This window comes from Corapipo altera, unplaced genomic scaffold, assembly GCF_003945725.1.
Source record: "Corapipo altera isolate COAL_440 unplaced genomic scaffold, ASM394572v1 62, whole genome shotgun sequence".
In the NCBI taxonomy this organism is placed as follows: Eukaryota; Metazoa; Chordata; class Aves; order Passeriformes; family Pipridae; genus Corapipo; species Corapipo altera.
The window spans coordinates 6631290-6775468 of NW_020884894.1; the positions used below are offsets into that span (position 1 = coordinate 6631290).

A 144179-nucleotide genomic window follows, 5' to 3' on the forward strand; every position below is an offset into this window, starting at 1 on the left:
TTTAAACACAAATTCTCATTTCAGAGCTGGTTCCCCAGGCTAAGCCACCTTCTGGCTTTGGAGAGTGACAGGGGTTGCTGGGCACAGCCAGTCAGTAAAGCTGGGCCTTTAGAGCAGGTGGATTGAGGGGCAATAACACTAAACTGACCCCTCCTAGCCCACAACGCACCAAAATTATTTCTGCAAGGTGCTGAGAACAACCTGCACCCATTTGCTCACTGAAGCACACTTGGAGTTCCAAAGGGGAGCTCAAGCTCCCAGGACACATAATCCTACAGGCAGTTTCTCTGAACTGGCATACACAAGGAAGCTGTAGCTCTGCACTGTTATAAAAGAAAAGAGATCCCATAGCAACTTTTATGCTGCAGCTTTCAAACAAACTTTTACAGCAGGGAGAAGGAGGGCACAGGAGGAGGGTGTAAAACCACAGCCAGACACACCTCTCTCCAGGTTATTTGTGTTTTGCTCACATTTCTTGGCTCCTGGTTTCATTGATGTTTGTATGGGAGCTGAAGCCAACACTTCCACAAGCCTTTCTGATCACCAGAGAAGGCACCAGCAGCTGCAGTTCCAGCTCAGCACAGAAGAGAAGCAGCTCTATATTAAACCATTGGAAAACTTTGCAATATTGCTGGTTTGGGGGCATAAATTGGTTTCTGTTAATGGGCCAGAGTGGCAAATGTATTGAATTGTTTCTTCTCAAATAGGGGGTTTTGTATCCAATTCAGACTGTTTTAGACTGTGGGGGTTCTCAACTCAGTGCTATTCGGAGAGGCTTTCCAGAAAACACATTTCTGAAGAACACCTGGGAATTTAGTGACATTGCAGTATTGGTAAGATATTGGGTAACAGAGCTGCAAGAACCAGCTACTAAGAATGATCTAGAACTATCTCTTTCATTGTGCCAGAATTATCTGACTTTGGAGGAGCCAAGTGAAGGAAAGGAGCAGGATCTATTGGATTAAAAAAACCCAACCAGACAAAACTCAACTCACCAAATTTTCTTTAAAATGTAATTTTTCAGCCTAACCAGTTCCAGAGTTCAGGACACTGAATGAACAACAAAAGAGATGCACAAGTTGGCATTGCTGCTAAGAAAAAAAAACACATTCCCAACTCCCTCTCTGGCCTTTGGCAAGTCATTAAATCTTTGACCCATCACAAGTCATGACAGGCCTCACAGAGGGTGAAATCCTCAGCCCTTCTTCAGGCTTTGGTGCTTAATTTGGGTAAGAGCAACAGGACCTACTTTTGGGATTTAAGTGTTGAAGAGGCAAACTGTGGTTGCTGTGAAAACTCCGTGCAGCCAGGACTGGATTTTGTCTCTTTGTTCATCAAGCACAGAACATTTCCTGATGTGAGGAAGGGGAAAGAGTTCACCTCCAGTAGCCAAAACCCCCACAGTAATCTTGCCTGAGAAGTCATCACAGCATGACCACTCAGGAGAAGCTGCAAGAGAGCAAAGCTGAGCACCAGGGCTTCTCCTTGCACTTGAGGCAATGCCAGTCCTTTATGTGGATTGCAGAGTAGGTTTTTCTTCTATATACTTTCATTCTTATTCTGGTACCACGGAGTTTACTCACTTTTGATTCAAAAGCCAATAGTCTGTGCTACTAAAAGTCCAGCTACAACAAGCACAGCTTTTTAAACTAAGCTCTTGTTTAAAGTTAACTCTGGTTATAGTGCTTTTTTTTTAAACAACTCCCTGGATTAAGTCTGTTCTGTGTTGCTGCATCTTCTGGGAGGGGAGTTACTGTGCACATAAGAATGTACAGCAGATGTTTAATGTAGAACCCAAAGTCAGCAAACTCCAGCTGAGCAATTTGCTGGGTGTTGTTGGGGATGTGCTTGGCGCTGTGGTCATTCACTTGACTGAAGGAAAAAAAAAATCCACCTCTCCTGCGAGCCTTAACGAGGGACTCCTGTGCCTGCCAGCTGTCAGGATGGGAAAAGCAGGGTAATTGGAGCGATTAAAAGCTCACAAAGGCAACCGAGATGCTTCTCCATTTAAGGTGGAGTGAAACTGTCTGATAACAGCGACGTGGCTGCTCTCCTAAAGGCTGCAAAATTCTATTAATCAGCCATCTTTGCACCAGTATTCTAAATTCTGTAATCTCACCCTGACTCAAGCTGGCACCTGCACAAGTACTTCCAGTAAATATTGGGGAATGGCAGCACAGAGGGATTTGCTACCCCCCAAGCTGTACTATGGAGCTGTGTTTCAAAGAGATCATACCCTTCGACATATTGTTACAAAGGAGGTAATTTTAGCAGCTGATGTGAGGTGAACACAGAAGGGCCTTTAGTTATTATTACAAACAGTGCAGGAGCAGTCTGGGAAGGAGAAATTTCCACTTGTATTTGGTAGGACTCAATAAGATCTCAGAGACAAGGATGCAGAACCTCAGTAGAAATCAAGACCACCCAAAGCAATGACATTACAGTTGATTTGAATTGACTGCAGCAGTGGGATTTTGCAAATCAATCTGCTGCTTTGGCCCTGAAAGTGTTGACCTAAACAGTGTGTGTGCAGGATATCTGAATGTTATTTAAGTTTTCTAGAAAATAGTTATATCTTTCCCAAGCATAAAGGAGACCTTGAGGAAAAACAAATAGTGCTGTCCTCTATCTCCAGATGCCTTCTCTCTGTGCACATTTCATGTTGGATAAAAATAGCTTTAAACCCTGGGTTAAGTAAGCTTCTTATATTTGAAAAACCTGTTTCAAGTGGACAAAGGAGGCACAACTGAGATACTATAAAAAGGTTTTTGGTTTCAGTGTCTGCAGCTTGATACACCATCCTGGTATCATTTTCTGTGTCCGAGAGGGAACTAACCAACATTGAGACACTGATTGCAAAGAGCAGAGTAAGCACGAACAGGAGGTGTGAGGAAACAGGGTGTGGGCTGTCTAGTTCTCCTTTCTGCATTTCTCTCTCAAGAACAGGATAAGTTCCTTTTCAGGGCTAACTGGAAGCTGTGTGAAAAGTTACTCACAGGGAAAAGATAAAAATCCATTCTGCAGATCTCAGCAGTACACCAGGAAAACATGTTAAAATTGCAAGTTAGTCAAGACCTTCACTGTAGAAGAATCATCTAATTTCAGGCCATTTCTGCAGCTAAATTGTCTTGCTAAATTTATTAATCAAGCATCCACAAACAAAAAAAGGGTGGGGAAAAAAGACTTAAGTAAATATTAGAGACCTGATTCAATTGCCCAGTTGCACTGGTCTGCTCCTAGCTGGCTACATTTCAGAGAACTTGTTCACTTCAGCATGCCTTAAGTTTCCCCTTAAACACTACACACACACCAAAAAGGAGAAGTCAGAAGGCTAATCATCATCTCTCAATTATCCACAGTAAGATCACCTGGGAGGATTATGGCCCAAGTCCTGAAAATTGATCTTTGCAGGATTAGGAGTTAAAGCATTATTATTTCTTATTATTACTACTCCCCTAAGAATCCTTTTGACCAAAGGCAGAGTTTGAGGGAACTCCCAAGGCAGAAGCATGGTAGGCATTCAGGTGATGGAAGGGGCTCATAACTATCCTAGAACAAGCCATTCCCACATTTGAATCCATGCATTTTGTGATGGAGACCAGATTAACAGTGAAATCTGTTGGATCCCTCACCATAGGGTTTAGGAGACATGGGTTTATGACCTTTCAAGACAGTACTTCCTTTGAGGGACCAAGTCTGTGTGAGCAGTAGCAAAGAAATCTCAAGCTGGATCCATAATTCACCCAGCCCTGACTCAGTGAGTATCCCAGTGCAATGGTCCAGACTGACAGTCCCTTACCAAATGTAAAGCAAAAGTCATCCCACAATAAATTCACACGATCCATTCCTGAGAAAAGATGCTCCCAGTCCCCACACCTGTTCCATCTAGAATGAGTGAGGAATTCAGGGTTTCATTTTAAAAAGGGAGCTTTTAAAGTGACTCACACATTTGTTCCATTTCTTCAAAGGATTTCTCCATGCTGGAAAAATCTCCTATGGAAAATCCAAGAAACAATTCAAGAAAGATCTTCAGTGTGTTGGTGTCTCCTAAGACAATGTGTTCCTGTTGTCCAGGCAGGCTGGAAATTGGTTAGAGAGCAGGGAGGCTGCCTGGGCAGGGCTTTACAGGGCCTAAAACTGGAAGCATGGGAAGCACAACTTGCTCAAGAGAGAAAACTGAAGAGGAAAAAGCCCTAATTACAGTCTTAATTTATTTCAAATCAGACATATATTCATCTAGATTATAACAGCTTCATAAAATCGGTGGGACAAGTCTCTTAGGTAGGACTCTGCCCTATAAAATGATATGAGCAAGTAAAGCCACACAGGCAGTGACAAGCTCCACCTTTACATGCCCATAAACATTAAAATACGTTGTCTACTTGGGAAAACCAAAGAGTTTAAGGACACCTGTGTTAAGGGTGGGGAGGGGAAGAGGGAATTTACAATTGGAGCATGATTTTTGGACTCACTGAAAGAGTTACTGGGTGAAACTTCGTGGGCTCTATTATGGAAAAGGCAGGTTAAAGTATTGTAATGATCTTACTGGCTTCAGAAAATTAACTGTGAACAAGGAAATGGACATCTGAATGAACAGACAAAAAAAAAAAGCACTAAAATTCAACTACTGTCATGTTCAAGGTAACACAGAGATAATGGAGGCTGTGTTTCCACACACTACACTGATGCTTTCCCAAAAATAGAACAGTAGATTGTCTCCCTCAGACTAAACAAGACACAGGAACTGAGTTGGACTGGAGCCATGCACAGCACAAAGATTATACTGGTGAGTGCCTTTTGTACCAGTTTCAAAACCCCAGTATAAGACAATGATTGCTCAATTTCTTTGGCAACTTCTCCCATGTTAACAGGTCTTTCATATAAGCTTTTAAACATTGTTTTCAGGGGGAATTTCACCTTCCAAAGCACATAGTTTTAGTAGGTGGTGTGTATGCTACAGCAATGAAAAGGCAGCAGAACAAAATGATAGGATGCAGAAAATTTAACACAGGAAAAATGTAGACTGAACATGAAATTCCTGGAAAAAGTATTTAACTGTTAAAAGCATTTAACATTTAAATCACCAACTTTCTTATTTATTTCTAGTGAATCACATAATGGGCAAAACACTTTGACTTTTCCCTCCCCACTAACAATGCAGGGGGTGGTTCTTAGCTTGGAAAATTCTATCTCTGAACTTATCTGCTCTCTGTTTACTCAAGTGTTCCACCAGAAATCATCAAAGTTAATTTCCAACCTGGATTTTCACCTATAAATGCAGAACTAAGCACATACCAGGCATTAGGTAGCTCTACAAGTTACCCAAGTCAAGAACCCTTAAATACTGTGGTGTTTGAGGAACTGCCACACTCTTAGTTTATACATCCATGTCTCCTAATGAGTACAGTCTACCAGCAAACTGGGATTTATTCATTCCAGAAATTTATGAGTAATTTCTGACAACAAATCCATCTGAGAATTTCGTGGTTTGTCAGTAAACAAAGGAAGCAGCAGAATTTCTCAGATTAGTTAATTTTAATGTTATTCACCAAAACTTCTTATATAATGAAGTAGAGAACAATTCTACATTGACAAACAGAACTGGGATAACAATCCAAACAGATAATTTTCATCTTTTGTTTCTGTGAAATGTCAAACTCTAGAAACATTTTTGTTTGTGTCCTTCATCACCTTTAACACCACTGTGACCCAAGGCAGACTTAATATACAGCATATGATGAAATATTTACTGACATGGCATCACTTGTTTTCTAATAAAGCAAAAAGAGGCTCTTACAAATATAAAGATAAATTATAACAAAACATCTCTAAAATCTTTAAAAGACATTATGAGAGATGAGTTTTCTAACAGAGCATTCCCCCCCAGCACTTACCCCAGAGCCCACCCAAAGCCAATCAATCACTCCCCACCCTCATCATTTCCTTTTAAGCAATAGCTGGAAATAGCCCCATCTGCTTTGAAAATCAAAGAGCAGCAGCTGGTGATCAGCCCTCTTTAGAGAAGCCTGTGAGACTTAAGTATATTGTCCTGAGCAACTCAGTGAAAATTAATTATAACCTAGCTGGAATTAATTAGAGGCTATCTTTATTTCATCTCCATTGTTGTGCACACAATTGTTTCACTACTCCTCACATGACTTGGTAATTACAGTAAGATGAAACCACTTAAAATCAAATGTCCTGAATGGGTTTTGATTCAGATTTACAGGAGTGTGTTTGTGGAGGTGGGGGGAGAAGAGTGCTGTTTGTTAAATACATAACAGATCTGCACACACACACACACAGAGGTTTGTCAGCTCTTGTTATTGCTCAGTTGGGGCATCAAAACAGAACAGTTCCTTTGGAACAGCATATTTCAGCAAATGCACATGAGAAAGGCAAACATAGCTGGCAGAACACAGGCCCATAACTCTATGGGTGGTATAAATGTTCAGGACTTCAATGCAACTCAAATAATTCATATGGCTGAGGATTTGGTGTATCTGAAATTAATCCATGAACACAACAAAGAAAAAAGAAAGTTATATCTGTCTGATGCATAAACATACCCAGCTATAATGGCCTGCAGGAGTGTGTAGATATGCACTTAAAAGGTGTATATTTATTTTGCAGACACTGGGCAGCATGCTTTTTTATTTCTTATCTGCCAGTAGGAGTTAATTTGTTATTTACTAGGTGTTCTTATGATAATCAGATGTTAAAATACTTTGCAGCTGGACATGAGAAGGGTGTTGGTAATTTGTCATTTGTAGTGAAAAGATGTCTTAAAGCTGGAGGATAATTCGGTCTTGTATTCAGAAGTGGGTTTTTTGTTAATTAGAAAAGGAAACTAATGAGGAATAAGTTGTCTCTATAGAAGAGAAATTGTGATGGAATTCTGTTGTCAAATTCAGAAGATTTTAGATTCCTGAAGCTTTCCCCTTGTATCTGAAGGTGTAAGAAACTTCCTGAGATCTGTTACGTGGGAGGAACCAATAGTTTTATCTTGCACTGTGGGAGTGAGTTCTTATAGACCCTTTAATTCCAGTCCAGATCGAATGGTTCTAATCAGCATTTCCACAACCTACTATCAAAGCAGATAAGTGTCTGCAAGTGATGTAGAGGCTTTCCAGATGGATTTGAGAGACAGTTAAAAGGGAAGAGTCTCATCAGGACTGAAAAGAGACAGTGGAAGTTTTCTATTTGCTTCATAGCTACTGCTCTCATTATTAAAATCTTTGATTGGAATACAGAAATCAGATTCTCTAGTTTGATAGTATAAAAACCATCTGAGAACAGCAAAATAAAACCCCCCAAGCTTTGCATTTAAGAGAGAAGAAAACCCACCCAGCTATTTATAATCTATTGAAATGACTTCTCCCTTTAAGCATAAAAAAGCTAAATTGTTCTAAATTGCACATGGGCTTGTTAGAGGCTAAATGGAAGCTGAGCCTCCCATGGACACAAGTGCTTCCAGGGGTAATAAATAACATTTCCCTTGTTGTTACTGTCAAATGGATGCTTGGCACTCCTGGGAATTAAGCTCAGCTTAGTCTATAGCACAAAAGTGAAGGTGGAGCTGAATGATTAATTTATGTGGTGCCTGTTCCTAGGAAGACCCAGAGGTCCTAGATCATGGGGACACTATTTTTAGAGTGTGAAATCCTTTGAAATTACCCTGAGTTTGGAATGGATAATATAGGAGGAGCAGGGGGGTCCAGCCTCACTCTGCCTTGTCTTACACGTGGTGGTTCGTGACAGAATTTTTGCTTCATCAGTCCTGTGGCAACCTCAGGAGAAGGAAATGGCAAAGAAAAATGGTTCTCCTTGATAGCAGCTCTAAGTGCTCAGCTTTCTGCTTTCTGAAAAACACACATAGGAGCAACATCCTAAAAACCAACAACATGAAAACAATCAGTTGTTTTCAGGACAGGTTATAGTCACAGGCTGAGGCATTCAGTGGGAGCCCTTCCAGGCATCCTAGAGCAATCCCAAACTGTTCTCAGAGAAATCCAAGTTAAAATGAAGACTCTGTTGCCTCTGGTACTCCAGGAGAGACTTTCACATGGAGGTACAGAGTTACACCCAGTAGTGTGGCTTTGGGTACTGAAATGTTCCACTTATGCAGGGCAAACACAAAATGTTCAGGAAAATTTTAAACTGAAGTAGTGCACAACTCTCTTGTACCTGTCACAGATATACAGGGACAACTGATTGTAGCAGTAAATGCAATAAAATAAAGATTCATCACTTCCTTAGACCTAACAATCCCGTGACAATCTGACTTGATTTCAAAACATACAGATTTTCCCCCTTTTTATCCTCTGGACAACAATTACTGTTTACTGAGTTGCTTCCCAGAAACACTGCAGTCAAATATTAAAAGTACTGTAAGCAGAGAAAGGTCATCATGAACGTTATGTTCAGTAGAGCATGGAAAAACTTGATTAGTCTGAGTAAAATGAAATATGTGTGTTTCTAAAAACCATGCCTTCCCATTATTTGGTTTAATTAAAGGGAATTTTAGTCTAAATCCAAACTGTCAATGAAAGCTTGTCCATAAGCTAGCAAAAAATCTGTGATTTATTTATATGTGCAAAATCCTAATTATTTCACACGGCATTGTTCAAAGGATCTTTCTGTGAGACCAGTCTCATTTTAATCTTAACAGCATAAGAAACTATTTACAGTTCTTCCTGCTCTAGAAGAGGATTTAAAAACCTTGTGTTCCAACCAGCCACACTGTAATTTCCAACATTTAATTAGAAAATAGATGAGATCACTTTATTTAAACTGGTACTTGAAGTAAGCAATTAAGTGCTTCACTTAATAGGAGTGTGTGCTGTAAATCTGGCCTTTCATTACATGTACAGTCCCTCACACAATAGGTTTCTAGTACCAGACAGAAGCTTGCAGGCATTGCTTAAATAAAAATATGCTATTTAGGAATATTGTGATGTATTTCCACTGCCTCTGGGGGACTTATCCTGATACAGCCTATTATGTGTCCTTATTACATAGAAGTAAGTATGCAATTAATTGGCAATCTGTAGTGGATTATGGAAACATTCCAGATGGATGGGGGTTTATCACAGTATTTTGCAGCAGCAGCTACTGTAATTTCCTCAGTTTGGGACAGTGAATTTACAAGAATTTGTTTCTTTGTCAGGAAGGTCTTCTGAGCAAGAATTTCCATTTCCTTTTACATCAGAAGCAAGATGCAGCACAAAGCACCTGTGAGATAACACAGGGTTGCTTCAGCAGACTGTCTTTGTGCTCAGACACAATGGGATGTGTGGGCTGCACCTCCCTTAAGAAATGAAAATGCAATCAATTGACTTGGTTAATATTTTGCTCTGTGGGAAAAACTCCATTAGACAGTCTGGAGCTCCATTAATCTGTGGCATTGCGTGAGCTGGGGCAGCCTAAGCAAGAGAAAGCCCTTCATGATTTGCCAACCCTCCTCAGCAGTTTGGGCTGAGGGGTGGTTCTTCACCTTTCCAGGCTTGCCTTCCACTGCCACTGGGGTTGGATAGTGCTGAAAAAACTGGGATGGCCCATCTGGAGCTGTCACAGGTGGCTCTGATGTCACTGGAGCCATGGGGAGGGAAAGCTCACCTGGAAGCTGAATCCAGACAACATCCAGGAGACCAACAGACCATCACAGACCAGGGTGGGGGTTTGAAACACACCACTCTCTGTTCTTTAAGATATTCAAATAAGATGCTATTGTGCACAAACCTCATCTGTGTAGTCTTTTGCTTTAGGAAGACAGAAAATGTACAGAGAGCTCCTTCTGCCCTCGATTTTTACAGCCATTTGGAAACCACAGCATGAGCTCCTGTTGTGGTGCAGTGTCTGTGCAGCAAACAGAGAGAGAGAGACCACAGGAATAACCCTCCTGTTGTGTGACCCTTTGGGGCAAATCCATACATTTCCCTTTCTACAGTGGCAATAAGTCTCATTGTCCATTAGGCTGCCCAGGTTGTGTAGATAAAAAGTCCCCTTCACACAGCAGTCGTGTTATGCTCTTATTCCATGGTCTCAAGATTTCTGTTTTCTCCCCTCAGTGTGAATACACAATAAAGCTACTAAAATACGTGGATGAGAGTTATATTCTTGTTTGTCTGGGTATCCAGTTCCCTAAGAGTGAACAGCTTACAGCTTTTTCTATGCACTCAGCAAGTATCAGAATTCTTGTAAAGGTCTCTAAATGCATATTTTAATAGACCACAGTTCAGCCAAGTAACCCAATCCTCATGTGAACTTCATGCCCTGCTGTAGGAATTTTCACTTTAATGTAACTTAAGATATGCATCTGACTGCAAAATAAAGTATTTTCTTATTCTTTCAGCTATACCTAAGCCTTCTGATTCCCCCTCCTCTTTGGCTTTTTCAGACTGTTAATTGCCCCCTTTACATTTCCATCAACAGACCACCCCCCCATCCAGTGAATCTCCAGATTGCTTTTGCCATGTGTTAGGATTAATAATTAATGAAGCCAGCTGATTGTTCCAATGACCCATTATTATGTCAGGGCAGAGATGAACTAGAGAGAAGACAGGATTCATTTCTGAACCTCCAATTTCAGCATCAAAGCTCAAAACCAAAACACCATCAGCAACAGAAATGTATTTTTCTCAAGGGATCTGTTTTGTTCTGTTGGGTGGCCAGAACAGCCCCCCAACCTGGAAAGCAGATATTACCATACTCAGGGCTTTTTAAACATAAACTATTGTGTTCTTCTCCAGTATGTGGCATTTCTGTGGCATTTCTCAGGGCTTTTCTGACATTTAAGTCTCATCCGGGCATTTAATGATAATCGAGCAGAGAAAAAGAATGGGAAAGGGAAACACACATTAGCATGAAAGATTAAGGGAAATGAATATGTATAAGACACAAAAAAAGACTAAAATGGTGGTATACAATGGGATGCCACAGAGCAGAGTGGGAGGGCTTCTGTTCATTAAGTGTTGATATAGTGGATTTAAATAAAATTGAATAAAATCCAATTTAAACACTAGAATAAAAAGACTTGAATGATCAGCCCTGGAACAGAATGGATTTCTGTCCCTCAGAGGTCAGATCAATGCCTGGCCAACAGCAGCTGCAGATGGTCTGACAGCAGAAGCCTGAAAAAACAAAAACTTACAGGGCTAGATCAAGTCTGCTGGTTCTTTTTAACCCCTCTCTTTGCTGTTCCTCTAACATAAGATTTATCTCTAGCACAAAAAAAGTACCTAGCACAGGTGTCTTAACAGAGTTGGTGTCTTATTAATTTTCATCATGTCTCACATTACGTTAGCCTCGATGTGCATAATCCTAAGACAGTACTATTCAATTTTACAAGAATAATTGATACTTCAGCAAGCAGACAGTAAATTCTCCTGCTGAGAAAAAGCAAACAAACAAATAAATGACAGCTCGTAAATTTATTCGAAGTCATGGGCAAAGCTCTACTGGAGATAGCACTACACAGCTTATTATCAGCCTGCTGTTAATGTAGGGCTCCCTGCTTTGAGATTATTTAAGGATGACTAACTCATGTTACATTTATTTCCTCTAGACTTGCTCTGGGCTACATGAAAAGCAGGAATCAATTAACTATTTGGAGGAACTTTCAGGCAGTACTACAAACAACATTTAGGATTTCAACACAATACTCTTGTATTGTCCTCTCATGAAATGAGGACAAACCCAAACAAGTAAGAATTGTATTTATTTTTTTTCATTGTCCTGGATTATAAATCCACTGAAGTGTTTTAAGTGTGAGAACATTTTAGAGAAGGAAACATTGATATCTGAGAAGTTCACAGTACACGATGCAATTGCATGGGTTTCACTGTTTTCAGTTGTGTCTTCCTGCTTCACCACTCTTATAATTAACCTTTACAGAATGCAAGAGATTTTTTTAAGACTCATCCTACTGCCACAGGATCAGTACTTTTTCCAGCAAATGACTCACTTTTTAATCCCCTCCATGCCATGGCAGGGCAGAGAAGACAAGGGTGCTCATATTGTCTCTAGTTGGCTGCACAGCTGAAATTGTGCTGCTGTGACATCATTGTCCCCAAGGGACTGGCTCTTAGGGCAGGATGGTTTAGTCATGACAGAAGGGAAAACCTGTGGTTATTTAAGGCAATCACTGAATCACTTTTGTGTTGTGCCTGATATTGATTCACTCTGAACTGCGCTTGGCTTTCAGTGATAATCTCATCCTGCCATGAGATGTGTCAGGGGCTGCACAGGTGGGGACTGTGCTTTGTTTGGGAGTCACAGGCCAGCCTCTAATGTAAATTACTGACAGATTACAACAGTGTGGATAAAACATGCCTAAATGAGGTAATCTTGCCTTCTGTCTTAATGCAGAATACCTGACCTACACCTGAATCTTCTGCTCCAAAAGATGGGCTGGGAGCTCCAGCATTCAGATTAAACACTGGGAGCAATCCTGTACTAGTTTAAGGAACAGCTTTATCATGCTGCTCCCAGCTCAAATGCAAATGAGGTTATAATGCCATGATGCAATCATACCTTAGACACTGTGGTTCCATAATATCTTTCACTCACAGAAAGTAAGAAAAACTCTATGACAAGCCAAGGAGAGATATTTCATCTGCAACCTCAGTGGATGGCACATTTGAAGGTACTTATTACCCAGAAGGATGTAGGTAAGTTGTGTTTCTTCTCTGCAGGAAAAAGGAACAAAGACCCTCTCCAGGGATTTTCTGAGGAGTTTGCAAAAACCACCTTTCTATCATTTTAGAACAGCAATTGCTAAACCACTTCAGCCATGGAGTACCAGCAGCTGTCTGTCTTCATTTTTCCTGGAAATGTTAGAAGTGAAAAAACCCACTAGAAAGATCCTTGCAAAGCAGTAATGGATTATTTATGGTGCCTTTAGTACCCAGAGTCTCAAATGCACTGTTCCACACTGAAAGAATATGGTTTATCTGTGAATGATCTATGAAAGAGACAGTCCTGGCAGTCCAGTACTGTAGATGGGATGTACTGAGGGAAAAAATAGAGACAGTGAGAGTGTATTTCAAATAATAAAGTGCATTCAGTACTAATTAATCTACAGAGTTACAGTATGAAAAGACTGGCAAGATCCTCTGATTATTTTGTCATGTGCCAACACAGTGCTATTCAGAGCTACCAGATCAGTTTGTTAAATACCTGACAGGGGGGTACATAACTAAAATTTCCTGGGATTATATGTGCATTTGACTTTCAGTGTACAAAAAATCTGACTCAAGCCTGTGCTAGGTTTGTGGTGCCATTCTTCTCATGTATTTCTCACCTGTGTTTAAAAAAGCTGGCTGAAGTTTCTGGTTTCAGGTCTGCTCATTTTCCTCCAAGGCAACCATTTTGCTTGCCCATTGCACTGCTACTGGAAGGGGACAGAAACTCTTCCCACCCAAGATGAAGTAAGGGGAAGAAATAGCCTCCAAAATCAAGCCTGTTGTCATGGAAACCAGAACCAGGATTTTCGAGGCCAAAATGGATGCATTTATAAATCAGAGATGAGGGAAATCCTACCCATTTATAAGAATACATTAAATGGAAAATGTCTTTATTATAGGAAGTCAGATATATAGTAGCTCAACAAATGCTGCAGTGTAAAGCAGTATGTGAGTGATTTTTTTTCTATAATACAGTATGATCTCATCAGAACCAATGGTTGGTGTGTTGGAGAGAAAAGCAGCAGTAGCCATAGAAACAGCCAGCTCTTCCCAAGTGGAATAAGGTATCGTGTAACACCCAGTTTTGGTGGTGGCCTCGTGCTCCTGCCAGATTTGTGGCTGCTTTTGAGTGCAAAGTGCTTTTTGATGCACCTCAAGCCACAGGAATCAGTTTTATTCTGTGCAACTCCTGCTTGGCAGGTACATCAGCTCTGAAAGGTGGTGCCTTAGGCAAGGGGGGTCCTTCTGCAGGATGGGAATAAAAGGTGGTTTCAGGGGAACTTGTAACAACGGTGCTGTTACTTTTCCTCCCTGTGTTGTTAGAAAGCATGTTGCTACAGCAGTTGAGAAAAATCAGGGGCATTACACCCTTCACTCTTGCAGGATTTGTATGGAGAGATGTACAACTAACCTGCCTGAGGCCACAGAGCAAGATAAGAACAGACCTTGGGGAAAAAGAAAAAGAGAGGGTTTTATCATTTTTTACTCCCAACCAATCACACAGAGCATTTCATCACTTCACCTTCTTCTCCCCACCACCCTGAATCTCCCCTTCCCCACATCAGCTGCCAGCAGAGCCCAGTATAAAGGCAGAGCCTGGTTTGGACTCTGATCTGTCACGTATCTCCTGTTTAGTGTTGGAAATCACTGCTTTAAACTGCAACTTGAGCCTTCTCTGGGGACACACTCTCTGAGTCACCTCCAGCAGCAGATGACTTACAGACAGCCCTTCAAAGCTGTCACAGCTCTCTGCTATGATCTTGATCTAACTGGTACCTTACTCAGGATAAAAGCATGTTATCCCCTTGCTTGTTTGTAATGCATAATTGGGCCCAAGCTGTAAAGAGCCAGCCTGACCTTTAACAGCTCATTGTGCTGTGGAGAATAGTTGGATTTGCAGTTTAAGACTATTTGTTCTTAATGATGGTTTCACTCTTATGAGATAAAGTACAACCTGAAAAGAGAAAATAAAGAGAAAGCTGCTGTGTTTTGTTCTGGAGAGCAGCTGTGGGAGACACATCTGCCACACTTGTTTTGTGAAGGTACTGGACTTATCCCACACATGGGATAAACACTGAGATGGAAGCAATTTACTGCCCTAACTTCCTTCCACAGCTTATGGCTCTAGTAGGCAGCACACCTGGATCACACGGGAAGCTGTTGGATCACACAGAAAGCTGCTGGATCACATGGGATGCTGTTGGATCACATAGGATACTGCTCCAGAACCTGGCTTTTATAGCCTGAAGTTTTGATTAAAAGAACCCTGCAACTGATTGGAGTAATTTGGTAATGCTGAGCAGTACAGGGTCATGACTGCACACTATATATGGTATATATGCATATATATACACCCCTGGGAAAGGCATGAGGCAGGAACAGCTTCTTCACTCACACATATCCTGTGTCTCACCTTCTCACCTTTTCCCAGATACTTCTGGAGCAGAGATCCCAGCGCTGAGCAGGTAGCAATAACTGGATGCTCCCACAATCTGCACTGGTTTGGGAAGTATTGCTTTGGGCAATAACCACCCTGTTGTGGGTACTTGTTTACTCCAGGTAAGCCAAAGACTTTGGACTCTGATAGACACACTCCACACCTGGACAGGATTATGGGGAGCAGTCAAAAAGATGAGCTATGGTGGAAAATAAACTGTACAGCATAAAAAGAGAGTGAATAGATACAACCCAGCCCAGGTGGTGGGAAAAGGACCTGCACATAAAAATTAAACCAGTGCAATGTCACTTTGCACAAACAGCTGAAATGGAAAGAAATTTATTAGTTTGTTTAATGGCTCTTAAAATCAGGCAGGCCATGATCATGTTTCCATCACTTAATTTCAAAACCTAAGAGTTTTCCAAACAACAGAGGACAAAACACTGGTTTCTTGTTACACGGTGGGTGTAAATATTTTACACTGCCAAGAAACACAGCTGCCCTGCTGAAAAAGTCTTCCTTCACTAGTAACTGCAAATCTGAGATTGTTCTAAAGGGTTCTCTCCCACTGTTTGGAGGAAGAGAAAGAGTCTACATGAGTAAAGGAGTTGAGCAAGGGTGAAAATGAGCTCAGGAATGTTACCAAGATTTTCCCATCTCCCACTCAAACCCTGTTTTTGTTTGCCAGACATGGTGCTCTAAAATGGTTTGATTTTTTGGACTCTATTTCCACCCTATTGTCTTTGCTGCAATTAACAGTTCCAGGGTTTTGGGTTGATAGACCAAGCAGTCTGAGCACAAGGACACAGCTGTGATAGCACACTGTGAGCTGATCTGTGTTCATGTCCAGCTCAAAAAAACTGGGCCACAGTGCTACTGTGTGTACTGTTGCCCACATTACAATTGAAATAGCTGAAATGCAGGCTGTTCTCTGAGGAAATGAGACCTTCTGTTTCCATCCACAGCAAAAGGATCCTCTGCTTTCCATCCTGCAGTACTATATATGGAAACAGTTCCAGTTATGCATCATCAGACTCTATGGAAAACTTCCTTATTAGAACAAATACTCTGAGCAAATTCTAAAAATCCTCCATGGAAAGCAGCCTTTAAAAAAAAAAACAAAAACACAACCAGAAAAACAAAGCCAACAAAAACTCAATCCTAGAAAATAAAACTGAACCAACCAACCAACCAAACAAAAAAAACCCCAAACCCAAGGACTGTTGATGTTCAGTGAGAGACAGAATTCTAACATTTGACTCCTTTATTCAGTTACAGACTTGCTCTACTCCTCTGCAGTTTTCACTAAACACAGATTGCAAGCCTTTACAAACAATACAGAGGGTTAGGTAATGCAGTGAGTAATCTGGCCTGTTTAATTCAAACTAGGCCTGGGCTAAGCAGAAAATAAACAGAAGTGGTTGTGTAGAGTTTCTGAGGATCACAGGTTGCATATTTTATGGAGAAGGCTCCCTTGACAAGGATTATTTACCTTGTTAAATTAGTTTTAGTTTATATGAAGATTATAGCAGATGGTTCCTTAAAGAGAAAGATCTCCTAACACCAACCTGGGCCATAGGTCTTGTTATGAAATGATTTTTAAGAACTGTATATCAAACTATATCAAACCTGTGTTAAAATGGCCAACATAAACATCCCCAAATGTCATCCAGTTATCATGGGATGCACCAGGAACTCTCTCTCTGTTTTGACAGGTACAGAGCAGCACATGAAGGCCTTATAGCTCCCCCCATAGAACCTGCAGGGGTGGGGAGGACTTCAGCTGTGCAGCCCAGATTCTCTGTGCCAAGTCAATCCCCCTCAGTCAGAAGTAGGTGGATATTCTTCCAGTTTGATGCACCACCACATTTCTCAGTGGCATGAACAATGACAATTGCATGCACAGCAGGAGCAGCAATACAAACAGCTGTACTGCTTGTGCTGTATGTTGTGAACATCTGACCCAAAGGAGATCCTCTCATATTTCAGATGCCCAGCACTTCCTACATCCAGTAAGCTGACTTGGAAAAGACATTGGAATCAGCTTTTTCGCTATGTAAATATCTTGTAAGAACAAAGTCAGTCCCAGTTCCTCATTTTTGATTGTTAAACTATATATGTACCTAGGCTAGCTGGTAATTTGCAGTGTTTTTTATGAAGGAAATCTGCATAAGAAAAGCAAAATGTCTTCCTCCTAATTCTCCCAAAGTCAAAGAAAAAAGGTATCTCTTCTCCTCACTCCAGACAGCTTGTTTTTAACTTCTTGTTTTGTGGAGTCCAGAAGTCAGCATGGTCAACATCTCATTAATGCTCCAAGCCTAAACCCTCTAATATTTTTACACATTAATTATCCCACCTTCTGGCTATTTGATCCAGCTGTGTAATAATTCCACCTCCTCTTCCCATGTAACAGCCCTAATCACAGAATCATAGAGGATGGAAAGGATCCCTGGATCCAACCCTCACTCAAAATGCCACAGTATTTCAAGGAAGACAAAGCCAGGGCAGTCTAGGAGAGCTTTGTTTTCATATTCCCCCCTCACTATGGGTGGTGCACTTCTTCCAGTCACCAGGATCTAGTCCACAGCCCAGAGCAATGTTTATGATCTATGTGCACACAAGACATGCTACAATTTAGTTTAGTAAAGTCAGGCATTGCAGTTTTGCTGTAGATGTAGCAGCTGCATCTTGGCAACAACACATTTCCTCTCAGCTAATAGGCTATGACAGGAGGCTTTTATCCAATCTGTAAATACATTTTCTAAGATGCTACATATTATAATCTCTACCCATAATCAAAGACTCATAGAAAGGTTTGGAGGGGACCATAAAGGTAATTTAATTCCAACCCCCAATAATCAGATGCATCTCTTCACTGCACTGTTTCTTTCTCCTTGTATAGATGGGAATTGGTTACTAGCAGGCAGAGGGTTTTCTAAAAGGAAGTACAAAGCCTTGCAAAACCCAGAACTTCCTTTGTGACTGCCTAAGAACGCAGTTCTGTGAGAGTCAGACCATTTCTTTTCCCCAAATATGGCAATGCCACAGAACCCCAAAGGCAAATCAGGTAAGTAGCTGCAAAGGTAGAGCTGTCCCAGCAGCCAATTACAGGCAGAGCTGAACAACACGGATATAAAAGGACATGAGGGGGAAGGTTTGGACTATACCTTTTAAAGTCAAAAGAATTCCATGCTGAGGTCACATTAGAAGATGATCAGTGGGCTGGGCTTGCAACTAGTTTCATCAAATGTCAATATTTTTGCAGGATTTCACATACTGTGACTGCAGATGGCTTGTAAAAATACATCATCTACATCAAAACAGGAAACACGGAGCCTAAATGGCCTTAAAAAGAGGTGCAATGACTTCTGTGTTCACTGGACCCTAAAACACACACAAAGGTCTTTTATAATTTAACTCCCCTGTTTTCAAGAGGTCATTTGACCTCTTTTGCAAGGGCCAGAGTTCTGCAATATAATGTAACTGAAATGCTGAGTAATAACTGGAAGTTAAAAGTACCAAATGTGTTTCCTCCATGTGATTTACACTAGTCCTTATCTAAACTACAGCCTGCAAGAGAGTGTTGGAACCTAATGGCTTATTTTGAAGTATAGTCCCAACCTCCCCTTCCCAAAAGGTGAATATGTTCCCAAAATACCAAGCTGAAAAATGCCACTGATGTGGTCTAACCATTTTTTGGAGTTCTCTGGTGTCTGTGGCTGAGAGGACTGGTGTTCTGCTCAATGTGTGTGTGAATGTAGCTAATTATAAACTCTTGGGAACAGAAATCCTCTGTCTCTCTGTCTGCACAGTCTTTGGCACAGCAGGGTCCCTTTCTCAGCAGGCCTTCAATAAGAACACAGTGCAAAGGTGAATCAGAATGATTCTCTGCATCACTGACAGAGAGGGTGACAACACACATCTGCAAAACTGAGGAGCAGCAAAATTTCTCTCTTTTAACTCAAGATAGGAGAAAAATTAATTTTAAAGGAACTAAAAGATAATCTGAATAAAACAGAAGTGCTTGATATAAAGACACAGCTGCTCAGCTCATAATTTACATTCCATTGTTACCTTGCAATAATTTCCTTTAACTGAAGGAGATTTACTTGAAATGAGAGACTTTACTGATATGAGAATTATTTGAAACTAAGGCCATTTAGATTTTCTGTAGTCTTGGCAAAGTAATAAAACCAAACATCTTCCTTTTATGCAAGTCAAAGGTATACAGTCTTTTAAATAAAACAGTTTGGGGTTTTGTGGGTTTGGTTTTTTTCCCTCTGCAAACAAACACAAGTCTATCAGCAATTCACAAAATTAGCCACAATTGTTTTTAGAACCCTCTTGCGTTTTCTTCCTCTTTTTTATACACCAATATATTCCTGAATGTCCTTAAAAGGCATCTTAGTGTATTCTCTCTTTCTTACTGGCAGAAACAAAGCTGGGGACACTTGACTCGCTCTGCTGAGTATCTGAGAATATACATGAGGAAGTGACCACTCATTTCAGGAGTGCTGTGAACTGTTGCCCTTGTGCACCAGGTTTTAACTTGATTTCATACACTCTTGGTGCAAAAAGGCGATGAGAGGGTGTCAATTTGTGACCTGGAAATTCCCTCGCAGCAGGAGCATGATCTGGCTGATTTAGTGTGAGTACCTTGTGGCCTTAAGAGTTAGTTACCCTGCAGTTTACAGCCTACTGTCACAGGCAGTGACAAAACACCAGCCAGTAGCAGCAGGAAGCTCGGTTTAGATTGACAGACAAGGCAAATAAACCCACAGTTCACAGGGACTTGAACAAAAGAGGCTAAAGCAGAACCTATCTTTGCAAAACTGGCTGCTTGGAGCTAAGGCAGGCCAGGTACACTCTAGCAGCTTGTGACTGCTTCTGTGCTCAGTAGTTGGAGAAAAAGGTCATTAAATCATCATATGTTTGTGAAGGTGATACTGGTCAGTCAGTCTCAGGGCAAGGTAAGTTAGACCAGAATCTCTAATCTTGTATTTCCAGACTGAAAGAGATCCTCCAGACACAGCTACAATATGAAACACAACCCTTCTAAATTAAAAATCACACAATTCTATGTGAAACACTATGTTCACAGAAATACTATCCTTTAAAAATAAATTAAAGAAAAAAAAATGTTAACCTGAATGGGAAAACTTTGTTTTTCTTGTAATGTATGTTTCATTTTTCTTCTTTGGTATCAAGTGGAAATTCATTAAAACTGATAGAGATCATTCAACAGACTTTTCCCAGGACCTGGTTTTGTGGCCCAGGGAGGGACTTTCACCGAGAACCGAGTTTGGTCCTCATGGTCATATATTATGTTTGCAGAGTGAACGGGAAAGGGATGAAACAAATATCTTATTTAAGCTCTTAGTTCTATACAAATGCTGTCTGTAAAGGTGAGAATCTAAACACACTTTCAGCAGTGTCGAAGCCCTCAGTGCAGGCTCCACAGAGAACTTTCTAAACATGCGATGCCATCGTGTGGGCAATTAAGCCTCCAGCAGTTTCCAGATGAACTTCGCCGAATTTCATAGAATCCTAGAATGGTTTGGGTAGGAAGGGACCTTAACATCATTTCGTCCCTGCTATGGGCAGGGACACCTTCCACTAGCCCAGACTGTGCTCACATTACATGAACATCCCATTAATTCCCTCACTTTTACTTGCCATGTCCTCACCCTGCTGATACAAGCCGGGTAACTCCTGTGCCTCTAGTGGTGACTGTAACAAATCGAAATCTGTCTCCACTCGTTCAAACATAGTCACCTTGGAATTCTGGTCAGTGTGTTTCTAACTCTCATCTGGCAGCAAGAAGAATATTCTACATGTTTTTTATGAAGTTTTGCAACCATGAAGATTAAAAAACAAAATCAAACCCAAATAAAACGGGTATTTTTAGAACTTATCTTTATAAATATTTTTACTCATTCTTGCAAAAGAATAAAACAAGGGAGCTCTGCCATGGCTAGTACAGATAGAATTACAGAATGATTTTGGTTGGGAGGGACCTTAAAGATCATCTTGTTCAAACCCCCTGCCATGGGCAGGGCCATCCTCCACTAGACCAGGTTGCTCCAAGCCCCGTCCCACCTGGCCTTGAAAACTTCCAGGGATGGGGCATTAATAACTTCTATGGACAACACTTTTTTTTTTTTTTAAATTATTTTTCCTTCTTTTGCACATATAAAGGAACATAGAAGATTTCTATTGAAAGCACACTGATCAGACTATAATTAAAAGTTATATTCCAAAGCTGATAACCTGTTCCATTTGGTTGCAGGAACTCACACAGCACCAGTTTTGTGGGAATCTGCAGGTCTTCCCCGGGGCTGGAAGGAGGAGGAGTCTTCACAGTGAGCTTGGGCTGCGAGGAAACCAACTGGAGTCAGACAAAGCACAGTCGATTGAGGTGTCACTGCTATGAAGGCAAAGGCCTTGGTATGTTACAGGAGCCAAATCCTGTGGCTAAAAGTACAAGGAGAATGCTGCTGAGTAATGTGAGATAGAAAATTGTTAACCTGAAAAAAAAGTGAATTCTGGGACTAGTTTTGTGACCACTGAAGTTTTAATTTTTCTCACAGGTATTCACATCTGACTGAAGTGCAGGGCTGATCTCTAAGCACAATGCCTGTGACCTTGCATTAGTCCTTCAGCCCTTGTACAGGCTTTTTACCCCTCAGCCTCAAACCGGGCTGATTTTGCCAGTCAGGAGATAGAAGTTTAACCTATTCATTGAGAAATTGTTGTGTTTTCCCTCCACTCCCCATTGCCATTGAAATCCACCAGCCCCTGACTGTTTACCCTGAAAATGAAAGAGCGTGTGTGTTTGTTTGTGTGTGTGTGTTTGTGTGTGTGTGTTTGTGTGTGTGTGTTTGTGTTTGTGTGTGTTTGTTTGTGTGTGTTTGTTTGTGTGTATATTACACAGCCTTGTCCTTCCCAAAAGCCAAGAGCTGTTTCCAGCACAGATCAGGGCTGGCAGCACCTTCTGCCACAGATCTTCCGGGCATAATTTTTGGGATGGTTTTTAAAATGCCTCAACACAGGTCATCCCGGCATCTCAGCTCTGACAGGGGCTGCTGGAGGTGGTCGCTCTGCCCCGGTTACAGCTCTGAATTTTTACTTCTATTTTTTGAAAAATGTTTTAGGGCCAGGGCAGCTCAGGGAGAAGGGTCTCCTCAGGGAGAAGGGTCTCCTAAGGGAGCAGAGTTCCCTCAAAAAGGAGGGTCTCTGCAGGGTAAGGGGTCCCCTCAAGGACAAGAAACGCCTCAGGGAGGAGGGTCCCCTCAGAGAGAAGGGTCACTCCAAAAAGGAGGATCCCCTCAGGGTAAAGGGTCCCCTCAGGAGGAGGATTCCCTCAGGGAGAAGGGTCTTTCAGGGAGGAGGGTTCCCTCAAAAAGGAGGGTCCTCTCGAGGAGAAGGGTCCTCTCAGCGAAAAGGGTCTCTTTAGGAGAAAAGGTCCCCCCAGGGACAAGAAGAAACACCTCAGGAAGGAGGGTTCCTTCAGGGAGAAGGGTCTCCTCAGAGAGGATTGGTCCCCTCATGGAGAAGGGTCTCCTCGGGGAGAAAGGCTGTCTCAGGAAAGAGGGTTCTGTCAGGGAGACTTCCCTCAAAGAAGGGAGTTCCCTCAGGGAGGAGGGTCCCCTGAAGGCGAAGGATGTCCTCAGGGAGAAGGGGCCGCCGCGGTCTCGCCGGTCTCCGGAGCTGTCAGGCCGCCTCCTCACCGCCCTGCACAGCGGGCTGCGGCACCGCCCGCCTCTCCCCTCGGGATCGGGGTGCCGAAAACCCCGCTGTCCCGGTCCCTCCCTCCCCTGCCTTCCTCCATCCTTCCCTCCGTCCCTCCCTCCCCGCCGCCTGAGGGGCGGCTCCATCGGCCGCGCTCCGCCCCGGCCGGGCGGGCTGAGGCGCCGGATGGCGCCGGGCTCTGTGTGACGGTCCCGGGGGCGGAGAGGGGCCGGGGAGCCCTGCCGGTAAGAGGGGAGGTCTGTCAGGGTGGGGGGCTCGCCTCAGGGCTGCCTTGTCACCGGGATGGGGTCGGACACACACACACAGACATACACACACATATACACACACATATACACATGCCAGGGCTGCCCCGCCGGGCGGGGAGGGATGGGCTGAGCACAACGGGAAATGAACCTTTAAAGGACCCTCTTTCTCCAGCGGTTCGCTGCTTTAAATTAATCGTGTCGTCACGGTCACGGTGGTTTCCATTCACTCTTCGGGGTTTACCCCACGATCGAAATTTTCCTCGCAGGCAAACAGGGCTTTAGGCCTGAAGGTGAGGCTGCCCGACCCGGCCTCTTGTGTGCGGTAAACAACGCAGCAGTTAGCAATAAAAATACTGCATTAGGCTCAACCCTGTGTCCTTCTGGGGAGGCTGAAGGGCTGTGTGATGGCCTTGTCTGCAAAAAGAGATTCCCGTGGAACTGGGAATCAAAAACTGGAAAAGAGGTGTCAGGAAGGACATGGAATTTACAGAAAGAAAACTACAAAAGGATGTTTCATTCCACGTCTTACCTTCTTTATATTGTCACCCCAGACATGTATCTACCCCAGACAGATGGGAAGGCCATTGGCAGTGGTGACTGTCTCTGTGGTCATGGTGGATTTTGGGATTTCAGGCCCTGCTGTGGCACTGTTAGGTCTGTGCTGTGCTGCTCTGGGGAGAAAGACAAGAGCACATGGCCCAGACAACACTAAAAATTAAATCTCCATAGTGCAGGTGAATCCTGGGACAGTGAGAGAAATCGGAGTTGTACCATTAAATGTGTAAAACAAGCCAGCAAGGAAACCCCAAACCAGCCCTCCCCTGCCAACCTTAATTCTGTGGGTACCAACTCTCACTGATTTATTGACTTGACATGAATCTGTGTGTTTTTAATGGGTCTTGCGTTGTTCCTAAATGTTTTTGTTACTTTGTTTCAAAATATTTTTGTATTGCGTCCTTAGAAAAAAAACATTCTCATCATTTTCAGAGGCTTTTCCCTGACAGTGTTTTAGTGCCACATCATATTGGCAGACATAGCTTCAGTCCATTAATGCATCAGAATGATGTAGCATAATCTGTCGTAAATAATCCATAATCAGGCTTTTTCCTTCATGTTAGGGCTGTATTGCAGCTGTTAGACTCATGGTCACTTTGTATAAGCTAATTTAACCATTAGATCATATTGGTTTTTCCATTTGATAGAGACTTGAATGATGTTTTCATTGGTGGACAGGGGGTTTTTAGCAAAGAGCTGTCAGATTGTCAATTTTTAAAGCACAGTTACAGATGTTCTCCAAATTCATTAAGTCTCAGTGAATACAGAGACTAAACACTAGTTTTAATAATTTCCTGGAAGGGTAGTAGTTTGCTTTTCTTGTTAAAGTTGCACTGGTATGTTAGTCAGTTTGATATGTCTTCCACGGCCCTTGTGATACCTTTCTGTGTTTAATTTTTTTTTTTTTTTTTTAATTCTTTTTCCTTTGCTTCAGGTTGAAAAGATGGGAAATGCAGAAAGCAATGCCTATCACAATCACCTTTCCAGATTTCTTCCTGAGGAGCAGATTGACATTGATGGAGTATTTGATACCTTATCAGGATCAAGTGGCTCAGCTGGAGGAAAAAATGCCAAAGCTACAAAGAAAACGATGACTCTGGCAGCACTACAGGCAAGACAATCTATTATTCATGATATAGCTGAGATGTAGTGAATCAATCAGAATTCCAGAAAGAAATTAAAGATGTGGCAGTAGTTACTTTTAAAGGATTGCTCATCTCAATTGAATGTTTTGGGTGGGATGGATTTTAACTTTCTCTTACAGTTTAACATGAGTAGTGAATTTCAGGCCTTTATTTACCTCTTAAATTGCACTGTTGGGTCCATTTGCAGCTTTCCTGATTCCAAAGTAAATTGGGATGTATGGAAATGTTTTTACAGCAACCTGAAAAATGGGAATAATATTTTCCCCCCTGGAATCTATAGTGTGGGATTATTTACAGATTTTCTGGAGAAGCTGTCACAAAGTCAGTTTGTATTTGGTTATATCTGTCTCCCTCAATGCATCACCACCTCTAATCTCTTCACTTGCACTAAAAGGAGAGAATTCAATTTTGCTTGATTAAGCTGTGGTTCCCTGTTTTAGCTAATTAACATGCAATATGCCTCTGATTAACTTTGAATTAATTTTCTAATCAAGAAAAGAGAAAAATGATTTGCTGAAACGGTTGATATCTTCAGTTAGGCAGGAGCTAAGTGGCCAAATGAACGTAGTGGTAAAGTGCATTTTTATGTATGTTACACAGCTAATGGGATCAAATTAAAACTCATTGGAAGCAGCAGGTTATTTTAAGGTATTTAGCAGTTCCTCTGCATACAGACCAGCTTTAGCCTTCTGCAGCCTGGCTGTTCATGAGCTGCCACTAGTTTGGAAACAGTGTTGCTGCTTTATCCATGAACCTGTCCTTGGTGTCTCTTACCAGTTTGGGACCTGGAAGAAGTTTTTTCTAGCTTTACCTCTAGATCAGTGTGATGGTTGATGAACATTTGTCTTTTCCCTTCCTGCCTTTTTGTTTGCCAACTTACATTCAAATCTTGGAAGGCTGCCTGTAGGTGCCCAGTTCCTTGGTGCAGAGACAATTCCTGTGGCATTCCTGCCTCATAGGTGACTCTGCTCATGTCTGGGCTAGACTGAGATGTGGCAGGTTTGTTCTAGCAACAGTCTGGTGACACTGATGAGTCCCCAGGTATTACCTCATGGACTCTGCTTAGGCTCCTGCTTTGCTAGAAGGAAACTATATGGCTTCTGGGCCAGAGCAGGCTGCACTGCACAGCTTGGGAAGCAGGCAGAGCAGGAATCTCTACATCCTTTCTTGAAGCCGTTTAAGACAAGGATTCTAAACTGTCAGAAGTGTGAGTCAGTTAGATGTTTATTAAAGGTTCCTTTTTTACAGATCTCCTTTCTCTGCACCCCAGGTCTACTCTTTGGAAGAGCTAAAAGCAAATCGAGTGGTGGGCAGGATAAGGTAGGGAGTGGGTAGGTGATTCAGCAGTGTGAAGTAAGAAGCCCTTGAGTATAAGGTTTTAGTTGTGTTCCCTGCTGCTTCTCCCACTTCAGGCTCATGTAGCACTTTCAGAAAGCCTCTCAAAGACAGCTGTACCCCCTGTGACCATCCCTCCCTCAATATGGAGCACTCTGATGTGAAGGACTGGGGCTGCTATTTCTGCTCCTGCTGAAATCAATGGGAATTCTACCACTGACGTCAGTGAAAGTAGGGATATTGGATCTCTCTATGCCCAGCAACAGCCATTAGCATCAAATAGGAACAGCCCAGGTGGCTTCCAGAGGAGTGGTATTGAGCCAGCAAATCAGTAAATGGAGCTGGAATAGTGTTTTTGGCAGGTGCAGCTCCATTGATTTCAGCATAGTCCCCACTGGGCTACACTCCTGTACAGAGCAGTCAAGGCAGGTCCTCAACATGCTGTGCACAGTGAGGACACTCTGGAATCATGTCCTAGTGTGTGCATGTATTTGAGATGATTTATTTTTAAACCATGTAATTATCTTGAGCACTGTGAAAGCTGAATCCAGAGTCAGATCTTCCCCACAGAGCTGTGATGTGTGACGATGTGTATCAGTTAGATTTCAGTTCAAAGGGCCAGGCATGCCATTCAGATGAATAACTCCTGATCTCACCTGTCTTAACATCAGGGATGCCTTACAAAAATCAAGTGATCCCAACTTTGTTCCATGTTTCAATTAGTTGATATGCAGAGGGAAATTCCTCAGGATTGTTTCTGCACATGCACATAGAGTTAAACACATTGTCTTGAGGCCAAAACTGAGATATGGCAAACACTTCACCTTCTCTTTGTTTTTAAATATCTGTGAACTCCACTGTCAAAAGCAGACATGAAACACGATTTTGAATATTTGACTGGCAAAGTTGTAAACCTTTGCAACAGAGTTATCATGTAGAAACACTTTGCTAATATCCTGTTAAGACTTTACAGTGTTGTTTTTCTGAAGTCCAGTATCAGTATCAACCTGAATCAGTAAATAATCACTATAAAAATAAAGATTTTTTTATTTTTTCTCTTGGAAAACCAGTCCTTTGAGGAAAGTTTGTTGCTCATAGTAGATGCTACATCTCAGCACAGATTACCTGGAATACATTAGTTACTCTTCACTTATAAAATGTGCTCTCTGCTGTTTCTCTCAGGCACATACACGGGAGGCACTGCCAGAGCAAATGACTGTTCGGTTGTACAATGGGATGAAAAGCATTGACCTGCCTGGGAAATCATCTGGGCTGAGTGAACAGATTGCTAAGGAGCAGTTTGTAATTTTTATGTCAGACCTCTTAAAAGGGAATGCAGATGAGAAGATTGCCATAATAATGAGAATGATCTCCAAGACAGAAGGGCCCGTGAAGGGCAAACAAATCCAAGAGGTAAACGGGGCAGTTAAAATGTGTGTTGGGGGGACAGTAAGAGAGCAGGGCTGTATTTAAGAGCCAGCAAGGGTTGTGATGTGACTGATGCTTCTGGAAATTGAGCAAAGTACTTGTTAGAGCTTTAGTTGCAGGATAATTGTGGGAATCAAATATAGCTTACAAGGTGAAAGAGTGGGATCTCGCAGAACAGTAATTCACCAGCAGCTCCCACCACTGCAAAACTTGGTCCTCTATTCCTTCTTTCATGCCATATTTTATGGAGTTGCTTTATGGAGTAATATGTACAAAATATTGAAGAAGGCTTCTTTTCAAGACCTATGACACTGAAATAGCATTTCTGTAGCTCCTGACTTGTCATGGCAAGAGAAGTTTCTGCCTTGGGATTACAGCATCAATACTGCTTGACTTTATTTTCAGGCAGCCCTTTGAAGCTCTTGGCCATTTCCTCTGAGAAATACCAAAATGGTGATTTTTTGATCTTTTCAGTTCACAGAGGATCTGATCATGTCTCTAGTCCATGTACTGAGCTACAGGAAGGAACTGAAAGGTTGGACTTTGGAGAATACTCGGGATTCTGCCAGTGGAGTAAAGGCTTTGGCTTCTCAGCTGCTCTCAGAGTTGAAGCTTGCAGGTAAGCACCCTTGGTGTAGCAGATCTTAGAGCTCCTGTAATCACTCATCTCATGGCATGGGAATTCTATTTATTTTACCTTACCAACTTTCTCCCCTAAATTCAGGAGAGCTTTGGGTTGAAGTCCCAAATTAGGTGGACACGCAAAACTATTTGTGGTGGGACATGTCTATTTTACAAAACCTGGCTTGCAGATGATGGGCATTTAGATGCATGGGCATCTAAGTATTACTTATTTGAATATATTTATCATGTATTTATGACCACATGTCCTTTTACAAAGCATAGGTCTGTCTTTCCACTGTTGTAATAACAGATTTTGCTGTCTTGCAAAGAACATCCCCTAAGTTGTAGCCAGGAGCCCATGTTTATAAATTACAACAGCCCAGCCAATGAATGTCACAGGTAGGTCTCAGTTCTGTGGTTGCATTTGCTTATTGTAGTTGACACTTTACTGTCATGGCTCCTTTCATGTGTGGTTTGCTGTCCATTAAAATAATGAAATATTGTGTTTACACTTAAAAATCCGCTGATTATTTTCCAGACTGGGAAACTTATTCCTGTTTCTATATGTCTTATTATTTAGATGGGACAAAACCTGTGGGTCCTCAGCTGCTGGAGACAAGTTTTGATCTGAGTGTCATTGAGGACTGGGTGTACAGAGTTCCTCAGGTCTCAGTTTTCCTCAGTGTGGTGATCAGGCAGAGCCTCCACGTTCTCCATTCTCTCCCAGACCAAACCAACGACATCCTCAACCTGGTTCCCCGCTGCAAAGGCATGAAAGGAAGAGGACTTGTCAGCCTCTTTGACATCCCATCCATCATATACATCAACTCCCACCTGCCTGCAGAGCTACAGCACAAGTGGCGGCTTTTGTTTTCTTCCAGGCTCCACGGGGAAAGCTTTTCACAGTTGTGTGGGCACATAGTGAACAAAGGGCCTTGCATAGTGATCCTGAAGGACTTGGATGGTTTTCTCTTTGGTGGGTTTGCCTCTCACTCCTGGGAGGTGAAGCCACAGTTTCAAGGTAAAACTCATTTTTTTGGTATCCTATGCCTCTGGTAAACATTCCCTGTTCTGTGCAGGTACAGGAATGGATACTTAATATCCACTTCATGGGTACTGTCACTTTACTTTCATGACATACATTGTTTCTTACACTTCCCAAGTGTATTTTTCTGTGGCAAAAATAACATTAATTTTCAAAAAAAGCACAACACATGCGGAGTTATTCTTAGCATGGTAGTCAGGCATGTTACAGATTAATATTTATAATTTGCTGTTTGATAAGACCTTTAAGATTGCAGGACTTATTGATCTTGGAGCAAGTTTTCAGGGAAATTTATCAAGCCCTGTAGCTGCATAGGTTGAAAAGTAAATGAAAATTAAGGAAGTACAGCATAGATTATTAGAGATTAAATAATTTGTCCACAAGATGGCAGTGTTCCATCAGGAACACCTGAGCCAGGTTGAGCCTCCTGTTGTCAGTTGTGCACTGTCTGTCTTTGTTTTCCTTCTAAAATCCAGCAGCCAAAGGGTTCTTTGGACAAGCTAAACTTTTTGTTCTCTTGAAACCTCAGTGGAGAAGAGAAGGTTTTTTTCATAACTCTTTGGAAAGAACTTTTGTGATGGATTTTTGAAAAAACAATTATGGGCTCTGGATAATCTGTCCTGCTGGGAATCCTCGCTTTGGCTACATCAGAAACTCACTTCCTATACTTAATTAGTATTTGATAATTACCACTTCAGTCAGTTAATAGAGTGTTATGTTATGTTGATTACACAATTTCCTTGTGTTTTTTTCCTGATAGAATAGCATGTACAGTGTATTAGTCAAGCACAGCACAGGTCCCTCTGAGTACCAAACTGGACATAATGAAAGTTGTGCTCTAAATCATTGACTCTGAACTGATCTATGTATCAATGTAGTCAGAACTAAGGGTGTCTGCACTCCCATCAGTTTGTGCAGATCTGGCAGCTGGCCAGTTTTAGATGACAGAATGCAGCCTGTGGTAGGTGTGCCCTCATACAGTGACATAATGTCCTGGTCATGCCTCTGACTCTGCCCTTGATCACAGCTTGTAATTGCATCAATGTCTGTGACTCTGCACAGAGTTACCTGAGAGTAAACAACAAGTCTAGATCTTGCTGAGAGATAGCTCCTGGCTTTCTGAGATGGCAGCTGCTGTCTTTGAGCTATTCAGCTTCACTTCTTCCTTTAATTTTTCTATCCTATTTGTAGACAAATTATTGCATGACCAGTTGTCTGACTTCAGGTGCTTTTCCATTTACAGGTGACAACAGATGCTTTCTGTTTTCTGTTTTCCCCTCTCTTGCTGTGTACACATACACAGGGTACAATGACCACTTCATGTATTTGAACAATGGCCAACAGACTATGCCAAATGGACTTGTAAGTATTCAGAAATGACAATTTGCAGATTGGATTTGTGGCTTGTGTTTGGAAGACTTTTTTTGCTTTTTTTTTTTCTGTTTCTGAGAGCAGATTTATTTCACTTTTTATTCTCTGAGGATGTTTGCATCCCTTGTGGCCCACTTTTAGTTGGAGATTTTTTCTTTTTTTTTGTTAAAGCATCAGTGTAAAGTGTGAGCTATGAATGATGATGGAGAACTGCTTACAGCACTGATAGAGCCCCTCCTTTTCTTTACAGTTAATATGTATATTGAGTACTGAATCAACTAAGATGGAATTTATTTGTGTGTGACCCAAGCAGGTGGGCTTTATGTAGGTAAAATTTCTGGAGGTTCTGGGAAGAAACCTTTTTGCCAAGTTTGGTTACCACAGAAGTCCTTCTAGGTGTCCTCCCTGGAAGAATTGGCTGCACATATCCACACCACTGGAGCAGCACAAAATAGCTGATCTGTGTAACTGAGGATCCTTCCCCTGGCTGCTCTCACTGCCACACTAATTGCTTTTTAAATGATGGAAGAGAAAGCCCAAAAGAATTAGAGTGCAAACACTGCAAGTAGCTGCTGCTGCTGCTGTGTCATTACAGTGGCAGAAGCTTCTCTTACTCAAATTCACAAATGAGCTCTCCAGCTGCAGAGGAGTTTCCACAGAGTTACCACACACCACGTGTTTTGAAGCTGCTTTGCAGTTTTGCAGCATTATGTGCCCATAACTTTGGGAATTGCAGCAGGGTGGAATAAATTTGCTCCAAAGAAAGTGAACAACATCAAGTTACGTTATTTGTCTCTGTAGATGCTTTTCTAAATGGAAAAGAGGCAGCAAACCAGGGCACTGCCACCCTGTTTGAAATGGGACTGTTAGTCAATAAACAAAAAACAGGAGCTAAATTTGTGGTACAACTCACAGATACTGGAATTCTATGAAGTGTAGAGGGAGGGCAGTATCACTCAAGTAAATTCTTGTCTGTCTTCAGGAATGCAAGATGTGGGTACAGAAGCCCAGGTTCACTCAGAATCCCTTTTTTTTTAACCTCCCCATAGAAGTGTGGCGCAAACACTGAGCACAGCAATTTATTCTCTAGGCTTCATGACTTTCCCAGTCTGTTCTGCCTGTGCAGCCAGTGTTTAATGTGCTGCTTTGGTTGACAGGGTATGGGTGGACAACATGGATACTTCGGGCTCTGGATAGACAGTGACTATGGGAAGGGACACAGCAAAGCCAAACCTCGATGTACCACCTACAACAGCCCCCAGCTGTCAGCCAAAGAGGATTTCACACTGGATGCCATGGAAGTCTGGGCAGTGGGAGATGTCCCTGAAAGCGTGGTAGGTGAACCTGTGAAATGGTGTCCTGGTTGGAACAGAACATGCAAAACCCACAGCTGCAGTTTTCTCATTAAACTCTCTCTCTCTGTTGTAATTAATAATATTTTCTGTAACTGGCCCTGTGGTGCCATGTATTTTGTAGCAGGCAAATAGCAAAATAGTAGTGGAATTATGGAGTTTGCCAACAAGAAAGACCTTCAGGAGCCAAGAGGTGATAGAGTCAGAAGAGCAGTATTTTATTCTGAATTTCCAAAGGCGTTTCCAATATTGAGGAATGGTCTTGAGGAGGAACATCCTTGGAGGGGTTCAGTAAAACCCAGTGTTTATAAAACAGAAAGCAAGAACTGGCAACTCTCAAGTAAAGCCCAATCTGTAGTTCAGGAACAGACCCAAAAGATTTCTTTATCAGTAGCTTTAACTTTACTGTTGTTTTACAATAAGTTTATGTGATTCAACTGATGCCAGTCTTTCTGCACTCGGCTTATTTCTGGGAATGAGTAGGAGCCCTCTTTCCACTCTCCTCTCTCCCTGTATTTTATTCTCATATTAAACTGTCTGGTCTGTACAGCTTGATGTTGGTTGGTTTTTTTTCAAATTTTTGCTTCTTTTCATACTAAATTCGTGTGCCTTGACTTCACTGGACACAGAGCTCTAAATAGAAACAGGACAAACTGTTTACAGAAAATGTCAAATTGTAATTGAATCTCTTCTTTAAAAAAACCCCTTACTTCTGCACTTCAGACTAAGGTGAGGTTAAGCAGGATGTTCTGGTTGGCTTGTAACCTGAATAAACTTGAAATAGTTCACTGTCATCTTAGGAGAAGTTTATGGCTATTTTGTGTAACTGCAGCTATAAAAATAATTTGATGTATCCCAGTGAATCTTAAATGCCTTACTTGGAAAGTGTGTCTGCTCCATTGTGCCAAGCTTGCAAACCAGATCACTTATGGACTTTTTTTGAGTGTGTCTCTTTCCTGTAGCCTGATATTGACATTTTAAATTGAGTATATTTGATTTTCTTTTGCAGACAAAAGGTAAGAAGAGTATCCTGGATGTGGATCCTGAGGCTCAGGCCCTGTTGGAAATGGCTGGAAAAAGTCGTCACAGCGAAGGTCTCCGGGAACCCATTGAAGAGGATGAGGATGATGAGAACTAAAGGAATCACAGTCAAATGAAAACCCCTTTATTTTTATTTGCTTCCAAGTGTTAATGTTACTTGGACAGCGTATTTTTTCCTCTTTTCTTTTTTTCCCCTTAAATTTACCTAATTATCTGGGACAGAGCTTAAGCTTCGTACTTATGTAATATTTAGGTCTAATACAATATTCTGCCTGAAGGGTTTTGGTTGGGAAGGACAGAAAAAATAACTGGGGACACAATCATTAGACATGTCTGAGTCCTAGCTGAATATGAATTTGCTTGCATTCCCCATAGATCATGTCTGCAAACTAAATTAAAAGCAGCAGAAGATATCGACAGTATGGTTTACTGACTTGGAGAATTGATATGTATATTTATATATATATATATATATATGTATATATAAAGACTGTCCAAGACACTGATTAAGGCTCTTATACCTCAACTGCACATATTTATTTGCATGCAATGAAATTAGTCAGTGAATTTGCAAATTGTGATGATGTCTTACATTGGTAAACAGAGAACAGTCCACATGATTCCATATGAAGGGTGCTATTAATTTGCATTGCTTCGGTTAAAGCATTAAATTTTACATTTTCTAAGTTGGTTTTTTAGCAAGTGGCTCCATATGGGCTGTGAGATGTCCAGAATATTCATATACAGCAAAAAGGTTTATAATACTACACTATAGTTCAGTGCATCTCACTTCAGCTGTTTCTGCAGAAGTTTGTCTGTTGTTTTTTAAACTTAGTAAAACAGAATCATTGGAATCATTCAGCCATATTTTTCCTAAAAATGGGCCATACCTTCAGCAGAAATTCTCCAGGGAAGGTAACTTCTTTAGTAGCCTCACTTGAGACTGGACCAAAAAGGAAGCCAGTTAATTGGGAATAGGATCTGCAGATACTATATTAAAAGAAATATCTTTAATATCTGCAGATATTAAAAGAAATAAAAATCAGGGTTATGTAAAATGTTTAAAGAAGATTGCTGTACACTTTATTTCCACATAATTTCTGCATTATGGAAAAAAATGCCTGCAGTTGGCTGGGGGTTTTTGCTCTGTTTTGTGACTGTTCTCCAGTCAGCACCAGTTTTGTCAGGTCTCTTGTACTCAGGGCTTTTTCTACTTGAATTTGTTCCCATCTGTCAGTAATTAGTTTGACCTCGCTAATTGTATGTGTAATTAACTTGTCAAAAATAACCCTAATTTTTACCAGGGAGTGTAATTTCTAACTCAGCAAATAGTGTTTGGTTATTGGTGATTGTCAGTCTTTCTCTTCCTGAGGAAAAGGACTGTACCCAATCCTCTTTGTCCTGGCATGACTTCGTCTTCTGTGCAGCTTGGAGCAAAAAATGTGCCAGAATTCTGCAATTCCTGATCACGTGGCCTTCCTTCAGATTCTTTCCCTTAGTGTTTTCTTGTGTGTGGTCTTTTTTTTCCCCCCACCTGTTGTTTTTCATAGGGAGCTAGATTTGAATATTCTGAATAATCTGCACTTGTGCCTTAATGTAGGTCCCATTCTTTTAGATTTTGTTAAACCAAGTGAACTTAGCCTTGAAAAGAGAGCACGAGGAAATCACTCCAGCCAGACATTCTAGAACTCAACTGTGCATTTTGTACACTACCTGAACTAATGACTGGGGCATATATGCTGTTTGTTCCAGTACAGAGTGTACTGTGGAAGGCCTGAACTAATGTCCTTTTATCCTGTTTTTGCTTAAATAAAAACCTGAAAGTCTCCCAAGTTTGTTAACACATAGAAAAAAATGTAAGAAGCAAAACAATTGCACTGATACTTTTGTATAATTTTCTTCTCTGTATATATTAATAAGAATGTTAAATAGTACAATGTAGGGAGTGCTGTATAGACAGCAAGTCAGTACATGAAGCTCTGTGTAGGTGTGGTGGGACCAGCTTTTGTTTGAACATTCTCAAACTCCCCCCATAAGTCTCAGAGGTCTTTTCCACTTAGGCACTGGGTACTCCAAGTGGATGGCATACAGGAATGAGGCAGCTGAATTTCTGCAGTTACACATAAAATAAACAGCTAGACTTTATTTTCCTTCCATTAGAAGGCAGAGACTTGTCTTTGAGAACTGAAACTCTCTGCAAGGGTTTTAAAAAAAACGGTGAGCAGGCTGTGTCTGGGGAGGGTGAGTTTCACAAAGCTGCTCTTTGCCATAAGTATTTCAGTGGCCAAGTTGTCTTTGATTTATAATAAGTATCAGGATAGCTGTTTCTTTTCAGACTACGAATCCAAAATGTAATCCTGTTTAAACATCGTGACAATCAGCATAGCACTGTGACCTCTGAAAGTGTAGCTTTTTGACAAGTTTGTGTCTGAGACTCTTCACTTTGAAGTGAAGGTGTTAAGCTGGGGCAAGAAGAAAACCGACACTATGGCAGTTTAGCAAACGTCTCAGTGAAGCATTATTTACTAGGACAATACTGATCCAACCAGCAGGTGGGATTGTTCAAAATTGATCTTTAAATGTAAAAGATGGGCTTGGGAGAGATTCAAATTTTTTTTTTCCCCTGAACCTAATGATTAAGCACTCTGGACTTTCTGCTCATGCACCTAAAACATCCAGAAAGCGTGTGTCAGCAGTGGGCTTAGCTGTGATCTAAACATCTCAGTCCCTTTTGTGCAGCTCTTGATCCAACTGCAAAGCTCAACATCCCTGCTCTGTATGTGACTCATTTTTATTCTCAGATGCTTGTGAAAGCAATTCCCTTCCCCATTAAATCCATGCACTGCTGTGCTTTGGATCACATCACCCTTCCAGTTTGCTCCTCTTAGTCACACAGGTACCAAAGAAGACAGCTGAGGGTTGGCACTTCAGCTCTCTACTCTGGCATCTCCCCACAGTTTCCTTGAAAGGCTTGCTGAATCAAGGCTGGCTATCTGGAAATCTAGAAACACTACAGATTGATTACAGAAAAAGGAGTGCCAATAAAGGCAGGTCTTTTCCAGTCTTCTAATTTAATGAAGAAGGACAGGTCTAAATCAAGTCTCACACAGATACTTGTCAATAACATTTAAAAATGTAGATTTTATTAATAAAAATGACTTTGATTTAAATAAATAAAATTTCAGTTTATGCACAATATATTTTTCTGTACAGGTGTGAAACTCTTATTTTGTCTGGAACTATCACAGCCTTCTTGACATATGTTATAAAAATATACCTGCTCTTGGTTTGAAACAGGAGCTGCTGCAGAGGTTTCTGTAGAACAGCGCAGGTGGGGCGTGTAGAGGAGACTGTTGGTACAGGTGCACATGGGTATCTTCAGGAAGGATGTGTGGCAGCAGAAAGAGATGCATTTGGATTATCCAGCATCACAGCTCTGTTCCAAGCATGTTTTAGAGGAGGCCTGAGTCAGGTGTGACGTCCCTTTGTGTGCCCCGGGCGGCAGCAGCGTTGTTCACACAGTTTGACGAGCTCGGACACCACGAACACTGAGGAAGCCAGTCCAGTGAGGAACAGTAGGTCTGGGGGAGGAAACAGAGTGCAGGGGAGCTCAGCTGGGCAAGAATCCCAGGGCAGGGCCTTCCTGCAGCTGGCATTTGTGCTGGTGTAACCCATGGGTGCATGGCCTTGCTGTGCCTTTGCCAGCTGGAGAATTAGGGAAACCACCGCGATGGACAAGGAAGGGATCTGTACCTGGGTCCACTCAGAGGGTGGAAACCTCTGCTTTAATAATTTGGGATAATTGACCACTGCTTATGACAACAGGCCTGATGTGGATGCAACACAGTGTGGTAGGGTGGAGTTTGTTGATTGATATGGTGAAACCTGCATTGCATTTCAGCTGGGAAACAGTCACCCTGCACTTTCTGAAGGGAGTGCACAAGGATCTGAGATAGATTTATGGACAGAAACATCAGAACTCATGGAGGATCTTGGCATGTCTCCATTTACTTGCAATTATGTGCAGTAAATCAAAATTCAAAACCTAGACTGGGATAATATCATTAAATACTACTACTATTTGTGTATGATTATGTGTAAATATAAAGGTATAGGAGCTGTTGATTGATTTCCCCTACAGGGATGTGTTGGGAGGTAACATGAAACAAACTGGAAATGGCATCTGCTTTTTAAAGTAAATTAAATTAAAGAAAAACCAGACAATTATTTATTTTGCAACTTACCTAACACTCCTAAATTCTCTGTCTGGAAGATCTTCTGTAGTGGAGGGATGTATATAACAGCCAGTTGTCCCAAAAATGATCCAAGCACGGAATACAGGAACATGCGGTTCCGAAAAAAGCCAATTTCAAGTATCAACTTTGTCTAGAGAAGTAGGAGAGGGGAAAGAGAAATGTGAATCTCTGCTGGAACATAATATCACAATGTTTCTTTACATGCAAACTCCCTTTTTGAAGCTACATAAACACTAACTTAGGCAAAACTACATAGTTGAAAGTAGTTGCAGTTGAACTGTGATGGATAATTTTATATAAATAAAAAGTTGATAAAAATCACAGTGCTTTAAATGACATTAAAAAAACCCCTTACTATGCAAACTTCTGATATTCTAATGTTTATATTTGTGATTTGAGACAAGAAATTATTGCTGACAGAGCAATCTCACCTGAGAGCGACATGTCAGGGCATTGAAGAGGTCAAAAAACACAAAACAGGTAAAAGTCATCGTTGTGGTTCGAGGAGTTATGCCACCTTTTGGATTCTGGAAGCACATTTAAAATTCAGGGCTTAGTTAAGCCTTACAAAAATATGTCAATTCAGTAGGTGAATTAAAGGTTCCCTTTAATGATCCCAGTCATATCAAAGGGTAATAAAACAAAGGAGTAGCATTAATTTCTCTCTACTGATTTTTGAGATTATGATCTTATCAACCATGTTTTACATTCTTAAAGTGATGTGGAATTGAGTAAAGGACATTCTAAATTAAATTACCTAAACTGTTAAAGTAACAGTCACTATTTACCAACAGCAATCCGTAGCACTTGGCATTTTCTACCTACATGGAAAGGTAGAAGTGGAAAGTCCCTTAAAGCATTGATACCACAGCAAGTAAGAGTTTTCCTATTGTAGTTAAGAAGCTCCAAATTAGAGGCAACACAGGAAGGCAGAAGCAGAGCTATGAGCTGATCCTGGTTTCTTAACCCTCTGCCTGCACTGATCCTTCCCCACAGGATACATCCCTGAAAGTCCTTTGCATGTCCTTGAGAAACTGCCCTTCCCTTCATTTTCCACTCTGATGAAAACAGGATCTGATTGCAGATTTTCCTCACCTCCTTCCAGAAGACAAAGAGGGTTCCACTGATGATAATGAGAGCTGACATGAAGATTTTCAGGATCAGTGATTTGCTGAGTATGGTGTCTGTGATACACCGGGGGGGCTGTTTGATGGTGTCCCTGTCAACAGGTTCAACTCCCAAGCTGCCTCCAAGAGAAGCAGAGGGATGTGTTTAGTTAATGCAGGGCATCCCAAAAAGGTACTGCTGATACACCAGGATGGAGCTGGAGGAGACAGTTCTTTGGAATACAGCAGGAGTATTCTGGCAGGGTGACATAAGGCCCCAAATTTGTCTGTGACACCAACACCAAAGGTCTCTTTTGCATATGGAGCTGCTAAAATGACACATTAGACCATCATATCATCTCATCTCCCTGTGCCAGAGGGAGAGCTAACTCTGAGTGTGTGGCCAACATCTCTTCCATATTGTGGAAGCAATAATTGTAATTGGTTGTAGTTGTAATTAGCAGTTGGATGAGGTTCTTAAGTGTTGTGATTTTTGGGACATACGCCCCTTACGCCCCTACATGTATTCCCTTTCCAGTCTATGAGCAGGTTATGTTCTCAGGATAACAGACCATTCTAGCCAAAAAATGACATAGCTAAGTGTTTCTACCATGAAACAGCAACACATAAATGTGAAGTAAATGCTTTTGGAGAGACTAGGAGGGAAAAAAAGCACAATTTGTCTAATCTAACCACCAAATAATTAGTGCATTGATGAGGAATCAAAGCCAAGAATGTTTTGCTCATGTGACTCTTCCATACCTCTGGGCTGGAGGCCCATCCATGATGATGTTGATCCATAAGATCTGCATAGCATTGAGTGGATTTGGTAGGTTGAGCACTGTTGACAGAGTAACTAGGCTCAAAGCTGAGATACTCCTGCAAAGCACAGAAGAACATTATTCTGCAGGGACTCTCCCCGAAGGTGCTTTCACTGGAAGTGAAGCAAACAGGAACTTACGTGCTCAGCTGGAACCGGACAAAGTTTTTTATGTTGTAAAATATTCCCTTTCCCTCTTCTATTGCATTCCTGGAAGAGAGAGGAGAGTTTATTAAGTAAAGAGCACTCACACTGTTTTACACTGAGCTCTCTGTGACACTCCAAACACAAATTGTCTTCTCTAGCCCTTATTTCAGATGAAATTCAGAGCACAGCTCAGGATGAGGTTGTCAATGCAGCTTCTCACTTACAGTCACTTTATCAGAACTAGAAGATCTGAAAACATGGGTCACATGGCCAGGTTTTGGTTCATGAAGCAGGCCTAGGATCTATTTATATCCTCACTGGACCCTGCCCACTCTCTCTGTTGTTAAGAACCAACAAAGCATTGCAAATTATGTTTTTCCTCTGAGCTTCCTGGATGAGGAAGTGAGCAAGTGAGAATCATAGAATCATAAAGGTTGGAAAAGACCTCCAAGATTGTTGAGCCCAACTTTTGGCCAAAAAAGTTCTGATCTACCCAGACTTCTGGGTAGGTGCTCTCAGACCCCCAGTTAGCTACAGCAACGAGAAACCAGAGCTTTCAGGTGAAAGTAGGCTTTGTCACCACCACTTGAATCAAGTTGCTGTGTATGCAACTGAAAATGAGCCGGACCCACACTGGGTATCTCCACGTACATGTCCTGCATCTTGCCTTGTTCCCAGGGCTAGTTACACAACAAACTTGCTGCAATGGATGGTCAGAAAGTATCTGGAGTAAGAAAGTGCCTGCTGGTAAGAAAGTGGCTAAACCTACATTACTTTTGAGAAGTCGTCGTCCACGAGGATCATGTTGGCAGCCTCTTTGCTCACGTCCGTGCCGGCCTGTCCCATCGCGATCCCGATATCCGCGGATTTCAGGGCCACGGCATCGTTGACCCCGTCTCCTGTCATGGACACCACAGCACCAGCCCTCTGCAAAGCCTGTGGGAGAGGAGAGGTGACAGGCTCCTGTAGGTAATCATAGGGTTTGCAATAACATCGAGAGAGCAGAAGTGCTGTGTGACTCTGAGGGTAAATCAGGCTCAGCAGCCACTAAGGACAGAACTCAGACCAAGAACTAAGAGACTGGATTTTCAGGAGTATAGAGCATCTCATAACTCCAGCAGAAGTTAGAAGAGGGGAGTCAAGTCCTCAGAAATCATTCTCCTGATATTAAGCTTGCTAATAGCTCTCTAGTGTCTTTCAAATGCCCAGGTCACACTTGCAAGAGAAATCATAGAATATCCTGAGTTGGAAAGGAACCTCAAGGATCATCAAGTTCCCCTCCATATCTAAAACCTTCAGTGTAAATAGTGCCAATGCTCTAGCTGAGTTTTGACAGTCCTTTAGTTTGAGCTGATCCTGCCATGGAAGACCAGGTCATCTAGAGAACTCTGGCTCCCCCTCCCCCTTGTTTTTGTGAGACATGCAAAGGATTTGAGAGGCTTTTAGTACCTTTATTATTTTTAGTTTGTGCTTTGGACTTGTTCTGAAAAAAATGGAAACCTGAAACAACAGAAAACAAACAAAATATAATTAATCTTGTATCGGATGGAAGCTATTGGGAATAGGCCTTGTTTATGTAATCAAAACCATTACATTTTGGACAGTGGATGAGAGCTCTGCCTCTTCCAGTTGGTCCAGCTCTTCCCCAGACATAGCTTTCAGCTTCCCGTTGCAAAGACCAATATTTTGTCCTGCAAACAAAAGCCCAAAATGAGGTCTGCCCATCAGCTCTGGAAAAAAACAACTCTTTCCTGACTTAGAGAACAGAGACAGAAATTAAAGAAATTACTGGGAAATGTGTCTGAACCTGGGGCACCTGACAGGACACACAGCTCTGGGACTGGGTCAGTCATCCTGTGCTGACTCAATGGGAATTATGGAAGCAATATTGTACCCAGAACTGGAGCTGGTGCTAAATCTGTCACTCTGTGCTCTGCTACTTGCTCTGTGCATTTCTAATGGCAAAATGAAAAAAGTATGAAGAGCTGAGATACTCACACTCTGAACATTAGTGGATTCTATAATCCCAGCAATGCCATCTGTGTCTTTTGAGGGTCTTACATTGAGATTTTGCCATTTCTGGTGCTAAAATAGCGGAATTAACTCACTGGAATTTGGCTCATAGTTCGTAGATGCTCTATTACTGCATTTAAGTTTTGATTCAATGGAAAAGCAAGAGCTCAGTGACTTCTAAAACCTCTATTGCACACACAAAAAGGATCATAAAGTTGGTTATTAAGTGATGTAACATTTGACTGATCTGACAGACATACTATAGGTCCCCAGGGAAGAAGCAAAGTTTGGTACCTATAGCCACAGCTGTTTCCAGGGCATCTCCAGTTATCATCTTCACTGACACACCAGACTCAAAAAGGACTTGAACAGCTTCCCTCACTCCAGCCCTCGGGGGATCAATTATTCCAACCAGACCTAAAAATGTTAGTTTGCCAAGTTCTGGACCTGAAGCCAAAGCAAGTACTAGAAACAGAGGGGGAAAAAAAGATGACAAGAGTAAATTATTAATAATCTATTTCCATACATCAAAAGGAACATTTAGAGGAGATATGAAATTGCCAGTTTTCCAGCAGAAAAAGTCGTTAAAACTGGATCTTTAGTCATTACAATCAGATCTTGATAGACACAAAAATTCAGTCCAATTAAATAATAGTTCATCTGAATCAGAGCATTTCTGTTTGACATGTTTCTCTTAAGATTTATGTCCTTCTCATTTTAAACTGTCTACCACATCTTCCCCAAACACAGATGGATGAAACTGGGACAGTGCAGTGTTAGGCCAGACACTATTAAACTGCTAAGTTAAACAATAGCACTTACACTTTTTTTTTATTTTAATCTAAAAACGTGAAATGTAAATTCAGTTAAACCAGTGAGACTCCCATCAAGTAAACATCAAGGCTCTGAACATTTTGTTTCTGTTCCCGGTACATATCCATATCATTCAATCATTAAATCACTCAAGGATATTTTGCCAGGGATTCGTGTCAGTGTTGCTTTGATGATGGAATCATAAGCTGCAGCAGCTGCCTGAGCTAATCACTTCCCTTCAGAGCAGTAATTTGCTGTTACCACAAGGGTAGATGATTTGGATGTTGTAAAGCAAGCACCATACACGAGTTACTAACCACAAGACATGGGGCTGGAGAATATGTACATTAACTGTACCAGCTTCCAGATCCTGCTGCCAAGACTTGTTCTTATCTACTTACAACCTGGAAACACGCACAGGAGACAGTGTCTTTGTTACTGTGTGAAAGTCTAAGATATTTCTGAGGGGATGTTTCTAGTGGTGAAGGAGATGACATGTGTACAAAAACTTCAGTGGGCTGTGCACTGACATGCAGTCGGGATCAAAAGGAGATTGTTAGATTTGGTTCTAGTGAAGAATTGAAATGAACTTCAAATGAAAATCTCAGCACCCAAATCCATGTTTGGAACCCCTTTCAAAGGGGCTTTTTGTTGTTTTTGAGGCAGCTTCTCCAAAAGCAAACCTTGGCAGAGTAGTGCTCAGAGGGGGCCCAGCACAAAGCTTTTCAATGCATCATTCAGACTGTATGCCAGGCAATCACAACACTCCACGGAAGAAAAACATTCACCTTTCCAGTGCTTATTTCAGCTCCTTTCAAGCTCACTAGTTTAAATTCAGCAAAAAAACAGATCAACCAGCCGACCTAAGACATGACCTTCAGCAAACTCTCACAAGGGTTGCAAAGGGATCACGCAAGTGATGTTAAGAACCAGTGAATTTAAGCTGAAAGAGATTTAGATGGGATATTAGGAAGAAATTCTTCCCTGTGAGGGTGGGGAGGTCCTGGCACAGGTTGCCCAGAGAAGCTGTGGCTGCCCCATCTCTGGAAGTGTCCAAGGTCAGGTTGTACAGGGCTTGGAGCAACCTGGGCTAGTGGAAGGTGTCCCTGCCCATGGCAGGGGGTGGAATGAGATTTAAGGTCCCTTCCAACCCAAACCATGCTGTGAATCTGTGATGACTGAGCCTCTGTCCACCCTAACTAAAACAGAGCAGGAAAGTACTAGGGCATGATAACCCATAAACTTAAGACTGACCTCGAAGTCCTGAGGAGCCCATTCTCTTCTCTTCCTGCTGGTAGGCAGCTTTCTGCTGGGGGGTGAGTGACAGTGAGATGCCACCACTGTTGTACAGAGTGCAGTACTGAATAACTTCTTCAAATGCTCCTTTCATAAAGTAAATATCTTCCTGGTCCTTTAAAGCAAGGAGTTAATACAGTTTATATTAAAGAAAGAGAATTTTTTTTTTTTTAGAAAGGATCTTTTGTTTCCTCTTCTGCCTGTTTCATGAGATGCCCAGGAACTTGCATTATGTATAAGATGGGATATTTTTGTTCTGGTCATTTTTCATGTTCAGCCATCAGAGACAGAATTGTAATGAAAAGGTTGGTGAGTTTTTAACCTCACCAGTACAGTATCAGCCAAAATGAACTCCTTGACCCAGTAAGGGATAAAGGGCCAACCTTTTTCTCCCAAACACCATATCTCTCTTTGCCTGTCAGTTATCTCTGAAAAGCTTTGGTTTTCCTGCTCAAACCAGTGTATAGAAAGTATTCTCTCCTCCCATTCAAACACAGCTTTACAAGGTAAAATTACACCCAAGTTGGGAGTTTGGAGGTTTGTTCAGTTTTCTCCTGACATAGTTAACTCCTGAAAACATTATTTGCTGAAGAGATACCATTTCATGCCCATTGTTGAGGTGCACAATTAGAAACATGAAACCAGTCACCACCACTGTTTGCTTTACCTGATTTTTCAGTGTGCATTTCACAGCCATCCACTTCTGTTCAGAGCTAAATGGAATTTCCTTCTTTCTTACATAAATGTCTTTTATGTCAGCTAATTCCATCTGAAGCAAGGTAAAACAAAAAGAACGCTGTAATGCAGAACACTGCCAAAGTTTGTGTGTATATATATATTTTTATATATATATTAAAAGGGTTGACTGTTGACCATGTCCTTCCAGGCTGTCAGATACCACAAAAATTCATATTTCAAATATGAGAGAAAAATTCATAATTCAAATCCAACTTTTCCTTTTGGTGCCTCATGTGGGATAAATTAAACTGGAGTTCAAAGCTTGATTCCTATTAAGTTTTGAGAGAACTAGGGAGCTGCTCTGCCTTTTTGGTGGGGCTTTGGGTCAAAGGAGGCTCAAGTCCATTCCCTAAACCTACAGCAAAGCAATGGGCTGGGCAGATTTCTTCCAGCCCAAGCTCAGGCTCCCCCACTTTGGTTGTTTCCCAATGACTCTACTTGAAAGAAAAAGGGAAATTGCAAATAACAGAAGGTTAGATTGTAGCTGTGGTTTCAAATTATTTCGTGATGAGTTGAACTCAAAAAGCAATTCACCAAACTGAAAAATTAAAAAGAGAAATGGAAGAGACAACCTTCCACATATTCTGCTATTGCTTGGCCACTGAATGCCAGAGCTGGACGGAGGTTTTAATTCAGCATTTAGGGAAGTGAAATATTGTTTAAAAAAAATAAATTAAAAAAAAAAATCATGATTTTGCCGTTAATTAGGAGCTTTAAAAATAGGAGGCAAGATCAGATGCTAGGAGGTGCATCATTTCATGGGGTACCTTCTGTGCTTTACAGCCCAGCTGAGCTCTGAAGCCACAGGCTGTGTTATGCTGATTAGGTGATACCTTGAGGTATTTTACAGCCTCTGCCTATGAGCATGAATGCAATGTTCACAAAAAAAATCTTCTTTAACATAACCATGACTAGAAAAAAAGTAAAGCTGCCAGATGACTCAAAATGAGGGTGAGCCTCTGCCTTGCTTTCCAGTCTGGCCTGTTCTTGCTCACATTTCACTCTTGTCTTCCTCCTGAACTCTTAATTGGCACATGCAGAAAATATTGAAAAGGCTGTCCAGTCTGACCCTGAAAGAAATCCATTCCACAGCCTAACTGCATGATTAACCAAACAAAACAATTATTGCTGTTAGTGCAGAAGCTCAGGGAAGCTGTTTGCCCACGACAAAAAGGTTGACTGGGAGAGGTGTGCATATTTGACCTTGGAAGAAGAGATAAGGAAATATTAAAACCAGTCTCTGTGGAATTTAAAGCAGTCTGAACGCTGCTGCCAGACCTAACAATTCCAGCTTTTTTTTTTTAATTTATTTTTTAAATTTCTGGAAAATTTTAAACCATAAGAACCTTACCTTCATTGCCAGGGCAATGAGAGCTCCTTCTGTGGGTTGTCCTATCACACTGTTTTTCCTGATAACAGCATTATTGACCACACAGCCAGCCTGGAGAAAGGAAGAAGTTTACATGTTGGGTTTTTTTAATTACTAAATTCATAGCTTTTCCATCTCTTTAAATGAAATAATTAAAGATTGGAGAATGAAAGTAGCCACATCCCAAAAGATTGGTGAAAAGATTCCCCACAGCAGCGTTTCCTGAGATCAGTTCTTGTGCCTTCTAAACCCCCTTACTCCATAGGATACAGCAATGAAAGCTTAGTTTCTCCCCTACTATTGATTCTAATGTGAAGTGTGGATAAGATATGAACTAATCTCCATATGAGATTCCAGCTCATATAATTTCACCACCCGAACACTCATTTTAGTCTACAGTTAAATGTTCAAAATTTTATTTAATGCTGACACAGGATGCAGAGATCATCACAACACATTTATAAATTGACTATGTGGCTAAAGTCTAGAGTGTGTCCACACTTAAAACCTGAACAAGGTAAAATGAATCAGTCTCCCCTCTGACAGAATTGTGGTTTTATCCAAAATATCATTGACTCTTGAAGCTGATGACTCTGGTCTCTCCCTGAATGTCTTACGATCTCTCCCTTTCACCCATAAGCTTCAGGTACCGCATTACACTCAGCATCTTTCCATGAGAATATTTTAGCAGGACAGTTCATTTTGGAGTTACAAAAGTTGGTGTTTTTTGTGTGTGTTTGTTTGTTTGGGTTTTTTTTGTTGTTGTTGTTTTTTTTTTTTCATGCTAATTACCCAAAGTGATTAGTACAACTGAAAAGTGAATTTAACTAGGGTAAGCTGGTTCATAGGTTACACTTACCTCCACTAGCTTCCCAATGGAGATGTTGGAAAATTCTTTAAGTATCTCCTTTGTTGGCAGAAGATAAACATTTCCTTCTCCATTGTAGCCCACTCCGCTGACCTGAGGGAGGGAGAGACAGGCAGGACATATTTCCCTGTGTCAGACAGGACTGTTCTGCAAATTTCTAACTGTGAAGGAGTTCTGGGATTCTTTTTCTGCCTCAAGTTTATAGGAAAGGCTGCAGACAGTGACAGTATAATATTATAGCTGTATAGGAACAAAAAGAATCAACTTGTCTTATACAGAACTTCTTCACCGTGATTTCAGGAGTCTCCTGCAACTCAGGTGAGAAATCCAGCCCTTTGGCAGCAGTGGGTTCACTGGTTTTGTCCAAGCCCTACCCTCACTTTTCACACAGGTAAACAAACCAAGCAGAAGGATTAAGCCACATCTTCCTACAGAAGACGGACGGACAAGGGTGAGTGGCAGGTTTCAGTATTCACAATAATTACAGAGAACAGCAGGTTATGTCAACGAGCAGGTTATATCAGCTGTGATATCTGAGCAGTTTCTGTACCCTCAGCCCCACCTCTGCCTCTCTCCAGTGCTGCAAAAATCCTTTTTTTAATGGGACTGGTGACATGCAACAAACTGCTTGGTTTGGGGCTGACCAGCCTCCCTCATTTGGGTCTAAATGAACTAAAGGCAAAAGAGCCCTGCTGAATTTCAACAGGAAAGCCTGAATTACTGTCTCATGCCCACCTCTGCCTGGAAGCCATCCGAGGTCACCAGCCGAGTCACCGTCATCTCATTGGCAGTCAGGGTGCCCGTCTTATCCGAGCAGATGACATTGCAGCAACCTGAAGCAGGAAAGTTCTTAATCAGAACTGATAAATAATGCAGCCCAACAACGAGATTCAGAAGAGGGAGGACAAGTTTCCCTGATGTTATTTAAACTGCACCAGTGAGGAAAGGGAGAAGAGACCAGGAAATGGATGAGTCTCCTGACAGGGTGTGTAGGGGAAGGATTTGAGTGCACATCAGGGTAGTGGGCACATAATTTGGGAGTGACATGGGGTAGGAGACATCTGAAGAGGGTCACATTGTCTTGAGCATCATAGGGTGGGCAGTCAGAGGGCCTTGATCCCCAGAGAGCTGGTCAGTGTTTCTGAGTTGCAATATCACACAACAGAACAGCTGCTACATTTCAAAAAGACAGCTCAAATTCCCACTGCCATGTGCTTCCTCAGAGGACCATTTGACCCTTGCTTCCCTAAATCAGGAATAGCAGCCCTTTCCTGCCTCACCAAAGGACTGTGAGAGCAGATGGGTTAAAGGTTGTTACAAAAAGTACTTAAAGTTCCACAGCTGAGAGAAGAAGCTACCCCTTTGTTCTGCTTTGTGCCAGTCCTGCTTCAGTAAAGCACATTTTTCCAGGGCCCATTTACAAAATTCAGCAAAGGAGTGGATTATCAGAGACACCACATTCCAGAGGGTTTCCACTCCCAGGAAGGAGAAAAAAAAATCACTTTAATACAAAAAAAAAAAAAAAAGAATCAGACTCCAGCTCCCTTCTGAGTCTGAATATCTTCCCTGACTCTGGAGATGCCCACAGTGCTTGGGTACAGACCCCATGAGCACGATGAGCTCCAGGTAAGAGCCTGGAGAGAATAAAGCAGATTGGGCTCCAATTAAATTAATGACAGTTTCAAAGGATTAGCAGAGAGCAAAGCCACCACTTCCAATACTACATATTTAGTTACTGACAATTGGAGGAGAAGGATTATTTCTCTCCTTTTCAAAAGTTTAGGAGACATGGCACTCTCAGTGTGTGGGTGAGCACAGGTTCGGCCACCTGGCACTGTCAGTTCTGCCTCCTTGGGCAGAGCCCTACCAGAATGGAATTCCTCACGAGGGAAAAGCCATTTCAGATGTTCTGGGTCAGGGCAGACACAATAAAATAAGGGTGATAAGACTCCTTAACTGCAGAACAAACAAGGGCAGTTCAAACAATAGTAGGGTTTCCAGACAGGGTTTAACTGAAGGATCTGGTTGTGCAGCAGATATCTGGGACTTTGCACAGACCAGGCTTGGCATTGCTGTGAGTTTAATGAGGGTTCTAAAAAGACACCACAGTGTCTCCTCCTCTATTTCCCTGCAACACTGACCCAGGCATGCAGCCACCTGGGAGTAAGGGCCCATTTGAAGATAAGGGGAGGTGGAAGAACGATTTCATTCTGCTCTGATGTTCTGAGGATGGGCAGGATGCCTTCTCAAGGTCTCTCTGTCCCTGCTCTCCGTGACTTTTTGGATATCAGGGAGATGGCCACCCAGGCTGCAGAAGGAGATATTTAATTGTCCTCCCAGGCTTGACTTGGAGCTGAGAGGTTTTCAGCCAGACACTGAAGAAGTGGACAGGATGGACTTGCAGGATGATCCCAGAGCATGGAGAGGAGGGAAAAACCAAGCTTTTAACCCAATCAGGGCATGTATTTCTGTTCCCTGTGGACCATGGCTCAGTTTGCATCATTCCAAGCACCTGCCTGTGTTCATATCACTAAAATGAGGGAAAAGGGTGAGAAACACAGGGTAGAACATATTTAATTGAGTGGGTTGCTCTGTCCCAGTAAGCATATTCCAAATTTATGTTTTTAATCAAACCAAGGCTCACAGGGCCAGCTCATGGCTCAGATTTTGGAGTCTGGGAGGTGACTGAGCTGCATGGCCCCTTGGCAGCCTTACCTAAGGTTTCTACTATGGGCAGCTTCTTCACAATGACCTTTTTCTTGGCCATCCGGAGAACTCCCAGCACCAGGGTGACTGTGACCACGATGGGAAGGCCCTCAGGGATGGCAGCCACGGCCAGGCTGGGGACACCAGAGACACAACAGCTTCAGCAAGGGGTCAAACAACAAATACTGACCAAAATGTGCCACAGGGACATTTCCATGGCATGAATTTTTCTGAGTGTCTGCCTGGGAGCACCACTGGGACTCCTGGCTCACTGTAAGTACAAAACCAGGATATTTGTCCAACCCTTCAACATTTTTCTGGATGATTTTTGACAGAGCAATTATTTTTCTTCTTTACATTGCCAGAGAGCATTAATTTCTGGCTAAGCAGGGATTTAGTGGTTGGATTTCATTTCGTTTATTTAACTTTCTGAGGATGGAAGTTGAATATTCCTTGGCATCACAGCTCACACATTAGCTACTGGCTCCTGGCCACATGCAGCCCCTCGTCTCCTCTCTTACCCACTATGGAGGGGCAGGACCAGCTCCCCAGATCACTCCAATTGGTACAATACCAAAACCAAAACCTTCCACACCTGATATGTTGAAAAAATCCAGCCACAGTCTGCATGTTCAATATTAGATATTCCTTGGGAAAGTCCAAATGGTTTTAGGTCTGTGCAAAATATAATCAAGGAGGGCTTTCAAAACCATAGGCTGCTCTCCAAAACTAAGGATTAACCACTTTTCTTTGCCACCACATGCCCTGGCAGACAGGGAGGTGGCACTGAGCCATTTTGGCTTCTCTGTTGTCCCCTCGTCCTGGGTTTTGTTTTAATTTCCATAGAACAGTTTTTTTAAGAATTGATTTTAGAGCCATGACAACCCCAAGTAAGATGGTTTATGAGCACTACTGAAATGTAGTAACATGGTTTATTGTGTTTGATTAAGAGGCTGTGCATGCTCTTTTATGCTGCACAAATTGTTCATTCATATCTTCAGACGTAAGTCCAGTAAGAACAGCAAAGAGTAATATTTGCTGTTGCTACACTCCCACTTAAATTCACAGTACAGATAGGAAAGGGCATTCACAGCATGATGAAGTAGAGATGCTAGTGAAGATTTTCAAAATGCCAATTTCCAAAATTAAATAAACCCTCAATCTTTTTTTCCCTTAAACTCTGTTTAAAGTTCACATTAATGTCACCAGTGCAAGAGCAACATGAACTTAGGAAGGGTCTTACTCAGGTTCTCTTTTGTGAAATGTCCATTGTTTTGAATGAGGAATTTCCTGGGACGTGTTTCATTAGAAACCAAGGAGAAAGGTGCTCCCCAGCCCTCACCTTACTCCAATGGTGAACATGCTGAGGAGACGCTTCCCTTGCAACCACCCAATGAGCATTATCAGACCTGGGGGGGAAAAACAATCCCATTAAAAAAAACTTAAAGAAATTAATAAGTCTCTAGCCTTCCTTAGCTGTTGTTTTAGAACTAAAAGTGCAACAGACACCCAAATACCTCCTTCAGAATTGTCTCCTCTTAAACCCCCAAAGTCCAGGTAACCCACATTAACAAGGACTTCTGGGAAAGCAGCCCTGGAGCACAGAGGGATTCCACAGCCGACTGTGCCAGTGCCAGCATTGTGTCCCACTCACCAATTATGCCAAAGGAGAACAGGCTGAGCTGCTTCCCCAGCCTGTCCATGTTTTTCTGGAGAGGTGTCTTGGGAGTCTGGAAAAATCAGAGAATATCCAGTTTTCTTTGCTTGTTATGTGGGATCAGAAGATCCTTGTCAGCCCAGAACAACTGATCCACACAGTCCTGCTTATCCTTTCCATGGTCCCCACAGTTACCCAGTGCTTACCCCACCCAAATCCCAACAGGGTCTGTTGGGCACAGACCATCCAGCAGAGAGTGAGTCTGCCTCAATGCACTCAAGACAGGCAAAAAAAGTGGGAGAAGAGATGAATTAATCACATTAGTTTGCAGCTGGGGAGACAAGGTAGAGACAGACCAATCTGGAAAGGTCCTTAGTGATTGAGTCTAGGACTGGATAATTTGTGTGCAAAGCCTCCGGGACAGGGATAAAAAGTCTGAACCCCATCCCCATGGTCTATGCTCTCCTCTCCAGGCCTGTCTGTGACCTGGCAGACTCGAGCAGACCCTTCTCCTCCACTGAGCCAGCTCAGAGAAAGTTTCAGGCCAAGGAAGGTACCAGACCTGAGCTCCTGTTCTGCAGCAGTACTTTGCAGAGACCTGCAGAGCAACACAGCAGCACAGAAAAGTGGCTGTTCTGCTTTCCTGTGATTTCTTGTTAATGGATCAAGAGTTAATTAGTTTCTAGACCCTCATCTGTGTTAGTTCAGAGATTTGACTGGTGAGATCTTGACATGTGTAGAAGTTAAAGTTTTTCATACCTACTGGAAAATACTTGTGTGAAAAAAAAAAAGAAGAAACCACAAGCTTTAGGTGTCATTAGATACAAGCTACATATCACAAGTCTGGATTTAGAAGCCTGACTCCTGCTAATAACCTTCTCTTTCAGCTACAGCACTTTTGGTGTCCCTCAGTCACACAGGCATTTTGTAGCAGGAACAGAACAGAACTGAACCCAGAGCATTAACTCTTGGGACTGCTCCTGCTCACAAACTGTCATCCAGGACACCCAGCATTTCCACAGACACAGACTGTGTTACCTCTTCAGCTCTCATCATTTTGAACACCTCGCCAAACTGGGAACTTTCACCTGTGCCAATAACTACTCCCTGAAAAAGAGGAGAAAAAAAAAATAGAGATGGAGATGAAAAAAATCTAGAGACTCATAGAATCCCAAAATGGTTTGGGTTGGAAGGGACCTTAAAGCTCATCTCATTCCAAGCCCTGCCATGGGCAGGGACACCTTCCACTAGCCCAGGTTACTTTAAGCCCTGTCCAACCTGGCTTGGACACTTCCAGGGATGGGGCAGCCACAGCTTCTCTGGGCAAACTGTGCCAGGGCCTCACCACCCTCACAGTAAATAATCTTAATATCTAATCTAAACCTGCCATCTGTCAGCTCCAAGTCATTCCCTTTTGTGCTATCACTCCATACCCACACCAAAAGAATCTGTAACTAATGCCAAGGAAAAGCTGGATGATGTCAGGACTCACTTTTCCCTTCCCGTACTGCACCAGGGTCCCCATGAAAACAACATTGCTCAGTGTGGTTATGTCTCCAGCTTCCAGCAACACAGTGTCAGTCTTGTTGCAAGGCTCAGCTTCTCCAGTAAAACTGGATTCATCCACCAGTAGATCTGTAACCTAAATAAAGAGACATGTTTCTGGCATGGTTAGGACAAGGAATTTCCAAGCCAGGTTCTTCCAGAGCTGTATTTACCTCTATCAGCCTGAGGTCTGCAGGAACCCTGTCTCCAACAGACAGGTAGATGATATCTCCAGGCACCAGCTCTCGTGCTAGAAGATGCTGCAGTTTCCCTTCCCTTAGGCTACATCAGATAAATGGAAAAAGAAGAAAGCAAACCAGGCTTTGAGGTTTTATTCCTCCTGCAGGCTTGGGAATGTGACTGGCAGGAAAACAAGAAGCCTTGCCCCGAAGAACTTCCAATGTAAATAAGAACATAAAATCCTCATAATGATGAGAAGAGGATTATGTTCAGTTTAGACTCAGTTTTAACTTATAAACAAATGGGCAGGTTATGGATAATTTACATTTCAGTAATAAGTGAATTATACAGTATTTAGACAGTAGATAGGAGTGACAAGAGGGTGTACTTTCATGCTCTAAATAATGAAATGCATATTCTTTAACCTAAAAGGAAGCTTTTTAAAGCTACAATTAGCCCTGTCATTCCACTGTTGCATCCAAAGTACATCCTTCCAAACAGCCAGATGCTTATGGTGTCATATCATAAATAAATAAAGAACCAACAGTGGGGTTTGTAAGCTCCAAACCAGGGTGAACTTTGGACCAGAGAAAAACCCCACACCTCTTTGGCAGGGCCAGGTTTCCCTGAATCTCAACGCTTATTTATGTTGGCCTTGACAAAACTGACTTGTGGAGACTTAAATAGGAAGAACTTTTCCTGTAATTTAAGGCACTGATAGCAAACATCAAAGCCCTCAGGGCAGCAGGATCTCACACACCCTGTGGCTGCCCCAGGGGCTGTGGAACTGCTGTGCTCCCGCGTGCCCAACAAGTGTGCACAGAAACAGGCAGCGAGGAACCCCAGCCCACGTGCACCTCCACTCCTGTGCTGGTTTGTGCTAATCTTTTAGGGGTAAAACTACCCTAAAGTCCCCCTAAAAATACACAGATGAGGTTTTCCCTGCCCAGGGAATCAGTGACACACAGGAGGCTGCAGGGATCTTTTTGCAGGGTGTGGAGTGGGACATTTCTGCAACCTTCCTGTCTCTGAGCTTTTATTCAAATACAGGGTGCCTACTTTAATTATTTCATCCCCTTTTCCTGTGACTTGCAGCTGCACCCACACACAGTGCCATCCCTCCAAAGGACCAGGGTCTCATTATGTCCACAACAACCCGAAGGAATTTTCTTCACCTGGTGGTTCTGTCCTCCTACCCCCATCCCTGCCAAACCCCTGCAGCAGGAATGTCTCACCAGTTGCACTCGGGGGGGCACCAGCTTGTTGAGTTCTTCCAGAGATTTTTCCGAGCGATATTCCTTTTAAAGGAGAAAGGAGAAGAAAGCCAGGAGTCACAGGAGAGGGCTCACTCCTAACATCCACGGCCATGGAAGTGAGCTCTGGATAACCTACCTGGATGAAGGCCACGGTGACCACGATGAGCACGGCCTGTGAACAAGGAGGAGTTACAGGTGTGGACACACCAGCTCAGGGAGCCATGTGTAGAAGTTTAAGTTTTTTAACATCCCAAAGGTTGGGATGGAGGAGAGGTCCCACCTACCATGGTGATGCTCGCTGCATCCTCGTATTCCTTTGTGATGACACTCACCAGAGCTGAGGCCAGCAGCAGGAGGATGAGGGGGCTTTTGAACTGAAAAAAACAAGCACAAGTGGCAATATGAAATTAAATATGGAGCTGCTGAAGCTGAGCCGGTGCAGAGCTCAGCAGGAAGGATTCAGGTGTGGTTTTGTTCCAGGGACCCTCCTTGCTCATGTAGCAGCATTGTTCTGCCCAGACAGGGGGTGCAGCACCCACAGCCAGGCATCTGCAAATCCCAATCCTGTACAGGGTGCTTTGGGGACCAGCAGGACAAGACTAACACCAAAAGGCAAAAGTTTTCTCACATTTTCCCTCTTTGCATAGGCAGTGCTCTGCTTTGCAAGCACACAGCACAGGCCTGACTCCAAAAGCTCCTTGGATGCACAATAAGTACACTCAAAGACTTTATTGTCTTTTTAGAATTTGAAACCAAAAATCCTCTTTTTTTTTTTCATTTTTTTTCTTTAATTAATCTGCTCAGCTCCTCATTGGACCAAGGCTGTGGGAGTCAGGTATTCACCTTTTCACTTCTAAACACGGATTTTAAGGCCCATTTTCCTACCTGAGAACATTACATCTCTGTTGAGATAATGTGGGAATTGTTGGAAAGGAATTAAGTAGATAAACTGCCTGTTTTGAGTAACAGATGTGTGGAGATGCTCAGTAGGAAAGCCAGGATTTAAATGTATTCCTTGCTGAAACCAAAGGTGAAAATCCCTCCACTTCTCTTTAGAAAACTGGGGCAAAGGGGATGTTTACAAAAAATAGCAGCTGTAAAAAGACACAGCAAGTGTCTGCTGAGGGATGATGCTCAAGTGCAGGGTGTGAATGGAGTGGGACTGCAGCAGCTTCTCCAGAGACACCAACAGGTTGCAGGAGGCTCAGAGATGCCCCAAAGAATTCCTTTGGTGCCCCTGTAAGAGAAACTGCTTGCTAAGGTTGAGTAGAAAAAAACAGCATCTCACTTGAAGAGACGTGGAGATGATTACCAAGAGCTTAAAGAATACCAATCACATAGAAAAAAAGTGATAAATCATGAAATAAAACTGAAGTCTTTCAAAGCAACTCAAATCTTTGTGATTCGACTAAGCAAGAGTAAAATCAGTCAAATTACTGGCTGAAAATAAAAAATAAAACCAAATAAAACCAGACTCTTCTTGTTCAGTGAAAAACTCTAAAAGAGAGGTGAAAGATGCTTTAAATAGTTATGAGAAATAGTTAATAAAAGCAAAACTCAAGGATAACTCAGCTGAAGGAAGACAAGATTGCAAATTCCACCTTCTGCCTGGCTTTTTCGGGAAGCTGACATGAAATCATGGATCTTCACAGTTCCTGGCACCATGTGTGAATGATTCTGTCATTGATGTATCGCTGATATCACTGACACTGCCCTGGGCTCCACAGCTGCCCCTTCACTGCAGGTTTAGGCCTTTCCCTCCCTGTGGCAGCCAAAATCAGAGCAGCTTTCAGCTGCTACTGGTTCTCCTCAAACCTTTCATGATTTTATCACTTGCCTTAAAGGGAATAAATATGCTCCAGCAATCAGGGCACTGATCTTGATTTTTGATACAGCTTTTGATTTGTGGGTTGCGTGGAGATAAAAAGGTTTATTTCTACTAGAAGATGTTATCTTCACACTCTGCATCGGGACCTCACAATGGTTTTCCCAGGGAACAGACAGTTTCTGTGTCCAGGGCACAGCCTGTCCCAAGGCTGAACCTCTGGAAGTAGAAACTCTGAATAGTTCAATGCAGAGACACTCTCGGCCAGGGGACTTTGCCAGGAAATGAGAATCTGTGCAGAAATTCCCTTACCTGGTCCAGATATTTCTTCCATATCGGCTCCTTCTTCTCTACTGAAAATTCATTCCAGCCGTGTTTTAACCTGCGCTGGAGCACGGAAAACTCAGACAGTCCAGTCTGTAAATCAACCTAGAGGGAAAAAAACCCAAACCCAACTCAAATATTATATATTGTTATGAAAAACTTATTTAGGTGAGGTTATGTTAAACTCCTGTAAGCAGGCTGGGCAAGACATTCATGGTTCAGTTCCTCACAAAAAAATAAATCTGCCCACTCTTCTTCTCTTTAGTTATTTATTTTTGTTAAACCATAAAACTTTATGATCAACCATTACAGAAAACCTTAAAGTAAGCAGAAGTTAATTAAAAAAAAATGCATTTCCAAAAGGGAGAAACCCAACAGTAGATAACAAATTAGAAATCTAAAACAGTAAAGGAAAGAATCAATTTCTGATTTTACTCTATATTTAAAGAAAAACATTAAAATAAAAATACTCTGATAAAATTCAAAGAGAAAAAAATGAGAAGGAACAAGAGCTATTTTGTCTGGGTTTAAAGAAACCGCTGAGGTCAGAAACCACAATATAGCCAAGCATTATAACTTTCCCTGGCCATTTCCTCCCTGAATCCCGGTGTCTGAGCCCTGCAGCCTGTGCTGGGGCCCCTCCTCAGCCTCAGCCCCTGCCAGGGCTCCGTTTTCCAGACTAGACAAGGGAATTCTTTCACCCACAGAGCAGTTCACTTCAGTGAAACCCTTCCCTGAGACAAACAAAGTCCAAATTCCCAATGCTGACCCTCGAGCCCATCCACGGCAAGGATTCACCCCATGTAAATGCAGAGGAATTGGGCACTCCAGGAGTTTGCATGAGAGTTAAAGACCGATTTTGCTGCTCAGCCCCTTTCCACAGGCAGATCCCACCACCTGCATCCCATGTTGGCAAAGACCTGCACAAATCCTTACGTTCAGAGCTCTTGCCAAGTCTTCCTTGTGGCATTTACAGGCATCTTTCGGGGGTACAACTGTCACCTCCTTCTCCTGCTCAATTATTTTCAGCTCACACTCGTCAAGGGGCTGAGTAAACAAGACAAAGCAATCGTTAGGTGAGAGCAGAGCAAATGAAAGCATTTCAGCACCTCTTTGCTCCTTCCCTTGATCCCAATCACTCCCCTCACCTTGCCAAATGTGCAGCTTCAATTAGCTACAACACTTCCCAAATCACAGCTTTATACCATCCACTAATTAATCCTGATTACAGCCTCCAAGCCAGGTGTCATCCTTGTAGTGGAAGAAAGGCCATCAGGAGCTGAGTAGCCAAAAAGAGAAGTTGGTGATGAGAGAAGTGTGTCAGGCTGTGCTGTTTGAGGTGTCCTGTCCCAGATGAGCATTTTTCCATCTCTGTGTCTCACCAGCCCACTGCACACTCAGCCTCAGAGTAAGGCAAAAACCCTTTCCCCTTGTTAGAGACATAATAAATGAGCTGAAAATGTGAGCTAGGAAAATCTCTGAGCCAGCAGATAGAGTAAAATCTCCTCTCCCAAGTGCAGGGCTGTTTTGCTCCACCACTGATTGCACAGATGCTTCCAAGCAGGATAAATCTTCTTGCTCCATCCAGGCAGCCCAAGGTCTCGGCACTCTAATCTTTTTCCTTTGAAGATCTCTCATTTTCTTGTAAAAAATGCACTTTCCAAAGCAGCAGCATTCCCTGAAATCTCAGCCCATCACAGTGGCAATGTGACCACTACTGCAGGGTAAGTGCAGAGAGGGAGAAATCTCACCCTTCCCAAGGGACAGCAATTCTGTTCCCACTTACCTTCATTCATGAAGCACCAGAGTGTGTGTTCATTAAGAAAGGGATCCCCAGGGATTGTGGTGCTCAGCCCTGGCAGGAATTTGTCACCTCTCTCTGCTACCAGCACCCAGGGGTGTTTGCTGTGGGATTCATTCAGGTCTGGCTTATCTGCAGCTGAGCAAGGCTTGGAGGATTTCAGGGGTGTCTGCAGCAGTATTTGGGTAATTAGTCCTCCTGAACATTCAGGAGCTTTCTAGGAACATCTAGTGCTTTACAATGTAAGATAAATGCAGGAAATCAGAAATGCAGAAAAATCCCCTTGGCTGTTTGCTCCCACTGGGATGTGGAGTTGGTTTCAGTCTCTTGGTTTCTGGAGAGCTCATAGCAGGTGAGCAAGGAGCATCTCTAAGCCCTGCTCCTTGAAGAGGCTTTAGCCACATCCATCTGTTGCAGCCCCCCTTTTTTTGCCATTTCCTGACCCACAGCTCAGCTGCCAACACGTGGGACACCCACCTGCTCCCAGCAGAAAAGCACAGGGGGCTGCTCTGACCCCTTGGACTGGGGAGGGCTCATTTAAAAGCCATTTTGCCCCAAGAACACCCTGCCTTCCCCAAACCCCAACAACTGGCTCAAGATCTCCAAGGGTTTTCCTGCTCTCATGATTCCCTCACGCTGGTGACCAAACTTTGCCCAAAGAAGCTGCAGTATTGGTCCCCTTTTTTGAGCCATACCAGCACTGGACATCACCCTTATTTCAACATCTCCTTAACAGGCATCTCTAGAAGGGGCAAAAAAAAAGTCCTTCTGCGCTTAAGACTGATGATTTCTATCCCTATTTGTGTGTTCTGGTTGTGTAAATTCATCAGTCCCCTGCAACTTTGTTGACATCCAGACACTGCAAGCCTGAGAGCCATCCATGTGCCTAAGGAGATGGAAGGACTTGGTGGGAAGAAAATCCAGGGCTGTCATGGATAGACACATCCCTGCATTCATTACCATCCTAATTAACGTGGCTTCTACAGGCTCCTCTGTGCTGCAGGTGACACATTCAGATATCAAGGCATAGACTTGCCTTGAAGGAGTTTAAATTTTAATTGAAGCAGCTGGAGGGCAGGAAGAGACCTGGATGTGAGGATGACATGCCTGCAGTCCTCAGAGCCAGTAGGGCAATCAGGGCCCAGCTCTATCACTAATATTTACCTTCAAAAAAGCGTGGAGGAAATAAATGACAAAAGCCATGGATGTGCCCAAGCTGTGTGTGATTTCATTCAAAATGTTGACAGCTCCCTGCTCCCAATAACCAGGGGCTATGGGGAAAGGAACAGCTTTATTAGGATGAGTCCACGTGCAGTGGTTGGCTTACACCTGGGATCTTCCCACCGGATGAACAGCCCCAGTGATGCAAAGGTCAGAAAAGCAGCAGTGGGACCTCATCTCACTTCTCCTCTGCAACATTCTGCCAGTGCAGAGCCCCTTTTCACATCCCACCCCATGGATGTTGAGCACCAGGCAGTGTCCTGAGCAAACCTCTTCATAAACCAACCTCTCCTTGAGCATCACTTGCTTTTCTATTTTACATTGCAAAGCAGATGTGGGTTATCCACATTAACCATTTACTTTTATAACCTTTATCCTTTAGGCACAAGAGTGCACAACTCCATACAACAGGGCAGCAAGAAGTAACAAAGAGCTAATTATCAGTTTATCCATTGCTTTGCAAGGTCAGGAAATACTGGAGGCTGTAAAGAGCAGCTGTGGGGCTGGGAGCCACCTTGGAGGTACCTGCACATCCCTCATCCTGAAACAATCCATCAATTGTCACGCTGAGCAGCCCATGTGGGAGAAAGAGAGCATAGGACTTTCTGCAGAGCACACAGCCCTTTTTGTGTACTCTGGCAAACAGCCCAAAAGATCAGTTCTCGGGATTTTTCCCCCACCTCTGCCTTTACTGAGACTTTGCATATTCTTTTCCCGAGTCTGAGATTGCTTTGGACCAGTTAATGTACTGTAATCCAGAGTGGGTCGGGTTATTTAGTCTACAAGGAACCCTTTAACTTTATCCTTAGAATATAAACTTCATCCTTACCAAAGATGCAATAAATAAATCAAATCATCCCCTCCAAAGCTCTTTACATGGCTGGGGTTTTTTTGTGGACAGGACAGGCAAAATTCCTCTGTCTCAGGGGTGCAGGAATAATTCAGAATCCAACCCAGAGCAACCCTCAGCCCTGCAAAGGAGGGGCTGCCTTGCTGGGCTTCCCTATCCAAGCTCCCAATCCTTTCCCACCCACCACCATGGTTTCAGCTCCTCTCACAGAGTTTCTCACGCCCCTGTTAAACGTCTATCTCAGAATTCCAACATTTTTTACATGAAACAAAGCATCTGGTCTCCCTGGTTGCAGATATAAACTTCAAAATGGTCCCTTTGATTGTTCAAAAAGCCAAGGGTTTTCCAGAAAAGCTGTTTTAAAACAATTCCCTGGATTTTAAGTTGGCCCCAGGGCTACTGACTCAGGCTGGGTGGGCAGCGCCCAAATCTCAGGCAAATAGCCCCCAGCTGCACATCCCACTCTCCTCACCCTCTCTGCCCTCTTGCTCCTGCTCAAACATGCATTTCCCCTTCCCCCCAAAAAAAATTTAAATAAAATAAAATAAAATCTTCTGGCTCCCTTTAATGCAAAGCAAAGTCCCTTGAGCTGAAAGAAACCTTTCTATCCCTGCAGAAAAACCCAGTTGCTGCAGCTCCACAGCCAATAGTGATCCCAGTCAAGGAGCCTCCTCACTCACCCAAGCCAGTCCCACTCAGGTTAAAAAGAAAACCAAAATCCAGGAGTTTAAGGCAACTTCCTATATAAGGTCTCTTGGGAGGGAGGGGCTGTAGCCCTTAGCCCAAAAACCTGTGGGAGCTGGGGAGAAGGATTTAACTCCTCACCTGCTGGAAGCTTTTCAGTTGTGAGGAACTGGGCTTGACACTTCTAAGAGACTGAAAACACACACGTATCTGTAAGGGAAGGCCCTGTTAAGAGGCAAACCCATGCTCTTCTTTTCCTCACCTGGAAGCAAAGCTGCACTGTTTAGTTTAATTTAGGGCATACAAAAAAAAAATAAGTACCTGTATGATAATAAAACTCTTCTGATAAGGATGCTCTGCATATCCAGGAGGATACAGAGCCTGTGAAAGTCTCCAGGAGATAAATGTTCCCTGGTGTGAAACTTGGAATGGAAAAAAATCTCAACACAAACTGAGATACCAATTTGGTCCTGGGGGTAGGACAGGGCTGGGAAGTACCTGTACTCCATCTCATGGCTAAGAATCCTGAGTGGATCAAGTGTTGTGGGGGAAAGGATTGAAAGGGTGAGGAGAAACAAAACAACTGCAAAGGAAAAGTCCTGGCAGCTCTGAAGAAACTCTGAAGAAGATCTTATTGCATTAAAATCTACTACAAGATGTACCTGGGGTAGGAGGCAGCTCCTTCTGAAGCAGGGACTGTACACACCGGGCTTCCTGGGGCTACAGGGGTGACCCTGGTACATGGTCAGAGGGAAAAGGTGATGTAAAGAAGCAGTGCACAGGCTTTTCTCTCACCTTCACACTCACACACACACACAGGTACTTATGACTGTGCATGTGCACACACACACCCCACACACACTGGGATGCTCAGAAGAAAAATCTTTGGTTGTTCTTCAGATTTCTGCAGGAAAACACACAATTCGTGTAAACTGCAAATTGTCCCCACAAAAATGTCCCTGATTCTGAATGAGTCACTGCAGAAATGGAGATGGAACCACACGCAGCAGTCTGGACACAGGCTGTGCCTGTGCTTTGATGTGCAGGGCCAGTGTCCTGTCATCTCCAGGTCACACCTGGAGCCCCTGAACTGACCATCACCTCACAGTGACCAGCACTGGGACCTTTTCTTCACAGCTCAGTTTGTGCATTTATCCAGGCCAGAATCCTACCAGATCACGTGGACTCCCATCCACCTTTAAGGCCCAGCACAACCCTTGGACCAAAATATTTAAGTGCTCTGCAAGTATTTTCAAGTAAAGAAGCAAAATACCATCGAGCAGGGAAAATGTGAGTCATTTACTAGCCTAAATCATAAACTGAGAATAAGTTCCTTATTTATCAAGTTCCTATTTTTGTTTCACACTGCTGCCTGCTCCCTATCCTGTACCAAAACTCAGGTTTTCTCCCTGTCCTGTTATGCACAAACTGCTCTCTGCATGGACCAGAGCTAAAATTCAAGAGGGGTTTAGATTTGGAAGTAAATACATGTCATTATTTATTTTGTCACAGCAGAAATGGTGCAACCAAGGAACAAGCCAGACTAATTGCCAGTGGCCTCTTGCCTATGTATGATCAGAAATCTCAGCTTCCCATCAAACCAGGGTACAGATATTCTCTGTGACCTCATCAAGATGATCTTTTCCTGGGATTTTGGGCTCTTTGTGAGCAATGTAGAGCAATATCTCCTAACCCACTCTGTGGTACACAGGGTAAGAGTTCAATGTCTTACTTTCTTCTCCCTGTAACACTCACCAACCCCCACACTGGACAGACGAGACTCAGAAGAGAGCAGGGGATTAGCTGAAATGTCATCTGAGAAAAGGCCTCAGTCAGACAGTAAGAAAAAGCACAGGAAAATCTCCACGTGTGTGGATGGTGCTCGTTGGGATGGGAGTAAGGGCTTAATGCCACGTGCTGAAGGAATTGGACAAATGGGGTTCACGTGAGAGAGCACCCAACCAATCTGTCATGTGGGAGAAAAGAACAGGGCTTGGGCCACGGAAAACCCTGTGCTGAACAAACAATCACATAACCCCAGACCTGAAAATTTTGTGATGAAAAAATGAGGAGAACAGCAAATGTGTCACCCAAACCACCACTTTTTGGTCCATCTGCACCAAGGAGAGGTAGTGAGAGCAGGGAGGGGACATCAGTGCTCTACACCAGCATTTTTGGAGGAGAAGAAAGCATCACTTCCAAGTGGACTCTGCAAGTCTGAGCCAAAGCTGTTCTTGGCCACTCATTACCAGCATTGACTGCAGCAACAGCACAGCCCGAGGGTCACAGCCCGAGGGGTCACAGCCCCTCCACCACTGATCAGGGGACCCCCGAGGACATGGTTTTGAGCCTTGCTCTTCATTTCCCCTCTGCTGGGGCAGTGCTGGTACGTTGTGCCCACACTCCAGAGCTCACACTGCACCCATGGCCACACGCCGTGTGCTCTCCCACGTTTCCTTAATTTTGAGCCTCCTCAGTGCAGAGAACAATGTTACTGGGCAGGAGTCAGGCCTGAGCTTTATGTCCTACGAGTATTGCATAAAAGCAAGGCTCCCCATTGCTCCCCACTGCCTGGTAAACATCATTAATCTCACCCCTCCTCGCACAGGGAGTGACTCGGCTGCTCAGGAGGGGAGAGCACAGCGGCAGCAATATCGAGTTACCGGTGGGATGAAGGAAACAAAGTAGACAAAATTAACCCCAATTACACAAACTATTTCAGCAGGTCCAGGCAAGAGGCACAGGCAATCCTCACCTCCTCTTCCGGCTCTCCGCTTCCAAGGGGCTGATACTTCTGCACGAAGCGTAGAAACGACCTTTTCTGGAAGAGTTTGGTGAAAATCCCTTCTCCCATCTTCTCTGCGCCGCAGTGGGAAGTGCCCCAGGGCCACCGGGATGGGGCCACCGGCTGCTGGAAGTGCTGGCTCCAATTCCCCCGTGAGCTCAGGGCTGGAGTTACCTGCAGGGAGAGGCACCTTCACCTGCCGCCAAGTCACGCCTTCGGCCGGCGGTGCCGGAGGAGGCTGCACGCCCTCGGAACCACGGCAGGGTGCTGCCCATAAAACCCTGCTGGGGGAGCCTGGCTGAGTTTGACGCCGTGCCTGGGACACGAGTGAACTCGATATGTGTGTGTGTGTGACAGCACCTGAAGAACAGGTTGAGGTTTTCCTCCGCCCTCTGGAAGATTGTTGCGGGAGGAGCGTCGGCGGTGCCACATCCCGGGCAGCAGATAGGGAAGGTGTTTTGTTGTGTGCAGAGGTAGGACAGGTTACACACACTGCCCAGCCTGTTTGTAAACTTCCAGGCTGGGGTAATCCTCCTTAGGAAATGCTCCAGTCAGCAGAAGGCCGGTATTTATAAGTATTTGCATCAGGGACAGGGCATGAATGTGTGATGTGGGAATTTGTGATGATCATTTATAAAACCACAGTGTTTTATTTGTGCTTTCATGGTGGATCGCAAGATGCAGCTGAAGTTGGACTTCAGTGTCAGGAGCTGGACTTTGATGATTCCTGTGGGTCCCTTCCAACTCAGGATAGTCTGTGGTTCTATCATTCCATGATTGATAAAGTTCACCAGTTACAACATTTCCAAAGATTTATGGCTGCCTGTCAGGGAGCATCATGCTCTGGTTGGCACCATGAGAACTACATCCTCCCCCAGGCATCGTGACTGTGGGATTCACTTACACTTAAATTGTCTCTGAGGTGTAAACTATGAGATTAAGATACTCCTTTGACAGTAAAAACCGCATCAAGGGAATAGATATCATTCCCGGCAGGAGGAAAATAGTCGTGCAATTTCCTGCAGGAGAATAGTTTTCTCCGAGGAGATCCAGATGACAGCTTCACAGCCCTGGAGCAGGTGGTGACACCTAGGCCATGATGAGGCCAAGACCCCAGATTCTCACCTGTGTGACAGCCCACGGTACCCAAAACCTGGCCAACTTCCCCCAAGCCGGTGTTTTCCCCTGGAGAATTTCAGCGCTGCTTATTTGCATCTCCCAGCTCCAGAAAAAGCTGATGAGCCCTGTGGGACACTCCCCTGGCACGATGCAGCTACAGAGGGCACCCTGTGGAGGGAAGGGCTCCTTCCCAGACTGAGGAGAAAACAAAGGGATTGGGAAACACCCTGCAAAGAGCCGTGTTCTCGTAAAACACAGCTGGTGCTTCCCAAATCCCTCGGCTCCCTGTTGAGCAACGCTTTCGCAAGGATCCAAACTGGATGAGGCAGGCAGATGAAGGAAGTTCCTACATCGTCTCAACAGCCCTCCTTCCCATGGGAAAGGATCCAGGGGACAATGCTGGGCTCTGATTTTTTGGGAATCTCACATCCAGGCCCTTCCCAGGGTTTAGGTAAGGTGCTTAGCCAGGACTTGGAGTAGCCCAGGGGTACACAGGGATTTGGATATTATGGAAATGTGAGGGAATTAGGAGGTGAAACCCCTCTGAGCTCATTTATGCTTTCACACTGATCCCCCCTTCTGCAGCTGTTCCAAGGGCCTGGAGCATGGCCAGCTGGCCCTGCTGTGCTCCTGACAAGGCACAGCAGCACTACCTGCCTGGGAACACCTTCTCTTGCTCATCCGAGTGCGTTTGCAGCAGCCATAGCTTGGGGATCTCTCCAAATCCTCGTGTCTCTGCGAGAAAAATGGTGCAAAACATCTGCCCCCTTTAAAGGTAGGTAGAAAAAAAACTTTCCCTTAAGTTTAGTTCTTGCTTTTCTCATCCCAAATCCTCACCCATCATCCCTGAAGCTGCTGCCCAGGAGGAGCCTGGACATCCTGGGGCTCTGCTGTGCACGGTGAGCCTGTGGCCTGGACAGCCCAAGTGTGGCTCTCATTAGCCAAATGCTGCTGACACTGCTGCTAACTGAGCATCAGCCTGGTACTTTCCTTATTTAACTTCATCTCCTTGGCAAAAAAATGGCTGCTCATGGACACAAACACAAAATCCAGAATCCACATAATGTGGACACAGCCAAGGTGCCACATCCTGGGTCAGGGAGGGGGAGCAATGCAGTGAGTGGTATAACAGAAATGCCAAAACAAACAGGGCTTGGAAAAGGAGAAACACGAGTTGATGAGCATTGTAATGCACCACAATCATCAGTGCTTTTTGGGCTCAGGACCACAGCCCCTCTCTGCCATCTTTATGTTCCTTCGGTTCTGTAATGTGAAATTCCATTTCAGCACCAGTGAAATGGAATAAATGCAGAAAGAAAATGTTGCTCTTGCTGTTTGCAGCTCTGTGAAATTGCTGAATGGACTCAAGTTTCATTTTCTTGCTGCTTTTGATTTCTACCTGTTAAGAAATCTAATGAAAAATTCATGTATTTTGCTATGTCATGGCTCAGATAATGCTAGGAATAAACTAAATCAAGATTATAATGCAAAGAAAATGACACTTATACAATTTGTATTTCTTTGCTCTGGTACAAGACATCATTTTCACACTATAAAAACATAACACACAGCCTAACAACAGTGCCTTTATAATAGTTCCTGTTTAATTGGATAATAAAGCTCCAGTTCTTATATGGGAAACCTTTATTTTTTCTTCTAAATAGAAAATATCTGTTATGAAGACGTACACAGCAAAGGAGCTGTGCTCCTGAGATTCCCTGAGACCAAAAGGATGCTGCTTGTGAGGTCGGGGTGCTGCTTCCAGTTCAAAACTCCCAGCTCCTTCACCTGCTTCCCTGCCTGAACAAGGGCTTGTCACACTTTTGTTCCTCTTGTGCCACCTTGAGGGAAAAAAAGTCTGCTGCATGGGTAGAATTGAGTTTGCTGCTACCCAAAAATCCAGATATTTCACTTTCAGGGTGGGGTTTTCCTGGGCCCCCAGGCAGAACATCCCCTGCTCCTGGTTATAAATGCAAAGAACAGAGTTTTGGGCTGTGGTTCCTTTCCATCTTGTCAACGCTACTGATAAAGGCTGAGTGAAATCCTTAGGTCTGTCCCTAGGTGTGGAATGGGGAAAGAAGAATTTAAGTAAAGCTCTTGCTTTCTTTTCTACTGCTTAAATTGGGACACTCACCTGGTGGGTGGCTCAGACTGGGTGAAATGAGCCCCACCATCCACATCTCCATCTGGGACAAGCTCTAAAGGTCTTTTTTGTTTTGTGTGGCTTCTCCCATGGTTCTTGCTGTTCTGTCTGTGTAGAAAGGTAACAAGAAGGAGAAAATAATGGGAAGAGAAAGGATTTACCTCTGCAGGCTCACCAGCAAAAAGTGGGTTTTATTGTCTACCTTTAAAGGATCCTAAATGATGCTGTAAATCCTTTTGCCACAGGCAGACAACCAAGGCTCACCCGACTCCAACTCCAGAGAGAAATCCAGCCTGTGTAGGCAGTGTGAGGTGGGAGAAGAAAACAAGCCCCTGTATGAACAAATCCCTGCTGTGTCACATCACTCTCCAAAGATTTTTTATGGATTGTCTTCACCTCAAGGGCTTCTTCACTGCCCATCAACCCATGGAACAGCTTCCTGGAGGTAACCAGAATGCTCCTGCTCCACAGAGCTTTATGGAGCCCTAAACCAGGCAGTCAGAAATAGAGCAATTTTTATATTATTCTGATTATTATGGTTATAATTTCTTGAAGATCTATTGTGTTGATCCTTCTGTTGATTTCAGTAGTTGGTTTCTTGGATGCACCAACAGCTCTTCAGTGTCAGCTGCAGATGCTGCCTTAGGTCACACTGTGTTTTTTTCCACAAAGACCATTAACCAGCTACAGCAACAGGAACTATATTTGCTTGCATTGACATGGAAACGAGCTGAAATTAAAACATGATTTTGTGGTGTTCACCAAACAGATCCTTCTCTTGAAAGCTGAGGTACTTGGTCCACGTCACTCTTGCAGGAGACGGGAGTTATGTACACACACCCTGTAATCTCCCCTTCCAAACAGTCTCTGTGAGCACTGCCATGAAAAATCCAATTGATCCCAGCTTCCCTGATGGAGTGAAGAGGTACCCTGACACCTAGTGCTGGCTGGCATCTTCTCAATCCCCCCGGAACCGCTTTCCAAAGCACTGACTCCCCACTATTCCCCCCATGGATAAATTACAGGCAGTTTCTCTCCCTGATACGATTTCAGGGCAGCAGGGAGGCAACGCAGAAGGACTCCTGCCCACTCCTGACAAGCAGGTTGAGCAAGACTGGTGTGGGTGGAGCAGGTGGGATGGTGGAGTCTTGCCTGCTCCTTGGAAACGCAGAGCTCAGCAGCCCAACCTCTCTCCTCTGCCAGCTCCGTGTCCTGCAGTGGGCATGGTCCATCCCTGCCCTTCAGCTTGGTTTGCTTTTCCACCCTTCCAGCCAGCCTTGGCCTCCTGCAAAGCTGCCTGAGGAGCTGCTTGTGTGGCCCAAACCACCTGAGCTGACAGCTGAGACCCAGCCAGCAGCGACCAACAGCACTGAACCAACAAGGACGGTGCCTGGTGAGACAAAAGGGTCACCTTCTCCTTGGGGCATCATCTCCAGCCTCTTTACAGTCTTGTCCATCCTCTTTGGCAGTAGGCATGCAGGTGACAAGAGCTGAGTGTCTGACCCACAAAGGTGGCCCCTCTGAGAGGGGACAGGGCTGGTGGGTGTGTTTTGGGGGTCTGCCCCCTCCCTTCCAGTGGACAGAATGACTTCTGTCTCCTTACACCTCTGCTATCTGAGCCTTCCCCAACAACTAAAATATAAAATATTTGTCCATTTTTTCATCATTTGAAGCTCAGTGTATGCCAAGAAGACCCAAGTGAAACCAGGCAGGGTTGAAAAATAGACTGGTCACTTTTTATTGAGCACCGAAGCGGCAGAGCCGGGACACATCTGAGCAGGGGGGGCACAGACCAGGGAGGAGCTGCCTGGGGCTGCCCAGACCCCCAAGGATCAGGGGGGCCATGGGCATTGCTAGAACACAGTGACACCTGGGAAGTTTATTATAGCACCAAACACGCTGTAAAGTGTACATGGAAATGTTAAAAACAAGCTACAACAGTGATTTCCTACTGTGCTGCACGAGACTGATTTAACTGCTCTTAAAACATTTGTCTTCGGAGAGAAGACAAGCTGAGGACAACCCACTTGGTCTGTGTTTTCATTTCAATGTGTGACAGATGTCAGTGTTGAAAACATGGCACTTGGACAAGTCTCTTCTGTGGCTTTTGTTGCTGAGCTTGACAATTAATAACTTGAATCAAAATGAAAAAAAACAAACCACAAGAATTGTAGCACCACGAGGAAGGGTGATGGATTTGATAACACCCAGTAAACAGAAATTCACCAACAAATTACTGATTTGTCAATTTTCTTTTTTTAAAAATCCCTTTTACAAGCAGAAAACACCTGCACCATCCCACCTAGGTGGTCAGGAATGTGCTTCTGAAGCTACAAAAAAACAGACACTGAAGTGACTGTGTCCACTCAAATTAAGCATATTTTTGGCCGCTTTGAAAGACTAGGTTGAGATTTAAAGTTTTAATCTTTGAAATTTGTTAATGCTCAACACAGGCTTTTTCAACTAGATCCTCACAAGGATCTAGTGAATTAGATTTAGAATTTAGACATTGAATTTTTTAGTTTAAAATAGAACAATTTGATATTTCGTCTTTGGGGCTTAGCAGCGATGACTGAAGGGCTTTGCCCATTTAATCAGAATTTGACTTTTTCCTGAAAAAATGCTGAACAAAATCAATCCATTTCACTGAGCAACACTGAGGAGCAAGGCTGCAGTAAAATAAATAGCAAGTTTCTGGCCTAAATTGAGATTGGAACTGTCAAGTGTGGATGGGGCCCTGAGCAACCTGATCTAGTGGGTGGTGTCCCTGTCAGGGGGACAGGGGGATGGAACTAAATGAGCTTTAAGCTCCCTCCCAACTCAAACCATTCCATCATTCTATAGTTCTATGACTGCTCTCTTTGAGCAGAAATTAATATATACACGAAGCTGTATTTGATAAAATTCCAGAAATACCTCTGTCTGAATATTCTGTTGCATTTAACATCTAACACCTCAAAAAAGGCTCAAAGAAGTGAATGGAGATCAGGAAGGAAGATATTTAGGAAAATGTGAAGCCCTTCAGCTGTTCCTGTGCTCTGTAAAGCACTGAGGGCTGTGCCTGTTCATGATAGGAAACAGAAGAGCAGCTTGGCATCTTCCATCTCTCCAGCTGCAAATGTTACATGCAAAGTATTTTATAGGAATCTTGGCTTTGGGTTAAACTACTTTGTGAGTAGAAAAAAAAAGTCCTGCTTTTTGTGAGTGGAAGCAGGCACTTGCATTTGTGATTTGGGTATTTGTACACACTGCTACTGCTCTGCAAATTAAAATGCTAATTTCATGCATGCAGATGGGGACATGTAATAAAACAGGGAGGAAATGTGGCTTCTTCTGCCCAGCAATTCTGGCAGATTTGTCACAATAAATGCAAATGTCCCTTTAGAACTACCACAGAACAGGAAAATATTAATAGAAAAATGTGTTTTCCATTTTACAGTGCTGAACAGCTAAAAGAAGTTGTAAGGCCCAAATACAAATAACTTGATCTTAAGGATTTATGGAAGTCAACATAAAGGTACAGGACTTCTAAGGGGCAGTAGTCCATCTGCCAGACAATCCTTTTCATCACACAAATTTATCCTGAATTTGCTTTTCTAGTCCATTCAACAAATAATCCAGACTTCAGCCCTTTTGCTGAGGTTTTGCAGGTACAAAACCACAGATTTTGTGACTATTATCTGTGCTGGCTAAAAACAGCAACTTACAAAGCCTGGCACACACATGTGGCTGCTTAGATATTGTAGAAAGAAATCTGTTCTGTTATTAGCTCTTGATCTGCAGCTTACCAGACTGAGAAGCTAAAGGAAGGTAACTTAAAAAAAAACCCAAAAAAACCCTGTTTTTGCTCCTGGTTCAGACTTCCTCAAATTCTTAAGAGTTCAAGTTTAGGCTTGTAGAGTGGATGTCAAACCTGGTAAAACATAGATATAAATAGGAAAAGAAGAAACTTGTAGGTTTCTCTGAATTTTAAGCTTATAAAAAGGCTTATTTAAAGCAGTTATTGAAAAGAGGCAGGCAATGGATTTGATCCAGACAGCCTCCCTAGTCTTACCTATTTTAATGCAACTTAGATATGATAATTAGGTAAAAATCTGATGTCACTTCGTTGTTTTAAAATTGAGTTTCGTTCATGGTCATGAAATCTGAATTGGTGTCACAACAAGCACATAAAGGGCAAGCTCTGTGCCAGCAGCCTGACAATGGCACTGTGGCTTACAGGGATCCCTTGGAGGCATTTGCATTCCATTTGGAGAAGGGCAGCTGATAAAAACAGTGTGGTTTCCTTCAGGGGATCACATTTCTCCCCCTCCTGATAGGTTAAAATTTAGACTCATCCTGTTCCTTGAAGTCTTTTATCGGTGATGGGCAGATGTGCTCGTGGAGATTTGGGACCAGAGTTCTTCCAAAACACAAAACTGCTGGGTAAAGCATTCCTTGACAGAGGGGTCCAGCTGGGTGAAAATCAAACAAAGAAAAAAAAGAGAGGAATTAAAATATTTTTTCGTCCTGGGATGTTTGCACAGAACTTGTCCTTAAGTAGCTGAGTAATCTTAACAGCCAGCCTGACGTGGGTACAGTGGGACACACTGAGCTGCTTTGTTTTCATAACTCCCAGTTAAGCTCAAGTTAGTTTTAAAGTGAAGCTGAAAGTGTTTAGAAAACCATCTTGGGGCACAACCTTTGGTATAATAAGTATTTTCATTCTTTCCTAATTCAAGCCTGATAAGATGGTTGGAGCTTTTGCTGTCGGCTTGGCTCTGGCCAGATAAATGTACCTTTACTCACATGAGTGGGTCACACTGCTCGACCCAACTGTTCACACACATGAAACTACCCCTCAAAATCACCTCTGTGCTGAAGTATTTTCAAGACTGACCCTTACTGGAGTCAGTCCAGAATAAACAGGTTTTTGGGTTGTCCTGAAGGAGCAGTTACGCCTGCATCAGAAGTCCTTAAACAGAAAGTTTAAAGACTTAGGAACCACATTTTGCAGCATTTATTTTTCATCCTGAAAGTCACTCCATCCTCTAAACACCCACAAAGCAAAGGTTCTTCAAAGAAATGGGTTGCATCTTGTGAAATGAGAATGTTTCATGGAGCTGAGATGTGCACCTGTACAGAGTTTTAAGGTGCTGAACTTACACCAGCATTTTGATGAGAGGTGATTTCACCCTCAAACAACCATTTCATTAAATAATTTCATACCAAGCACCAACTATTTCCACCCAGCTCCCCCTTTATTCACAGGACACTTACCCAGGCACACCTTGGATTAGCCCAAATGCTTCTGCTGGTTTTTCACATAGCCAACCACATTGTTGGAATTGCTCCCTGTAAAGGAAATACCAGTGAAATAAGGTTTTAAGTTAGTCTGTGTCAAATGTTTCCTCAAGATCCTTTCAGCAGTACAGTTCTACTGGTCTCATTATTTAGCAGTTCTCTTGGAGAGCTGTGAGTGCCCACACTGGAATAGAGGAAGCGAAATCCTTTCCTAGTTTTATCAGCCAAACGTGGCTGTTTGTAAATCTTATCATACCAAAGGTGTTCTCTAGTTACACCTGAATGTCACTTCCAATGTGATGTGACTGTCCCCCTCTAGATCCAAGAGTCAGCAGAAAGCAGGAGCTTTGAAGCCATGTGGAAGATGCTCCTGCTTTCTTTGGGACACAGATCCATCAATTTGTGAGAGAGATGTGGCACCCCTTATGGCTGCAGGTCACACCAAGGGACTGATTCATTGGGCTCACTCATCTCTTATCACACACCACGATACAGGACAGTAGCTAAAGCTTTTGACAAGAGTTCTGTGTTCAGCTGTACAGAGTCCTGGGCCGTGAGCAAAGCTCCAAAAATATACTTAAAAATAACAAAACTTTATTGGATTGTGTGTTTCCCACCCCCTGGGTGGGAAACCCTGGCAAGAGGCTGCACCATTTAACACATTCCATCACAGCTGGAGATTCTGATTCTCCAGAATCCACACCTTGGTCCCTGCAGATCTTAAGATAAGATCTTCTGCCCAAGGCATAGAGAGTTGAGGCTAAAGAATCTCTTTTTGCTACAGGTAAACTTTCATTTCATAAATAGTAGATTCCTTGTAAGCATTGCAAGACCTGTTAAGCTTTATAATAGCAAACATTTCATGCCAGCAGCTTACCAAAATATTCCTTGTAATACTTATGCCTCAGGTTGTGTCCATCTGAAAAAGAAGGTACATAATGAAAACATACACAGCCTTCATTCTTTGTGTTAAACTCTGGCCTTTTATGTACAGCACAGAGAAATTGTAGATATGGAAATAATAACCTCACAATGAGGGCAGTAAAAGGTCTCTGTAACTGGAGTACTGTGGTCTGCTATAAATTCTTATAAAACTGTTTAGATTGTTGAGCTATGTGGACACAGCTCACTTGCCACAGGAGTGGGAACTGCTGGCCACTTGCATGTTATAATATTTTTGGTAGCTACAAGTCAAGGAATCACAGGCTTTCCCAAAAGAAATAAAATTTGGGTAACATTTCAGGCCATGTATTAGCATTTCACATAATTCAAGTTCCAGCTAGGTTGTTCTGTTTGCCATTTGTATAATTATTTAAGCTCTTAGAAATCCTTCATGTCTAGGACACCTGTAGTTCTATATTATATTGGTTACTATGGATGTTAATAAAGGAGAAGTTATAAAAGAAATGATCAAAACTCTTGTTCTGTAATGGAATCAGCTCAAAGATCTGATTTGATGCTTGCCCTGTTTTTGCAGTGAAAAAAAGGCAAAATTGGTGCCTCAAGTGTCTACACTGAGGTGACTTGTAGCCCGTTGCAGACACATGTTCTGCTCTTCACTGAAGTTACACATACTCAGACACGTTTTGAGCTTTCCTGGAAAATCCCTTGGCCTATGTAAGTTCCTCTATTGTGTAAATGTGTCAGCAGAATAAAGGGAATAATATTTTGGACTCAGAAAGCAAAATCGGAAGTCAAAACTGGAATTTGAAACTCATGTTTTTTATTTAAGTGTGCAGTAATACAAAAATATTTCTGTTTTTTTTTGCTGTGCAGTAGTGGCACCTGCAGATCACTACTTGCTCTGCTCACACAATACCAGAGGACATTTGGTGTCCTGGTGTCCTGCTCCCTTCCTTTCTTTTCTGTCATGCAAACATCAGTGTGCACTGAAGAGAGGGAGGGAGATTTCCAGCCCACTGACCTGGGTTTCCACGGAGTTTGATGCACTGGCCCCTGTTTGGGATGCCCTCGGCCGTGTTGCCCGGGTTGATGATGTGGCACTCGTAGCCTGTGGGGCAGTGCAGGGGCTCATCCCCATCCTCGGTGGTGCTGCAGGCCTCGGCTGTAAGAGAAGCCTGCAGGTCACAAATCAGGGCTTTAACACCCACGGGGAACCAAAATGGGCCAACACAGCCCCTCCTCCTGCACCTCCTGCCAGGCAGGACCTCAGACTCCTTCCATGCTGGAGTACCACGGAGCTGACACCTCCGAGGAATCCTGTCAGGGCAGGTGATCCAGTTCACACCTTGCACCAAAGCTGACGTGTATCCTGACAGAGGGAGTGCAGGTCAGCCCCATTACCTGCAACAACAGCCTCCCACAGCCTGTTGGGCAGGGTCTGTGCGAGGCTGGAGGGTGCTGGAGACCACCCACCGCTGCCCACCCTGCTCCCACTCAATGCAGCTATTCCCTCCTAGCAGGGATGAGTGTGTTCCAGCCAGGCTTTGGGCTGGGTGAGGGATTAGGAAAACGTGACCAGGAAGCTGGCAGTGTTCTGCTCTGCTCTGTGCTCCACACCCATTACCAGGGGAATCTAAACCTCAGGTGTGACTCATGGGGTAAGGCAGTGCCACCTCCTGTCCCAAACCCAGGCTTTAATCTCCCTGACCCTGGATATCCAGCAAGTGCAGAGCAGAATGGGAAAGTAAAGCAGGGCCCAGGCAGTGTTTGTGGCCATTAAATGTACAGATTATGCAGGGACACTCCACCCTTTCATTTGCAGGGTTTTAATTTCAAGGGCCTCTGCTGTAATTCTCATGCTGTGACTGATGGCTCTTATTTCCCTAATTAGCCCCTGAAGCTGAGATGAAGGTGTTAAGATAAGAACAAATAATATAAGCATGACAAGGATGGATGAGGAGGAACCTATTTTATCTTATTTCTAGCAGTGCTCCAATGAGCTGGAGGCAGAATTTTCTCTTCAAGAATGAGGAGTTTCCATAATAGATGAGAGTCAAGGCTTGGTGAGTCTGATACCATCTGTGTAAGACCAAAGAGGGTAATTTATTGGCACTACCTGTGTCTGACTAAAGTTGATCAAAAGCTGGAATACCTTTTTCATGAAAAAATCAGGAATTTCAGGTATTCATACATATGGGAATGACTCATAGAAGAAAATCTCTCTTCCCACCACTGCACTCTGTTTCAACTTGAGGTATTGAGAAAACATTAATTAAAAGACCTTTCCCTATGGAATTAACCTGAGAAGCCCAATCTCATTAGCAGCCCCCAAGCTTGGATGCTCCAGCTCCATGTCAGCTTGACACAATTCTACAGCAGTTTGCCAGAGCTCCTCTCCAAAGCAGCCTCCAGATCCAGGAGCCACAACCCCAGCCCAAGGCATCTGTGTGATGAGGCCACTCTGGATTAAAGGATCTCCTAACCCGAGTGCACCCACAGTCTACCAGGAAGCTGGCAGAAAATGATGACAAAGCCCTTTTCTAAAAGAAAGATATATTTCTAATTATTTGAAGAATGGGTATAAGTCTACTTCCCTGGAGCATTTCTAATGCTCTGATGGATAATCCATATCCATAAAAAGAATTTATTTACTGCACCAGAAGCCAGCCCCCAGCACCACACAGTGTTATTCCTACGGAAACACCAGACAAATGCCAGCAGCTCCAGCAGACCAGCATCCCTGGAAAGCCCCGTGCACGAGGAATATCTTGTCCAGTGCCTTTGTAGAATTACTGATATCACAGAGAAGACAGTGAAAGGTACTGTACCTTGTAAGACTTCCTCTGGGCCATCCAAAAGCCACCCATTTCCTCCCAGCCAGCGGGGTTTGGGCTGCACCAACCAGTCTAAGACTGTGGAAGGCAGAAACAAGAAACCACAGAGTTGAGACAGAGCAGGCATGGGGCACAGGGTTATGGAAAAGTCATGGATTTCCTCTAAGAGCCTGTGATAAAGCTGCTAGGCTCTTGTAGGATGGATTTGATTTTGACTTGTGTTCATGCTCTTGTTGTCCCAGGGGCAAGAGAGTCAAGGATATTATCCGGGGCCACAAGAGCCTGGTATCATGAAGGCTAAAACAGCTGTTGCTTCCCATCCTCCATTCCCATGGCAAGGGGAATGATGAGATGGCTGCCTCACTGCTGTGAGCACTAATTCAGATTAGGATTCCTTATTTTCCTGAATAGAATCACAGAATCGACTAGGTTGGAAAAGACCTCTGAGATCATCGAGTCCAACCTTTGACCCAACACCACCTTGTCAACCAGACCATGGCAGTAAGTGCCACTTCCAGTCTCTTCTTAAGTACTTCCAGGGGTGGCGACTCCACCATCTCCCTGGGCAGCCCATTCCAAGAATATAGAAAACACAGAATTATAGAATTGTTTGGGTTGGAAAGGACACATCCCACTAGACCAGGTTGCTCCAAGCACCATCCAGCCTGGCCTTGAACACTTCCAGGGATGGGGAATGGAATATGTCATGCCAGGAAAAGAACTGGCCATGAGTGACTTCTACAATCTGAGCTGGTGGAAATTTTGCAACACCAGCTCGTCTTAGGTGATTTTTTGACTCATCAATCACCCCAGAAATCAGAAGCGTGGAACTGAAGCTTCATCCTCAGCTCTCACCCAAACCAGGCCTCCCACCCAACACCCAGCACACGTAGGGATGACCACCACCAGTTCTGCATGCTTCTCTCTGTTTGTTCAGGGGCCTGATGCTTAAAAAGCTAGAAAATAACTCTCTAAAACTCCTTTGAGTATTAGAAAGCAAAAAGCACTCATTTATTTACAGCACATGGGGGGCATGAGAATCATTTCCAAAGTATGTCCCTGAATCACAGAAGTTCTAAAATTTTTATATTGTAATATCTAGACATTACATCATCTGTTACACCCACTTCCCAAACCACCCCTCATACACTATCACCTTCACCCCTGACATGCCTACCGAATTTGAGTCAGTGGTCCTAAAGCGACCACCCCTTTATCTTTGTCTTCCTTGTCATCTCTGTCCTCCTTGGAATGGCTTCGAGGCCTCTGGGTAGTTTTGATTACTTATATCGAGTGATGTGACTCTGTCATGGCTCTTTCTTACACACTTCTACAGACAAGCAGCTCTCCACCTTCCTAAAAACCTTCTGCCTATTGAAATCCCTGACGAGGAACGTTAAACAGCGTTTCCAGAAATCTCGCGCCGCGGTTGCTCGGCGAGCTAAAATTGCCAAGGAGCTGCACCAAAACCTTACACAACACGGATTTTTAAGGCATCAGGCACCGCTCTACCTGGTGGGGGTTGCACAGACTCCAGGCAGGCGTAGATGCAGCCGTTGTAGCAGCAGCGTTTGTGCCGCTCGCACTCGGAGTCAGAGCGGCAGCTCGGCACCTCGCAGGCGCGCTCGGGGAGGGTCTGCGGCGGGGGGGGACAGCGGTCGTTCTTCTGGTAGTGGGAACTGTGAGAATGAAGAGGGTACTCATAATCCTTGCAAAGAGAAGAAAAGGAAATCAGGTTTGGCATAAGGGCGGACACCGAACATCCCCGTCAGCTGTGAGGCCTAAAAGCCGGAAAATAGCTCTCTAAGGTTCTTTCTGGGTGTTAGAAAGCAAACAGCGCTCGTTTATTGCGGCAGGAATGTTTTCCAAAGTGTGCATGCTGAACTACATAGTTGCTACAACTTTATACTGTCATCTAATTGCAATATTTGGACACTACCTCATCTGTTACACCCACTTCCAAAACTGTCCATCCCATCATCCCACCCTCAGACACGCCTCCCGAATTTGAGTCAGTGGTCCCAAGAACCCCTTATCTTCATCTTCCTCATCTTGTTCCTTTGTCTTTGGCACAGTATTGTGCCTTCTGGAATGGTTTCAAGGCTTCTAAGTACCTCTAGACTGGTTATATCAGGTGTTATGTCTGTTTCTCAGCATATTTTACAGGAAGAAAACTTCGTCTCGTTAAAACCCCTTGTTTGTTGAAATTCTTAACAAAGAATGCCAAACAGCACTTCCAGAAATCCTGCACAGAGGTATCTAGCAAGCTAAAAGTACTAACAAGCTATACTAAAATCTTATATAATATAGATTTTAAGGTATCAGCTGAAGCACAGGAAAGATTTTCAAAGTGGTTTTTCAAGTATTTGCTAGAGAGGGGAATTAACCACTTGGCTCCTCCAGCTGTCTGCAGCACTCTGCTTTGGAAACACCAAACCACTAAATTATTGTGTGGAACTCATTTTGTAATTAAGATCATTGCAATGAAAATTAGGAGGTTAAAAATAAATCCTTAAAAGCCTTTTAGACTTGTCTGGGAAACAGAAAGAAAGATTCCAGGCATCCTCATGATGAGGACACAAAATTCTTTGATAGCAAAGCAGTGGAAGTGATGGCACTGAATTGTTTTGGGGTTATGTTTACAAATGGGACATGGAACAAACGTCCCTGGTAGCATCTATCTCCTCAATGGGCTCCTTGTACCTTCATCACCTTCTTCTGCACCAGAATTGATAGGGTAGCCTTTCAAGCTTATCTACTGTGGGATTCTGGGTTGTTAAATTAGAGACCATTTCTAAAACATGAGGTGCTCTATGTGAGATCTGTGGGGATGAGGCTTAATCCCAAAGAAAATGAGGCTGTGTAGGACCGCAGCAGAAAGGAGCTGAGCTGCTCATTGCACACCCAAGAGACAAGGGAGATTTAAAGTGGATTATCAGACACAGGTTTTTACCAGAAACATTTATAAGAAGCACCATTCAAATATTATTCACACTGGTGGCATTTCAACAAGGAGCCAAGTCCATCTGATGGAGAGGTGAATCACCCCGGCCCACTCCTTTCTCACCTGTGGCTCATCCTCTCATCTCTGGGCTCAAGCTCAGCTCCCCAGGGCAGCATAAAGTACTCAGGGCAACCAGATTTGTTAACAACCATTAATAAGCACTAATAAAGTCAAAATGTGGATTCTGGATTTGCACCTTTGAAAGAGATTAGTATCAAGCCAGAGGCACAAAGTGAGCACTGCCATGCCCTCATGAGCAGGCTGTGAGTTTAAGAGTTTTATATACACACACACACACACACACACACACACACACACACACACATATATACTTGGTCTAATCACTGTTATGTTAAGAAATGAGTGATAAGCAACTGGGGTTGTTATTCCAAGAAATAAAGTGGTGCAACTGTCCCTGAGGTTTCTCTAGGAAATTTCACCATCAGGCTGTGGAGAAATCTGAGGTTAGACTAACACCCCTCTTTATTTACTTGCTGCTCCATCCTCAGTGCTGAAACCTCCCAATGGCTCCTTTGGAGCACGTGGGCCTTTGCAAAATAGCATATTCCCATATGTATTCTCCAAAAAACTGTCCTAGGAGAGGCCCTAGCAGGCCTGGGGATTGATCTGGTCCACAGGGGCTCTGCTGTGTGTCCAAGCACCAATTAATGATTCATAATGGTGAAAACAAGATCTTCTTCACTCCCTTGGGATAGTCTAATGTAGAGAATGTGTGTGTGTCTGTGTGTGAGAGACAGAGAATTCCTAATATTTCCATGACTGACAGCCTCCTGCCCTGTTCCCAATATCAATAAACAATTTTCTAAGCTTTTTTCTTAGTTGTTTCATAGAATCATTAAGGTTGGAAAAGACTTGTAAGATTGTCAAGTCCACCTGTTTCCATTCAGTCACCAAGAAGCTGCTCAAAAGCCCTTCTGAGAGGTCGTTTTCCCTGGAACTGATAGGCTGTTTGAACCACAAAATAGATTTAAAAAAAAAAAAGATTTCCTAATTTTGATGGTGTTTTCCATGCTGAAGGTGCAAGGTCTCACATGATTCCATTCCTGAAAAGCTGCAAACACTCCAGCTTTGAAATAACATGTCTTTGAATGGAAGATATTGAAAATACACCTTTTTTTTTTTGTTTGGTGTTGTTGGATTTTGAATAGAGAAAATGCTCAGACCAAGTGTAATTTTGCAATATAAGGGAACAGTAAATCTGTGCAGTTCCAAACATTGAACAGGTTTCTGTGTTGGAGGAACTGTTCATCCTGGAGGGTCACAGTTTACTATTCTATTTGAAAGGTCAGCTGCAGATGGAAATTTGAGCAAAATAATACTGGCAAATAATGGACACATGAAAAAAACCCCTCAAGCAATTACTGTAGTTGGTTCACAGATGATTCAGAAACCAAGAAGCCAAAATTGCAATGAACAGCTGGCTCCATGAATGAAATTTCCGTTTGGGAACAATATAACAGCTCCAACCAAATAACTTTGGACCTCCTGACCTCCCTGCCCATTTTCTCTGGGCACCTATTGCTCAGAACCCATTTCTTTAAAAACCTCGTGGGCAAAAGAATATTTTGCACATTTAATCTAATAAAACCAATGCCCCTGGTTTATGTGTGCATAAGCCATCCCAAAGAAAAACAGGAGTCCCTCACTCCCAAAATAACCTGGTTAAGGATATCTCCAGGTTTGGGTCACAAGGTTTTATAAAAGCTCTCCAGGATTCACAGTTTGGCTCTGAGTAGAGCCAGATTTATTATTTCTGTAGACTGTGACAACAATAAAAATTTCTTCCCTTACAAACATTTTTCAATGCAGGAGGCAAATTGCAGTTTCCCAGGAAGACTTATTAAATAATTTTGATGATAATATCCAGAAATGAAGTAAGGGGAAACGTTCAGAGTTCAGCTGAGGAAACCTGAAGGTCAGCAAAGATGAGGAAAAACCTTAATGGAATCAAAATTTGCCTCCAAAAAATCCCCGATCTGTTCTATTATTTTTGCCTGAAACAGGTCCCTGAGCTTATGTCAAAGCACAGTTCTCTGTTAATTCATATTCTGCATGGACACCCCCGAGACAACACGTGGGCTTTATTTCAGCCTCCCATCACCAGGTCTGTCCCTGGCAGGTATTCCCAAACACTGGCTATAAACCACCTTTCCTCTGGAAAAAAATACACAGCCAGGAGGAATTTAGAATCCTCCAGTATTTCTATTAAAGACCTGGAAAATCACAGATCATTGGTGATCAAAGTTGCAAATATCAGACTGAAGGCAGGTTAAATAATCTGAAGGATAAGACCAAAGCAGCAGGAATAATATTCTCCTGCTACTGACTCTGGATTAGTCATTTTGGTGCTGGTGTTTGCAGTACAGAAAAATTGTTGCAAAGTTAAAGAAGATGCACAAGAGTGACTAAAGGACTGGAAAGCAGGGAATTTTGTGCAAGACCTGTGTGCCTGCAGGTCCCAAAGGGGAGGCTGAGGCTGCTCTGCTCATAGGTTACTCTGAGGATACGTGGGACAGAAATGTCCCAGGAGGTGTGCTAACCTCAGTGTTGATTTATGAGTGCTAGCTGGAGGGTAAATAAATTGTTGGGAGAGCATTACTAGCAGCTGTGAAGAATTCTTCATTTCTGGAAAACTTTAAAAGAAGGCTGGAAATTTTTCTCAAACACTTGATGCAGTTGACAACGGAATAAAATCCAGACCGGTCCAGTTTTTCCCAATGGACATGTGGGTGCCTTGATAATGAATTGAAGCCCACTCTGAGGTAGCTCCCTCCCTCTGTCCTTTGGGAACAGCCCATGGACTGTGTGGGGGCTGCAGAACAGCAGCTGCAAATCACTAAACTTGACAAGTGTCCCTCTGGCTGTAAAATACATGCATTAGCTAAAAGCTGGAAGCCTAGATCCTGAAAGCTGGAAGCCCAGCCCTCCCTCTCTTCCTCCATCCCACTGTGACTGCCAGGTTTTTCTTCTCACTGATGTCCCTCTTTCTTCCTTCCATTCCCACTTGACCCCTCCTTGCCAACCAACACCCTTGCCAGGCACCTGATGAAATTCTCCTGGCCAGCTCCTCCTCATCACACCTGCTCCTCATTCTGCATCCAGCATTTTTGTGATACATTCCTCCTGCTGAAGACTCAGATATTTTGGACTCAGACAACAAAACTCTCCCTGCCTCTCCCTGCCCCCTCCCCTCAGACCCCAGGGGTCCCACGGGGGTGTCTGTGGCCCATCTCCCATATGGCTCCGTGTTGCTGAAAGCACCTCCATCTGTTATCCCTCTATCCAAGTGACTCACAAATCAGCTCTTCCACCTCCAGCCTCTGATTCTCCAACTGCAGGGAACACACAGCATTTGGTAGGACAGAAAGCATCTCTCTGAGAAAGCAGAGGGGCTGCCAAAACATGCTCTTGGTGGGTAAGAGGATGGAGACCAGACACCTCCCTCCTTACAAGGATTTGAGCAGAAGGGGGAAAAAAAACACCACACATTTTCTGTTTTCCCTAGACAAATGTCCTGTCAATATAAGCAATTCTAGCTGAGCTTGCCAGATCAGTAGCACCTGGATTCATGTCTGCCAGGAAAAACAGTCCTTTGAAGAACTGCAGGTTGAAAGAGGAGGATATATCCTGAGGGGAGCAGGCTTTACCTCTACAGGGCTCAGTTATCTAAAGATCAACATGTAAATTCCTGTCCTACTCCTGTACTATCTCTCTGGGTCATTTACTCCTTAGTTCTTATTGAATTTGAGCTTCGCATCAAAATATGGCAGAAGAACATACGAATAAATACACTTTCCAGTGAGTAATTTTGCAGGAAACACAGCTCTCCCCAGCACCATATTTCAATTAAAGTGCAAACCAGATGATACTCTGTCTCCAAGAGCGGATACAATGAAGATAATTTCTTGCCAAATACTGAGGTGCCTTTCAAATATTAACACCATGTTTTCTGCAATATTTCAAGGAATCAAGACAGTATTTCAGTTCATTCATGAGGGGTGTCACACTTCTGAGTCAGCAATTGCACAACCCAAATGTAGCCATCCCCAAACATCATTCTAGAAGTCATGGGCATGAAAACATCCTTTTTAAATTAAAAGCTGTGGAAAACTGATGGAGAAATCCATATGTGACACCAAGATGCTGTTTATGCACATGCAATGGTCTGGAAGATGCAATCAGACCTGACTGGCTGGGACTTCCACTGCAGTGATACAAGGGGCAGAAGCCTTGGGTCAGTTCTGGCTTAGAAGGGGAATTTAGTGGATTAAGTCAAAATTTCAGATTCTTTTTTCCCCTTTATATACAGCAGGTCTTGAAAGTCAAGCTGCTAAACAATGGTTTTTTTTATTTTAATTTTCCCCATGGCCATTTCTAAACAGTCTTTTGGCCCAGACGCACCAGAACAAGACCCAGAACCACCATTGCCTCTTCTTACAGTAACTCGTTGCTGCTTCAATCCCAAATCCAGCACTGCTGCTCCAAGTACCACTGCATATTTGGAAGCTCAGAATCCCACTAAGTCTGCCAAAAGTGGGCAGGGACAGATGGTACCACTGAGTGTCTGCCAGGCTGTGGGCAGCTCTGCTCCCTTTGAACGTGCCAGGCAAGGCACAGCCACGGGAGTGGATTTCTCAGATCATCTCCCTACACCCTTTAAGGTGATGGGGATGGAGGTCTCTGTGCTCCAATATTTACAAAACCATGAGCAATGCCACCATCCCTATACTCACATTATCACTGGGAGCTGGAGACATTTACCCAAAATTACCCCAAAAGGCAGTGGAGCACCTGGGCAGGGAACGCTCCTCCCTGCTCTAAGCAATAAATCACATTATCTTCTTTCCACTAAATCTATCCCCAGACACGCAGGTTTTGCATGCCCCTTCTCCCCAGCCACGCTTCCCTTGCTGCCCTGGGAAGTTTTTTTGGAAAAGCAGCGACGATGCCACAGCAGTGCCCTCTCCCTGCTCCCAGCGCGCTTCCCAAGCTTCCCACCGCAGCAGCTAGGTGGCAAAAGTTCCGTCCAGCCTGGCAAACTTAATGATTCCCTTTTATGAAGAGCCAGCCTGCTGATCCAAACACTCCTTACTCTAAAACGATACACACATGTAAGGAAAACTCCCCTTTCACGGGGAGCACACCCGGCTCCCCCTAAATCCCCTCAGCCTTACTCACATCGTATTTCTCCGTCATTTTCAGATGCAGAGCGCGCTTCCAGAGGGTCCTTGCACCTCCCGAATCCGGCAGCAAAACTAAGACACACAGGGCTGCAGCGAAGATCTTCTTACAGAAATGCATCTCTGGCAGCACCCTGGAACGCATCTTCCCAAGGAGAGATCCACCAAGGAGCCCGGCTCTCGGGATCCAGGCGGTTCGGAGTCTTGGCAAGGAGGGAGGGAGCCGGGGAGGGAGGAGTGCGAGGGTTGAGCGCTGCCGAGAGCCGCTTTTCCCTGCGCAGCTTCTGGGAAGGGAAAAGGAAAAAAAAAATAAATAAAAAAAAAATAAAAAAGGAGCCCACAGGCAGAAGTCAGGAGCTGCTGTTGAACTTCTTTAAGTTCAACCTTTAAGATCAGGTTCTCGGCTCACATGTTCACACAAAGCACATGCTCTCCTTGAGTGATAGATGGGAAGATTACTTGGAAAGATTATTTTTAGACCTTTGTTCCCGACATCTGGCATCCTCAGAGAGCCCCATTCAAAGCCAAAGCGTGGGATCAGATGACAGCTGCCGCAGGGGGAAATAAAGGTCTTGGAGGGGTGGGCTCGGCAGTTTTTAGCAAACAGCTCACCCAAACTTGCCGAGGGAGTGGGCTCTCCTTTTGTGTGCTTCCCACTGTGCCCCGAGCTATGGGTTTGCATCATGTTTTGACAAAGTGATAACTTCATCTGGAGATGGCTGGAAGGAAATGACTTAAAGACACGTGCTTTGAGGGGCTTTAATTAGACCAACCCGACGTTAGTGCTCTGCGAATGGTTTTGAAGAAGGGGAAGATGTGGCCACTGTGAAAGAACAAATCCATGTGTATGGGTGGGGAACAGGGAAGGAAGGTGGCTTAGAAATGACATGACCAAATAGAAAGCAAGGAAGGGGACATGAGTCAGGCTGTGCCTGACAATGGGAGAGACGGAAGGAGTGGACGTGGGGTTTCAGATAACTCCATGGACACTGAGGCACCCACTTGTCTGAAGGACAAGAATGGACTCATGAAGTCAGGCTGGAAGCATCCCAGCATCCTGCCTGGGACAGAGGCAGAGGCAGGTGCTGAAGAGAAAGTATGAGAACAAGGCAACTGTTACTCCCGTGTATATATATATGTATGCCTGTATATACCTTTATATGTAAACCTTCAGGAGTGATGTTCAGGGCTTGCTGAGCCAAATGTGGGGGCTGTTTATTTTACAGTTCCCTCTGAATTTCCCCTCCAGCAGCTTACCCAGCCTCTGTCTGAATGAAGGAAGAAATGGAACCACAAAGCCAGTGGAGATACAGGCACCAGGCCCTGCTTGCCTTCAGTTTATTCTGATGCAGCCCTGCTGAGCAGAGTGGAGGCTTGCTGGATGCATTGGATTTATTTTATATTTACTCTGAAATGGTTCTGCAGAGGACTGTTACACCCTGTGGACAAACACAAAAAAAATCTTCCAATTCTTCCATATACCTGAAAGCAGTGGCAAGTCACTTTGATCCCAGGTGTCAATAGCTGCATGTAGGTGGTAGCCAAAGGATTTCATCTCCCAGTTTGCCAGCATGTGGTGTTGGGAACCTGGAAAGAGAGTGAAGTGTGGTTTGAAAAGCTCTGCATTTAAGGGAATATGTTTGGTTTATTTAGAGTTCAGGTGTTTACAGGGTTTCCAGCAGAACCTGTGCTTTGGGAGAGTTCTGTCCATATCTCTGCACTATAAAAAGCTTATTAGCAACAAAACCTGTTCAACTCATGCCAGGGAATCTAGTTAGGAAGTAAAGCCAAGCAGGGTTTACTGCTGAGTGGGGAAAGTAGAGGGGTGGGGAAAGAGAATGAAGAGTTAAACTGAGGAGGGTCATCTCCCTCACAGCTGCAGCAGCACAAGGAGGCCCCAGTGGGACAGCAGAACAGGTGCCTCACCTCTGCATGGCCTGTGGATGCCCTGAGTCCTGATGGCAAGTGTCTGAGAGGAGATCCCTACGGAGATACAATGAGTGTATATGCTCTGTGTCTGTGTAATCTCCATCACTGTCTGATCCTTGGGTTGCTCCTGCAATAACATGTCAGTTGTTCCTTAAGGTCTGAGCAGGGTTTTGGGGAACTGCTGGGGTTTGAGGTGACCCCCTGGAACAGTTGTTTCAGGTATGGAAGGGGACAGGGAGTGTGCATTTGGGCTGGAGAACCTTTTGTGCCACAAAGGCTTCGTGACCTCCACCAGGGTGCTGAGATTGTCTCAGCAGAAAGCACAGCTCCAGGTCCTTGTCACCTGCTTTGTACCATCCTGCTAGTTCTCCTCTCTGCCAGAGCTGTAGTCACATTTAAAAGAATATTTATCAAAGTTTTCCTTTAAACAGGTCATTTCCCTCAGACTGTCTTCTCTTAGGTCTTCTCAGAGCCTATGGCAAAGTGACTCCCTAATGGCTGAAGTGTGACCGTGGGATGAAGACAGAGCTCAGCACCTGCAGGACACTGTCATCTCCACCTAAATCTCATCCAAAACCCATTTGAAATCAGCAGCTATGCTGGAATCAGTGAAAGGCTTCAATACATCCAGAGAAGAATATATCACTGCCATAAGACTTCAACCTGTGACTTTGGTTTTTGTTGCTCAGAGAACTTTGTCTGACACAATAGGATGCCTCCAATTCCTTTTAAAAACCAATCTCCCCTGTTTTTGCAATATTAATACCTGTAATTTGATAAGGCATCTCTCAGGCACAACCAGGAGCTCCCACCCATGTCCTAACTCCTGTGCTGGAAGGTGACAAATGACATGGTCGCTTGCACAGAATAAACAAGATTTTTCCTTAGAGTATTCCTACTTAATTTATGTCTTTGTGCTGATATTTCACTTGTCTGGGCTCTTGCTGGAACCCAAACCTGTGTGAAACAGCTGTTCACGATAAATCTCCCTAATTTAATTTCATTTTTTGATGTTTCAAATACTTGAAATCTGGACTTGGAGCAACTAATTCTAAAGATTAATAGCTACATCAGACACCATTTGCTGGCTTTTCTCTTGGCAGATATACAGCTTTGACATTTATCTGGGAAAAGCAGGGTCTGTGCCTTACAGTTCATGGGTTGTACACCAAAGCAGTGAGAATTCTGCAGGACCAAAACTCAACAGCTGGTCGTGGTCTTCACATAAAAGTGAAAGTTGATGTTATGACACTTATAACACTATAACTCCTCCTGCACACAACTATTTCATCTTACCAAAGCACTGCACGCAATGCCTGGGCTGGATTATCCTTACCAACAGCTGGGGAAACTTAGGCCCAGAGTGAGTGATCTACTGAAATTAGACCTTCTTCCATCTGCACAACCAAACTGGAAGGGTTGTACCAGCCCAGCCCAGGCCAGGGCTCTGTGCTTCCATGCTCTGCACTCCTATTCAGTAGGGAATTCTTCATGCCACCCATTTCCATTCCTCGCATCCTTTTACCTCCAGTCTACCTTGGGAACTAGGCAAGGGGTTTTACATTTTTTTATAGGATTAAGAAAAACTTTCTTAGCACTATTGGAAAGAATATATTTCTCACCTTTTTCTGGATATTCCTCTTGGCAGTCCCTGGCAGGGCTGTGTTGTCACAGGACAACTGCAGGACAGCTTTAGCCCATTCATATCCACGTTGTCCTCCCATTTTGAGCCCACTGAACACCTGAAACAAAAGGGAATTCAGTTCCCTCAGTTATGGAGGTACCTTCCTCCCATCAAAGGGCAGTTCATGTCTTACCAAGTTCACTTTTGAATAGCTCATTCTGACAAAAAGAAGAGAAGCAACTTTGACTTTCTAAAGAATTTCTTGTCTACCAAAGCAATTCTCAGCAGGTTTATGGCTCCAACTATTTGCATAAAGCATTCTTAGCAGCTTATGAAGAAATTATAGGCATCAACCACAAATTCTTACAAGCATAGCCACTGGCAATAATTAGAAATTTAAAATTTACTGGTAAGCTGTTTTTTGAGATGTGTTATTTCAGATGTTGGGTGTGCAATGATGTATGATGACTTAAAAGCAATTATTACAAGGAAGAGAAAAAAAATTAACTGCCAAATGCAAAGCCATACCTAAGCAGCACATCTGGCCAGGTGCAAAACCTGTGTGAACCAAGCAGTCAGCAAATTTCCTGTCAGTGAAAGTTTACAGTGTGCTTGGTTGGGTTCATTCATAATAAAATGATATTTTTCTACGTGCTTGTCCAGGGAACATCACTAAGTCCAGATTTCTCTGCTTCAAGATTTGTGGTGCAGCTCCTTCACAAAAAATTCCCGCTGCCTTCAAGGATTTTGAGTGAGATTGCTTCATACATCATCACTGAGCAAGGAGTCATCCTCTGGGCATGAATCTCTGTGAACTCCCATTCCACAAGTGGTTTCAATAAGGCAAATCCTGCAGTAACATAAATTGCTGTCAGATGACAGTGCAAGAAAATGGGAGAGATTTGAGCATCTCCCTGGGACCTGTGAAACCCTCAGCATCATTTGTTACAGAGAGGAAGATGCATCTGAATGAAAGGACAGGCATTTTATCAGGCTACAGCAATAAAATCGTTTTTTTGGGACCAGGACTCGTGTTGCCTGATTAGAATGATTGAAATAATGTTTCTTAAAAATGTTCTCAGGGAGGTTCTGAGTGAAAGTCACGGAGCGTTTTGTACAGCCAAGGAAAAATGTCTTTCTCTAGCCAAAACCAAGGTGGGTCAGCCTAAGTCAAGACTTCCCCTTTCCCACAGGAAAGATCTGACTTTTAAGGAAAGATTATGTCAAAGAGAGAGTTTCTTCAGAGCACTCCACTCCAGCAGCACGAGGTGACTCATTTTAGCTGGATATAATCACAGTACCTTCATGCCAGGGGTTGCTGCAATTCTTTATTCAGGAGCTGTTTCCTTGCCAGCTCTGTGCAGGTTCTGCTGCCAACAGCAAAGGGCAGTGGTTTTCTGGGGGTTAAGCGGGTTAGGAATTGTTGACATTATCTTATCCAGTGGGAAGGAAAGGTTGCAGCTGCTTTGCCTCCCCCCACCTCCTGCCTGGGAGGTCCTGCCTGATGTACCATTTGGGAATGGGGTTTGTGTGGCCTGGGGGAGACCTACAGGTGTGTGCTGGGATCAGCAAAGGGTGACAGAGCACTTCCCAGGGCTTCTTGTGGATCAGGAGAACAACTCCCCTGATCACAGTGACTAAAAAACAATCTAATGCTCCTCCCTGCTCCTCTGGCTGCCTCCTGAAGGTTCAGCCCTGGGGGCTCACCTGCCAGACTTCCACTCGCTTTTAGGAAATCAGGAAAAAAACCCAAACAAGTAAATCCAGAGTGGTTTTCTTGTGAATATAAGCAAATAAAGAATCACAGCCCTGATTCAGCTTCCCTGAGCTAACCATGCCATTAAATCATGACAACCTGCCACATGAAATCCAAGGAAATGTCTAGGAAGCGCTGGGCTCCCCAGCAATGATGGATAGCATCACATGTACCTGTGTGGTGACCCCTCCAACCTTTGCTTTGTGTAAGATATCCTAAAGCAGCAATACTATAATTGCTACTTTTTAACTTGCCTAATCCAGTAGATTGGAATTGTTCCCTGCATGGACTATCGGGAAAAGGAATCCCTTATGTGCCCATCCAGATGGGTGAATCTGATAATAAACATATAAAGAACCTGCAGCATCTCTTGAAAGGTGACACTGAATGCAGATAACACACCCCCTCATCCAGGGGGTTATTTTATGGCCAGCTCTACAGGAAGACACCAAATCTGGGGTTTCAGTATGGACTCATTCCTTCCCTCAGCAAGGAAAACTGTGCCAGATGTTTGCTACCAGCAAACTCCACTGGGAATTTATAGAATGAAATAAAAGATCAAAAGCAATTCAAAACACAGACAGGTGATTCTCTTTAGGCACCTGGCCTCAAGCCCTTGAAAAGCCTGGCAGAGGTCAGTGTTAAGTGGCCCCTGACCATTTGGAAAGGCCTGTAAAGAAGAATATAAAGTGGCTCTACTTTTAACCAGCTTTATTGGATATGAGGTATAAATTAAACAGATGAATGTAATTAGGGAAGCGCTCGCACGAGCTCTGCATCCCACTGACAGAGTTACCAGGAAGTCTTCGACTGCATGATCAAAACATCCTATTAATGAGCAGAATGGCTCCCAGCCTGGGGGAGAGGCTCTCCTGTGGGTGCAGCCGTGCCTCTGCTGCGCTGCCGGGTGCCCTGGGGACACCACTGAGAATCCCAAACAATTCCTCTGGGTGGGACTGCCAGGGCTGTGGTTCTTGCCCACACCCTCCCTTGTGCCACTTCCCTCTGGGGCATTGTTGTCCCAAAGTCTTTTGTCTCCAAAGAGGCTTCTGCCAGCAGTTGGTGTCCACTCAGGGAGGCAGGAGAGGAGGTCGGAGGGGCTGGGGAGAGCAGGGATCCTTTCCCTCAGGTCAGTGGGAATTACTGCGTGTTTTGGATGGGGGGTGGGATGTTCTGTGAAGTTCTCACACTGTGACTGCTGAGAGAATCCAGTCACAGACTGGAAACCTCAGAGAAATCTCCCTGGAGGTCAGGTTTCACCCTAAAATGAAGGATATGGGAAGTTAGTCTGTCTGTGGATTCACAGGGATTTTACAGCCTTTACCATGTTCTGCACAGCAGCCAGGCTGATTCCCTGAGCCAGGCTCTTGGGGACCACAGCCTTAAAATAGCTGAACTGTGCTCCAGGGGCTCCCAAGAAGTGTAGGACATGGGATATCTTGCTCGGACCATGGCAAAGCACAAGTCAGAGCCAGGGACCATGCAGTCGTATCAGAATGGACACCAATAAAACCAGTTAAAAGGCACGTGCCTTTACAAATTCCCAATTTTACATGACACTGAAACAGGGGTTATTTGGTGGCTGATTCCCTGCACTGACCCACAAAGACTTGGCCAGGGTCAGGCAGTTTGGTTTTGGTGCTGGACCTCTCCGATCTGGAGCTCTGCCTGCCTGTAGAGACAGATGGTTTCCCATAAAAAAAGTGTCCTGCCTACATCCAGAAATAGCAAATTCATAGATCAAGTGCCTGTCAGTGGCACCTGCAAACACTGCACAAGTCAGATGAAGGGTCAGATGTGTATCAGCACCGTGCTTGCGTAGGATTTCCTTTAGGAAACCTTTCACCTCCACATCCCACATCCTATTACAAGTGAACTCCTTTCACTCTGCTGCTCTGAGCCCTCTGGCAAGGACATCAAGTGATATCCCAGGCCCAGCCATGAGGGAAATGTCTTTAGAGCTCTGAAGTAACTCCAGCTGCTTCCGTCAGCTCCGAGGATGTCAGCGCTCTCCGGAATATCTGCTGACGTGCACCTTGAGCTGTGCTTCCACCACAGCACGGCCCCAGCCCCTGCAGGGACTTGGCTGGGCAAGGAGCATCCCTGCAGCTCATACAGGGATTTTAGGACTTGCAGTCAGTAATGTTGCCCCAGAATTTCTTAAAAGATATCCGAGGATTTTGGAGCCCGAGTCGCATTCGCTGTATCACCTCATTGCTCTTAAAGAGTTTGCTATGGGAAGGCAGATAGTTTTTCTTGTCTTCTCTTATCCAAGGTGGAGGGTTAAAGAAGCCATAGAAAATCCCACTTGCCTTTGACCTCTTGATAAAAGTCTTATCTACAGCTGGTTGAAGATAGACAGCAATAAGCAGACTTGTTGCAGATTGGGCTTATCTGGAAGTGCTCCCTTTTAAGTCCTTCAGTAGAGAGTCTGGACACCAGTACATGTGTTTCCATCACCTGCCTGGTCTGAAGGGCACATACAGGCTCTCTTGTCTCCAAAATCTCTGCTAAGTGGGCTGGATCTCATTCCCCACTGTCTCCTGGTGCCCAGACAGAGCTCAGACTCTGGCTTCCATCCTTGCATTGTTTTGAAACTTCTCTTGGCTTGGGCATTAATATAATTAGATACCATTTCAAAATAGGAAATCAAGAGATGCAAAACTGGGATTACAAGGAAAAAACTTTTCTGCAAGAAAGTTCCCCAAACTGCTTCCTGACATGCACATGTACCTCTGGGCAGACAGACAGCTTCTGCAAGGTTTGGTGTGGCAGGAAAACACAAGAGAGCTCAGGTAATGTCCTTTTCTGATGTGTGTACCCCTAATTAAGAGGAGGCAGCTTATAGCTTCTATCTTGGCCAATTTCATTCCTCAGCTCAGCAAGGGACTTGTTTTAGCAGTCAGACATAGCTTTGTTTTTTGAAGGCACCAGGAGAAGTATAATAGAAGGGGTTTCCTCCCCTTGTGTCTCTGTGTGAGGTCCTGAACAGCAGAGGTTTAGTATTCCAGCTGAACTCCTGAATCCTTCAGCAGGCTGGGAGAGACACATGGAGAATTTCCACCTTTTATCTGAGCACAGAACTTTCCATCTAAATAGTGTCTCTTTAATGGGATGGTTTTTGTGAGCCACTCATTTTTCAGGTAACAGTAACTTGCATTTTGCCGCAGATGTTGCCTATTACAGTGTTTCCCATTCCTGACATAAAGGGGATCCTGTAGGTCCTCTGAGCAAGCTGTGCCTCAGCCACAAGCAGTGCTTTGCATTCTCTGTCGTGTTCCACTCCTGTGCAGCTGCACAAAGCCATTTGGGCAATCAGGGAGAGAGGAGAACAGAAAAACTTGGGGACATGTGGGAGAAGAAGAGCATGAGAAACAGGGACATCTCTGCCACAAAGTCAATGGTTTGAATTTTGTGCAGGGACTCAAGCAATTGGTTTCCATGCTTGAGCAGAAGAGGCTGGATGTTGTTAGCTAAGCACAGAGTAAAAGCTCTCTAAACACCCTGTTAGCACCAGGCAGAGATTAAAAGCAGCATTAAATCCAGACTGTATTGCAGACCTGGGTGCTGAGGTCCTACAGAGGACGGTCACACCTCTAACTCTCCTGGGAGTACACTCCTAGCTCAGCAGGACACAGCTGCTTGTGCCATTCCCCACGGGAACTTTATATGCTGGAAAATGTTTATTTCAGTTTTAGATCAATGTTCTTGTTAAATAGTGTGTATTATATAAAGGAGCTATATAATGTTATGTTTATGCTATATAAAGATAAATCTTTTTATATATCTACATAGTTCTATATGTTTACATATGCATAAACTTAAATCTCTAGCATGTTTCTTGTTTGTTTATGCCCCTCTAGCCTGTCCCCTCAAAAAGTAATGAAACCACATCATAGAACTGGTTTGGGTTGGAAGGGACCCTAAAGGTTGTTCTACTCCGTGCCATGGGCAGGGACACCTTCGAGTATCCCAGGTTGCTCCAAGCCCCATCCAACCTGGCCTTGGACACTTCCAGGGATGGGGCAGCCACAGCTTCTCTGGGCAACCTGTGCCAGGGCCTCCCCACCCTCACAGGGAAGAATTTCTTTTTAATATCTAATCTAATAACCAAATCTCTCTGCTGGTTATGTTATAGCTCTTCCTAATACAGGCTACTTAATACCTGCAGAGCAGGCATAGGGCTTGCCAGTGTTTGAGTTCAGACTTGCACTCAAGTTTTGCACCACTTGGCAACTTTTTTTGCTTTTTCAGGGTTCATTTATCTAAATTTTTCAGTCCCCAGCAATTCTGGACATGTTCCAATGCAAATCATTTCTACAGAACAAGTAGTTGTAGATTTTGTCCAGCTTGAATCATGGCAACCTCAGGCTTCTGTGACTTGTATCTAATTAGTGAGAGTAGGAGAACATTCTGAAAGTATCCTAGAGGCCTTTGAGCACACAAGTCCCATGGGCCATTCTTTTAGCATGTTTTCACAGCATGGGATAAACATTTGCAGCTGATTTGGCAGAAGTTCCAGGTGTCCTTCCAAGCCTACCTGTCTTTCAAAGTCATTAACCTGTTCTTGAGTGTAACCAGCCCCAAGAAATCACTGTTTTCTGCCTAATCTTCCTGAAGTAGGTGCATTATTTCATCCTCCACGTTTTCTGCATTCTGAGAGCGTTAAGGAAAGAGGAGGAAGTGAATAGCTGAATATTTAATAGTTTCTCACAATATCTCTCTGTCTTCTCTTTAAAGTCTTGAATTTGATTTTTTCTTCCAACTTGCATCCAGCAAGCTCTTTGGCAAGAGAAAGCTCAGATGAGGCTTGATTCCTTAATTACATTATTGGCAGACTGTGGCATTCCTTTGTTACTTTCTTGATCTAATTCCCCCAAAGAGCTGCAAAAAGGAGAATGGTGGATTAATTTAATCATAGCTTCTTGTGTGGTTAAATACCAACTCCTTTACTGTCCACCCATAGGTTTGGGTGCTCTGAGCTCCATCTCTTCCACCCAGGGTGAAAGGCTTTTCATCTGTACATTTTTTTCCCTTCAGACTTTACATCAAAGGAGTGATGCAGACTAAAGTCCATGTGTTGGGAGTAAGTGGAGACTCAGTAGCTGGAGCAGAGGATCCAGAGCATTTCTTATTCCATCAAGTCCTTCAGGGACAAAATGACAAGGCCAATTTAGCTGATGGCTGAATGGTACCTCCCACAGCTCCTTGGAGCAGCTGCGGGCACGGGAAGGGTCCTTGTAAGAAGGATGCCAAAATGTCAGAAGTCAGTGTCAGAGCAATGAGTTTGCTTGAGGTTTTTGGGGCACTGAGCCCCATATCCCTACTTTGCTGAGCTCATATGCCTGTGTAGAGAGAAAATCCTTCTCATGCCAAGGTAATGGAGACAAATGCTGTACGACCTCTTTTTATGTGGAGCTTCATGTCTGCAGAGCTGGCAGTTATTACAAACTTTCTGTCTCTATTAACTCAACACTTCTGCCAAAGAAACCCAGGACACGCTGTTTGCAGCAGGGCAGATTTACTTTTCTGTGCAGACTTAAACAGCTGTTTCAGGCTGTGAGTGAAAAGTTATGGCATTTACAGCTGAGCTTTTCCAGGCTCTTCACTGAAATGTAATCGTGGAAGTGTGAGTTGTGTCTCTTCATCTCTGGATCCGTGTCCCTCAGATGTGAGGCCTAACTTTGTCTCAAGGGATGAAATCATGCTTGTCCCAAATTAGCTTTGGAGGAAACCCACCTAGTCCCATCTAGTTCCAGCTCCTCTAGCTCTTTCCTTTGGGAGCTTATTGCCAACCGTAATTTTGAGATAGCCTTTGCAAATCAAAGTAGTATTTAATTGGAACATGAGGGTCTGAAGGGTGACAGTTAGCACTCCCTTCATAGCTACTGATTGGATGAATTCCAATCACTGGATAGTCCTACTTCTAGGAACTTCAAGGCAGCTCTCTCCCTCCTTCAAGAATCTTCACAGCAATTCCTTGAGCAGAGGAATTCTCATTCTCCATAGTCAACTCTGTGTCAGTGTTGAAAAATCAAGTTGCAAAACTGGGCTGGAGTAGGTTCTTCCCAACTAATTCCTTAGGATTCTTTGCTGAGCTGCCTCAAGGAGAAATCTTCTTTGGGGCTTTGGTCTGGAATTCCCATACACGCAGTTTTTCACACTGCTGTTATTAATCTAAGCTGGTATATTTAAACATCTCAATGATTAGCTTACATACAATAATTGTGAAATAGTACAAAGTACAAAATACTACCTTATTCAAAGAACTATCAAGGAAAACATATTTAAACATCATTTGAATGTATAGAAGGAAACTCAAATTAAGTGAGAATGAAGATTAATAAACCAGCAGTCTATGCTATAGGAAGGTACCATTATACCCAGGAGAAAACACTGGAATTTAGGTCAGAAATTCCATAACTTACACACAGGTCACACATGACCTGGCACAGCAGCCCAGCTCCTACAGTTTTCCCCTCTCTCTCTTAGGAAGAAAACGTGCTGCTCTCCCCCCTCTCTACCAACTGAGATTTATAATTGCATGTTACAGAGGCTGATCCTGATTTTTTTTTGTAAGTAATTGTTTGCTAAGAGATCAGAAGAGATAATAACTGAGAATATAAGCAAATCCCTTCACGTGAATAATTGCATGATCAGCCTGTTAATGGGGGTCACAGTCAGAAACTTCCAGGCGGCTGCTGGGACAAATGCAAAGTCTCAGGAATGCATAAGCAGAGGCATTAGACACAATACATCTACTGGAGCAGCCATTCATTAAACAAAGCAGCTCCTGGAAACATGGAAAAACACGTTCAATGCAGGAATAACTAATGGCTGTTCTCCCCCAAAGGGAAGTAGTTATTGTAAATTGTCAATACTCATAAAGAAACAGCCTGAAAACATATACTTTAGGTAGTAATACTAATTCTTAACAAAAATATTTTGACAGGTATATCACAAACCCAAATGACAATAAATTTCATCAGTTTTCAAATTTTCTGAATAAAAAAACAACCAAACAACAAAACTCTATGGAATTCCACTCTGTTTGCCTGGAATGGGAATTTCAAATCAAAAAGCTGAGAGTGAACTGACCCGTGTCATCCAGAAGCATTTCAGCCTGTTTCACCTTCTTCTCATTATATGCTGCTCAGAGGGGTTTATAATTCCATACTCTGTGCAGAACAGATGTAGAGAATAATTTGTGGTTTCTCTGAAACATGATCAGCATATTTTTAATTGAGGGTTTTGCAAATGAGTTCCTTCCATAGTGGAGGTTTGGGGCCACCGGGAAAAGAGACACTTGCTGATCAGAGGAGGGCGAGTGCCCTGGTGCAAGCCCAGAAGCCAAGGGGTTACTGCCAGAACCATGGAGACATGGAAAGGGCCCTGAGGAGCCTCACCAAGCCCGTAGATCCACAAGGAATCTTGGCCTTAGCCCTGCATATCTCGGGACATGAGTAATGTCTGTGCTGCTGCTGCTGCTCTGGTCTAACAAATGCCAGGCTAACTGGCTAGATCATTACCCTCCCCACTATGGGACTGATCCCGCTCCCTCTGGAGCCAGCTGGAGCCTTTCCAGGGGGTGGATCAGCCCCATTCCTTCAGCTGTTTGTCCTTGTAGGGCACACAGGTCCTCCTCCCACCGCGCTGGGAGGCACTGGGAGACTGAGGTCGGGACATGAGGGCAAATCCTGGAATCCACAGCTATTCCTCAGAGGAGATGCAACTCCTATTTAAGGAAAGGAAAAAAAAACCACAACAACTGAGGGATGGTTTTATGACTAAGTCTGGAATGAGGCAAGGAAAAATAATGTGAACAGTTCAAACAAAAGAAGATGGGTTTTATGTTTCAGTCAGCCTGGACCTTGAGAATTAAGGGGTGGCACTGCCAAGGTACACCCCAAAATGTGTCCCCGGGAAAAGGCTTTATCTGCTGACTGCAAGGAGGAGTGTAATAATGGGGAGGTCTCACTGCAGAGTGAGATTTTGGAGTTCCAGCTACTGTAAAAAAATGAGTACAATGATGGTCCCCACCCCAAAGCACAATTAAGACTTGGAATTGCAGTTATCCTGCATTCCTCAGTCTGCAAGTTTTGACCTTTGGTGGGGTCAGGGACGGGTAGAAAAGGCACGGTGAAAGGGTAGGAAAGTGGTGATGGTTGACAGCAGAGCAGTGTTGACAGCAGATGAGTGTTTCCAAGAGGCAGGGATGAGCAGGGATTGTGTTTACAGGCTCTGAGGGCTTCTCTGGGTCAGGGCACTCTGAAATGTAATACAATCCCACCCCTGGATGGGGAATCCCACCCTGGATAGGGAATGAGGGTTTACAGAGTAAGAGTGAAATTCTAGTTTTAAAAAACCAACGTTCATCAAAGGGCTCTACGTCAATCCATCTGTGCTCGGCCTCCCTCTTCGTGCATGGGGAATATTTTGGGATTGTTTCCCATTTATGACCGGCTGCCCCTGCTGTTTGGGTCTATGTTGTAGAAAACAACAGAGAAAAGCAAAACCCTGACCCTATAAAACAGGAATGTGGGGAACATAAAGTCAGAAAACTGACAACAGGCAGAGAAGAACCTGAAATTATTTCTAATTCATTTTTTTTCAAATGACAAGATTTCAAGGTATGTCCCTCCTGCTTTAAATTTCCCACTTACTGTCAGCTACAACAAACTGCTCTGGAACCACTGTGTTTTAGGATGAAATCCTATTCCCATTGCAAGTGGAATTGATTCTCATAGCGCAGGGATCTCTGCTGAAATCTGTGGGTTTCACTCTGCAGGGAGGCAAATATTGGCCTCAGACACAGTTTTCATTGAGGATTTTATGGAAAGAAACATTCCAGTTGTTCAAAGGCTGCATTAAAAAATGCTGATTCTGCAGCATTTTTAATTTGGAGGCAAATTTAAGGTAATACTTACCCTTTCCCCATGTCAGAATCAGCAATATGAAAAAAACTGACAAAAGGTTTCTTATTAAAACCTGAGAAGTGAGGTCAGAGGGTTAAGGAGCTCTGGGAATCAGAAATCCTTAAGATGCATGTCTGGTTGTTTTTGTCTGAATGGGAAAGTTGCTTTGTTTGAGCCTTTTAAGTGACAGGGTTTGCAGAACAGAGGCAACATCTGCTGATAAAGATGAAGAAAATCCCCAGGTCTGAGCATGAAAACGGAACTGAGACTCCACTTCAGGGTGGGGGAGACAGCATGTGCCTTTTGTTGTGGAGGAGCTCACCCCTAGGGATTCAAAAGTCAAATACTCGACCCCAAAATGCAAAAATAAAGATGCTATTTTTCAAAAATAACTGAAAATATTAGAACCACACATAAAGATGCAGATTCATGTGGATTTCTTGGTGAGGAGGTGTGGCAGTATCTCTGCTGATACTCAGCACAAACCTCTGATGGGCCATTCCTTGTCAGTGCCAACTACAGTGTGCAGGGAACTGTAGTGAGAATGGTTAAAAACATGGAGGAGTGGGAGAAAATCGCTTCCCTGCCTCCACACAGTGATCTGATTAGCTACAGGACTTTATCTCCTGCACTCTGTCCTTTTCCCAAAATTTTGCTTTTTCCTTCTGCTTTCTGGTCACTTTTTCTCCTCTCCCTTGGAAGAAAACTCCAGCTTTCTTATTTCTACCTTCACAGCTCCTGGGCTGTGTGGATTGCTGATGGATCAGGATGGACAAGGACACGCCAACTGGGAGAACTTTAAAGGCAAGAGTCTCTTGGATGCTGATTTTGGAAAGACAAGACAGTGATATGGAGCCAGTGCACCAAACTCCTATCCAGAGAGAGGAAAAAATTTGGAGGCTGCATCCTTTAAAGAATGATCCAATCTTCATTCCTCTTGGATTACAAGTTAAAACATCTTCTGAGAAAAAAAACGTAATTTTTTCTTATTTTCCCTAAGATTTGTTGTGTAGCAGTATAATAGGAGTATAATTACCTTAAATCAGACATGGTCCATGGAGGAAACAGATGCTGATTCCTTTTAGAGATTAGACAACCTTGCAGCTGACCCAATAGGAACAGAGTAGGAAGCAGGCAATATATCTCATAAGCATCAAGCAAATTAGAACATTGCTCAGGAAATAAGTAGATCTTGTAACTGATAGAAAAAAAAGTGATAGGTAATTTTTATTTTTATTTTTTTTAAATGCAGGCTATAGCAAGAGTTCATTCATTTTGAAGTTGTCAGCCTCTGTAACCACCATGTTTTGGCCTGCTGCACCTTCTAGGTCTGCTTAGGGGTTTGAAAGAGGAGAAAAGAGGGGTTTCCTCGAAACTACATTCAGCACTTCCATAGCACATCCACCAGCAGCTTTCTTTGCACTTGCCATTTTATTTCTGAGTTCAGGATTTTTCCAGAGCAGCTAATTCTCACTCGCATGGAGTTCAAAGCCCAAGTACCTGGGGGCTGCTCCCCAGCCTGGATGAGCCCCAAAAGAAGCATTTTTGCTTTCAGAGCTGACTGTCTGCCCTAAGATCAACTTATGAGAGGTGGGAACCTCAAGGCATCCTCCTGGAGAGATTTTCCGGTTCATTAAAGCCTTGCTACATTAATGGCCTGTGCGTGATTTCAGAGCCTGGTGTGCCGAGCTCCTGCAGTTCGTGCCTGGAGCTTGTTAGTGTAATTTTCTAAAGATTAGCAGGCATTGATTCCACTGGGAAGCCTTGGGGAAATGCCCCTAATCCCTCCTGGCTGCTGCAGCACTGGATGACGGCGGAGGGGCCTGCTGGGCCCTCACTGCTGCCGGGGATGTGACTCTCAGGGAAAGTTTTCCCTTTATAAAACTTCATCAATTACAATGGAGAACCATTAGCTAATGGTGGCTTCACTGAGGCAGACACTTCATATTTATCTTCCCAGGTTGTCTGAGCCCTGGAGGCCTCCCAAAAAATATAGATACAGACTCAATTCTGGCTTGAGTTTCACTGTCGTAACTCCTGTTATCCTCAGCAAGCTCAGACAGGTATGTTATAGATGGAATTTTACCTGCTGGAAGGACATCATATATATTTTCACCCAGAAGAGTTGTGTGTGTGTATGTGAATTATTACACAGTGGAGAAAGAAATCTAAGCAGAATAATTCCTAGACAAAAAAATAATTTCCTAGACGAAAGGTGGAAAGTACTAAAATGAAGTAGAGGATGTAATTTAATTTTCTGGTTACAAAACAGAACATTCTTGGTAGCATTAATGAATGAATGCTGAGTTCTGGGCCAGTGTTTACAAATCAAATCTCACAGTACACAGGTGGGAAGGGACAATAAAAAGTCTAATTTTAAATTAAGGCCACCAAAGGAGGACCTTGGAAGCTGGCTTGTATTTTGAACAACTCCTTACCAATTCCGCATGAGCCATGGACTTAGGGATGTGAATACTGCTTTCAGTACCCTGTTCTGAATGCAGAATGATTGTCACTGATTTTCAGTTTTACTCTGTGTACAGACAAGCAGAGCCTTACCCTGGGGAAGGTATTATCAGTTGTACGTCAGCAATTGCCTAAACAAGGAAACAGTGAAACTTAGAAAGAGAACAGCAAAGTGCCTAAAGAAAGACAAGTTGTCTGGGTAGTCCAGACATTGTTTTCTTATCTTTGGCTAAGCTGGGGAAGTAGATTTGTTGGTCTTGACAAGAAAGCCCTTTGTACATTGTGGGAGCAGGAGACCCTGGGGGACGAGAACAATGGGCTTCCTTTGACACTGGGATTGATTACCTTCAGGAAGTGCATTGCTCAGTGATTGAATTCCAGTATTGCTTTTTCAGGATCATCTAATTATATTACAGACTCTATTATAGTCCTTTAAATGGCCACAATCTCTTTTACTGCAGTAAAGATATAACCACAGCTTAAAAAAATGGTATTTTTAAATGGGCTTTGCAGCCAGCTGCTGACAGCACAGACAACTACAGGGATGTGTTGCAACATCCATGGTGTGCCCCTCCAGTTCCTCTGCTTCAGAGCTGCCTAAATCATGTTGGCAGGAGCCTGTGGGAGTGAGAGAGCTCCGAGCTGTTCCTCGCCATTCCCAACCAGCAGGGAAATGACTGCTGATAGACAAGAATAAAAAATGGGGCAGTGTTAGATACCTGTTGCATGGGCAGTTGCATTGGATTTGGGAACATTTGTGTCCTTTCAGACTTGGAGAAGACATAACTGGCATAAGACTTCTGGTAGTGAGGCCACATGTACCAGCAGCTGCTTTACAAACCAATCCAAACTATTCTGAATCTACCAACAAAAAACCAGGCTCATTGCTCCCCCTTACAAACCAATATCTTGCAAAGTCCAGGCTTCTTTCTTAAACAATCAGATTTAGGAAAGTTTTCCATTTCCCTTTTTCTCACAGTTTTTAATTTTGGGCAGATGCCAGCTTGCCCCATAGCTGTGGCACTCATGGGAGACCTTGAATAGGGGCATCCTGCATTGCTCAAGGACTGCCCTCAAACTTGCATGTTGCATCAACAGGCCCCTGTGAAGAACGAAGTTGATTCTTGGCTGTTTGCTTACAAACTTCTAAAAGCACAACAGTAATTTATGGGAGATTTCCCTTTCCTGTCACCAGTGCTAGACCTGGAGGAAATCTCTGGGCTGCTTACTTTGGTTATGTGCACACAGCCCTTCTATGCTGAGTTACCAAGGATGTTTCCTTGCACAAATGCTGTTTTTTTGTGCTGCAAGTGATGAATTCCAGAGATCACAAAAGCTAGAAAACTGTCAGCAAAGAGCCTGTGGCTCAGGGAAAGGAAAGGCAGCTGCTGGGAGCACCTCTCCCTGCGGGGCCCCTGCCGTGACCTCCACCTCTGGCAGGGAATCAGTGAGAAAGAATGGTATTCCAGGGCATGAGCTGGCTCCCATGTGGAGGCCAGTGAGAGCAATGACAGGGATGTTTGGGGAGCAGGAGGACTCCCAGAGATTTAAAGGTTTGTGAATAAAGACTGTGGGAGTGGTTTACAAAAGATGCTTTACTAAAAAGAAAACTCAAATGGCCAGAAATTCCTCCCCACTGTTGTTACTTTGATATCACAGCAAGTCACAATCTAACTGAATTAATTTTTTTCCGATTTGGTGCAAAAAAAGTTTGTGACTTTTCCAGCCTGAGAGGCTGCCCAGTTCTGTGAGAGGACACGGGATCCATGTGTAAATCATTCTTCCTCTCCAGCTGACCTCTCACTATGGTGGATTAAAGTCTTCTTTTTATTTACAAACATCAGCTTACTGAACAAGCTGCTGAGGGCAGCCATTGTTGATCGATGCTAAGGTCACTTGAAACATCAAAGTAAAGGCTGTTTTTATGAGGAAGGACTGGGAAAACGTGGTAACCTGCCTCTCTTCCTTTCCAGCCATGTGCAGCAGCAGTGATTCCATCCTTGAGTGTATTTTAGAAGTACAGGCTGCAACTTTTGTGGGCTGAAGATTAAATACCAAATGTGGTTTTGATGGCAGCAAGCACAAATCTCCCAATTCCTCAGAGCTACAAGTGGCATTTACCTCCGAGCAGTGAATAAATAGGGCAGTGCAGATGCAGGGGATGAGGAGGGGGTGAGACCTGGGGTTTGGAGAATCCGTCTGGGATCGATGTTGGAGGCACTGCTTTAGCATCACCCACTGGGCTGTCTCACCCCAGCAATTAAAGTCACTGGCACAAGAAGTCAAAACGGCTTCATCAGTAGCATCAAAATGATATAAAATCCCTGCTCATTCCTAATTTTATGTTAGCAGAGAGATCCCTTTATCCCCTCAGCCCCAGGATCTAAATCAAAGGTGCCCCTTTGAGATTATCTCTGTCAGCTTTTTGAAGTTGCAGATACCACAAATAACACCAGCCATGAATTTCCCCCCCATCACTTTAGATTTCCCTCACTTTAGATTTCCCTCAGTCCCATTTAAATAAAAAAGTGGTTTGTTGCTTTTAATTTAATTTTGCTTTTCTTATTATTATTTTATTTCCTGTCAGGTTGAAAAGATTAATAGGAGCAATGCATTTTTCAGACAAAGTATTTCATTGAACTTCCCTAGTCAAGAATTGGGACGTTTGTAATAGATTTCAGGTTTACACAAGCAACAGCTCTCTAATATTTTTTGCAAAAAACCTCAAATAAATATGCAAATTAAAGGTTTCAGTAGCTTAGAATCTCACCAGAAACCATACATAGCTTGCAGCTTATTCCAAGGAAATATATTTTGGAAAAACTTTCAGCTTTTGAGAGGGCTTCAAGGTGGTACAACAGGAGAGGAAAACTAAGCCCAGTTTCCTCTTTCATAATATTTTACCTTGACATTTGTAATTTACCAGATAAATGATTTGCACCAAAATTGGAATATTTCCGTTGGTGAGAGAGGATGTGCACCATCCAGAAGAACACTGCTGAGGGTTGTTCCTCCTGTGTTTGGTTCCTGACCTCAGAAGACTATTTTCCACTGTGAATGACACTCAAATATAGCTCATGGGAGGTGTCAGGCTACATATAGCAACCTAAAAAAGGCATTTTTATAGAACAGTACCAAGATATTAATTTCCCCAGGCATGACAGACTTTCAGCTTTGTTTGGCAATCAAGAAAAAGTGAAAACACTGCATTTCTGCTGTTACTTAGGGGAGAGAGCTGAGGCTAGAGTTGGGTCAAAGCCTTTACCTCTGTTAAAAGTTGTTTTTGTGGTAAAGCTGCTTCCTGGAACCCCAGGGTAGATGTTAAACCCCCAAAATGGGCCTTCCCAATTATTCTTGGGAAAAGCAGATTGCTTTGCTTGCAAGCACAAGTCCCACGTCACTTCAGCCCTCGGTAACATCTTCCCTCAAGTCCTTGGACTTTCCTCCACCTCAGGTCCCTCTCTTGGGTACAAACCTTCCTTTGAACTTAGGCTCTGGCATGGGAAGAGCAAATGAACCTGTAACTTCATGGAGCCAAAGAGGGGATACTTTGCCACACACAATTTCTTATAACTTTCTCAAACACTCTGAGTTACATCCTTGGCTTTTCTTTTAAACCGGTGTCCAACCTGAGGTCCAAACATCAAAGGGCCTCCACGTCTTGATGTGAAGACTGTAGCCTTTTTTCGCTATCCCAAAGCAGTCTTCCCAAGAAACCCAAACTACAAGCTCTGAGAATTCCAGTAATCTTCAGGTGAAGGTCACTGGTAAGTGTATAAAAGCAGAGGATTTTGGTTGCACGAGGCTTTAAGCACCTTAAATGAGTAAGTCCCCTCGAAGGAGGGCTCATGTGCTTAAACTTCCAGATGGGCTGTAGGGTTTTGCTGCTTTGGGATCTTGGACCACAAAGCACACAAAGGAGATCTGTCAGGCTTCTGATGAACCACAAGGGCAAATTTAATCTGCTTAGAAATGTGCAGCTGACTTGATACAGATTTTCTGGTGCACAGATCAAAGCGAGCGCTGTGCACTGGGCTGGCCTGTGTGAAATAGATGTAGAAAAATGGGAAAAATATGAGAAAACTATGAGTGGGGCTTAAATCTACAATTTTGTTAAAGAGACTCTGCCTGTTCTCAAGGCAAGTAGCGAGGAGAGGGGAATACAGGAATTTTCTTGCTGTTTGTGACGGCTTCAAACCAACCCCCCAAACTGCTACAACCACTGGCCTGAGTAGTTTGCTGTCAGCTTCTTTCACCTCCTTGGGGAAAATGGGTTCTTTGAGCCTCCTGGGAGAAATGGTCAGGCAGAAATGATTCCAGACTGGAGAGGATGGGATGGCTTTTGTATTCACAACATCTATGTGTTTTATACGGCATAGGACAATCCAAAGGGTTTAGGGAATTAGGTGACAAGTCCTGTGGCTCTCTGAGGTTGTTGTTGAAATTAAAGAGGAAATATAAAGCTGGCTTTGTCATAAACCAGGACTCTGTAGCCTTCCCCAGACAGGACCTTGACAGCAATCAATAACTAGAAAAATGAAGCCAATTGTTGGCAGCAGGATTTAATATCTCTTTGATATGGTACTTGATTTTATTTCTGTGCCTGCTTGTCATCTTCTGGGACAAGATCTGGGAGGAGTGAAGCAAAATCCAACTTCTTTTGTGCTTCCACAGTAAGAGCAAGTTTGTTTTGCAACTTCAGGTAAGACTGTGCGCTCTACAGAATAACTGCTCAGTCCTCTGTTTGTCCCCCATCCCCAAATTCTTGAATTCCTCTCAGAGGTTAAACATAGCTCTGCTTTGACCTGGAAAACAAGATGTGTCTAACGGATTTTTAAGGATTAACTTTTCCAAGGTGCATTATTTAACTCATTACTCCAGTGCTCAGCTGAACTGTCAGATTTGGTCTTTGTTGTGACACTTGGAATAATCTCCAATTAGACACAACATATTCTGCTGAGAAACCAGACAGAAATCAGGTAGTGCCCAGTGCTGAAGCTAAATGGGCAGACTGAGCAAAACACATGCTCAGGGGTTCCCTGCCACTGTGCATGACCAGACATGAGCAGATTTGCTGGGGGCCATGAGATGTGGGCCAGTAGTGAAGGGTGGGTGTCAAATTCTTGGCCAACTTGCACCAAAATTTGAGGAGAGACCAAGTAAATTCCTCAGCTTTGTGAAAGACTCTCTGAGGGACAAACACTGGCAGTGCCCAGAGTTCTGCTGCTCCCTGGAAAACAGCTGCCTCCTCTGGAAGAGTCACAGCAATCCCCACTGCTGGATGGCAACAAATGGCACAGAAGCATCTGTGTGTTCAAAGCAAAACAAGATCTGAGGGGCAGCAGCTCCTCTGCACAGAAATGATACCAGGAGTTGTTCTGGCTGCCAAGGGGCTCCAAAGGGTGCTCGTGTGTGCAGGAAGGGGGGTGCTGCATCCCTGACTGAGGCTGCATTATGGAGCTGTGCAGGACCTTTAATGGGACAATCCCCATTTAATCCCAGACTCCGCTGTCATTCTCAGGTGACCAGTTCAGACTGCTTATTCTGAGATTTTCAAAACTTCATATTACAGGTTTCTTTTTTGCTGTAATTTTGTATTCAGCCCTCACATGAAATATCACTGTAGAAATAAGTAGCAGATCACTTCCCCTGGAGCACTGGGCAATCCCAGCTCTCCTCCCACACAGCCCTGCAGCACACTGAGGGCTCTTCCCATGGCACAAGTGAGCAACAGAGCAAGTAAGCAAACACTTGTACAACATCTGCTACTGGAATTACAAGACCTTTTCCTCTGACTAGCTTTAAACATGAGCCATCACCTTAAAACTAGTGTTATTTCCTAATCTCAAAGAAGTGCTGCTACTGCAGGCACTAATATTAATCAATGCCACTAGTCCTAATCAGTGTTGGCAACAGCTTTATCCAGAATTCAGAAAGGTGATAAACAGATATTTTCATGTTTTGTTTACAAACTCTCCTCTCTTCCCCTCAGGAAAATGTATGTTTAGTAAATACCCCCGATGACATGAGCAGGTTTTATTGTTTGAGTTAAATGAATGTCATAGACTTAATTAGTTACACATTTCCCAAGCAGGAAATGAGAAGCCATTAGAACTACTGCATTAAAATACCCCTCAGCTACTGCTTCTTTGCAGATGATTTCAATTTTGTTCGTCTGCCTTTCCCTGTGAGTGGTTTCACCAGAGATGCTCGGGGAGCAGCACAGGATGAACTTTGCAAGAGGGAAGTGACCTCCTGCTTTTCTTCTCACAACTGGAGCAGGAGCCCTGCACCTTTCCCATCCTCACCCCTTCCCTCACAACTAGGGAATAGTCCTTTGGCCAGTTGGGATCAGCTGCCCTGGCTGTGTCCCTTCCCAGCTCAATGTGCCCCCACCAGTCTCCTCATTGCTGGGGTGGGGTGAGGAGCAGAAGAGGCCTTGGCTCTATGTGAGCCCTGCTCAGCAGCAACTAAAACATCCAGAATTATCAACTGTCTGCAGCACAAATCCACAACACAGCCCCAAACTAGAAGCTATGAGGAAAATTAATGCTATCCCAGTTCAAACCAGCAGACCTAAACTCCCTGACTCACTCTGATCTTCTGTCTCCAGAAGGAAATCCACACCTATTTCCATACCATCCATCCTCTGGACATATCTGTGTAAGTTCAGCCCTTTGGTGTTACCTGTCACCTACAGCTCAACAGGTAACATTCAACCTTTCCCTTTACAGAATTGTCTCCATAACAGGAACAAGCAAAGAACTAGAGAAAGCTCAAAGAGGATGAGCAGACAGACAGGGGTTTAGTTTGCTCGAGTTCCCAGCAATATGCTCAGAGGATAATGAGTATGATGTACTGCTCATTTCAGTTCAGGGCCGTGTTCAAATAAGCTGAGCCATTTAATTAATGAATATACTTAAAACAAGGAATAGAGGGATAAAAATCACTGAGAGGTGCAATTATTTTGACAGATGCTGCAAGTAAAGTCCTGTAATTCCTCATGGAAGGATTGTGCTGAGCTAATTGCAATGCAGTGATTCTGTAAACAGGCCCTTTTGGGGGGCTCTTTTGCCTTGGGTGGAACTGATCCTTCACTGGGACTTTATTTAGAGACTTCTGAGGTCTCATCAAAAGCTGAGAAGTACTGTTTTTATAATATAATATATGAAATGAGGCAAGAATAATCATTGCAGTTTGGATTAGTGAGCTGAGACAGGATTTTAGCACCTGTCCTTGAGCTCCTGCTTGTATTGTTGAACACACAAAAGGCACATCCAGACAGGCACAAGTATGGTCTGCACCATCCTAGGGTGGAGGGTGCTGGAGCACCTTCATGATGTCATGATCTGACAAACGACCAAGGGCAAGGGCTTGTGAACCTTTTAGTCAAAGGTGATCCCTGAAATTCTTTAACTCTGCCCCTGCAGACTGAGAGTAGCACATCTGGAGAATCAAACTCCTCCTCAAAACAATTATCTGTGATTTATGTCATCTCTATAAATCAAAACACATAGCTTTCTCTTTTTTTTTCAGAGTACCCTAAGCAATCACACAATATTCACTCCCTGAGACCCACCTGCTCTGAGATTCTCACTTTAAACTTAGAGCCAGGCTTGCTTTGTGCAAGCTTAAACCACAAACTTCTACAGTGGGTGCCTAGAAGTCAGGGCTCAGACTTTCTTGAGAAATTTGTCATTTGTGGATGGATCTAGACAGAAGTGCTCATTTTGACTGAGGTCTGATTTTGTTCGGAAATTAAATCTATTTACACAAGCTCTTTGCAGCTTAACAGCTCTGGGTAAATCTCCTGTAACCCCACACGGCATTATCACTTCTGTTTGAGAAGGTACTGAAAGCTGAAAACTCACATTTTCTAATTTCAGGATCTTGTTTGCTTTCTGATTTGATAGCATCCTATCTTTTCTGATGCTTCATTGCTTCCATTTCCAGTTACGACTGACTCTTCCATTACTTCAGGACTATCAAATATTGCAAAAGATGAATTACAAGGAAATAGATGTTTGGTACTTTGTTAATGCTACTCAGCAGTAACAATCTGAAAAGCATTCTAAAACCTCCAAAACCTACTCAGAAAAAGAAATAACATTCATTTAATTTATTTTAGTGATGCTGTTAGTGTCATCCTCAAATGTCACACAGCATTTTCTCTTCTTTTAAAGGCAATTGAGGATCTGACTGCAATCCTGTTTGCCATTTTGCCACAACTGTTGATTTAACTTGAGACAATGAGTGTTTTTATTGTGCAGAAAATGTCACAGTAGAAACAGCCTGGCTCCAGAATAACAAGGATCCTCCACCTTCTGAAAGCATGGCAGGGCACTGCAAACTGGAACTGGCCTGGGGGCTCAGACCCGCTCTAGAGTTAGACTGGGAGACGCCTTTGCTGAGACATTTAAGAGTGTCCTTTGTCACTTTTTAAGAATGCAACTGTCCCCATCAGATGACATAGTTTTTTAAACAAAGATACTGCAATGCCCAAAGTACTGCAATGTTCATGCATAAGATGCTCTCTTGACAGGAGGAAGAAGGTGTAGAGTCTTTGCTGATTAAATACACTCATCCATGCAGTGATTTGTGATACATCTGGATGTGCAAGCTGTGATCAGAGAGCTGAGAACCCCTGCTTTGAAAGGGCAATTGATAATAAAGTGTCATGATATGGAAGCCGGGTCTGTAACCACAACTCAGCTCTCCAGGCTGGCCCCTATTTTCCTGCAATACTTGTTGGTGTAGCCACTGTGAGTTACCTGTGACAGCACTGATTAATGCCAGCTAAGAGCTTTGCACTGCCTTTCCCATCCCACTGACTACTCCTGACTCAGATTTGTCTCCATGGACATAAACTGCACCTTCCACAGCAGAAAATGGGACAGGCGGAAGGCAAAGGTCTGTTTTATTACTTTTTATCACATACTGCTTCTTCTAAATGTATAACCTGATACTGATGTACAACCGTTTTTGTCACTGAATATTCATCTGAGAACAGAAGACACTACAAGGACTTTAGGAGACCTGTTAACATCAGCTGGATATATGAATTTCTCCCAGAAACCCGGATGGCCTCCCTATGCTAAAAGAAACATCTCTCCATATTTCAAAGGTAACCTGAAGTAGTGCAGCTACTGCATTAACACAACATCATTAAAAACTACTTAGGAGAAATTTCCACAACAGTCATTACCCTTCCCCAGGAACAGTCACACCACAGGAGCAATAAAAGGACTGTTCTTCCATGACTGTGCAGTGATGGTCCACAATTGAGTGTTTCAAATTTCATCACGTTAAGCAATCTTTCTTCAGGGATATAGAGTCAGTGCAAACGAAAAGGAATTATTGAACAGGCTTGTAATTAGCCAAACTAAGCACTACAGGTTAAGGGCACACATATTCCCTCAAATGACGACGTCAGGACTCAATTAGATTTAAAGTGTACTCAGAAAAAACTCATGATGTACATTAAACACAGGAAAAGCACTCCAGAAAGAGGTTGTATGAAACAAAATATTTACTTAGTCTTAGGGGAACCTGCTGGTGGGAGATGTCTGACTTGCAGCATTACCAAGGAAATAACCTCTTATAGTCTCCTTGGAGCTCATGGGGACTTCCAAAGAATATTTTGCAAGTTAGTCCTAGCCCAGCACATCTGCTCTTCAGACTAATTCTCCTCTGTTTCTCCCAGGTTCCTTCATTTTCTTGCACAGCCAGTAAGGAGACTCTGCCTGAGACCTTCATCCCGGAGTACAACATGGGAGCAGCTCGTAGGGACACATTGAAACCAGTACACCAAACCCCAAAGGCAGCAGACACGCTGTGGTGCCATGACAGAGATCTAATCACATCCTTTTCCATCCACAATTAACCTTACAGGTGAAACAAGAAGGTATCAAGTACAAAAGTGCTGCTGAAAGACAAAGCTAGAAAAGTCTCCTTCATTGCAGAGCTACTGTGAGCAAAGAGGAAAAAACCAAGAAACCAAATTTGAGACACTTTCTATGCATCCTTGTTAGCCTGGCACATCCCTGAGCTGTCACAAACGCAAAATCCAGTTTATACCAACAGACAGGCATCTGGGCACACGCTTGTTAACTCACACTGCAGATTCAAAGGAAAGTTTTAGCAGATTAAGGGAGAGAGAAATAAAAAGAAGTGAAAAATTTGTTGCTGTAGAAGCTGAGCATTTAAAGCACTTCTGTTCGAGACAGAGTGGAAATAAACAACTTCTTGTAGACACTGCCCTCATGCTGCCTTTTAATTGAACTACATAGATCAAGGAGTGCCACAGGGAAGAGAAAAACAAAGCAGCGAGGAATTTAAATGAGTTTTAGGGAGGAATTAGGAAAGTCACAATCAAGCCAGGACACAGTTGTAAATATCACTGATCTGAGTACAATGACAGGGTGGATTTTCACTGCTGGCAGCAGCTCTTACAGATGCTTTTGCAGATCATCCCCCTCAAGCCAGACCCCACATGCTTTACTCCTTTGCCCTGTGTGTTATGGATGTTATTATGGATCCCTCCTGCATGAGCCCCCACATCTGTGTGTGTGGATAACACCTCCACATGGAACAGACAGGATTGCCCTGGGTGTCTGGCTGTCACATGAACACCTGAGTCCTTCTGATTTGGGACTGGTAATTCTTCTAGACCCAAATACACATTCTTAAAAGACTCTGCCTGTGGGGCACCAGGAAAAAAATCATTTGGTTATACACAGGCACTTCTCAGCATTTTACCCACGATGAATGACCTAAAACCCAAATAACCTCTTTACTTGCCCAGTGCCATGAAGCCTGAGCTCTAACTGAAGACCCCAGGTGATACCAGATAATAAATAATTACTATCATCATCTTCTACATAAGACCAAAACCCAAAAAGCAACACTTGAGTGCCACTGAAGTCAATGGGAGTTTTGCCAGAAACTTCAAGCTGGCAGGATTTCACCCAACCTTTCTTTCACATTAGATTTAATTAGTGGTCAGTAATGAGGCACTCTTAAAATTCTCCACATCTGGGGAAAGAGAAACATGATTAGATTAGAGTGTACAGTTATAATTCACAAATAGGATTGTTAGAACTAGTTTTCCTCTGCTTTTTTTCTCCTTCTTTGCCAGGAATAACACAATTAAACTCAGCGTCTCCACACATAATTGACTCAGGAATGACTGAAGCAAGGAGGTGGTGAAGAAACCTGCTGCAGACTCCTGACATGGAGGCCTGATTTAGGGGTCTCATTTCAGATTGGAGGGAAGTCTGATTAATTCACACGTGGTCCTGCACAGAAGAGTACAAATTAACCACAAGTCACCCAAGAACATGGCTTCAGCTGGAAAATAAATCAAGAGGAAATTAGTAAAAAGTAAACTACCTCTTCCATCAGGTTAATGAACACAGACCATTTTTCTTGCCAAGAGTGTCCTCAGCTGAATCAAATGAGGTTGTGCTCAGAAAAGCTCAGCTGCGAGTGCACCAGAAAAGTGTCTCTGGTCTGGAGGCAGCACCCACAGAAAGCACCACGGTGGTGACACACTCTGCAGTACCATGTCACACCACTGCCTGCTCAGGCCAAGTCATAGTCTGGCTGAGCCCTGGTAGAAAGTTGAGATTTCTATTAATTTATCAGACCACTGAGTTCTCATTTGGTTTGCTGGGTCTGCCAGATCTCTCCTCTGAGGACCTCCAGGGATTACAAACTGAAGTGAGGACAGCACCCAGTTTACCTTCTGACACCCAGCTGTGATGAAAATGTACAAATACACACCCAGAAGGAGCTGTTGCATTGGAGCTACAGCAGGGGCTGTTCCACAAAAGGGATTCTGGTGGCAATCCACTCAGAAGTCCAAGAATTGAGGAGGAATAAATAACAGCAGAGTGGGGTGGCACAGCTGGTACAAAAGATGGCCATGGGTAAGCTCGACAAGAAGGTTGCACACATTCAAAGCAGATGGAAAATGGGGTGATGAGCAGAGGAAGTTCAGAGATCCAGCATGTAAGTTTGATGGTTCTTGGGAAAAGAAACCTAAACAAAACAAGTTTGTTTGTATTTGAGAATTCCATAGGAAGCTGTTCCTTTGATTTCCTAAGCAAACCTTTTCTTGGTCATATCAAACTCTTCTAATATTCCACAGGGTCAATAGAAAACAAAGACTGGAAGCTGAGCTCAACATAATGCTGTGGCATAAACCCAAAGTCAGGCACGAGCTGTAATAATGACTGGAAATATGGATTTTACTTCCATTTGCTTTCCTGAGTAAGTGCTCCCTGGTTTTCATTAACATTTGGAAGAAATCATGCCAACTCCAAACCGATTAGGAGGGGAAGGCAGTAAATGTAGCATGGATTATGGGATCACTGTCTGGATTAAGCTGGCCAGAGAATGGCCACAACCTTCACTTTCACAAAGCGCAATAGTTTCCACTCATGAATGCAAATGACTGGACACCATAGTTACAGCTACATTATTATATCCAGGTCTTTATTTTCTCTTTCACTTCCCAGAGGATTACTCCATTTGCTTGGAATAATAAGCAATAAAAATGAGCGGGCTGTAAAACCCAGTGATCTGGATGGATTTACCCCAACCTGCTTCAAACATGATTCATGGTCACAGTGATGACAGGTCATGGCCAGAAGTCTGCTGCAGTCCCAGGAAGGGCAGACATAGAATTCCACACTCACAGGATGAAGAAGGATGATTGTATGGGTGGTACTCCTCAGTTAAAATTCACATTTTAGATTTTTCCTGCCCTTCAAACATCCTTTGCTATACTTGGGGGGTGTGGAAACATGGTATTTGTTTCAGTACACAGCCCAGAGGTGTTGAGTTTCTAACCTGCCTTTGCTCAGTTAACACCAAAATGAGCAATTATATTCAGCATAACTCTCAGCTCAAATGTCATAAATAGCCTGCCCTGGAGGGATCACATTTTCATCCTCATCAATGTATAATTGTGCATATCCACCAATGTCACATCCACAGGAAAAAAAGTCAACCTTGCATTTTACACACAATCCCAGATGCTAAAGGGAACTTCTGGCACTGTTGGCCACTTAACACAACTGGGCTCCCACACAATTTACACGAGTCTGTTACTGGCATCAGCTGGAATCTCATAAACCCACAGAAAACTGGTTGACCTTGCATAAGCCTTTCTGTGCCTTGGAAGTGCTTATCAGGAGCCAGTTTGTAACGAAAAACTCACTTCACCAAAATGCTTCTGGAAATATGTGACCTTCGGAAAACAAGGTGATACTTTAGGCTCCAGAGCTGATGAGCAACAGTTATTCCAATATTTCCTATTGTTTCTAGAAAGAGGAACTCTGGTACACAGCCTTCCTGGAATTCTCAACTGCAGTGGTAAATCTGGGGACTTGATTCTTAGATACACCACAAATCACCTCAAATCCTTCAGGGCAAACAGAAACAGACTTATAAGATAGCTCCCCATATATAAAAAAAGTTTGTTCATGTATAAACCCAATACATATTCATAAACCTCAATGCATTCATTGGGGGAACGTTGAATATATCACCTGTGTTACAATCAAGAGCCTGGTGCATCCCAAGGAGCTGCACATATAACTTTACTGGTTTGACAATATTATATTATAGAATTGTGCTCTGTCACTGTCTGGCCAGGCTGTGTCATCCCGAGGGAGAGAATCTCTGCAGAGCCTATTTCTCTTCCAAGCAGAGGAGCAGAGCAGTTAAGGATTAAGTGCTGCTGGCCTTTTCTCAGGCTCCAGGTCTGAGAACAAAGATGTTTCCCTCCAGCAGCAGGGCAGGGAGTCTAAAACTTGAACAATTGCATCTTTTTTCCTGGAGACTTTTTCACTGCAGTGTAAGAGCTTGCCTCTCCTTCCAATTATTTTAACTCCTCAGAGAGCAATCACCTCTTCTAATGGAAGTGATGCCAAAACTCCTGGGAGCACCAACATGGCCCAAAAGAATATAAATCCTTCTCCCACTTTCTCTCTTAATCTCCACTAAATCCCCTTACATTATGCTGAATTAGATAACAGGGGGGGCATTAATATTTCCTCAGATGAGAAATAAGCTGCCCTCAGTTAAACATCCCCTATTATTTATATCCATGTGAGCAACGACCATGATTTAGGGGATACTGAATTCCCTGGTTTTTTTTTTTGGTGGTTTTGGTGTTTTTTTTTGTTTTTGTTTTTGTTTTTTTTTTTTTTTGGGTTGTTTTTTTTTTGTTTTTCTTTTGAAATATGGTTGCATGTTTAAAAAAAAAACTTGTGAAGCTGGGGATGGAAGTTATTAAATGGGAAAAGCCTGATGGAACAAAGCTGATCCAGAACATGGATTGAGGAATATTATGTAACTATAAAATGTTTCCCAAAAGCAAGTGAATAGTGCCCTGAATCTGTGGACATGACATCACCATCTCCTAAGAACTTAATTCCCACAGATCCATTGTATCTTATTATTATTTACAGGGAAAGCACTGAGTGAGATTGTCTCCAAAGCACACACTGTGTGCAGCCATTAGGCTTAGGAAGTGCTGCTGCCTGTCAGGGCTTCAATAACTGGGTTTATGGGCTTCTCTTTTATTATCTGTGCTGCCAAGATGTGGATCCTCGTTGAATCCACCCACTTCTGCAAAGGGGCAATTGACTGTTGGAGATGGGAAGGCTTTTCTGAGCAACACTCACCTCTCAGGAGAGAGTTTCTCATCCAAAGTGGAAAACGATCTTTAAATATTTTGTCCAAGCAGCAGATGGAAACATCAAAAACCTAATTAGAAAAGTACATTTATTTGAGCTGACAGGTTAATCTGAACTGTAACTGTGGATGACAAAGCCCCAGGCAAAACAAAATTCATGTGGTAATTCAGCAGGAGCTGTTGATTAAAGAATTACCAAATAACCCCCCTGAATCTGCATTTCTGAGGTCCAGCTCTGATTGCCCAGCAGTTAACTTAATGGCCAGCTGAAAGCTCAGTGCTCAAGTGATTCAACAGAATGTTCCATTTTCCATCAGCAAACACATAAACCAGGAGTTATGAGAAATCCTTTGTACCTATTTGGAATTAGCAGGACCTGGGCAAGTTACCTGTAATGACTTATTTGATGAATGAACTTTCCCCCCTTGGCAGAGAGCACATGTCGTAATTTTTCTGAATGTGCTTATTATTTTAAATTGTTTGCTGTATCATTGTCTCAGCAAATGAAGGGAAATGGATTGTCAGGAAATAAATACCTGAGGTCATTGAATCTGCATGTTTAGTCACAAAAGGGCATGATTTTCTATCATGAAATCTATTCTTCCCCTGACATATTTGTAAAGTGTTTTCTTGCAAAACAGAACACTTCTGCAAATAAGCATAAAGAAAGAACAGTGACAAGCAAAAGAAGGGGTTCCCAGCCAGACCATTGCATACTTTTATTTCTGTTCAGTTACCCACAACACTGAGAGTCCTGTTGACATGTTTAAATTCAAACTCTGAATTGCACCCACTACTCTCAGTCCATCCCACGTATCCAGACCGGTTTTTCGCCTCCAGCATCCTCACTGTCAAAGAAATGAACCTTCAAACTCCCTGTTACCCTGCAAATTCAACAAACTCAATATAAAACCAACTGTAAAGATTTCACAGTATCGTGTCAATAATTTTTATCTCCAGCATTTAAGCCACACAAATCTGATTCTGTGCCCAGCCCTGGCTCCTGACACCCCGTGCAGGGGAGCCCAGTGTCACACGGGCACAGGGAAGGTGTCTTTCCTCCTCCCAAACGCTGCCCTCTCCCCTCCCTGGCCATCAGTCGAGGTTTGCCCGAGCCCTGGAGGAGGCTTTTGTGTGGGCAAGTGAAGAAATAGCCTGACAGACTGCTCCCCGTGTCTAATCCTGCAAATCAGGACCAATAATCATCTTAACTCTTCAGCAGATCTATTTTTAATGAGTGCCACCCCCTTGCTGACTTTGGGCTCCCGATTCCAGATGTGAAGCCATTGGCTGCTGGCTAATACTTGACTTTCACTGGGACTGTATAATCCCTCGGGATTATTCAGTGAGATTCCCTCTTCTTTTTACATAACCAAGGGGACCTTTCTTATTTATCATCAGAATCGAGTGGTTTCTAAATTCAGGCCAGAAAAGCTGTTCTCTAAACAGCCCTGCTGTACACTGATATTTATCCATTTATAAATGCAATATACTGAACTCAGATAATTAGGCTCCTAATTTTCAGCTTTTCAGAAATTTTTACAATTAAATCTCAAATAATAATTTTTTATCTTTTTTTTTTTTTTTCACTAGGTTCAAATTTTCCTTGGGGGGAAAAAAAATCCCAGATTTTACTCCTAGCCCAAACCTTATATAACTCTTCAGGATATGATTCATACTACAATTGCATTTTGAAAGACACACACATAGACATTGATGTTGTCTGCCAGCATATCAATTTTCTCTGAAACACATAAACTCTCACTGCCTTCCTTTGACTGAAGGAAGAAATCTGTCAGTGTTTTTAAAGTCCAATATGAAATACCTCCGTTGTGACAAGAACTGAGTGGGAAGATTTTTCCTGTTCCCTGAAGAACTGTAAGATTTTGGAAATGTTTCATGTTGTGCATCAGGACAATCCGTCAACACTTTCCAAATTCTCCAGGAAGAGAAATTCAGATTTCTTGTCATAAGTTCTGTGCTGCCGAAAAGTTTCTTCCCTGTAATTTGGCAACGTTTTGTTCCCATTTGAAGCATTACATTTTTGAGATATCTAAAATATTTAAAGGAGAGATTGTTGCCTTCTAAAACCCCAACGATTTTCTTATTTTAATAATGATTTTAAAAATAATTAAAAAATAAGAAATTCCTTTAAAATTTTGTCATTCACCAAAGGCAAAATCTGATTAATTTCAGGAAAGAATTCCTCAGGGTGACTATTTCTTTAAGAATCAGCAGGTTTGTGGACTCAGTTACCTGTACTATAATGTCTTAATTAAAATGGTCCATTTGAACAGGATCCAGGGAGAATTCCTACACCTTGGCATTGTGTTACCAGGGCAGTACCCAGGGGAGCACAGGGAGCAGTGGAGGGCAGCTGGCTCTGCTATCTGGTTACTGAAGCACTCGTGTTTCCACCCAGGAATCCTGCAAATATTAAATATTCCTCATGGAATAATTCCTCAGGAAAATCTTTCTACATGATTTTATCTTATGCAAATTGAAAATTTAGAGAGACAAAAATTGTCTTCATTTTGACTGTAATGATTTTGTCTTTACCTGTTACTCTTTAAGATCTCAATGTAAAAACAAGTGGGATTTTTGCTTTGCAATTATTTTAAAAGGAAGTATTTATTTTAAACAGCCACTGAATGTAGTCAGAGGTGTAAGAAGCAAGGGATCTCAAACAGGAGGACTACTGAAATATGTGTGTCTGGGTTTGACTTTTGTAGTTGAAAACAGAAGTCTGTGATTTTTGTCTACACCTGTACTACATCTTCCCATCACACATTCCTTCCCATCACCCCTTCCTTCCTGTCACATATTCCTTCCCACTCTGTCCTACCAAGTGTCTCTGCAGTGCCCTGCACACCAGCCACAGGGAGCCTGACACTGTCCTGCCCAGCCAGAGCTGCTGTGAAAGGTTTAGAACTCAACTGGTGGGTTCCCTCAGCAGCCAGGACACACAGACAGACAGGGGGTTGCACAAACTGGTTTCCAAGGAAACCAAAAAAAAATGCAATCTTGCTGGATGAAAATATTTAATTCAGTGATTTAACAACTTCCTCTAGATTTAACTCGGTCTTAATGACAATTTTTTAAAATTTTGACTCCTTGAGTAGAAAAAGCCCCTCATTTTACTTATATCCACATTTTTAAAACTACATCACAATTAGTTCATAGGACTTGGGCAAAAATACAGGACTGGAGATGAACTTTTGATCTCTTGGCCTTCCAGACCAAAACTGATTAATTTAAATATTTTTTTATATATACATTCTGTGACTTTGTTTGAGGGTTCAGACTTTGTCATTATCATGCTTTTAAGGCTGTAAAGGGATTTCAAACCTACGGCCTGGAGGCACCAGGTACCACAGAGCCAAATCCGGTGGGACTGTTCTGTGTCCTTGGCTGTGCCTCCGTGACAGAGCTGGAGAGCTCTTTAACTTGTGCTTTTTGAAAAAAAACCCAACTGGTTAATTCTGAAAGGTCAAGCTTTGCACTTCGTGTCATTTGACCAAAGGCTGGAACAAAAAATTCAGAGATGCAGCAAGAGGGGAGGGTTTGCAAGCAGTGCCTGCTTAGCCAGGCTGTCTTAGGAAGAGCTGAAAGGAAACACCACACCTTGTTATGGTGCTGTGTGAACCAGATATTACACACATATCCTTTGTTACTTTAGCACAAACCCTAATGGGCTGAATCACTACATCATTGTAATCTGATTTAAAATGAGAAGTAGCCATAAACATCTGCTCCATCACCACCCAGTTTGGCTTTACTGAACTCCTGGTTGTATTGCGGTGAAGGAGCCACCATGTTCTGCTGAGGTCTGGCCCTTTCCATCTTCTGTGCCTCTACTAACAACCTCCAGAAAGCAAGAAAATCCAGAGAATGACTCAGAGGTAGAGCAGGACTGAGACCAGAGCTCAGTGGAAGTTGTCACATGGGAGGTTGGAACATCCAGGAGTCACTCACAGCTACCCACAAACTCCCACACAAATAAATGAGTGTACTTGGAGAAGCTCTGGTTGTGGAGCCATCCCACAAATATCTGTGCTATTTGCCACACTCCCTCCTCCAAAGGACCATAAGGACATGGGTCATATTTGGAGGAAGGTAATTGAGTCACCTGAACAAACAGGGGGATGAGAGAACACTGACTGAGAACCTGTACTATGAAATAGGAATAAAACCAACCTCAGTTCTCTATGTATCAGTATGTTTATGTCATCTGGCTTATTTTTCTACAGTGAAAGACACACTATGAGATCCATCAGCAGCTTTTTCTGGCTGCTTCCAGCTGTACTGTTAAAAATATAATGGATTTGGAGAATGTATAATATTTCCCAACCTTACCAGTTAGGCTCCAACCCAGTGCACCTCCCGGGTAGCAACACAGACCAGTCTGGGGGTTATGGAAGACCCTTCATCCTAACCAGCCAAAGATTTCCCCTGTGTTTTAGTTCAGCCTCAAACATTCATTCTGGATCCCAGTATTTTCATTTTCTATCAACTTTTGTCAATAATAGACCTCAAAAAGTAAATAGGGGCATTAAACTGTAAAAAAGAAAAACAACCCAGAGAAAATCCTTGGCAAATTGTCTTCTAGAAGCACCCTGTTACCTATACACTGAGTTAAAAATCAAACACATGCAAGATAGAAATAGAGAGAAAGGAATGAGTCTCTTGCCTTCACTGTTTGGCTTTTCATATATTGACTGTGTTTTACAAAATACTATTATTCAACCCCCCCCCCCCCAGCAATATTTCTCTCTCACAGAGCTCAGGGCCTTGGGATTTCAGCAGCCGGTTCTCACACAGTTATTTCAGCCTTAAAATCTCTCTGCTAAGTAAATGTACTTAATCTAGTGACAGATTGGGCTCTTACTGTGTAGACAGAAGAAATAATCAAGTACAGGACAGAAAATCCCAGACACCCATATGACTTTACTGCCAGAGAAACCAGACGGTTTCTTAAATTACAGAGAACATGTCAACAAATAGCAATAACGTGGTGAACTATGGCCCAGCATGGCCTGATCCCTGTTCTAACACAGGGCTTGGCTTGTCCAGCTCAGCTCTAATCTTTCAGCTTTGTGGTCAGGCAGGAAGGAAATGCAAAGCTGGCACAAGCCTTGTAAAAAAATTTTGGGGGTAGCAGAGATGTGTTTCATCTCTATTTAGACTCTCACTGTGCATTTCTTTGGTAGTTAAGTGGGATCAGTAGCAGAAGGAAGACTTTCCTTTCTAGTTTTTCAGAGGCTGATTCTTTTCTGCAATAAGGTCTGTTTAAGTGTGCCACAGCTCTCTGACCTGGGGCACTCATGGTAGCACGTCCATAGCACAGGCAAGGCCAGAAGGACCATGGGGAAAAGCTGCTACAGCACCTTGGTACCAAGATTTGGGTTTACAGTGAAACCCAGACCACAATGTTTATATATTTCAAATCAGAAATCCTCCCTGTGCTAGTTAGCACGAGCTCCCAAACCCTACATCTGTCTCATGTAGATGATTAAATATAGTAAAAGGAAATTCAATCTCCTTCTCAGAAGCAGGGGCGACCCCCAGAGAGGCTGCCTCTCCTCCCAGTCATGCCACAAGAGGAGAATTGAAGCTGATCTCAACTGATCCATGATGAGCTCCAAGACTGTGAAGTCTCAGCTTTGCTAAAAGAGGTAACAAAGCTCTCAAGACCTTAATGAAGCCAAAACTCACCCCAGTTCACTGTTTTCCAAGTTGAAGGCTATTCCATTTGTCCATGTAAACTAGATACAGTTTCCCCCAGATAGATCTCTCCTTTGTTTCTGTCCCTCTTTTCTAATGATTTTTAATAATTTTAAATTGGTTTATTTAGCACAATGACACAGAACTACCTTTTCAGCTAAGAAATAACAAATATTTTAATGGATTTTGTCTCCTTTGTCATGTTTTTCATTCCCTGATCAGCAGAACCTTGCTCGGTGCCTTAGGGAAAAAAATGTTGTAGACAGGTTTCTGCATCTGTCAGACACTTTCAGTCTTCTTTTTTCTCTTCCCCTCACTTTTCTCTATCCCATGTGATTTCTTTTTCCTCCTCCTCTTCTCATTTTATTCTGTTTCCCTTGATTTTCTGTCTTCTTTATCTCCTTTGTCTTGAGCTGCAGGTGCCCTGCAATACCTCCAGCTGCTTTTGCTTTTCAAATCCCCACAGCTGCAGCCAAGAAACAAGCAGGAGGGATGGGAATCCTGCAGTCTTGTGCTGGGAAGCAAGAGGGGAACCAGGAGCCAGAGGTGGACAATCTGTGAGGGACAAGAGCCCTGAGAAACACACTGAGAATGGAACTGGAAACAAAGCTAAAAATTACAACCAGAGAAACCGAGGGGGCTGAGGGTGAAAAGTTCCATTTCATTTCCCTGCCTTCTGGATTCCTCACTCCCTTAGGTCCTTTCCAATTGAGTTGAATCCTTGTGATCCTCAGACAGGCAACGTTCACACTGACTTGTTATTAAGCATCCTGCTCTCACACCTCCTGAAGATGCATCAGGCCCTCGTTCCAAAAGGAATTATTCCAAACTGACACACCAGATGGACACATGGATCTCCACAGAAGTCCATTCCAGCACCAGTCCTCTGGTTTTTTTGAGACAACCCCAGTAATGAAAATAAATGCCTGGGGCCTGACAGAAAGCAGGCGTTTGATTACATTAACAGCCAGTTCTGCAGCCAAAAGTGATAACAAATTAAATAGCCATCTGAGATGTTCAGTACTAAACCCAGGGATGCTGGCACAAACTGCCATCTCTGTCTTGCTCACAGACTCCAAAGATCCAGTCTCCAAAGGCACTGAGCATCTTCACCCAGATCCAGCAAAGCATGTGAGTGAGTGAGGGGTTGGTATCAGCAGCAAAGCCCAAGGAACAACTCATATAATGAACACTAAGCCTCTATTTAACTACTTTGCTACATTAAAGGCAGAAAATACAATTGAACATTTAATATATGTATAAACTTTATATACATATGAATTTGATATATATGAACAAGCGTGTCCTTAAGTAAGTGATGAGTGACTTCCAATTTGCACTGTTAGGAATAATGTCCTGCAGCAGATACACACAGTTTGTATTACTTTACAACAGCTAATATTTAAACCTGAAGCAATAAAATTATGGTAATTCAGAGAAAAGATTGGAACTGAATTTCTAACCTGACTATTTTAGCAGCTCCCCACAAGTGATGTTTTTCCTAAAGGGCGATTTTGTGTTTCTGAGGTTCACAAGCTCCCGTGTAAATGTTTGCTCTGCACAGAAATGTGGTTGAAGAAATATCAGTTCTGACACATAAATCCCATTTCTTGAGATCTCACAACTTACTATCTAGGTGCTCAAGGTGCTTTTTCCAAGGGAGGGAGCTTTGTGTGAAAATGTTTCAGCTAAAATCATGCTGTTAAATAAAGAAAAAGCAGAAATCACCAGAAAAAAGCAGAAAAAAACTACCCACCCAGCCTGTGAGTAGCATTTTCTTTGTACATGTTTCACAGCAGATTAAAGCAAGAAGCCAAGTCTTTTCAATTTAATTTTCTACTCTTTGGTTCTTTCTCCTCTTTCATTAAATTTTGGGTCCAGCAAGTTGGTGGTTCTAAGAGTTTTAGCTCACATTAAATAAAAAATATTAATAAAAAAATAAATTCAACACTAAGACTTCACAGTTGTAATGAAAAGATTAAAAATGCAATCCAAATATAACTTTCAGAACCAAGGAGGAGGTATAAGTAAGAGAATATCTTAATTTTTTTATAAACAAGTGATAATTTACAAAGATTAATTTGTGATATAGTGGCTGGTGTTGGCAATGCCGTTGTTAAGCACCTGCTCCATCCATATGAAACCCTGTTGGCTTGTTTGACTTGCTCGCTTAAATTTAAGGACATGAACAAACACAAGAGCTGCTGGCAGGAAATTTCCCAGCAAGACTGAACTTGAAGGTAATTGATCTCCAAACTTCTCCAACAAAATTCCCTGCTCTGTTTGCTTACATGGTCAAAATGAAACAAATGCTGCATCAGAAAGAAAAACACTTGTAGATGATTTTGATGATTTCAAGCACTGAAGAAGGAAATTACAAACAACTTCCAATAGTTTCAATACTGAAAAAAACATTCTTTGTGTTGTTATAGCATTCATTCCACTTTTAAAATCAAGGGTTGTTCAGGGTAAATGCCTTGGGAGAGCACAAGACATACCAGGGATAACAATTTTGTCCAAAAGTGCCCGTGGCAGATGCTCCATTCCCCAGGAAGCCGAGGTGGGACAAGGGACCGTGCTGATGGCTCATTGCCTGAGAGCCTGTGTGTGCTCCTGCAACACACTGTGTTTATTGAGGCTGCAATTAATGGGGAGTTATTAGTCATCTCCCCGCTCTGCCCACTCCTGCCATCTGACTTTGCAGCTCATCAAGGGCCCTCTCTCTGCTCGGCCTCCAGATGAAGCCCTAGATGGTTGTTAAGGGCTGTGTTTTGCAGTGAGTCCTCACAGCTGCTGCTCCTTCTCTCCTCACCAAGGAAGAACTTTTCCTCTTCACTGTGAGCAGATATTTCCATGTTTGCAAACATCCGTGTGTGTTCCAGCCAAGGAGCAGCTGATCCCAGGGGACTTGTGCAGGGGAGGGCTGGCAGCTTTATCATCGTGTCATGCAATCTTCTTTTAGCTCCTGGGATGGGCCAAAGTCCCCTTGGCTCTCTGATAAACCCACACGAAATACAGAACTGTCTTATACAGCAGAGCATCTTTGGGATCCCACTGTGCAAGTTAACAATGTAATGATAAAAAATATTTATAGTGTTTCCATTATAAAGACTTTCACAAGAGTCTGTACATAATTCAGACATAACCATTGTCTGTACATAACTCAGGTCACCCAGTTTGGTTTTACTAACTTTCTGCACACCACATCAGCCTCTTGACTGTTACTTCTGTTACTTCCCCATGTGCTTTATGGTGTCATTAAGAAAACAAACTAGTAAGGCCCACTGACTGATGTCATCCCCTCTGCTTTTTTTCATTTCCCTGCAACTAAAAGTAATGTCTGATTTCTTTGAAATCTTGAGAAGATCCCTTGAGGCACATTATGGGACATGAGTTTTCTTTGTTATAAAAAAAATCCCTTAGTGACTGTGCTGTGTGTTTATCATATCAGCAGGCAGACACATGACCCAGGTAATGCTCTGCTCTGCTCTTTGCCCCTCTACTCTGCTCTGGTGAGACCCCACCTGCAGTGCTGCTTCCAGCTCTGGAGTCCCCAGCACTGGAAGGAAATGGAGCTGTTGGAGCAAGTCCAGAGGAGGCACCAAGATGAAAAAAAGGATGGAGCAGTTCTGCTGTGGGGAAAGACTGGGAGAAATGGGATTGTTCAGCCTGGAGAAGAGAAGGCTCTGGGGTGACCTGATTATGGCTTTCCAGTACCTGAAGGGAGCCCACAAAAAAGATGGAAAGGGACTTTGGACAAAGGCCTAGGTGACAGGACAAAGGAGGATGGCTTCAAACTGACAGAGAGTAAGTTTAAATTGGATATTGGGAAGAAATTCTTCCCTGTGAGAGTGGTGAGGCCCTGGTACAGGTTGCCCAGAAAAGCTGTGGCTGCCCCATCCCTGGGAGTGTCCAAGGCCAGGTTGGACGGGACTTGGAGCAACCTGGGATAGTGGAAGGTGTCCCTGCCCATGGCAGGGGTTTGGTATGAGATGAGCTTTAAGGTCCCTTCCAACCCAAATCATTCTGTGACTCTGTGAATGCTGGTCCTGCAACTTCTTGTGATCTCAGCACAACTTAATTTTTTTCTACGCTGTGCATTTAATTTTTTTAATAGATGGCCACCAGTTCCAGATGTCTCTAAAAATTAGAGCATCTGAGTAATTCAGCACTCCCAAGTACCAGCCTTGTGCAAGCAGAACAGATGGCCAGTCCCACAGCCTTGGACGTACATTCTCCTGACATGTGAGATGGAAACTGCAGTGCAGGAGAAAGAAGGTATCGGGCTTTTTATTGGTTTTATCAGGTGACTGACATTTTGCTGGAAGCCAGGCTATTTCTGGCTGCCAGGTGTGCTGCTGCTCACACCGAAATTGGAGATGAAGTTGTGGAAAGACGTGAAAACTGTCATGATGCAGCAGACAACAAGAGGATGAAAGTCACTAGTCCAGACAGATTGTGACAGAATCCCATATTTCTAATTTAATATTGAAGGACATGTCTATCATCACTGGCAATGAGTGGACACACTCTGCTCCATAACAAAATAACCAATTATTATACCAATTCTCTAAAAAGCAGTGGGATTATACAAGTAGAAATGAATTATAGCAAATATATAAAGAGATATTATGGTCTTCTTGCATCTCAATGTATAGGTAAAAAGCCATAGATAGATATTCATACAAAGAAATAAAACCCAGACAGGCAAAGAGTTGTCAATATTTCAGTACCTTGGCTCCTCTCATTAAATACAGGCCTAGAGCCAAATTTTCTCCTAACTTTCATATATTTGAAATAAAGATGACAGAAAAATAAATTCAGCCCTGCCTTAGTTTTGTGATTTAGCAGCTCTGACCCGTAGCAGGTTTTTCACAAAACCTTTCAACATCCCTGCAGAAAGAAAACCTAAAATTGTGGCTGTGTTGGTCTACTCCATGACTGAGTAGAAATGTCTCTATTTCCAAGAGAGTTCTTAATTCTCTGATAGCACACTCTGATACTCAAAGCACACACATCTGGATAATTTGCATATCCTAAACATTCCAATCTGGCATGTCAGTCCAATTTCCTTAAATAATATAACAGAAGCAAAACGTGTGTTAATTCATCTTGGTGCAGAGTGACACCTACACAAGTTCTTCGCACAAACTCTGGTTCCTAATTTCTGAAGTCTTCTGCTGGTTTTAACTAATATTCACTCTAAAAACTGTATACTTAAAATGGAAAGCTTTAGACATTAAGTTCCTCTGCTATAATTCTGGACAGGAGGACTTTAAATCTTCCTACAGTGCTGCACTAAAGTTGTGTTAACATATGAATGAATGAATGTTGCTTTATGTTGCCTCCCACACGTGATATTTGGCAGCAATGTGCAGGTTCATTTCCCTGAGGTTGGGAAAGTGAGAGGTAAGAGCACCCCTGAGAGTGCTTCAAGTTACAGTCACAACACACATTCTCAATAGGACCAGGGTCACTTAATTTTATAAAGATCATTTACAATCCAGGTACTTTTCCTGTGTTCAGAAACCATTCCCTCTCTTGCAGACCACAAGAACACATTAAGCAGGGCAGCCCCTGCTTTGCAATCTCAGCAGATTTCTGGGTTGCCTGAACTGTTGTTAACACTGTGCAAATTCCTTGAGGGTCTGATCCTTTCCTCAGCTGGTACCAGAATTTCCATTATTCCTGACAGTGCAGGATAAAGCTCTAATTTTTTTTTTGAGGGCTCCCAGTCTGACTGCTATGGAGGGGCTGCACAACACCACGGGTTCCCATCTTTACCATCCAAACCATTTTGGTACCTGTAGCCCAGGGGCATAAAGAATATTATAGAGTGTCTCTTGAAGCAAACAGAGAGCAATAAAGGTGATGGGAGAGCTGGAAAACATTACTTACAAGGAAAGGATGAAACTGGGAGTGTTTAGTCCAGGTGCCAGAAGAAGTTATAAAGCCCTAAACTACATGGGATGATTTTCCTGACTGCTCTGCTCTTTGCAGTTCTCCACATCCACTGGGCAAGGCTTGAAGGGCAGGAGGGAGTTTGAAAAGTGGAAAAATGCAGCAATTGCTTGTTACTCTCTTCCTAAAGAGAGTTCAGCACTGGCAGCCCAGAAATGGATCAAATTGTGGCCAGGGGACCTTCTCAATAATCCATTATGACAAGAGAGGGAATGAACAACAAGGCGATCAACTTAGACAAGTACCTTTCAGAAATGGGATAAAAGTAGTTTAATCCTGCTTTGGGATCAGGTGTATGTGGCCTCTAGAAATTATTTCCATCCCTATTTTTTATTACTCTGTCTCAAGTACAGCTGGAAGATTTTTGCAGTTCCTCTGGGCACAGGTGACTCTGTGACTGCTCAAAGGCAACAGTATTTCTCCCAAGGAGAGTCTCACCCAGCAACAGGGTTAACTCTTCCCATGTTCCTCAAGGAAAAAATTAATGTGAAGTGCAGCTTTAAGTACCTCCTCCCTTGATTTCTTAACAAAAATGGTTGTGATAAACTGTCAGGTACGCAGAGGTCTGTGGGACAGTCTAAAAGCAAAATGCTTTACAATTGAACTTATCTCCTACTTACTCAAACCCAAAAATGATTTTCTGTCCCGCTGATGTTTATAAACCCCAACAGTCACACTGTCCTCCATCCTAAAGAAAACAACCATAACACATGCACGTGTTTCCCAGTATGTGTGTTTTTGTCAGTGTGTAGCTTATGATCTGAGCACTTGCCAGACTGCTGGCATTTCAAAATTTATCCCATTCCCCCTGTTCTGTCCCTCTGAGGTAGCCACATTAGGCTGAAATGATAATCTCTTATGGCATTTATTTTAGAAAGACATCCAAAGAAGGAGAGGAAAAAAATAAACTATTATTTTTTTAATTTGGAACTCATCTCTGGAGCAGAAATGTACTTCTGATCTACCTGCTGTTTTTTTCTCTTTTACTATTTCATTACTTAATCTTGATACAATATATGAATAGACACAACAAAATCCAATGGGAGATTTAGAGCAGTGAGAAAACTAATCACTGAGCAAACTCTCAGTGAGAGGAGGGAATTCTTTGGGTGGCCACAAGCTGTTGACACAAGATCAGTGGGATCAGGTTTGTGACCTTGTTACACAGATCAGAACAGATGCTACAAACCCCTTGGGTTATAAAACACTTTCCAGTGTTTATGTACACACTGAGGGATAGAGAAGGTGTGTCACAATTGTGTTAACAGAACAAGCTGGAGTTTCTCAGCTGGTCTTTCAGAACAGAGAGTTAATAAAGACAGCAAAATGGATGCCTGGAGTAGTCCCAAAGTTGGGAGACACTCTGTGCTCTAAGCACCTAAATTCTAGCATTCTATAAGAATACCATGTGCTGAGAGGAGAAGTGCTGGCTAAATCCTTCATCCAAAACACACAGCAAATGTTACCTGTGGATACACTGAACTGCAAAGGAGTTCCTGGGCACCCTTCTTATTCCTCCTCATAGGAATAAATGCTCTGCTATTTAACTGTGACAGGGAACTGTCAGAGGAACGTGTCAGACAAGGGAAAGGTAAGAGTAGTTTCTTTTTCTCCTTAATGAGCTCTCTGTTGTCAGTGTCAGATGTACAGGAAACCAAGCTGGAGGTCAGCTCCACGCACAATATGGGTCACCAGAAGTCAGCAAGTAACCCGAGGACAGCTCCCTGCCCTGAAAACAGGCTGCAACTGGGCAGCTTTAGTACTTAACTGCACTCACTGGATGCCTTGTTCCCTACTTACATAGCTAGAGTTTGTTTGTACACAGGCTTTTCTTTTTTCCTTAACAGGTGTCTTGTTAAGCAGACAACAGTGGTCAAAAATATGAACCCTTCCCCCGATTTCAAGCAAAAATTAGGACTAAGGAATAAAACATCCTTAAGTCATTACACAGGTTGAGTATTACAGCTATCACATGTGTACTGCAGCGCTGCTCAGAACTCTGGATTCAGAGCAGAAAATGGGTTTCATTGTGACACCTACTGTAAAGGGGAGATGAGGGTGGTGCCAGTTTGCTGAATTTGTCAGAGAGAATAATTTAATTAATTCATTTCTGCTCACTATCCTCCAAAGGAACAAGAGGCAGAACTAGAGGAAATGGCCTTAAGTTGAGCCAGGGGAGGTTTAGATTCGATATTAGGAAAAACTTCTTCACAAAAGGGGTTGTCTAGCATTGGAAGAGGCTACCCAGGGCAGTGGTGGAGTCAAAATCCCTGGAATAGTTCAAAAAACATGGATATGGCACCTGAGGACATGGTTTCATAGTGAACAAGGTGTTGGTGCTGGGTTAGTGCTTGGATTTGATCTTGGAGGTCTTTTCCAACCTTAACAATTCCATGATTCTATGATTCTGCTGTCCCTGAGCAGCATCAGAGATCTCTGAGCACTACAAATCAAAATAAATTCACCAATAAAGTTTGTTTCTTCTTTGAACACCTGGAAAACCCCACTTAAAAGGCTGACAGCTTGACTATTATCCCCCCTTGGAACACCAGCCTGTCCCTGAAGTGTCTCATTATTGTAGTTCTTCTTGGATTGAATGACAGCTTTAGGTAAGCAGAGATTTTTTTAGTGGTCTACACAGCAATTAACTTGCTTCTCACCTTTAAAACGATAATATGCCAGATGACCTTTTTAAAAATTTATTATTAAATAAAGAAGTTATTGAATTTATTGGAAATTTAAAACCCGTGACCAGTTTCTCCTGAGTCTTAAAGAGAGACAGCAATGAAAGCTACGTAATAAAACCCACTGAGAATCCTTTGAAATTCCTCAAAATGCTTTTTATTTTGTTCAGTGCTGGATAATTCAGGGTCCTGGAGGTGCTGGTTCACACCTCCTGTGACAACAAGGTGCTCAGAGCATCCTCATAGAGATCTCTGACAGGGATGGAGCAAGAGGAGCACACCAAAAAGCCTCTCTTTAACTTATTAAAGCCCTTGGCTGCTGCTGACTGTGGAGGGACTGAATGATCTCCCACACACTTTGAGCAAAGTTCAAAAAGAGCAAGAACACAAGTTCAAAGTGAGGCTTTGCCTGGCCAAAAAGCCCATCCAAGAAGCACCACAAAACCACCTCCACTTTCCCAGTGGGCTTGAAGTCAGTAACAGGTTCCCGTTGTTGTTACTGGGTGTGCCCTTTACAAAATAAAAACCACATATACACATTCACAAATGTGACACAGACTTTGTCACATAATCTTAGACACTAAGACTTGCATGACCAAAACTGCTTACAGTTAAACAAACATCACCTAATAGTATAATCTCTAAAATGTGACTATTTTACTAAGCAAGTCAGTAGCTGCTGGGCTCAGGCTCACGACAGTCTGAGAGATGGGCTGAAGTACGTGTTCCTTTTCTTTCTTTTCAGACACAAATATAATCCTGAAGATATTGAAATATTCATGATACTAAATATTTAAATCCTTCTACCCTGCCTGCCTGGATACTTCTACATTCACCTCCCCCCCAAAAAAAAAGAAAGAAAAAAAGAGTTCTAACAAACTGCAAACAGAAATAGAGGGAAACAGAAAAAAAATATATGTTCACAAACATAAGTGAGTGTTTGAGAAATAACAGCTTTAGTTGAATGTTGAAAATAAATTCCCAGTGAAACAGAGATGAACATATTACAAAGGTACAACAATAAGAAATTCCCTTTCTCACCAGACAGTGGCACACAGAGAACTAAGGGTCAGGCTCTGCTCAGTTTAAAGACCTCAAGGGTCAGATGTAAAATTTATATCCAGATTTGATTCTAGGGCTCTTCAACCCTCAGGGTCATACAGTCAGATGCCGGGGCCTGCTGTGCTTTATTAACAACACTTTTCTTTCTTGGCATATCCCAGTGTGGGGATGGAAGGCATTAGTTAAACTCAGGGATGGGCAATGGGCCAAAACCAGCTGGGTTTGACTACAGGGCAGACTTATGGGAAGCACAAAGGTACAGATCTTCAGGAAGGTGGTTTTCCCTTTTTGTTTTAAACAACTTATTCACAGAAACTAGGGAGGGGAAGGAAAGGGGAGAGACAAAGCTTTAAAAGCTCTGACTGTTGGAGAATAGAAAACTGTCCTTGATGGGCATTTCCAGGTCAGGAACTGGCCATCTCCATGTCTCAGGAGCAGCTTCAAAGCAGAATTCCAATAACTTGCAGGGTTTCAGGTGAGGGAGGACCTGCTTAGGGAGGGAACTGCCCCTCTCTCAACAAAGAAGGATGTTCTCAAGTCTTTCTGGGCTGACCTAGGAGCACATTATGAAATACATTTTAAGAACCACTAGACTGAGTCCAAAATCACCTCTTCACTTTAAATAGTTATTTACTGAGACACCCAGATCCCTTCTCACACTAGAGTTTTCTTGTCAGCCTTTATGTTTCCCAGAAACACGTGAGCCAGAACTATCCACAAATCCACAAAAAAATGTTGACATTGGTATGCTGAATATGGAAAACACATGAGCAAACATCTTCCAGATATGTTTTTAAAACTAAAGTAATTAAGTTTATCCAACGCTACAAACATAAAGACACAAAAAAACCCCAAACAAATAAAAGGCTTGTTGAACCTTGGCAATTTTACTTTTAAATATAAAATTTAAATTTAAAACAAATGAAGCATTTCTTTCATTTACAGCCATGTGAGTGATACTGAATTTATATGTAGGTCACATTTAAGGTACCTTGCTCCAATACTAGGCCTTTAAATACAAGTTTTTGTTCCTTATTTCTTTCTTGCATTCTCTTTTCTACAATTCTGGGGTATATGAGGTACTTTAATCCTTTAGCTCTTCAGGGTTTTATTCACCTTGATACAACTGCAACCGCAGCACCAGGTCACTACTACAATACCAAAAATTTACATGGTTACTCATTATGCTGTGATCAGCAACAAGAATTCAGAAGTTGTAGGGAAAAATTAATCAAGAGCAAACCAATTTCCAGAATGACTCCCAAATAGGGTTTCTAGAATCTGAAATCACTGGGAGCAAATTGCCCCAAGTTCTGAAATTCCTGAGATAATTTTGTTTTTCAGGATTTTATATGGACATGATATATGGAGAGCAAAAGGGGGGGAGAAGCCCTGTTACACAACCCCTTTTCCTCACGTTTCCCTTGACAAAATGCTTAATATGAGCACAATCTGCCAATGTCACCCACATGACAGAGCTCTGCATCTGTGTGGCCATATGAGGGCTTAATCTGCCTGTTTCATAAGATAATTACTGAAAGAGGCACCAATATGAGCCATAATCACAGTGGCTGGGGCTTTGCTAACACCTCTAAACTGGTCAAGTTCACACACCAGTTTGCACAGAACTTTGAACTCTTCATTGAACATGGAAGTTGGAAGGACAGGATTAGGACTGAGCCTGAAATTTGCTGCCTGTGAGCTCTGAGTCCACAGCCATTACAATCCTTTGGGATGTTTGCCTCAGACAAACTGCTGTAAATAATCCATCAGCCAGTTAAAGAGCTTCCCCCTGATTTCTCTGGTTAATAGAAGAGCATAAATTCTCTCAAAATAATTGCATCAAAATAGAAAATAATGTGAGGTGTGTTAAATCTCTTTTGAGGAAATTCTAACACTGAAATGTTCTACAGAAAATGGTTCCTTGAAGTTTGCAAATCAGTCCTGCAGAAATGTTAAAGAGAAAAGTTCCCATTCCTGCCTAGTGAAAGTGCAAACATTTCTATAAGGAACCACAGTGGTGATTTTGCCTCCTGCATTTCTCAAAATCAGGTGTGATGGATTATTCATCATTTTTGACACACCTATATCCTATAGTAGGTGTTCATATATATATATATATATATATATATTTACATGCACAAATATGTTTAATACAAGTAATAGGAATTAAGAAAATGAAGTTATATAGTAGAGGTAAACAAAAATTCATATAAAACATGCCTGAAAGGGATCTATACAAAAATGGTAGCGAGGAAATGTTCTTTATATATCATCTCCTGCATATGCACTGCATATGATATAAATATGAGTTTTTGTCAAATTCCTCACTCAGTTAAAAATTGATCTTTGCCAGTGTGGGAAAAATACTTTAACTCCTCATGAAATGCTTATTTCCACGTGTCCCTTGGCTGTATTTTGTGCCAGCTATTGAGCTGCTCTCCTGCAGAGCGAGAGGCCGTGATCCGACACCCGGTGATGTCCCGATGGGGTGAAGGAAGCCCCATCCTCGGGTTTCAGCGTTGTCAGGGGGCACAAAGACAGGTAGGAGGGATGTGAGGGTGAGGCAAAGAGCAGGATCATCTGCTGGGCAAACAACACCAGCCAGGTGATTCCAAACCAAACACGACACCGCTGAAGACAGGGGCTCTTTGATGACAGACTCCTAAACCTCCTCTCCTGGGATATCTCTTTCCATGACTCAGTCGTTTGTTTTAATGATGGTCTCTCGCTGCTTGTGATCCAAGAGAAGGCCTTAATCAAACCACTGCTGCCTGTTTAAACCACTCATAAGATATCTGACAGCAGCAGAACTGTGTATGAAAGGGAGGGTAAAGAGCCTTTGGGAAGAGAGGTGTTTTCATTCATCAAATGTCAGACGAGAAAAGTTCCGAAAACTGAGCAAAACCAAGACTTGCCAGTGGAGAAAACTCTCCCTGTCACTCCAGCTCTGCTGATTCTAAACAGAAATGGCAAATGCACAGAATAGGATGTTTTAACAAGGGGGGACCTCACCTTTCTGGCCCCTTCTCCAGCAGTTTGCCAAAGGAAGGAGGGCTCTCTCCTGCCAGAGGAGATCCCATCCGAGGCATAACCCAGGGGGGATAACTGCTGTGGCTCAGTGGCTGAGTGCTTCCCAAACACTTTGGAAGCATTCCCACTTGCTTCTTGTGGGATAATTCACTGGATTAGGTCATTTTAGGAGCCCAGTTTTCCTCCTCTGAAAGAGTGGGGCATCTGTCATGGATCAAAATGACCCAGAATCAACCTTAATAACAGATAAATAAGAAACAACTTAAAACCAACAAGATTAGCAGCAGTGGAGCCAGACTGAAAATGATGAAGTGATGAAAAATATTAAGATTGACAGAACTATCCTCTTCCATTCATAAATGTGATGATTCCATTTGTGTTGTAATAACATTATTTTGCACAAGCGAACGGTCTAAAAAAAGGATACTGAATATACACTTAGATCAAGATGTGTCAATGTAATAAAAGCATTTCAAAATCCCTGGCCTGATTTTCTACTCACTTAAATCTCTCTTTGCTTGTGTAATCCCATGCAATATAATAGCTTTGTTCTTTAGGGGATAAAATCAGATGCAGAGAAGAAATTACAACTGGAAATGATTCCAAAAAGTTACAAAATAACTTACTCCCCAGTGTAATATGTCAAAGTGGGAGAAATCACGTGTCTGTATTTTTGTCTGGGTAAGCAGACAAATGAATAGACAAAAATTAAGTTAATCACTATTAAACAACACCACCTGAAATGCTCCTAGATAGATGTGATAGATGTGACCAAGAAATTAATATCTAAAAACCAGAAATATCCAAACAAAAACTCTTTGAAGGCCGAGTATTTTTGAATATGTGTTGCCATTTTACCTCCAGTGTGGACCAGACATTCCAGACTCTGCAACTTCAAATACACAAGAGGGCTTATTCCTTACTCATTCAGGTTGTAAAACATTAGTGTCCCTTAAAAAACTAAATTCTAAATGCCAGGATATCAAAAGCACTGGAAGTTCATTCACAGGTTAAACACAGAAGGATTAAAATTAGGCTTCCTTTAAGTCACCCAACAGGACAAATGAACAGCATAGCACAGAGCTACCTTAAAAAGATGGAACTATGGGAATAGTCTCATGTATTCTCCAAGTGAATTTATCCACAAATGAATTAGGCTTTTTCCCCCCTCTTGTCTTTAGCTGAAACGAATGCTATGAAGAATAGTGATAAAATCACTTTCCTGTCAATTATGTATTAAACTGTGAGGCAACTAACTGAGATTATTTTTTCTGCATCAAAATGATCAAAAAACATAAAAAGAAAATGTTAATAATAAGCCAACTGGCACATTTTGAGGCCCTCTCATGAATACAGCATCTGAGTTAGTCATGAGACTGTGTTTTTGAAGAATCTACATTCACACTAAAAGATGGTATAACTCTTAGTAAAAGCAAAAGGATGAAAGGTTCTATTTTTGTTTGTAAGCCAGCCTAAACAAACTGAACTGTAGTGAAGTATATCTGGAGAAAAGAAGGAAAACATTTGCTGATGTTGTGACACAGTCACCACATCCTCGTCCTGTGAGGGGCACAGTGAAGGACAACCTTGGGTTCAGGAACATGCAGGGCAGTGGAGCTGGGTGAGATGGTCACAAGGACTTTACTGTGCCACAGCACTGAAAGGGCCATTAGGAGCTCAGCATTCTGTGTGCTTGGGATCAGTAATTAAAAACCAGTTTTTTTAAAATTAGAATTTAATAAAATACCAGAATATGGGAGTGTTTGTGTGGCCAGATTGCATCTCCAGCCAGAAGAGTTTGGCCCTTATAAAAAAATTCACTCCAGGTTCCATATACTGGCACATAAAATAAAATCACTTATTGAACAAACAGTAAGTGTTGCAGGTAATTTTTATTAGAGCTGTAAATGTAATGAAATTAAAATCTTTTTAAAACGAGGTATTTTGAATATTTTATAAAGTCATGTAGCTTCTGACTATAAATCAGCAGTCTGCTAAAGACACCCCAGGAGAGAAACGTGGTGAGAATCTAGCAGGACAAAGCTTCAGAAAAGCAAAGAATTACCAGTGGAATTTATTATGAAAGGATGAAGTTCAAACACATCACCATTAGCCAGCTAAATCCATTGTAAATAGCTTCTGGAAGGAGCTGCAATTTAAAGGACTCATTAGTTAAGGTGGGTTAATATCAGCCAAAGACTTTTACTGCCTGAAGCGAATTCAAAGTGAAGATATGACTGATAGTAACACTTGTTCTTACAGACTTCTCTGCACACCACCTACAGCTCAGCATTACTTCACCAGAGTCTGAAACCATTTGCTTTGGCCTTGGCCTGGAAACAGATGGTCCTTCCTTTTCTCTAGCAACTGCTGACAGATTTGGCTTGTCATGTCCATATGAACATTTTCCACTCACAGTTACAGGACAGAATCCAGTAGGCTCGAAACGAACAGAACAATCCTGGGATGGAGGCAAGCAGGATTTGGCCCTTTAATTATATGAATCAGGCACTTGGCCAATTAATGACAATTATGGGAATTCATTTGAGAGTCTCTCGGTGAAACCGAAGACCCAATTTTGCCTTAAAAATGGGAAATATTTTCATATAATACAAACCCACAGAGCTGACTTAGTCTGTTGCATGTATTTCAAGGGTGAGCTTTCTGAAACAACAACCATCTGTTTGTCCTGTGTTTGTACTAAACAAGAGGGTGTTCAAGTCTATTCCTTGGACTCTTCAGCTCTGCTGCAACACCACTAATGACCAAGTAATAGAAAAAACAATCTTGTCTCAGACATCAGGGAGTCAGCATTGATTTCTAGAGAATATTCATGTAAGAAAATATTGGGTTTTGCTGGAAATCATAGAGCCATAACGCAGCAAAAACATCATGGAAAGTCCATGGCAAGGGAGATGTATTACAGAGGTGGTTGTATCCCAATTCCCTGAAACACTTAGTCTGAGTTGGAATATAAATTATGAGCTAATATCACTTCACATGAAAACAATAACGCTTCTGTAATAGCATAATAATTAAGAGCACTACCAGAATGTGAATCTGGAATGTACTAGTCCTTCCAAAGCCCTGCAGTCAGCAAAAATATGTTGGAGTACAAAGCTTCATAAAGCTGTGCCTTAAAATTAAGATCTCATCCTAAAACCAGGAAAACATTATGCCACTTCTTATTTTTCTAATCAGCTTTAGTTCTTTCCTTCTTCTTTCATCAGTAATGAAGAACTTATAGTCCAAGCTATGCCCTCCATGCCCTTGGGTCCCTCTCAGCTCTCGTTCATGACTGAACTCTGCCTGAACTTTGTGATCAATTCTGTTGACAAGGCAGAAATGGGAAGATGATTTAGCTGCTTTTCTGCTGGCAGGATTGCTTCCCCAAAGCTGGAGGAGAGCAGCATTCTCAGTACCTGCCTCTTAGTTCAAGTAGGGAGTTGGAAGTGCTGAGTAAAGCAGCAAAGTACAATTTTTTCCTTAGTCATTGTTCAGAGTAGACCCTGTGTTCAAGTGATGCCCTCTGATAATCTTGTGTTTAGATCACATCACCTCAAGTGCTCTCTCTGTTTTTATCTGCTGATGCACTTACAGGTGAGAGAAGTAAGCATCTGCATTGATTTTACAAGGTTTTGCAGAAAAAGAGGAGAATACCAGCAGTAATACACTGCACTGTCACCTAATGAATGAAAGGATGCACTGTATTGCCTGGTTCCACCCCATGGGCTGATACATTGAGGTGACTCCTGAGAAGGAAACAGGCTGGTCAGAGTTCCTCTGGAAAGGCCAGTTACTGCAGAAATAGTACAAAATGGCAGCATGAACAAACCCCAGCAGCAATCAGAGTGTGGAGGGTTGTGGAAACTCATTCAGTGTGTGATTAACAGCCAGGGTTTCTTGAAGGACTCCACCAAGAACGATATCAGGGAAAGCTCACTGATACTTCTGCTGCCTGTGTTACTTGAGGAGCTTATGACAATTTGGGTCATTTAATTCTAATCAGAATCTTTTCCTATTTCTAATCCCTTCAGCAGATTAAATATTGCTAGAAGGAAAATCAACACCCACACAGAAAGCCTGGACTCGGCCTTTGAGTGCAGTTATCTCCTGGAGGTCATTAAGGTTGAAAGACAGGCCCTCTTGGCCAGATCTATACCCAGCAGGGAAGAACAAGCAACAGGAGAAAATCAACCTTCTGGAGATCTCTATCACCCTCTAAGTAGTTTCTTGTTCTCTGCTATCGAAATAAATAGTCTGCAATGAATAAAATTCAGATTAGTCTCCTTCATTCAGTGAGATGGAGCTGCGCCAAGTGCTGCCATTTACTGAAGTCCTTCTACACCACTGTTAAAAAGGAAAGTTCTAAACAGTGACATCTTGGAGGCAGAATTTGTTCTGGGCACAGACTGTGATCAAAATGTATGCACTAATGTAAAATTACCAGGGACTTGGGGTTTCTGCAGCCCATGTCTAAGGCAAGGAACTATTGCCGTGGTTTAAAGCACTTCAACTAAATAGGATGATAATTTCTGCTTACCTCGAGCAAAGGGGTGCATGGAGACATGTTTATTGTGTTTTATTCCATGTCAAATGGTTAAAATGAGCTACAGAAGTTCTAACTTCAACACATGAAGAAATATTACAGCCACAATGAGCCTTCCAATTCACTTTTCTCCTTTGCTTGCTGCCATACATTTATATGTAATGCAGCTGCCTGGATATTTCCCAAATGAGCAATAAGAGACCAAGTGGTAATTAAGTTATTTCACTCAAGCATCAGGTGTATTTGGAGCCATGGTAATATCTCAGCATCTCCTGTACCTTTCACGTCCTGTTGTTTACCAAAGGAGCAATGAAAAGGAGCACGGGAATGAGGTGTAGATGGATATGAATTATTGAGAGGGACTAGGAAGAAAGAGCTGCAGAAACAGGAGTATCTGTCATTTAAGCTCTGGGTAAGAGGTTTTAAAGCACAAATGAGAGCAGTGAATGTGAGAATGCTCTGAGTGGTGTTTGTGCTGCTTAACAGAGAGTAGGGGGTGTTACTTTTACAGTTTGCAGCAGTGTATCTTGCCCTGCCTTGAGCCAAGGGTAAAAACCCTTCTCTCCAACACCATCCTCTCCTGCTTACACCAAGGGCTCACACTCACTCAGACCAGCCACTGGCTGCTAACACCTGGTAGGACAAAACTGCTGGAAAAGCTCCTGTTCCTTCAAGAGCCTATGTGACATTTTATTTAAGATATTTTTTATCATCTAGTCCAGGCGTTCAGCCTGAAATTTTATGTCTTTCCTAAATCATTCAAAGCAGTATATCCCTTCTCTTCATGGTAACACCCATTTGACAGCTGAGGGTGGTGGTTATGTCACTAATCATCTTTTAAGTTCTTTTGCCTTTTCTTCATAGGGCAAAACTTTCATGTCTATAAATTACTTTGTCAACTCTACTCCTCTCCAATTCTACAAATCCTTTTCAAACAGTGAAATCCAAAGCCACAGAAACTGAAAATGTAACACTACTCCCATTTAATCCATGATCCATTGCATCTTCTCTTTAAAAATCTCTACAGGCATCTTTTGATTGGTTTGGTGGATGGACTACACGAATGGAGTAATTTTACATTTTCCTTTCTTCTACTCCATCATATTATAAAACCAAACAGCATTTCTGCTTTCCAGACTCTTGCTTTTCATTTCGCTCATCTCGCTTCCTATTTTATGGCTGGTTTGTTTTAGATTAATCCCCCATAGTGGACACAGAGTCATTTCCTCAGGTTCAGCCTGATTTTATGGATGCCTACCATTTCCTCTAATCTCTTCAGCTCCTCTCTGTCTCTCTATCTATCCTGCCAGACATTTCCCTTGATTTTATCTTTAATTAATGCATCTTTGTAGTGTTAGCAACAAAGGCTGGGTTGTAAACGTGACTCACAGATCCATTCCTTGCCCACCCCCCAGTCACACCTTTGCTGACTCAGGATGCTGATAATATTCAGATTATAGTGAACAGAACACTTGCTGTTTATTTTTCCCCTCTGGCCTTTCAGCAGTCACAACCATAAGTCGTCCTGAGTTTGTAGGATAGGAGGATGCAGGGAGTACAGGTGGAGAGCAGAGTGACCAGCTTGCAGGAGATAATGGCCCAGAATGTCAGCTTTGGGCAGGGAAGCTCATGAGCAGCACTTGTCTCTCCCTAATCCTTGTGCCACTGCATGACAAGCCAGCTCTCTAGAGAGCCTTCGAGCAACCCAAAAGTTCCTCTACATGAAGGGCTGGTGAAGCAGCCAGAGATCAGGGGAAAGTGGAAAACACTTCCCTGTTGACAGCAGGACAGGAACTTCAGCAACCCTTTAGCAGGACTGAAGCTTTTCACTGCTGAAGCCTGACAGCCCTGAACCTGGGAGGGGTCCGTCCCTGGGGGCTGATGGGACTTTCCAAATAAACAGGGAAGCAGGCTGTAGGGAGGAAAGAGCAAACCAATTCACTTTTGAAATATGAACCTGCAAAGAGCAGGTGTTGTAAGAGGGATTGAAAGATGGGTCTGGTGAAGAGGTGGAGGGAAGAACTTGGCTTCTCACCTGATGATGGGCTTTTAAAGAATGTTCAATGTCAGCCTAATAAAGTCACCCCCAAAGCAGATGGTGCAACTCCCAGAACACACACAAGGAGTAAAAGTTCTCCCCTTCCCTCTTGGAGGGAAAAGTAGAACAGTTCTTCAGAGGTCAGTGGGTGGGGATCTCTCATAGGTTTGCAGAGACTACAACACAAGGACATGGCCTCTCTACTAATTCCTTAACTAACATGATCAAAATCATAATATCTTTGTATTTTAGTCTGAACAAGGCTAATATTTCACGGATTAAAACAGATACAGATCTCAAGGAGAAACCAGCTTAGTTATTAAGAAGAGCTCAAGGGTACTTTTTAAGGAGTGGGTGGTACAACAGCACAACGTCTTTTATACATATTGCTTTTAACACAAGGTCACAAGGCTTGGAAAGAAATCTAATTGGAATGATTTTTTTCCTTTATATTTTATGCATCATAAATGGAGAACTGGATTTGTAGGAGTAATTTGTTTGAACAGTATGGTATTAAGAAAAACAAGATGAAGAAATCAATCTCACCCGTAACAAACAAAACAAAATTCTCAGACCTTCCTTCACTAGTTTTAAATGATTTGAGAAATAAATCATAACAGGAAAAAGGAAAAAAAAACCCCAACAACATTCAGCATTCAAACCCACCTCACCTGCTTAGCAATTCATGTTTTAATCTGGGAGTTCGTCACAGCAGCTAATGGAATTTTAACACTGTTTCTCTTTCTATTTGAAAATTGAAAACGCTGCTGTATTTTATTCTTCAGCTACACAACTTTAAATAATCAGTCTTTCTAATGACTCACCCACCTGATAAAAAACTGTCTTGATCCTCAACAGTTAGCTGAGGATCAACTTTTCAATACCTCCTGTCCTTCTCCCCAAATGGGAGCTCGTTGTCACACCCCAGTATTACAAGCACTGTTCCTACAAGACCACTGTAGTTATATTTATTCGATTTATGACTAAGAAACAGAGGCATAGAGATACTAAATGATATGTCTGGGATGACAAAGAAAGAATTTTTGTCTGTGTGTGCAGGTAGACACCCACAACCCTGTGAGCTGGAAAAACAACAGTACTTACAGACTTACATGTCCTCAGCACGTAATGACAGTGTACTTGAAACATCTGGTTGAATGTTTCTTCAACTTTTCTTCCTAGAAAATTAACAAAGCCTTCTTCTGCACGTTCCCCTCTTCAAATTCTGAAGTGGGTGTTATTTTTTCCTAACTAGTGGTGGCACAGATACAATCTCTCCGTTACCTGTCCCTGTGCAGATACCCCTCAGAGCTTCTCTCTGAAGCAAAGCTTTCTCTTAATCATGTCTGCTGTTACTGACATAGAAATGCATGAAAAAGGTAAAAACCCCACCAATCTTGGCACTCAATCAGTCAAATATCCCTTTATAAGGAATAGTAGAAGTTATTATCTGTATGGCTGTATCCTGTACTATATATTGGATATTTGTGGTATTCCAATGATCCTGAGGTGGATCACTGAAATGACTCTTCTATTGTCAGTCATGAAAGTGGTGTGATTCATAAATGCTTTGCAATTGAAATAAAAAGCACTTGGCAAAAAAAAGCATTTATATAGTTTCCAATTTGTATCTCACTGAGAGATTTGCACTGTCAAGATGTTTTCAGCTCTGATAGAAACATCAAAATGCACAGTCCAAATGTGCCTGCTGGGTATGAGAGAAAATGTAGGTTTGTACTCTTGAAGAGAACTTCATTTATCACCAAGAGCCTGACTATCACCAGGACCTCTCCTTTCAAGCCCTTTGGTTGCTAAATTCTCAGTGAGGTCAAAGATGCCAACCCAACTTATTTCCTCATGTCCACACAATCAAACAGATGTGCCCTCTGGTTTGGAGTCCAGGAAGGGAAGGTTTTCTCTGTTTCCCATAAAAACTGTTGTCAACTCCTAATGCTCAGAGGTGGCAGAAAAACTTCTTCCTCAAATGCTCAACTTGTGTGTGTGGGGCTGAGGGCGAGACTGATCCCCAGAACTGGAATCAGGAGAGATTTGTTCTCCAGGTCTGGCCATGAAAGACTGGAGGCTGCCTTCCTCTAAAGCAGGACTCTCACATTCCCTGGGCACATATCTCCTAATCCATCTCTTGCCACGTGGAGAGGCACCAGCTCAGCTCCAAGTCATGGCACTCAGCTGTTTCCATGCCACACATTTTAATGCCCTAAAACATTTTAAACCTCAGTGATTCAGCCCTTATGCAAAATTCATTGGGATAGACACAGGAATGATTATGCATTTGAGATTCCTTTCCTTAGGTACTGTCCATTAACAAGTATAATTTTCTAGACAGTCCAAAGGAAATGAGCACAGAGAACTTCAGGGGATTTATCCTAAGATGATTTAAGTTCAGTCTTCATGCATGGAGAGGAGTGAAAGGGCACAGAAATAGTGTGTTACATATCATGGACCTTATTTTACATTTACATAGCAAAGAAATCCTCTGAATGGTTCATTTGCTTTAGTGGTAACTCACCTAACAAGAAATGGCCCCTTTTAGTTTCCATCAAACATGACAGAAAAAAAAAAAAAAAAGAAACTTTTACAAAGACAAGGATGAAAATAAGGAATAAAACACTGCCAGTGATATGTGACTCAGTTTTCCAGGACAATCTGTGGCACATCAGGACCACGGATCACTACTGGGGTTTCCAAGGGCAGAGATGAACTAGAAATATATTATGAAAGTGCTTAACAAATCAAGAGTACCCATGGTCTGATTTAACACATATTCCTGGGGATTGCAGCATTATTCTGCTGGAATCAATAATGCTGCAACTCCGTAAGACTTGAATAATGAAGAGGTGAATCGAGTCCTTTACTGTCAATTCAATTATTCATACAAACTAGGCATTTGGCAAGAAAGGGTGTTTCTATTACTCCATAAAGATAAATTATGAGGAAATAAACAGGAACATGAAACAAACACTGCTGGACTGAATAAAATGTTGGAATAAATCCTTAAAGTTTACATTGCCACGTGTAATGTCATAATTAAATGAAGAAAACAAGGCTGAGCTATTCTTTATGCCCGATGAGTAATAGATGGATCTGAAAAGATGCTGAATTTCCATGTAAAAAGGCTATCTAAATCCAATTAATTCCAGAAATGCCAACCACCTGTGAACACAATGGAAGCATTTAAATGAATTTTTGAGTGTTAAAATGATCTTTTCCATCCCATGTAATTTCTTTTTTTTTTTTTCAAATAAATGAAAAATTGTTTTATTTATTGCAAGCTTTCACGTGGCACAAACATAAAAAACCAGGGAAAAGCCAGGCCTATACATTGGCTGAAGTTTAGAGAAGAATTAGACAGACAACAGTTGGCAGACAACGGGCTGCGCACTCGATAAAAGAAACAACATCCAATAATTTTGTGATGAAATTGCACAGACTGACAATTCAGCACTGGGCTGTTTTCTAAGCCAATGAATGAAGACAGTGCAGGGTTTTAAAATTAATTTATTTTCCTTATTTTTTTTAGTCCCCTTTTCAGTGCATTCATGTTTCTTTAAATAATGATTTTTATTTACATTTTTGTTTTCTCTCTGACTTTAAAAGCCTGAAATGCACCTTCTGTTATAGAATCCAGGCAAAGCAATTATCTTTGTATTATGCTTAAGGGTTACAAAAAGCCCAGTTGGGAAGGAAGAAAGATTGACAACAGGGTCTTTATTAAATTACATGAAGCACCTCTGAGTGTGCAGCCTCCCCTTCTGTGAGATTGCCCATTATATACAACCATCATTGGTCTGGAAAATATATATATATATATACATGCACACGCAGATATAATCAGAAAATTCAGCTCTTTTTTTTGGTGTTGTAACAGAGAAATATTGTCAAGTAAGTAGTGTATGATCAACCAAACTTAGTAGAGCCCTAGGTTCCTCAGGTTCCTCAGCATA

At 42.9% G+C, this 144179-nt stretch overlaps 3 protein-coding genes and 1 long non-coding RNA gene across 9 annotated transcripts; 1 reads left to right on the forward strand and 3 right to left on the reverse strand.

The window, feature by feature from the left end:
• Positions 1 to 11417: 11417 nt before the first annotated feature.
• On the reverse strand, positions 11418 to 22958 carry LOC113948992. Of its 5 annotated transcripts, XR_003528297.1 has the most exons (6): positions 21394 to 22958; positions 20811 to 20933; positions 18814 to 18969; positions 15108 to 15286; positions 14098 to 14131; positions 11418 to 13011 (listed from the first exon to the last, which is right to left on the reverse strand). It is a non-coding gene; the product is annotated as an uncharacterized LOC113948992 (long non-coding RNA). The 5 variants fall into 5 exon arrangements; XR_003528298.1 differs by lacking the exon at positions 11418 to 13011 and having other exon boundaries at positions 13163 to 14131; positions 18814 to 20155; positions 21394 to 22729; XR_003528295.1 differs by lacking the exons at positions 11418 to 13011; positions 14098 to 14131 and adding an exon at positions 14178 to 14640 and having other exon boundaries at positions 15100 to 15286; positions 21394 to 22954.
• A 58-nt stretch (positions 22959 to 23016) lies between these two features.
• Positions 23017 to 34004, forward strand: MEAK7 (MTOR associated protein, eak-7 homolog). Of its 2 annotated transcripts, none has more exons than XM_027647072.1 (8): positions 23017 to 23099; positions 24613 to 24789; positions 27341 to 27571; positions 28061 to 28205; positions 28791 to 29231; positions 30499 to 30617; positions 31784 to 31960; positions 32988 to 34004. In XM_027647072.1, exons 2-8 carry the CDS (start codon positions 24622 to 24624, stop codon positions 33114 to 33116), a joined length of 1410 nt encoding a protein of 469 aa, XP_027502873.1. In that variant the 5' UTR covers positions 23017 to 23099; positions 24613 to 24621; the 3' UTR covers positions 33117 to 34004. The 2 variants fall into 2 exon arrangements, with proteins under 2 accessions (XP_027502873.1, XP_027502874.1); XM_027647073.1 differs by lacking the exon at positions 23017 to 23099 and adding an exon at positions 25059 to 25144 and having other exon boundaries at positions 24681 to 24789.
• A 2101-nt stretch (positions 34005 to 36105) lies between these two features.
• On the reverse strand, positions 36106 to 63348 carry ATP2C2 (ATPase secretory pathway Ca2+ transporting 2). Its single transcript, XM_027647075.1, is given in 28 exon segments — positions 36106 to 36600; positions 37264 to 37405; positions 37707 to 37802; positions 38371 to 38518; positions 39144 to 39260; positions 39343 to 39411; positions 40118 to 40284; positions 40798 to 40848; positions 40942 to 41039; positions 41656 to 41826; positions 43429 to 43585; positions 44138 to 44239; positions 45560 to 45649; positions 46437 to 46538; positions 47181 to 47278; positions 49161 to 49285; positions 50494 to 50560; positions 50806 to 50881; positions 51847 to 51915; positions 52301 to 52450; positions 52527 to 52635; positions 53769 to 53785; positions 53787 to 53831; positions 53926 to 53961; positions 54074 to 54163; positions 55927 to 56043; positions 56875 to 56985; positions 63250 to 63348. Coding segments are annotated over 28 exon segments (2832 nt in total). The 3' UTR covers positions 36106 to 36487.
• A 4902-nt stretch (positions 63349 to 68250) lies between these two features.
• On the reverse strand, positions 68251 to 84429 carry WFDC1 (WAP four-disulfide core domain 1). The gene is made up of 7 exons (XM_027646933.1): positions 83765 to 84429; positions 77074 to 77269; positions 75556 to 75639; positions 73749 to 73889; positions 72702 to 72743; positions 71801 to 71875; positions 68251 to 70995 (listed from the first exon to the last, which is right to left on the reverse strand). Exons 1-6 carry the CDS (start codon positions 83909 to 83911, stop codon positions 71817 to 71819), a joined length of 669 nt encoding a protein of 222 aa, XP_027502734.1. The 5' UTR covers positions 83912 to 84429; the 3' UTR covers positions 68251 to 70995; positions 71801 to 71816.
• Positions 84430 to 144179: the final 59750 nt, after the last annotated feature.

Excerpts from the sequence above, each read along its gene's own strand:
- MEAK7 (XM_027647072.1), top strand. The coding sequence starts at position 24,622 with ATGGGAAATGCAGAAAGCAATGCCTATCACAATCACCTTTCCAGATTT. Across the intron at positions 27,572-28,060 it reads AGGGCAAACAAATCCAAGAG|TTCACAGAGGATCTGATCAT; the intron begins GTAAACGGGGCA and ends TGATCTTTTCAG. Across the intron at positions 31,961-32,987 it reads GAGATGTCCCTGAAAGCGTG|ACAAAAGGTAAGAAGAGTAT; the intron begins GTAGGTGAACCT and ends TTTCTTTTGCAG.
- WFDC1 (XM_027646933.1), bottom strand. The coding sequence starts at position 83,911 with ATGCGTTCCAGGGTGCTGCCAGAGATGCATTTCTGTAAGAAGATCTTC. Across the intron at positions 75,640-77,073 it reads GTCTGTGCAACCCCCACCAG|TCTTAGACTGGTTGGTGCAG; the intron begins GTAGAGCGGTGC and ends TGCCTTCCACAG. Across the intron at positions 73,890-75,555 it reads CCCAGAGGAAGTCTTACAAG|CCGAGGCCTGCAGCACCACC; the intron begins GTACAGTACCTT and ends CTTCTCTTACAG.